This window comes from Watersipora subatra, chromosome 10, assembly GCF_963576615.1.
Source record: "Watersipora subatra chromosome 10, tzWatSuba1.1, whole genome shotgun sequence".
Taxonomy (NCBI): domain Eukaryota; kingdom Metazoa; phylum Bryozoa; class Gymnolaemata; order Cheilostomatida; family Watersiporidae; genus Watersipora; species Watersipora subatra.
Window position 1 is genome coordinate 8,011,425 of NC_088717.1, and position 144,179 is coordinate 8,155,603.

The window sequence follows — 144,179 nt, forward strand, 5'->3', positions numbered from 1 at the left end:
TTACGTAAAACTCTCAAACTGATCAGCATTGGGTGAATGGTGGCAAAAGAGGGGACAAGGAAAAGAACAAGCGCTTTATACTCATGATGATATACTAATAATAATTTCAAACTAGTATAGTTAAAAATTATCACCAATTATATAAATAAATACTAACCTCCTGCTGAAGCTGGTATTGTGATGAAAAATACAATTAAAATAACTGGGACAAGGTGAGCTAAGGACATGATCTCTCCGAGGTGGCTGGTACCTGAACTTTTGCTAAAATGGTGTATGGCTTCCTAATAAAAATTTTAAATTAGAACAAAAATCCATAATCAGGATATCGTTTTCTAAGTAATAAATTTAACTCAAACAAATTTTGTAAAAGTCGAATATCTAGCGGAAGAGCAATCATCTTGCTGGCGTTTGTAAATGAAAATTTCTATCTTTGAAGTGGTTGACATTGATAAATGCTTAGTGTTGAGTAGCTTGGCAGTCTAATTGACGTAAACCAACACATTTTGAACTCGTTTTCTTTCAAACTATTGACCAAATCAATTCATTTGTTTGCTTACCACGGATAGAATGCCTAGTGGAGCTACCATTTTTTCCTCAATAGCATGTGTAAGCTAATAATGCAAACAGCTTTACATGCCATCTCTTTGTATAGCAATCTGCCAAACTAGTAAAAATGAGACGATTCTAGCAATTGAATAAATTTAGTCGCCAGTGAGACACATGTTCCTCTTGTTAGTCAGCCGTAATTTTAGTTGACAATCGCAGCAAAAAACAACTCGCTATAAGAATATTGTCAAGTGCCTTCTTAATTAAATGAGTTGAAGCCTTACAAGTGATCATGAGGTTGCTCGCATCTATGTTGCTCTATGAAGGAAGTTATGTTCCGCCCAGTATAACTCAGCCTGATTAGCAATCTATCCACTTTACTTGTTATAGTTGTAATAACATGTGGCCATAGCTTAATGTGAAATATACTTGTATACAAATATTATCAGTGCGCATAGACAAGTGTTAAACAGAAGCAAATCTTCTCTCCTGTCCATAGACAAGCGTTGCCTTGTAAATGAATTTTATCACATTAGGCTCCTCTCTTTTCCTAAATCAGATGGACAATATCCAGCCATCGTCATACTCAGAGAATGGATTATTTGTGGCTGGCTGTCCTTGGTGGTGGCTTGGGCGCTTCCACCACAGACCCAAACAAATAGTCTCCTTTAATGATAGTTTCTTCTCATGAACTGAATAGCTACCTCTGTTGACAGATTATCCAATGATATTCATAGGCTCCATTCGCCACCAGCGCAGCTAACCTTTATTCAACTATGACAGCGTTTAAGGTCAGCCATTTTAAACGCAGCATCGATTTTAAAATTCATTAGTCCGATCAAAAGCTTAAGCGTTAACCTAATTTAACATTAACTAGAAGGACAGAAGTACTACACCACTTAATGATGAATTTGTTGTATTTTTGAACCAAATTCATTAACGCATTTATTTTGTCAAAAAGTTAAAGGTTCTCAGATATGGCTGAAGTCAATTTGGCAGCGGCTCCTATCATGGCTTCGAAAACTGTTAAGTAATTTAGAGGTTGATGACGCTCGGCCCTTCAAAGTAAACCAGTTCACAGGAACTAAGTTAAAAGTTGCAGTTAAAGTTCTTTAGATTCAATAAATAAATTATTAGCTATAAAAATGCTGTCATCAGATGTTTACTCTTTCGCCCTCACTTTTGCTGACTTTTTGAGCATGCCAGTACTAGACCTCTCTGTGGGGTGCTTGTAGAAAGGACCCAACTAGTGGTGGGACAACTCTTCTAATGATCAAGGAAAGGAATAATTCATTGTTTGACACATTTAATGAAAGAAGCCTTTAACGCTACCACAACTGATCAGAAGGCAATATGAACTCAGTCTGATAAAAGACTAATCCGTTATCAAGAGTTTAGAGAATGGTAAAAACTGGGTCGTACAGGAATAACACTCCTCACAAATCTACTTTTTTGGTGTGAGCTGTCCAAAAGTGAGACATGTATTCTATTCCCTTGTAATTCTTGTATGAATTGCATTCCTATTGGACACAATATTTGGATCGTCGTTAAGCAAAAGTGACATGAGGCGAAGGTGGGAAGAAAGTGGTACTGTGGTTATCGTTGGCATCATTTCCAGAGGGCAGAAGAAACATAATTTAACTTTTCAGACCGTAAAAAGTGAATGGAACAATGTACAGAAGAAACTTGCTCAGCAAGTTGTTGAAGAGTAGGACTTACTGGTAATCAGCTAAGATATGATCATCCACAAAGTCCGTAACAGAAATGGGGTCTGAAATCAGTCTCCTGTTGCAGCTGACCAAGAGATGGGGTTGAAGATGGAAGCAACAATGAATATTGCTGCTGTGGCAACATGGAGCCCCGCTATAGCTTTTATCTAGTTAGTCATTGCCTATCTCGACATAAATTCAACTTGGCTAATTTTAACAGTTCAGAAATTTTAGAGATATTGCTAATAAACTGCTACTGACAAGTAGATACAAGTGTAATGCAATTTATCGAAGCCCTAAGCGCGTCTTACATTTTTTTCTTGCAAGAAATTCTATTTTCATCAACCTCCCTCCACCTTAAACCAATCGCAGAACCTCTGCAATAAAATGAGTGATACCTACTATACTTACTACAGGCATCTTAAGGATGAACTCCCACAACATTTTAGCAGATTTTATCAGAAAGTATCAGTATTTTTCTATAATTTGCGATCGTTTTTTATGTTTGAGGTGATCTGACTGCCAGGATTGTTCACGACTAAAATCGCCAAAACTTGACGGTTAAAATGCTTGTTGGCGATTGGGAAGCACTCCTGACAATATCTTACAACACACAGGACAGCCAGGGTACTAGTGTTAACAATAGTACACTTTTGTTGCATTATCTCCAACCATACTGCGCAATGATGTTTTTGCCTGAAGACCAACAAATGACTAAAAACATCAGGAAATAGAAATTATGTCTCTGATTTGCTACTTGTTAATTCTAACAGCAATAAAAATTGTAATATTGCAAAGAAAATATATAATCTCTTATATTTTTGTTACTACCAGCACCATTTATGGTTGAGAAAGCAAACAACTCCAAAAAACTACATTAAAAATAAATTGCAGTGTTTTTATGCTATAAAACACATATTTAAGGCTTTACGGGTGAGCAGCTTTTATTATAATATAAAAATAACACAAAAACCCAGAAACTATTTCCGACCGCCAAATCTAAATTTATGAAATCTACAGTGTATCTCAGCTGCAACAGGACAGTACAGAACAGCATCAGACACCTTACAACTTCACATCATTTCCATGCTTCTGAATCTACATGCACTCTTTTTAAACTCCACTCGCTATCTATTAGATATCAATATTTACCTTCACATCGATTAAAGCTTTTTTTGACACAAAAAACAACAAATAAATATCGTGCAAAATTATAACTACATGCTACAAATTCTATGAGCAACACGGATGTACAAAAAATAAATTGCGTGTCTAGTGATTCAACAGCTGTAACGACAGCACAATATATGGCTAACAGACTATGATGCATGACTCAGCAAGCAGCATCAGGTGAAGTATGACATAACTACCGAGTAAGGATATGCACAAAATATATTGATTGCAAAAACAAATCTATGCGTGAGTTGTTAACAGCGTTATGTTTATAGTGAGCTGTGCATTAGCCAGCGCGGGTGGTTGATAATCGCCGTAGGTGGCCTATCATCACCGTGGGTGGCCCATCATTACCGTGGGTGGTCTATAGTCACCGTCGGTGGCTAACGTTATCGTGGTTGATCTATGATCAATGCTGACGACGTTTTGCACTGCTTGCCTCCGCTCTTTTCTCTTCAACAGCTATTCTCAGTTTGTTCCGTAACATTATCAGTTCTCTGTTCTTCAGGCTAATCGGCTCCTAAAATTAAAAGAACTAAACCTGAATGAGATGAGGCTGACGTCTAGTGAAAATCAAGAGAGTGCCCTAATGGACCTATTCAAGAAAAATAATATGGAATTGAAAAGCAAGTGAAAGCCATAAGTGATTATTGAATTTACTAATGATAAAGCAATAACGAGTCTTAGCGAGTACACGCATTGGACCAATAACGCAAAAAGTGATAAAGCAGAAGCAGGAAAGAGTGAAAAGTCAGCACTTAAGGTCGAATGTAGAGGGAAAAAGAGAATTAGATTAGCAAGATAGCAGCCTTGACCTTACGACCTTTAGCCGATAAGCATAAACTACATACCAAAGTGAATACTCACCATGGCTAGCGAAAGGACACCTAAAATGCTTATCTATTTTTAGAACTGATGGTGAATGTACACTAGCTAATGCTTTCTATTGGCTGCAGCCAGTTTTGTCTGACCAATTAGAATACAATTGAGCTTATATCAGTGTTTTGTGGAAGTCAGGACAGTCCTCAACAATCAACTCATGCACAGGGCAGGGGGGGGGTTGTCGCTAATCTTGATTAACCATAAAAAGTGAGGGGTCACTGCATCTTTAGCCACACGGTTCATGTTACGCTTTTAACATGATTTTAATAGCCATTTCCAACAGCTATAATTGACAATATAATAAAATCAGAAATAGAAAAAAAAGATGGAATCGCGAAAATAGTTGAATATTTCGCGTTTTAGAATAGAGGGCTAATTCATATAATCGATGATAATCGTTACGATGTGAGCTATTTCGAGGTTAGAAAGGTGTATAAAAACCCTATTTAAATCAACAAAAACCATTTAGTTTCGCCTAACTCCATGCTTCAACAATCTTTAATCTTCCCGGCATTTCGAGTAACTGCCATCTTGGCAAGCACAGTAGGCACTCCTACGACGTAAACAATCCTTTTCAGGAACTTTTACGTTATAGGGAATTTACGTTATAAAAACAGTGAAATACATGTAAATTGTCTAATCCGTTCAAAGATCTTTACAAACTCACCCCTTTGTAAGTTTGAAACTCCCCTGAACTCATTTTTTCAAACTCATCCATCTAATTTGTGGGATGTACCGTAACTGCAGTATTATTGACTTGCATCGACAAATTTTCTCCTTTTTTATGGTCAATCTCACTGGTTTTATAGACCATGATTGTGGTTATTTTACAAGAAGTTGATGGGGACTGCGCATTTTCGATGTTCATTCACAACGATTTGCTTATTTTTTTCTAAACAGTAAAATATATTCTGCGAAGTAAAACTAATAACAAATATGTTGTACTTCGACAATGAGGCAAAACAACAAAATCTTTTTACTATAAAAAGCGGTTCTACCTAGTCGTCGTTGTCCATCCTGTACCTAGGGGTCAATGTTAGGGTGAAAGAGAACTGTTGATGATACTCCCAACTCGTGACATTCTGGTTATATAGACCGACGCTGTAACACCTGCACCAATCAATCGCCTTGAAGTATTTATGAACAATTGCGCAGCTATCCTATTCTCTGCTTTGTCGACACATTTGCCGATCTATTACAACAAACACGAATGTCGCGAAAGTTATATACATGTACATGTATAATAGATACAACGCTATACGCAAGTCTTTTTTCCCATTAGTGCGGCGAGATAAACTAACATTGAAATCGAATTTGAAAACTTGCCAGACTTGAGACTTTGCGTTATATGGAATTTTTTACGTAGTGCGAAGCAAAAACTTCACATAATTTTTTCACACCATCTGGAATTTACGTAGGAGGTATACGTTATAGGAGTGTTTACTGTACAGTAATTTACCGTACCTAAGCAAGCCTATGACATCAGCTGAGCAACACGCCTAAAAACTGATAGCTTTATCAGAAGCTATCATTGTTGAGTAGTTTAGCGCTAGAAGGCAGAGCTGTCGAAAACAGTAGTAACTTACATACCTGAATACTCAAACATATGAAACAAATTCCATTGAAGTGATTTGAGTCAATTTAGACATTTGCAAGAGAAATTTGAGATTTGATTTGGAAAACAAGTAAAACGATTAACGGCTTGAATGTAAAGACAAATTAATAATTCATTTGTAACCCATTGCGAGTATACTCACAAACTTTGATCGTCGCTAGGCTTCCAGCATGAGTTATCTCACCTTGGAAATTTACCCATTCCATGTACAGTTATTTCTAAGATATAGAAGAACATTTTTGATTGGTTATGTAGCATAATTTCTGGCTAGTCAGAAAAACTTACAACTATGACTCAATGATATCTTGGGCAATAATTATAACCAAAATACTAAACCTATATCAATATCTACTTAAACTGGAACACATCAGGGCGACTAAAATTTTAACGATCTTTTCAATTTTCTTACAGCTCAAGAAGTGAATATGCAGAGTTGGAAGTGGTAAGACAGTGAAAGACTGCATACAGTGAAACACAGATAACTCAACTTCAAGGGACCGAGCAAAAGTGTTCGAGTTATTAGAGCGTTCAAGTTATCAGGACAGTCATAAGTGCACGTATTTATCAGTAGATACATGTACATATACAAACTATATATACCGGTAAATCAAAAGCATAGATTGCTTGTTGCAAGTTAAAGGGTCTCTCGTGTGAAGTTTTAAATATTTTTAATCAGAAAGTATAGATATTTTTTTATCACTTGAGATTTGTTTGTTGCTTTAGGTGATGTGACTGCCAGGACGTTCTCAGATTAAAATTGGCAAAACTTGATCGCGGTTAAAACGCTCAGAAAAAATACATACGTAGTTTTCTACCGAGCATTTTAACCAAAATCAATTTTGCAGTAAGTCAGTTATTACAAAACTGCTTTACTATTAAAATCCCATTATCAATTTTGCCGATATTACTTCAAAGTTATCCAAATTTTACCTCGCTTTTTTGCTTTCGGAGGGCTTATCGCTAGGCGGATGTTTGGTAAAATTTGATTTTTGCAAACCTTTAGAAAAGTCGTTAATGAAAATATTTGCCGATGTTGGCAATAACGAGGCCTAAGAACTACTAAAAGTCGATGTTTATCTCTATGGCTTGGAATAAAGTGATATTCTAAAGCGATAGTAACAACCGTCTCGGTAGCCGTTTGGCAAAAAACTGTTCGAATTAACGGAGTTTCGGTCGAGTTATCTAAAGCCATTTATCATTGCGTGGGAACGGACCAAGCAAATCCATTCGAGTTAATCATGTGTTCGATATATCCGAGGGCGATTTATCCGAGTTTCACTGTATATCGGAATAAAAAAACATTTTCAAGGTTTGAAAGTTATTATTTACTTTCAATTTGACAGAATTGAAAGTTAATAATAACTTTCAATTCTGTCGATTTGAATTGTTGCTGGAATAAAAATGCACTTTTTAGGTAGTGAGTCATAGACTAAAGTTATCATTAACCTTCGATAGGATCATATTGATTGTTAGAGCTGTCTATAAAGTCCAAAAAGTCAAGAGCAGAATTACTGAACATATTGTTACTAGTTGAAACAAGTTTATGACAGTTTATTTGAGATATACTGACATGCAGATTTGCTATCTTTCGGTTTGAAGGATGATACTAGCGAGGAATAGTTCGAGATTAGCTCCATGATTTTCATGTTTATGACTAAATGTTATATATAGTGTATATAAATAATCTTCATGACTTTGTATTGCAATAAAGCAATAATTATAGCTAAATTGGTTATACTTTACCATTTTTATTGTGTAAGCCTAACACTGTTTCAGCATGTAAAGGTTTTTAAAAATCAGAATTTTCTAAAACTAATTTCTTTGAATCACAGGTCTACATGTAACTAATATGAGTTATCTATCTAAATTTAATACCATTTGAAAAAAATAAATCTTACTGGTTATTGTGAAAGTTGAATGGGTAACTTATCTCAATTCTGTCTCTTGTAGTAGCAACTTAAATTATAGCAATTTTCTGAGAAATAAACGATATTTAAAGTTGAAATCGCATGAAAGTTAGTCGGTTGCGAATGATTTAAGGGACATGCACCAGTGAGTTGCATTGGAACATGTCCCTTACCTCGTTCCGGATCATGCCTCTTATTTTATTTGTCGTAAAGTGGCATTAAGAGACTGCCAACATGCACAAATTTGTTGCCATTCGTGTCTGTCTGCTGAGGCAGTCCACACATAAAATTATGTGATTTTTCTCTATTATATTTCAGACGCTAAGTGAGGTGTACACTGGACAACTTATCGCAACAATCGATTTTGAATACATAAATAGGTGAATGTATGATCTCAGTCAATGGAGACAAGCGCTCAGCAGCCTTCAAACAAGGTTAGATGAATAATACATTACATGTAACCATGTCATAGAATCGGTGTTGCAAACGACACAATTGACACAACAAGCCCCGCCCATACCATAAATATGTGACGTAGCGTAGCTTTTTAGAGACGGAAGTTGGAGATGTTTAGTCCGATCTAGAATTGTAGAGATGGGTGTCTTAAAACCCATTGTTCTCTAAATTCAGCCTTCAAAATAATTTCAGTCTTTTCTGAATGGTAGATAAGCTATTTAACATTGCTTGCAGTTTGTTACACGATGTTTAACAGGCTGCACGCTGAGACAAAAGCTCCAAAAAGCGTGATTTTATCGCAAACTAGCATTGTAGCTAGCTTGTGATAAAATATCGCTAGCTTCATTCAAGCTAGCGATATTGAATCGCTGCAAAAGCATTCAAAAACAAAAATGATTTTGAAAGTTAGTGGACCAATTTTTATTTTGAGTACAAAATCGGAATCAGTGTGTCCGATTTTTCTATGCAAAAAGGTATTTCTATGGTTTAACGGACAATTTATTCTGTATGTAAGTTATTGAACATCAATATCTTCAGGGTGAAAACATTTAGTAAAATGTGTAACGTCTCCCATCTATCTCAGTATTATCCGAACTCATTGTATTCGGGGTTTACAGATGATGTAGTTCTTACGATTGGATTGATCAAATTGAGCAACGAATCATCAATCAGGTGTTTATGTAATATGGACCACAGGAGAAAGTGGGTGCATGACTTCACCTAATACTAATTAAACTAACATTGATCACATGACTCTACCTAGTACTTATTATAACAACAGTGACCACATGACTCTACCAAGTACTTATATACTAACATTGACCACATGACTCTACCAAGTACTTATTAAACTAACAGTGACCACATGATTCTACCAAGTATTTATTAAACTAACAGTGACCACATGACTCTACCAAGTACAGCCAAACATGGACAACTCGGCCACGGATAGCTCGAACACACGGTTAATTCGAACGGTTTCTTTGGTCCGTTCCCACGTAATGATAAATTGCTATAGATAACTCGAACTCAACACTGTTAACTCGAACTGATTTTTGCCCAACGGCTACCGAAACGGTTGTTATCGCTTTAGAAAATCACTTTATTCCAAGCCATAGAGGTAAACCTCAACTTTTTGTAATTCATAAGCGTCGTTATTACCAAAATAGAGTTACACGAGGGTTTCCGGTGCCAACAAGGAGCGTTTAGGCCACGTCCCTTTTTTGTGCTAATCAGTCGTAGTGATTGACTAGATCAATAACATCAGCCATGAGAAGGGTTAAACAAGGATCATGAATTTCCAGTTAAGATAGTAATTAATGCTCATATTAAAGAAATGATCATTATAGTTTATCACTTTAATATTTGCGTATTATTTAAAGCAATTCAATACCTACCAGGAATCGCTAAACATATTATGGAAATATTTACTTTTCCATATCCATTTCCATAAACATAAATACTTCCATAATTTTAGGGAAATGGATATGGAAATTTTATTTTAGAAATATGGAAATGGTATGGAAATGGAAATAATATAGAAATGAATTATGGAAATGGTATGGAAATAATATAGAAATGAATTAAGGAAATGCTATGGAAATGGAAATAATATGGAACAGAACTAGGGAAATTTTATGGAAATGGAAATAATATGGAAATGAATTATGGAAATGTTATGTAAATATAAATAACATGGAAATAAATTACGGAAATGGAATTAATATGGAAATAAATTATGGAAATGGAAGTAATATGGAATGAATTAAGGAAATGTTATGGAAATAATATGGAAATGAAGTAGGAAAATGTTATGGAAACGGATATAATACGGAAATGAATTATGGAAATGCTATGGAAATAATATGGAAATGAAGTAGGGAAATGTTATGGAAATAATATGGAAATGAATTATGGAAATGTTATGGAAATGGAAGTAATTTGGAAATGAATTATGGAAATGTTATGGAAATATAATTAATATGGAAATAAATTATGGAAATGTTATGGAAATGGAAATAATATGGAAATGAATTATGGAAATGTTATGGAAACGGAAATAATATGGAAATGAATTATGGAAATGGAAATAATATGGCAATGAATTATGGAAATGTAATGGAAATGGAAATAATATGGAAATAAATTATGGAAATGTTATGGAAATATAATTAATATAGAAATAAATTATGGAAATGGAGGTAATATGGAATGAATTATGGAAATAATATGGAAATGAAGTAGGGAAATGTTATGGATACGGAAATAATATGGAAATGAATTATGGAAATGTTATGGAAATAATATGGAAATGAAGTAGGGTAATGTTATGGAAATAATATGGAAATTAATTATGAAAATGGAAATTGTGACATACACGTAATCCCTAATACCTACATGACTTTTAAAGCCACTGAATAAATAGTGTTAAGTAAGTGAGTTAATTCAATCAGTTACTCATAGATAAGATAGATAGTCATACTGGGGTTGTATTACATTAGTGTGATGGGAAGCTAATCGACTGCCATCAACTATGAGCTGTACTACCCGAGTTGCCCGAGTAATAAAAAAGTCTTTGGACAGAAAATTTATTTTATATAACATTTACCATTCTAACTTTTAAACTTCATATCATGAAAAAATATTTTTAAGCAGTTCAAATGTATTAAGAGGAAAAAAAACAACTGTAAAGGTTTTCAAGCTTTTTCAAACAACTACAACTTTTAAATTTCATATCATGAAAGTGTTTTGTGGAAATAAATTAGGAAGAAAAATAAAACTGTAAATGTGTTTAAATATAAAATAATTAACAAGTAATGGCTAAATATAATCTGTTTAGCTATGATTACAATAAAAAATTATTTAACAAATAAAGTAATAAAAAAGTCTATTTTATTTTTAAATAATTATAATTTAGTATAATTAAGTATAATTTATTTTTATCTAACATATAACAACAATTCCCACTCTTTCAAGCATTTTGCTTGCTTAAATCAAGCAAAGATGTCCACTAACTAGTGGACATCTTTGCTTCAAGCTAGTCTATGTATTTGATTGCTATGTATTGAAATCTAATATTACATGCAAGGGATGTTTGTGAACTGTGGTGTCAATGAATCACTCTATCACCATACAGTGTCAATACTTTCAGTTGATGGCAGTCGATTAGCTTGCCATCACACCAATGTAATACAACCCCAGTATGACTATCTATCTTATCTATGAGTAACCAATGATATACAGCCCGCCATGTGTGGGGGCTGTATATCATTGGAGTAACTGATTGCATTAACTCACTTAACACTATCTATTCAGTGACTTTGCAAGGCATGTAGGTATTGAATTGCTTTAAATAATGAGCATATATTAGAGTAATAAACTATAATCATCATTTCTTTAATATGAGCAATAATTACTATTTTAACTGTGGAAATTCATGATCATTCTCATGGCTGATGTTGTTCTGTCAATCACTACGATTGACTAGCACAAAAAAGGGGTGTGGCTTAAACGCTCCTTGTTGGCACCGGAAACGCTCGTGTTGTTGAAGGCACAGTTATCACTCTAGGGGGGATAACTCTATGATTACCACCATCGGCAAAATATTTTTGTTAACGACTTTTCTAAAGGTTTGGTGAAATTTGATTTATACCAAACATCCGCTTAACGATTGCCCTTCCGAAGCGAGGTAAAGTGAGGTAATCTTTGCATAAACTTCAAGAAAAATCGGCAAAATTGATCGTGGATAAAACGCTCAAAAGAAAAGGATGTCTTTTCTTTTGAGCATTTCAACAACGATCAAGTTTTGCCAATGTCAATCTAAAAAACGTCCTGGCAATAACATCACCTCAAACAACGAACCAATCTCAAGTGATAGAAAAATCTATACTTTTTGATAAAAACGTTTTAAACTTTACATTAGAAGCATTTAATTTGAAACAAGCCATTTGTGCGTTTGATTTATATTATAGTTTGTATATGTACATGTATCTACTAATAAATAAGTAAATACATAGACTTGTGACAGTGCTCTGATAGCTTGAACGCTCTGATAATTCGAACACTTTTGCTCGGTCCCGTGAAGTTCGAGTTATCCATGTTTGACTGTACTTATTATACTAACAGTGACCACACGACTCTACTAAGTACTTATTATACTAACAGTGACCACATGACTCAACCTAGTACTTATTATACTAACAGTGACCACATGACTCAACCTAGTACTTATTATACTAACAGTGACCACACGACTCTACCTAGTACTTATTATACTAACAGTGACCACACGACTCTACCTAGTACTTATTATACTAACAGTGACCACATGACTAAAAACAAGGAACTACTATTAGCCTGAGACAGCAGTTATTTCTACGGCGTTGCTTTCAAAGTTCCATCTACCATTGTAAATTTAAACCATTTTTTATATATGTACATATACTGCGAAGTATCAAGACCGCGTTAAACAAGGAACCACTAATAACCTGAGACTAATTATTTCTATAGCGTTGCTTTGAAAGTTCATCTACCGCCGTACATTTAAGCCGTTTTTTAAATATATATAGGCTACTTCGAAGTAGAAAGATAGCGTTAAACAGAGTACTACTAGCCTGAGACCGTTATTGACTGTTGCTAAGGTGTTGCTTTCAAAGTTTTAACAAAAAACGAGAAGCTTTGGAATTGGACAACGAGAGAAAATTGCTATTGATATAAACGATTCATTATTAATATGATTTTGTGGACACTTTCCTACTGATCACTTAATATTATGGGCTCGTAAAGATCAAATAATGTCAAAGTAGCAGTCAAATGGAGATGGGGTGCAATTGGAGAGTGACGGTCTATTTTGCAACCCATCTCTCAGGGTGGCGGTCATATGGAGGTGGCGGTCATATGGAGGTGGCGTTCAAATCGAGGTGGCGTTTAAATCGAGGTGGCGTTCAAATAGAGGTGGCGTTCAAAGAGGTGGCGTTCAAATAGAGGTGGCGTTCAATTAGAGGTTTTACGGTATATTACCTGCGGCCTCATCTTGGGATTCCACCTGAGGTAGTAGCTGTTCCAGAGACGAATCCTGCGCATACTAACTACTGGGTAGAGGATATGAGATAGCTTGGAGTCAAAGTAAAGAGGGTTGGTAAATTCGTCTAGGTGTGTATTTATGTACGACCATAAGCTGACAGTCTTCTGCTTGATGCCCTAAACAGAAATGCAAGTGTTAGGTGGAAATGCAAATAATTGATTATAATTTTCTACAATGAGCTAAAAGTTTCTCATTTTCTCAACACTGCTTTAAAACCAAACTTACTTATCTGTAAACATTCTGCAATAAATTTGATAAATTTTGCAATATATGTGTCGGTCCTAAAATCAATATTTACTAGTACCCAGGTAATCTAGTGCGCTGTAATAGTTTTTTAGGTGTGTTGTGGGAAATTATCAATAGAGCATCATTTTTCGAAGTTCATCTATATTATTTAGCATTTTTTTCTCGACATGAAGCACAGAGAAGAGCTGTTTGCAAAATTATTCTAAAATGCCGAAAGGTGGTCGATTAGTGCATAAGCTAGAGTGTCGGTCTACTTAGATGAATATGATGAGTTTGAGCCTTGTAAAAAAACTATCTTTAATCCTAACCTCTAGCCATGACCAGACGCACAGACAGACCGACCATAGGGATTATAATAGAGATTGTAAAATTACCTCTCTCAATCTACCCTGTTCAGTGTTACACAAGAAAGTACCATAGAGACAGCTGTAGAGATGGTCCAGTACGCTGATGAGCAATGTCTCAGTGAACTCAAATGCTGTCGGAAACTAGAAAATGAATGGAATGGATGAGAAATTAGTGTACAGACCCAAATTTTACATAAAACAGACCTAAAAGTTAGATGGAAAGGTTTGGTAAGCCAGACAATTACAACAGAGGGCTAACAACTAGACACAGAACAAAAAGGTCTGATGTAACGCTCACTGATTGAAACAAAGAGTGTTCTCAATCATTAGGGTGTTTTAGAAAGTCTTAAACTTCGAGTTATGAATTAAATAACTCATATTATATTAGTATTTATTATAGAACTAGTAGGTGACCAGAATTCCTGCACCGCAATTATATTTTTGTAACAAAGAATTACAGTAAAAAAAGTAAATTAGTTGGTGTATATCATAAACTCAGCTGTATAGTTGTATAAATATTCTAGCTATTGCTTTGAATGCCAGAGTGAAAGTGAAACACGGTAAGACCTCAGCGATTAAAGGGAGCTCATTCAAAGAATACCCGTATGTAAAAACGGTTGTAATTGGAGCAACTGTTCTTACATGAATAAACTGTATTCTGTCTAGGTAATTTGAGAGCCTAAAAAGCAATGATGAATACATCAAACAATTAACTAAAACATTAAAACAAATGCATTTAATAAAGTCGCATAGCTAATACTTGCTGAGATATGAATGCAAAAATGGTTTTGTTGTTACTCTGCATTAGAGGCACTAAATGGAAGGGTAAGCTTAGCGGACAGCAAGGAAAAGATAGAAAAACATCGAGTAACACACTTGAATGCAGACTAGATATAGTTCAAGGTACCTTAATTTATGTATGCTGTTATTATTTTAACAAATTTATAATTTTTTTAGTTTACTTACCAAACTGTTGTTTCAAAAAATTTTAGATTTTGAAAATAAAAACAAATGTTTGCTAAAACTTTATTTCGCCAGGCAGAAATATCAAGAGTAAAGGTGATTATAAGGCAAGTTTTAAAAGTATTTGGTATCTAATTAACTTATTAATAAAATAAATATAATCATTATCAGTATTTAGGTAGACTTGCAGTTATTATAAACTGATCCAGTAGAATACAGCAGTACGACTTGAAAATGGCATCCTTTATCAGCTTGCCTATTATGTTAACAGTGATCAGATAACAAATCTATCTGGTGCTTAAAGGTTGACTTGCAACAGAATTCACATTACAGTTATTTGGTATCAAAAGATACACCATGTCTTACTCTGTTGTGTTGTAGGTGCCAAATATGTGGAAATGTGATTACAAGCTCTTAAAAGCTCAAAAACGAAAAGCCGCCGTAGATTGGAATCTGTTTATTTCTCTGATGTAGTCATTACATTTGTTTATTGTCTTGTCACGTGATGTTCTCACGTAGATTGAAAGGCCAATAAAAAGCTCGATATAAAACTTATCGTAGCACTAGTTTATGACAAACACTTCGGGTTTTACCGAAGACCCCGTATCAAATATAGATGCTCGCTACTTTACAGTTTTGTTTCGGCTTGATCTAATCGTCAAGTCGCAATCTGATCTTGTGACCCAATACATCGCAAATAATTTCTGCAGCACTTTTCGATTATCACAAGTGACCGACCGGCTCGTCATGTTTATCAAACAGTAATATCTACTCCTCCGGGCTAAGGTTAAAAAATTAAACGAATTTTTACGGTAAGTTATAAGATATCAGTGCTAAAAGTGACAGCATTACAATGACGATAAAACAGGCGCATAAGAACAATAGACATGGTTTTATTGAATGCGTGAAGTATATTTGTGAAAATATTTCGACTAATGAGGTTGCATGAAAGTGTAAACAGAAACCATCTTGTAATAGCTACGTCTCATTTGAGCCGTTTTGGAAAGAGAATCCAAACTACGGTGGTCTCATGTGGCTGCGATTAACTGTTCGTTTTTGAGCTTTTAAGAGCTTGTAATCACATTTCCACATATTTTGCACCTACAACACAGCACAGTAAGACACGGTGAAGAAATTTGATACCAAATAACTGTAATGTGAACTTTGTTGCAAATCAACCTCTAAAGTAATATTGGCCACACAAATCTATCTGGCGTTTAAGATAGTGACCACACACATCTATCTGATGCTTAAGGTAACAGTGACCACACAAACCTATCTGATGCTTAAGATAATATTGACCACACGAATATATCTGATGCTTAAGATAATAGTGACCACATAAACTAAATGGTGCCTAATAATAATGCAGAGACTATGAATCTATATGGTGTTTATCTGGGGCTTATCTAGTGCTTCTCTGGTATCCATTTAAATTCAATGGACCCATGAATATACCTGAACATGTATCTGCCAGACGCAGTCAACAAATTGGAGGAAGACAGGAGACCTTTCTGCATCAGCATGTTTGTCTTCACCATGTCCAATTCTGTGACAAAATTTGTGTCCAAAGCTAATCCACTCTTTCTCAATGAGGACTTCGAAACCTGAGATAGAAAGTTTTCAATCTGTCCGGTAAACATGATGCATCGGCAAATAGGACGATCCACTGAGATGTAAACCAAAAGTTACTCGCCTGCGAACAGCCATAGTTAATAGAGGTAAAAATACTCTATGTTCCCATTGGGCCGATGATGTAGATTTGGAGTTGTGCGCACACTGAGTTATAAAAGGATAACTGTTTCAATGGAAATTTGCAAGTTGCGAATTAGCGCGTTGTGCTCTGTAAAAAGGATCAGAATTCTATGCAAGAGGTTATAACTGCAAGCTCCTCTCTGGGTAAATCAAAATAGGAAGGACTGAAGTGTGCAGATGTTGAAAATGGAATCATTTTCTTGCACATCATTCTCAAGAGCCGCTTCCATCTTTCAAGAGCATGAAAAATTCAATCAAAATTTGCAAGAAACTAAACTCACTTGAGTTGCGTGTTTTTTGCCATTTCGATCTCGTGGATGATGCAAACTTGTGGACTAATCGCTGTAGTGTACTTGGCCCAAATGTTGTTTATGAAACAAGTAATGTACTTGAACTTGGCCCAGGATCGTTTATAGAACAAAAGTCATATTAGCTAGGTCAACCAAAGCGAACAGATGCTGCTATAATGTATGGCGCAAACTAGACATAAGAATGTTGTCATGGAAACAGTGATAGGCATGATTGGCTGTACAGGCAAAGCTTGGGTACCTTTGATTGTTCTGTAGAAAGGGTCAAGCATGATCATAGCAAGAGCAGTGATTTCAGGTGTCCGGTCCCAGCCATCACTGCAGTGCACAAGCACTGAAGTTTTGTGGCTCTCCACCTGGTCGACTATCCTTAGCGCACCAGCTAGCACTGTCTGTCAAAAACAAAGAATTATTGTGCATCGCATTAAAACTTCAAATGTGAGGTAAAAGCATTTGATGCCCAAACATACCTTAATATGAAGAAGCCATTGAGTTGACTCGACATTAGAAAGCCAGTGGTTGTCATCGTGAGTCGGGTGGCAGATGTCCTGCAAATGTTACAGAGTTCAGTCCATCAGCGCAAAGCGCATTTTACATCATAATTTGATGACAGTGGTGGCTAAAAAAAGATTTAGTACGACGAGAAGCAACATTCTAAAAAAGGTAGCTACCTTGAGTTTGCGTAGACTTTCTCTCATCACATGAATATTGTGAATGTCGAGGAAGATGAGCTCAACATTAGGATACATTTCAGACGTTTCAAAACCACCACCTTTAACCTGAAAATAGATTGATATACAGACGACATAAAGGTTAGCTGGAAAGGGCTGCCTAACAAACTATTCAAAGCACAACTTCCGCAGTTGCCAACAGTTACCACTGCCCTCTATGTGATACAATTTGCTGACCTTGGACCAGACCGACCAAAAATCTGAAAGCGCATTAACATGCAGACATACTCGTAAATCGACAGAATGCAAATGACGAGATATGCCGTCGATAACCGAACAAAGTTTATTTAGAAATCCTTTTATCAGGTAAGTTTAGCTTGCACATCCCTTAAAACAAAACTCACAAACAGGTAAATCCAAAACACCGGAGAATGTAAATGAATTTCTGTCGCACATCAACATGCATTTACACACAGCTTATGGACATAAATATAGACGACGTTTAACGATGCACACAAGTTGATGTGCCAAATATAGCACATCAGGTACCACAGGGTTAAAGGTAAACTTGCACAAAATTTAAGTTAATTTTACCAGAAAGTATCCGCATTTTTCTATTATTTGCGATTGTTACTGATGTTTGAGTTGGTGTGACTGCCAGGATGTTTCAAGATTAAAATCAGCAAAACTTGATCGAGGTTAAAACACTCAAATCAAGCAAAGGTGTGATTATGACATCTATACAGTGAACTCTCCCTTACGATTTAAATCTGTTCCAGGACTGGCACCAAATAGCGAAAATGTTGTATAGATGGGTATATAAAAAGCATAGTAATTATATAATGCAAATATGCCCTGGTAAAACTTTATACAAGTACTGTACATATTAACTAGAAATTCTCCTGTCATACAGCACACGACCAAAGTGATAATGAAAAAAAGAAAGGGTACTGCTGGTTGTTGAAAAAGTAGTTGTCAGCAGGAATTGACAGAGTATAGTGTAAATGACAGTTGTTCGAGATGATATAAAATAAATTTGAGGGAGCACGACTCCAAAAAGGTGCAACTAACAATTTATTTTGGAGGTAAAGTTGGGTTGAAACCAAGTATATGAGTAATTGGTTAATTGTTGATATTACAGTTGTATTTGGTAGTGTAATATAAATAGATATATAAAGATGAAAAAGTTCTATTTTAGAAGTGTAAGAATAGAAAAATGTTAGGAAAATTGTGAATGGAAAGTATATGAGGAATGTAAAGTTGTATATATGCAACTTTACTATCATATCTCAAAACATTCTGGTAATCGGATCACCTCAAACAATCTCAATGATAGAAAAACATCAACAATCTTCAACTTTAACGCTTTGGTACGCAAACACGCCTAAAACTATGGAAACTGGGTATAAAGATATCCCACCTTGTTTGCTTGAGCGTTAAGTCTAGGCCTTCCATCTATAATGTAAAGCTTGTGGCCCTGGGGGTTAGCATCCATTATCTGATGTATATATTTCTGATCATCTGGACTCCTTGATGAACCAAAACCAACAAGAGGTTGTGAACACCTGGTTATGGAGACTTGAGTCTCTTTATTTATCCAGCTCAGTACCTGCCAAGTACAGAAATGTGATTAACACATAAAAAAAATTTGATAACTTGCGTCACGCATGGCATCACTAAAACTTGTTACATGTTTTTACTAGCTCACAGTATCAAAAGTTTCTTGAACGTGATGTTTCATCACAGAATGTCTGACCCAGAGTAATTTATGCAGGCAGGTACCATGTGTTTCATATACATGTAGGAATTGTCCTCTCATATACATGTAGGAATTGTCCATGATTACATAGAACAGCACATTCACAAAAAGGAACAAGTAAAAAGCCTTATCTCTTGTCGCTACCATCAAAGAGTCTCTGTTGCCAAGTAAACAAAAAAGAATCTAAGAAGATTCTCCGACTCCAAAAGCACATAAATTACATAATTTTTTTTATCATATATTTCAATACATCATAGTTTTGGCTTTCCAATGAGCCATTGTTTGACATGGTGAGACAGACATTGGTTGGTGTTTATAGGATTTACCCAGAGCTCTACTGCAGAAATGTTCTATGGTATAGGCTATAAATTGTGACGTCACATTTTTTATATTCGGTGTTGTGTGCTCTTACCGCTTATTTCATTGCTTACCGCTTATATTTATCAACTACGATAATGACGCTAGTGGCAGGCAAAGGTAGGACAACTCCCGAGAACCATTGAAAATGACAAAGGAATCAGTGTCATTAGCTCTTCATGTACAGATTATTTCTATGATAAATAACTCAGATTCCACGCACCATACTATGTTTTCCCGATGATATTATGCACTGGCCCTCTCTTTTTATTGCGATGTTGAGGGGCACGACTGAGACTAATAAATCTCAAGCAATGAGTGATCTCGCGAAAGTGCGATTGACACATAGTCCTAGGGCCACGCAACTGTCACAATTTAATCGATGTGATTTCACTACCTTTATCAACGACAGTATATTTATTGAAGCATAATTAATTAACCCAGAATATGTGCTTGTATTGGTCGGCGTTAGCAAGATCCCCGGGCATTGTTCATTATCTAGAATCCTAGTTTATTATTAGCGCTCTCTGGGTTTAACAGCACCGACTGTCACAGAAAAGGGCAGCCTCAATGGCAGCGAAAGGGATCGACTACCTAAGGCTAAATAATAATTGTGTCATCACATTTTGAGAACCTGAACCAAGAGTTTTTTTTGCAGGACATACTTTTGACACCCTGTTTTTCATAGTTCTATTATTCTTTGTGTATTGAATATAGGCTCATTCGAAAGCCAAGACTCTGATGTATTGAAATATATAATAAAAAAAATATATAATTTATGTGCTTCAAGTGCAGCTTGTCATGCTCATTGACCTTTAGCTTATGAGAGTAGCATTAGTTTAGGAGAGTCAGGCATATTATTAGTCAGAAGAGACGGTGAACATCAATATTGCAGGATTTGATAAATACTAGCATATTTGCATGTTTCATGAGCGCTGGATACCTGCGGCTGCCGCTTTGTTGTGTTTGGTTAGCCGAATGTCATTGAGTACATTTTAAAATAAAATCCAAAACATGCTGAAAGAAAATACAGTACTTAGACATGATATCAATCAGAGAAATAGTACCTTACAAATGATTATTAAAACTGTATACTAGAAATACGAAAGCTATATTAAAAACGTCACAATATAAAGTGATATGTGTAAATAATAAGAAAACAAGATAGCTCTTGTTTGTCATCTATATTCTGCTCTTAACGGTTTCCTGTTAGGCTGATGCTACTACTGGTGTGTCACAGGCTACTCATTCTACATCTAACATGATTAAGATTTCAGCGCAAGCACACCAGCATGTGTGATTCATTAACCTCGCATTGGGAGTGCCTTGAACATAGCACACAGTATTAATGGTTCTGATAATAGGAACATAAAGATAGCAGTTGCCCGTAAACGCTACAGATCAATAAAAAAAAACCATCAATTGCCGTCTACAGGCGTAAGAACCTCTGGCAGTCTGTACAAGGCGACAAGCTAGCTTTAGCTACTCACGGGTAACCTTCCCCGACTTCGAAACTTAGCAACAGCCCGCAGTTCTTCATCTGTAGCAGCGGAAGGAACCACCAACTAAGAAAAGAAAACAATAACTTAAGAAAAAATTACATAAGACCTAACTAACTGATTATAGGATGTTCACTGCTAGCCACTGTTCACTGTTCCTATCGACACTAATCACCGCAGTACGTCGGGTATACCGAGTGAATAGGAATAACTGCAGTAATAGTTCACTGTACTATCACTGCAGTATTCGTAATACAACTATCAATATTCAAGCGCGAGCTCATCTCCATGTTTCTACGATGCAGTTAGTCTGCTAGTTTGAGTCATCTGCAATATGTAAACAGCAAACGCCCACAAGTCAAATGAGTTTTGTTACTCAAAGTTTTGTCGAATGTTTCATTCTTGCAAAAGATGGAAACAGCGCTCGCGAATAATGCACAAGAATGTGCCGGGTGAGCTATTCCATTTTAAACATTTTCAAGAGTTAACTCATTCTTTCAATTAGAGCAGTTCCACATACTTCAACTCAGAAGATAGCTTTCAAGTAATAGTTATCCTTTTAAATGATGTCCACCACTGCATTCACCGGTGAAGTGACATTTACATTACTACCTCTGAGAGAACTTAATGTGCAAAAGTGCATTGATGAACAGGTTCTCGGGAACAAAGAGATTTTCAGAAGTTTAGCGAGGCAGCTCAGTGACAACAGAAGCTACAAACAGCGGTGAAACAAATGGCAAACGAATTCCAATCGAAACATATACTGCACGGTAACTCAGGGTGCACAAAATTCAAATCTGCATCATTCGCACAATAAAAACATAGTGATTAATAGCTTGAATAATCATTTTTCTGGCTATTATTATATGTTAGACACGTAGATCCCAAATACAAAGACCTAGTACCAACCGTAGATGGATAGCTGTCGCACAGCTGGTAGTTATCATTGATCCTTGTCACTTTCCAGCACTCATTGGGCACTCCCATTCTTTCATATTCCTCCATCGGCTTGTAAACATTCCAACCATTTTCTACCGGGGAGTCTTGGTAGGTGAATGCAAATAGTGGCTGCAGTACATCAAATCAATAAAGATTCAATACATCAAATCAATAAAGAATCAATAAAGAAATCAAAGAATGCAAAATAGTTATTAGGCCTTTCGAAGGTAAGTTTTGAGGCTATTTCAGGCTGCCAGGGTTGAGTTGATCCATCAAAAAAGTCAATTCTTTCGAGATTGACGATTCATGTTGATTAATCTATCTATTTCAATGTACTATGGTTTAGTGATACAGAATAAGACAGTAGTTACAAACAAAAACATGCTAGGGCTAACGTTAGCCTAAGTGTTTCACATCTGAAGGCTCATAAATCTCTCACATCACAGCCGGAACCTAGTCTACTAGTGCCAACATTATTGTCCAGCCTTGCTAGTAAATCAACCGACTCATCGTTATAATCTAGTATTCATCCGCTAGTAGCACTGGTATTACTTGCATTTGATACTCTTTGAGATATTTGTCTGGAAGTCACCATCATGTCTTCAAGGTTACTCAAGCACATGCAGGTGAAGAGAATATTTATCACCATGATACCTTTCCAATTTATCATTCTTCGAGTGATACTATATCAGATGTTACTATTGGATGAAAATGTAAACAGAATGGAAAATCGACGAATCATAGTTGGCCTTACAAGGAAAAAACACCCTTAGAGATGACATTATCGTTGCTATAACTACTGTGCATAGTTGTAAATAACTTCAAAATATCAAAAAATAACCAGACGATTTGATATTGCAAATTTTTAATATCGAATCACAATATATAGAAAATCGTCCATTTATAGCTATATCGTGATACTATTATGTAAAAAGACTTGCTAAGTCTCGTCAAAATATCTTTGTATAGTTTAACTAAAAAGAAACTATTGTGTTCATGATAATTAGAAACATTTACTTCAAGAATGCCCGTGTGCGTGGAAGACCTTGGAATGAGTCTTAAAGATGGGAGGACCTATGTGTTTTAGTTCCAGTGTCGTTCAGTCTGAAAACCGTCAAATGTAAGATTACACGATTATATAATCGGCGATATCTCTTTAAATGGTGGCAATTTTCAAATTGCCTACCTTCAAAATCTTCACCAAGCGATCAAATAGCCATATCGTAAATCTCTAGTTGTATGCAACAAGTGATGTTTCTCCCGTGAAAGGGTTAAACAACTAGAGAAAAGTCACTTACCATCTTATTGGTGACTGGAAAAGTATATTGAGTGAATTTTTCTATCAAATCCTTCCTTGTCTGTTTCTCTTGTTTGAGAGAGAATCTACAATAAAAGTACATTGACTCAGTCACCTGAGTGAGCATGTTCAGCATATCATGTCTACTTGAAGACACCTACCTGATACTTCGCATGTCTTTGCAATAAAGGTCAAATCCATATGAGTGATCCCCCTTGCTTGTCTGCCCACCATACTTGTCTATCCTGCTTATCACACATAGTGGAACATCCAGCACCAATGGAGCACTCTGCAGTGAGCCAACAAATGGTTACACACATGTCTAAAACGCGAAAAAGAACCAGCAATGCGGGCCAATTTTATGACTCACCCGTCCAGAACTCTTGAAATAGAATCTGTAATTGGTTAGGGTCAACTTGCCAAGAACGGGTCCTTGATATGGGCAGACATAAGTGACCTCTACAATAGTACACATCAGTCCTAGTAGTAGTTCTTAACCGCGAGTAGTTCTTTCTCAGCTTTCTTAACACACAATGTTTATCAAATGAGAACCACAAACTAAAAATGCAACTATTAATCTTAGCATGTTTGTAGAGATAAAAAAACGAGGAGTTAGGTTTAGATGTAAGCAGTCCCGCTGTCGTCTGTCATCACATCTTCCATAATGGTGAACACAAGAATCTATCTAGTACTTAAAATAATAGTCAAAATAATTAAAAAGGTTAACACAAAAAAATCAGTGAAAAAAAGGTTTGTTTCGAACATATATGGTAAAAGAAAAACAGTTATAGTTTAAAAATGGCCATAGCCTAGATGCAAAATAGCAGCAAAGCAGCTAAAGATAAGCGAAAATAACTGAACAAATGAAAGCTGCTATGAGTAACACACAAGCTCAAAGTGCAAGAGTTGCACATTCCAGTAAACATTATCATTGTCCTTCGCCTGGCTCTAGCTAGAACTTCATACGTTGGCGGTATCATAACAAGATAAATTGCAAAAAAAAACACAGTTACAAAACTGGCATAGAAACTGAGACTGATTAATAATACGACAAACTCATATATTTCGAAACTATGCCTGAAATACAACCACGACAGGAAAAAAGTCAAATCTCAACTTAGCTGCTCCTTCAGGAATGACAAGGTGCTTAGCAATTGTTTTATGAACTTGTACTATAGGTGGGAAACCTTTTAAAACTACTCGGAGAGAGCGCATTACTGGAATGCATGACTGCACTAAAGCAAAAGTAGGCCTACTTAACTTCTTTTATGTATGGTCAGCAGATTTCTTTTGATTTGGAGTTGTATGGTCAATTAGCAAGCTTGAGGAGTGTGTACTTCTGATATTGCATTCTAATCAGTCAGTGGCACATTATTGAATATATGACAAGTTAAGTACATGTCATCAACTTTTCATTCATCTTCCAGTCTACTTATTGCACATTCTGCATGATTTGCAATTGATTTTATTTGTTGCGAATTTATGTACCTTTATCTTGAAACAGTCAGCTAAATTTCAAAACGTTGCTCTGTTTGACTCCGCAATTGCACATGTCACCACCACTGTTGAGAATTAGCTAAACAACAATGATGAAGGCATGAAAAAGGGGGCTTATAAGAATTTAATTTTACAACAGCAAATGCTAGGAGCCGATTCGTAGTTAAACATTGCTTGCCGGCAAATTTTAACAGCGGAGTTCACAACATGTCACTGTGGTTACAGTCACTAGTCGGGATTAAATTTGGCATACTTGGACATAGTAATGCAGTGTGGGTTAACACAGGTTATACTATAAAACTCTTTGATCGGAATTTTTCACTACATAATGTACATGTAAATGGTTTAAATATAATTAGGAAGACATACCGATAAACATGGAAATATGCAATGAAAATACAAAGCATTTGCTGTATAAAAGTAGGCTTGGCTGTTGTAAACGATAGATAAATCAACTGAACGGAACAGTCCGCTAAAGACTGATAAAGTGATGTTTTGAACTTTTTCTGATACAAACTAGCACAGTTTTGCTACCTAGGTGAAGGTGGGGCAAGTAGGGTAATGGGGCAACATGGGCCAGGTCACATATATGGAGTTTAGAACACTTAAATCACTGAGAACATCTTAAATCAAGGACATTTTCTACCATCTACTATATAAACGGCAATCGTTGTCTGTCTGTCTGTCTATGTGTCCGCCTTATAGAATACCGTACTTTTTGGACTTTTAGCCGCTACTAGGTATCTAGGGCGCATTAACGGGAATCTCCGGTTAGTACACGCCTCTATTATACATAACCTATTCATCGTTTGCCGTTTTCACATAAAAGTGGCGTAATAATTACAACTCTACGGCTTTCTTTTAGCTTCATGACACGCGATGCTTTTTGTCCTCGACGCATTAGGGCTAATTGTTTTTGGCAAAACGATATCGACAATAGACTCTCTCGATATTAGAATTTGACGATTAAATTTTATTAACTCTATGAAACACGATGCCGTTTTTGTGAACCTTTATTTCTGGGTTTTCTTAAGGTTCAATTGCTAAATCGCTGTTAAGGTCACTACTTTTCATGCAGAAAATCGTATTATCTCGAGTAGGAATAGCATCTAGATTCTCTCACCTTCGATCAGACAAAGACACTACAATATTTTATTTTTACATAATATATCGTCGTATTCAGAGTTTTGATGGATAGCTGTTGGTGGAACTGTAACTTTTTTATACACACACTTCTATGCAAGAATTGTTATTATTAATTCAACATATTCACAAATTTTATTTTGTTTTCTCAGTTTGTATTAATTGTACCATTACCGAATCATCTCATATTGTAATCGTAGCAAAACAGACTCAATTTAGCTATTACTGGCTAATTATTTCACTGTTACATCTAAACCTTATAGTCGTTTTATTTTTAAAATTTATTTGACCTGCACGAAACATTTTTTTCATGATATGAAGTTTAAAAGTTGTTTGACAAAGTAAGTTTGAAAATCTTTACAGTTGTTTTAGGTAGAATGGCAAATGTAGTTATATGTTAAATACAAATCAGTTTTCTGTTAATTATTTTTTTATTACCCGGGCAACGCTGGGTTGTACAGCTAGATGTATTAGCTTACACATCTTTCCTTTTAAACCTCTAACCAATTAGTTTTTCGTAATTAATTTCACATTTTACAACAAACATTTGTAAGATTACTGCAAGATTTATCGTGTAAGATTGCAAGTATCAGTTATTCTCCACCTCTTATATTTACATACTTTGAGAAATATATATGTATATATATATAGAAGATATATAAATTTAAATTCTCTTATTATTTATTACATTTATAAACTTCTTATGACTTTTGAGTTTATAATAAGTTTTTTAAAGTTTGTTTCATCATTGTTATTATTTCAACTTGCATTCTTTTAAACATAAACTGAGTATCGTGTTTGAAGTTGAAAGATTCATTTTCCTATCACTGTTATTATTACTTGATTAGTTTCCAATCATTATTATTAATATTATTCTTTTATTCAACGATTTTGGGCAGACATTGTTCTAATAAAATTTCAACTACAAAATACTATGTTGTCATATTTTTAGTATTGTCGTATTCAAAGAATTGATGGATAGTTTCTGGTGGGACAGTAACCTTTTTATACCCACACACTTCTATGCAAGAATTGTTATTATTAATTCAACATATTCACAAATTTTATTTTGTTTGCTCAGTTTGTATTAATTGTATCATTACTGTATCATCTCTTATTGTAATTGTTGCAAAACCGACTTAATTTAGCTGTTACTTGCTAATTATTTGAAATTTACATCTAATCCCTTTTACAATTGTTTCATTTTTTTAATTTATTAGACTGGCAAAAAACCTTTTCCTCATGATATCAAGTTTGAAAGTTACAGTTGTTTGACAAAGTTTGATAAACTTTGCAATTGTTTTTATTTTCTCTTAAATTATTTCAACTACACAAAACACTTTTCTCATGATAGGTTACCTATAATGTTTTCTCATGTTACCTATGTAGTTTGAATGTTAGAATGGCAAAGGTTGTTATATATGTTAAATACAAATAGATTTTCTGTGCAAAGACTTTTTTATTACCCGGGTACAAGTACAGCTTATGGTGTAAAATGTTGAAAAAATACTTTACCGAAGTTGTTTTCACGCCTTGAAGCGGATTAAAATTTACATTATTTTATTTTAATGGTAAAAATTGTTTCGGATCTCGAACTCCTGGAACTGATTATGTTCGAAAACTGAGGTTCCACTATACGTTATCAAAAGATATAGGTCACTGAAAGTTATGAAACTTTAAATTTACATTGGTTTGAAAACCTTTACAGTTGTTTTATTTTCTCTCTTAATTTATTTCAACTACACAAAACACTTCTTTCATGATATGTAGTTTAAAAGTTAGAATGGCAAATGTTGTTATATGTTAAATACAAATCAATTTTGAGTGCAGAATTTTTTACTACCCGGGCAACGCCGGGTAGAACAGCTAGGCTTGGGGCTGTGGCGTCACTCGGGGATGCGCGGGAGACCTTTTTCGCCCCGAGTACAGCGAGAGTCTCCAGGCGCGGCTTTCCGGATGAATGAGTTGGCGAGTGCGAGGCGATTGATTGCAAAGCGATTGAGTGCTAGGCGATTGATTGCGAGTGCGAGGCAATTGGTTGCGAGACGATTGGTTGCGAGTGCAAGGTGATTGATTGCAAGGCGAGTGAGAGGTGATTGCAAGGCGATTGATTGAGAGGAGAGTGCAAGGCGATTGATTGAGAGGCGCGCAGGCCGATTGATTGCGAGGCGGGTGCAGGCCGATGGATTGCAAGGCGATTGATTGCGAGTGCGAACCGATTGATTGCGAGTGCAAGAGCGCGATTGTCAACTGCGAGGCGGGTAAAGGCTGGTCAGCCGAGGCGGGGGCTCAGTGGCAAAAATGCGCGATCGTCAACTGCAAATATAGACGGGTATGAACGGATGCATGAATCTAGACACATGAATCTAGAATATTTACTAGATTTTACACGCATCTAGCTGTAAGACACATTGCAGATTTCCATTGCTCTCCCCAACATTGACATGTATATGTGCATACATACTCTGATCAGGACAACAATTTCAGTAGACTGCATATTTGGAGTTGTTTTAGAGTATGAAATACAACTCTCAATAAACCTTATGCTGCACGTGAATCTGTTCCTGTAGGCAGGTAATGCAGCTAGTTACTTAATAAGGAATATGTAGCAGTTAGGGGTTTTATTTTACGTTTACTACTATTTTATAACAAGTGTAAACTTTACCAACCATATTGTACTATATGATTTTGGTAAAAAACAACAGTATGCTTATGTAATTCAGAAAGACTGTGGCTAAAGCATCACCATTGATTTACTGTAGCACATAAATACTTGCAGCAGCTATAACTAATATTGAGAATAAGTTCATTTTGTGAAAAAAAAACAGTTGGGGCAAGTTGGGCCAACTATGGTGAGGCAAGATGGGTCACTATCCCAACTTGTCACATAAGCTTTAATTGATCTTGTACTTTCACTGACATCTCTAGTAGGTAATAAACTGTAAAGTTTTAACAAATATCGGGCTAATAAACTAAAAATTTTAATACAGTTAATAATAGTGTTCACGCTCAGCAGCTCAAGTGTGACGACTTCTGCAGATTTGCATCCATTACCAAAGGCACCGTCTAGAAAAGCTACTGTGAAAATAAGAAAGAGAGCTAGGACTGCAATACTAACTAATACTCTAGAAAAGCAGCGACTGGAAAAATCCCGAGACGAAAAAAATCTGAATACAGCTTCATCTTTAAGATCAGAGGAAGAAATCTAGGAAAGAGAGCTTGGTTGTTTCAGACAGTGATTCGCCATCAGCAGAGACTGATAACGGAAAAGGGGAGAAATCGGTTCAGATAGGAATGTTTGTTTTAGTAAAGTTTGCCAAAAATGAAAGTTTTTTGTTTGTTGAGACGGTAAGGATGTGAGGGATTGAATTGGTTCGTAGATTTTCACAAGAGGACTCCTCGAAGAAAGCACAGCAAACCTGAACCGAAAGACGTGTCACTGATAGATCCCAACCAGATCATTGAAGTACTAAGTATCCTAATGGAATAACTACCAAAACGCTAGGAAGTGTCAGCTTTGGTGACAAGACAGTAGATATGATAGATAGGTAGATATAAAGGACATTTGTGTAGATACATTTAGCTACACTTAGTGTAATGTTTGTTACACGCTTTTTTAAGAAGGATATGCTATGTTTATGTTGATAATATGACTTACGCATAATATTACATATGTATGTACATGCACAGAATAGCCGTATAAGTGTGAAATATATTTAAGCGTAAATACAAAATATACATCAGCGGGAGTTGTAAAGCTTGGTGTCATAAAACTAGTCTTCTGAATACTTTCTACATCGGCCCAACTTACCCCACAGGTGGGGTAAGTTGGGTCAGCCAATAGGGCAACTTACTCCACAGGTGGGGTAAGTTGCCCCATTATCAACTTACCCCACAGGTGGGGTAAGTTGATAAAATCTAATAAAATATTCTAGTTTGTTCTAGTCCATGAAAGATCTTGGGAAATTGTTTAACAATACCCTTCAGTTTCATCCATTGAACATATAACATTGTTACCAACATGCAAAACACCCATTCTCTAGCGGTAGCAAAACTCAAATTCTTATTTACTCTCCGCACATAGTGTAGGGCATTGACTACACTATTGCAATATTGATGTCGACTTGAAACTGTCCCTTCTCAGCCCTAAAACCGATTAGACTACATTTAGTGGGTTTCAGTTCGACCTGAGTCTGAAGCATGGTAACTGTAGGCAGATATATTGCATTCTCACATGAACCAGTATTGACAACAAACAGGAATCTTTTTGCAGATCTGGAGATGCACTAATGGAGTTCAAGTATGTCCAACTGAAAGTTCCAGTGTATTCCTCACCACCATGAACATCATTATTTTCTCCACTTGTCTCCAGGAAATTCAGTCCTGATAACTTTTCCTTTGCCTTCTGAAAACTCATCACTAAGATCTAGCCCTAGATCTAACACAACCGAGTCTGGTTCCACCCTGGTCTTTCTGTGTGATCCGGGTCCCTGTCCTTTTTCCGCGGCACCCCTGTTGCCTTTGAAACAATGCTGTTCCAAGAGGGCTCAACTGTAGATGGGCCCTGTAGATGGTCGAACTGGCCTTTTCTCTGGATTCCTCTCTTCTATGCTGTTCCTTCACCGCCATGGCACTCGGAGGGGTATTCGCGTCCAGGTCCCTATACTACCTTCAAAGCATGTAAGCATCTTATTACTGCGAAGCCGTCTGCCTCTTAGAACTTTTAAACTCACTCGCGACTTCCTTCTCACTTCATCCTTCAATAGGAGCATAAGGGGGTGTTACCCGAAGAACCTCCTCCAGAATCTCCGGTCTGGGCAGTAGACTCATGGGGTCTCTTTAAATTTCATGTCGTACACCCCTGTAGATCTCATATTTCAGGGTGTTTCGGGTCTGAGTGGCGCTCACTGTGGAGCTTCAGTCTTGCAAGAAGGTTGGGTGATCGTCCAGTGGTTTTCTGCTTTGTCTCGGATGTCGCGGACAGGTTTCTTCTCAGTTGTGGTGAGATGGATTCGGCTCTTTGTCCTCTATTTCTGACTCTCACCAGCACCTCATACTTATTCCAAAGCTTGCGTTTAAACTTCTGAACAGGTTCCAGTTGTCGGCAAACATTCTCGGAAGATTGCCAACCCCTTTGATTTTCTCCAGATGTCCACACCATACATGCTTCTTTCGATTCTAATCTGGTGACACCCGTTTACAGTCAGCAGGTCACCCTACAGCTGTGGGCTGATCCAAACAAAATTCGAACAAAAGCCTGTCAAATTTAGCCCCTGTCTCCACTAAATTTTATCAGTGCACAAAAACTGGAAATGCTAACATTTTTACAAGATCTGAAACCTAAAGTATGTGAATTATAATTTTTTACTTATTAGCAAGTTATCGCCTTTTAATGCACAATGTGCAGTCTAAATGGGGAAATCTTATCACCATTTTTATAAAACTTCCCACAAAATATTTTTCAACATATTTTTTAAAATTTCAATAATAGTTGTCCTCTTCTGCTCTATTAACTAAATTTGAAGCTCAACTACTAATTTTACAAAAACAAATAGAAAAATGGTTTATAATTTACCCTACAGGATGAAAATATTCGTTGGTTATAAAAATTCGCAAACAGTCAATTCCGCGAATTATTAAATTCTGTGAATAATTAATTCTATTTTTAATCACAAGGGAGAATAACTACTGCATCTAATTAAAAGCTAGCCGCTAGGCTAGTTTGCAATATAAATACTAAACGTAGTTGAGTTCCAAAACACTTTGAAAATCATTGCCTGGGCTTTGAGCTAACACCATTGCCAATGCATCACATTTCTTTACAAAATTATTCAAGGTTGTCACAAGATATGCAGAATGGCGTCATCGCAAATATAGCCACTTGGCAGAAGTACTAAACGTGGCCGAGTTCCAAAACTTCTTTAAAATCATCGCCGGGCTTCAAGTTTTATTGCCATTGCATCCAACTTTACAAAATTATTCAAGATTTTTACAAGTTATTCGGCATGGCTTCGTCATCGCAAAAATCTCTCCTAATCTTTTTACATTGAAATCAACTCTATCAATCTCTAATACCGAAGTTGAAGACAATCATGATTCTGATCTGGACATTATGGTATGTATTTGATTTGCAGTGCAGATACGTTTTTCCATAATTAACTGCATTAGTTAATTCTTTTGTTTAAAAACTGATCGCTTTCATTAAATACTTCAGCTATTGTTTTTGTACTTCCTTAACACCTGTTAATATGTTTTCGTTTTTCTGTTTACTGCAGATTGAGAATGAAACAACCTACTCCGATTATGAAAACTAGAGACAAGTAGTAATATTCATTAAGGCAGGAATATTGGCAGAGAAGCAACCAGTCAACCTAGACCCCTTCATCGACAACAACTCCTTGATATCGCTGCAGCAAACATGATTAAATTATATATTTTATTTCATGTATAAATATATTATAATTTATAACAAACTTGAGTGTACAAATAAAATATTTCAAATACAAATAAAATTTTACAAACGATGAATAGAGTAAATATAAACTGTTTAGTCCATATGGCGGTTGTCTATCAATAAAATTAAACTGGTACTCTTGTGAATACTAGCGTGTAATGGTGCTCTCTGACTAGTTATTTTGGTAATAGCAGATCTGCCATTGTCACTGTCTTGGGTAGATGTTAAAGGCGATTCTCTTGCTACTACATGACTGGTAAGGAAGTTATCATCAGAACTCTCCTCGTGGCTTACTATTGCAAAGTTTTGCCGGTTGGCCAAAGATTTGTACTTGTAAAGGCGTTTTTGTTCCTTTTTTAAAACAGATATATTCTCCTCGTTAGCAGCTGCGGTCACTTCTACCTAAATTTTAAGACCTCCCTGAATGATTGGTGATCTTCGAAGAATGACATCTACCACCCTTGCATCCATTGTGCTTCCGTGTATGATGAAAGATCTCTCTCTCTCTCTCACACTAAAACAAATAACGAAGCGGTAGAGATTTGAAAAAATAAATATTGCGTTTTACCGAAGAACCAAATTAAAACTAATTTAGTAAATGGTTTTGAAAAAACTCATTACTTACCACAAATTGTTGGTTCATCAAAGGCCTCCAAATCTATGAATATTCGTGAAAACCTCTGAACGCGGCAAAAAATTTGTGGCTATGCACAATCGAACAGTAGCTGTAAGCTGAAAAAAAAACGAAACATGCAATGTGCGCATGCGTAGGATTAACTCTATTGCTAGACTTAATAAAGTTAGCTCTTCATAGAGTGACAGTTTTCAGCCGCAAATATATTAATCCGCGAATATGCATGAAATGGCAAGTTTCGCGAAATTTAACTCAACGAATAAATTCATCCTGTAGGGTAATGGCTATTTATCATATAGTAAGATTTATACTACATGTAAACTCTTTCATTAATTTAAATATTAAATATGACGCTGTTGTATAGAAGCATTAGCAAAAGCAGATAACATAATAGAGAAACGCCTAAACACCAGAGAAATTGTTGTTATAATAACTTGTGATGACATGTGATTTCATTTGTCCTTTTCAGTCCTTGTCCTGTTTATCCTTTGCCTGTACTTATTGACCTGTGAGTTAGGCCTTACTGTCTGAGTTCCCTTCGTGATGTTACGTTATGCCTTATGTTATGCTAGTCAGTCAGTTGTTCAGAATATATGCAAGCAGCAACAACACAGTGCACTGAATTCACGTTTTAACAGGTTATGGGCCCAGAGCCTCCTGATAATATCGTCACATAAAGAACTTTTGATTAGATTATCATGGCAGCAACAGATGAAAAGTGGACTATAGACAAGCTCGATGGACAGAACTGGAACACATGGAAATTTCAGATGAAGCATATGCTGCTGGCGAAGGGGATGTGGGGTTATGTGAATGGCAGTATAACCTTAGCTGAAGATGCCGGAGCAGATGCGAAACAGAAATTTCAGACAGAATCCCAGAGAGCATTTTCATCTATTGTAATGGCTGTAAGCACATCACAAATTTATATCATCACATCACACGAGACACCAGATAAAGCATGGGACACCCTGTGCAAACATTTTGAGCGCAACTCTCTTGCAAATAGACTTTGTTTTAAAAAACAATATTTTCGATTGCAAATGACTGAAGGAACGCCACTTGTAAAACATATGAAGACCATGAAGGAGATGACTGACAGACTAGCAGCTATAGGATCTGCCGTTGATCTTGAGGACCAAGTTGTGACACTTTTGGGGAGCCTGCCAGAGAGCTATGCCACTATTGTCACTGCGTTAGAAGCTCGAGTTGACGATATAGACATAAGCTTTGTTCAACAAGCTTTACTTAATGAGGAATTGAAGCGAAATGCTAGTGGCAACAAACTTGAACAAAATATTGCTTTAGTTGGAGAACGGAAGTCAGCACATGAGTACAAAAGCCAGAAACAACGCAGGTGCTTTGTATGTGATTCCCCGCTTCATCTAAAGCGTAACTGTCCTCAACGAAATGCTGAATATAGAGGCAACCACCAAACTAAGTTTGCAGGAAACGATGAAAACAGTGGTCAGGATGATTGGTTATTCGTTGCTGGTAATAGCGTTTTCAATGATAATCGATGGCTGATAGACTCGGGAGCCTCATCACACATGACTAATCAGATGACCATGATGACCGAATGTACCAACTTTGAGAAACCACAACTAGTGAGACTGGGAGATGGCAGACCGGTAGAAGCTGTAGGATGTGGTAAAGTGTGACTCCAAATGCTGTTCGATGTAAGTGATGCCAAACCCGCGGTGTTGACAGATGTATTGCATGTTCCAAAACTGTCATGTAACCTTTTCTCTGTACGTGCAGCCGTAAAGAGGAAACACTGTCAAGTTTGGAAATGAAAGATGCTGGATCCGCAGCAGAGATGGGCGATTGTGCGGTATGGGTAAAGTGTGGGACAAACTTTACGAACTGAGGTGTAGACTTGCTACCACTACGGGTAAAGAGGAAGTACACCTCACAACAACGTCTTCTAATAGCAACATAGATCTCTGGCATCGACGCCTTGGACACTTAAATGATCAGCAGATTCGTTCCCTTATACGAGAGCAATCAGTTACTGGACTAAATAGTACCCGACTGGAAAAGATACACTCTTCTTCTGCGAGAGCTGCGTAAAAGGTAAGATCATGCGTAAACCTTTTCCCCATTCACAAGTCGGAAAGTCTAGTCATAGGCTACAGTTGATACATAGCGATGTCTGCGGACCAATGCAAACACAATCACGTGGTGGAGCTAAATACTTCACAACTTTTATAGACGACTATTCTCGTTGTTGTGCTGTCTACTTTATAAAACACAAGTCTGAAGTGTTTCAGAAATTTAAAGAGTTTGAGGCAGCTGCTGTTAATAGCACAGGCAACCGCATTGCAACGCTTAGGTCTGACAATGGGGGTGAGTATGGGTCATGTGAATTTGAACAATATCTGCTGCACAGAGGTATTAAGCACGAACTGAGTGTACCGTATTCACTTGAACAAAATGGCACTGCAGAAAGGCAAAATCGAACACTTGTAGAAGCAGCCCGTACAATGTTGCAGCATGCTGGATTGACTAACACTTATTGGGCAGAGGCCGTTGCCTCTGCTGCCTCTGCTGCCTATGTGCGTAATCGTGTTGTAACATCAGCCTTGAGCAAAGGCATTACACCGTATGAACTCTGGTATGGCAAAAAACCCGATGTGAGCAATCTCAAAGTATTTGGTTGTATTGCATATGCACATGTGAACGATAGCTCTAGACGAAAGCTAGATAGTAAGGCATTAAAAGTAAGGTTTGTTGGCTACAGTACTAGATCAAAGGCTATAGAGTGTTAGATGAGAATTCTGGTAGACTTTTTATTAGTCGTGACCTGGTGTTCAATGAATGTATGTTTCAATTTGATTATACTAATGTTTGTTGTAGCAACACAGTTGTCCCTGCGAATAATGAATCCTGCAAACTTGATGTAAGCATGGAAACCACTAGCACCCAACCTGCGACTACGGAACCGACAGCAGCACACCCACGTCAGTCGCAGCGAGAAAGGCAGCCGACAGTTAGATATGGTATCGATGAACACATTAGCTCTACCATAGTAAGACACACTGCCTGCTTTGCAAATGACATCACCGAACCAAAAAGTTTTGCCGAGGCTATGGGTAGTGAGCACACAAATGAGTGGGGAGCAGCAGCTGATGCGGAGTTTCGCTCGTTAACGACCAACCAGACTTGGAATTTAGTGGAGCTACCCGAGGGAGAAAAATCTATAGGATGCAAATGGGTCTTCAAAGTAAAAAGTAAAAGCGATGGAACAGTTGAGCGTTTTAAAGGAAGACTGGCGGCTAAAGGTTACACACAAAGGTATGGAATAGATTACTGTGAAACATTTGCGCCAGTAGTTCGATACTCCTCAATCCGTACAATTGCAGCTAATGCTGTACAAAAGAACATGCATGTGCATCAAATGGATGTTGAAACAGCCTTTTTAAATGGAAACCTGGACGAAGACATATACATGCTTCAACCTGAGGGGTATTAGCAACCTGGCAAAGAAAAGTTGGTTTGTAAACTAAGGAAATCGCTTTATGAATTGAAGCAATCCCCTCGATGCTAGAATAAAGCTTTTCGGCCAGTTGTTGAATCTATAGGATTCAAGCAATGCGATGCTGACCACTGTATATATCCATCCAGATACGCATGCAGTAATAGCTGTGTATGTAGATGACCTCATTTTGGCCAGCAAGACAGACAAGGAAATGTCCCAGCTCAAAAACAAATTCAAGAATAAATTCAAAATGAAAGACAGGAGAAATACACCATTGCCTTGGGATATCGATAGCTAAGAAAGTGGGAAATATAGAGATGCATCAGAAACAGTACATACAACAAATACTGACTAAATATGGACTCTCTGATGCACATACAGCCTCAACACCTGCTGATGTCAATGTAACACTGTGTAAAGATGATGGCGTCAGCCAGGAAGTAGATGCAAAGATGTATCAATCCATGACAGGAAGTCTACTTTACCTAGCAATTGGCACAAGACCTGATATTGCGCAAGCAGTAGGAGCTGTAACCAAATTTAACGCCAAGCCAAACAGCACACATCTTACAGCAGTAAAAAGGATTTTTTAATACTTAAAGGGGACTGCAGACAAAACATTACAATGCAATGCTGTGGGTAACAATGAACTCATTGGATACGCAGATGCTGACTATGCCGGTGACATAGATGATAGACACTCTACGACAGGTCAGATTTTTATGTTAGCAGGGGGAGCTATTAGCTGGCTTAGCAAGAAGCAGCCTGTAGTGGCATTATCCACGACAGAGGCTGAATACATAGCGCTTTGCTCAGCTAGCCAAGAAGCCATTTGGCTCAAACGACTACTGAACGAACTACGCCCAAAGGAACATTTGCATTCTGTAATATTATATGAAGACAATCAAGGAGCTATTGCTGTATCGAGTAACCCTGTGGAACATGCAAGAACGAAACATATCGATATAAAATTCCACTTTGTCCGAGAGGCTAAAGGGAGTGGTCAAATCGAAATTCGGTATTGCCCTAGTGACAGTATGATCGCAGACGTATTGACTAAACCCTTACCACACGTGAAATACGAAAAACTAAGACCGGTGATGGGTGTTGTCTGATGGCTTCATGCTGCAGTTGCAAGTGCTCAGTGGTACACATGTACATTAAATTTAGTGGGAGTGTTGTTATAATAACTTGTAATGACATGTGATTTCAGTTGTCCTTTTATGTCCTTGTCCTGTTTATCCTTTGCCTGTACTTATTGACCTATGAGTTAGGCCTTACTGTCTGAGTTCCCTTCGTGACGTTACGTTATGCCTTATGTTATGCTAGTCAGTCAGTTGTTCAGAATATATGCAAGCAGCAACAACACAGTGCACTGAATTCACGTTTTAACAGAAATAAGCAATATTACCATGAACATGACACCTAATAAATTAGAGGACCAGCAATAAAGAGATTCATCATAATTATACTCATCTACAAGCAGCTTAGAAATCTCCTGTGGAAGTAGCCCATGAAGAAAGAGACATTAATTGCCATGCGAGAACAACATTAAAATATATCAGAACTGTACCATACATGACCAAGACAATTGGAGTTAATCATTATTTCCAATCATTATACTCTCATGATGTACTTAAGACAAGTTCATTCAATTGCTAACCCTCTGCAACATAAAGAACAGAACCTGAGCGGCTAAACACCTTCTCACAGGCTAACAGAGACATCTATGAAAGAGAACAGCTTCAACAACTCAGTACCTCTCAATCTATTTATCTCAAAGATCTGCTGAGGCGCGTTCCTCTGCTTCTGGAGCCTCCCTTTCTCTTCCCAAGCAAAGCAAAAGGCCGTCCATATTAGCAAGCAAATATGGACGACCGTTCGAGTAAGGATGTAACCTTTATTGGTTATTTTAACCTTTTGTCATTAATACTTATGCTTAGAATTCTGTTAGTTGTGTATTTTAATTGTTGGACTTATACAATAAAGAAGTACCTTTTACTGGTAAATTATATCAACATTGCTTACAATTGCTTAACACCTTCACTTGTACTTGAAACAGTAATAATCAAATTAGTTCTCACATGATATAGCAAAAGTACACAAACTGAACATAGTAAAAAAAGAATGAAATGGTAACAGCAAATTCAACACTGATGTTGCGCGGGGATTCGGATTAGTTATGAATAACATAGTTTCTCCATGTCCATCTATGACAACGCTAAAACTCAGCATCTAAAGCAAAGTTTGTCCAAACTATGGTACCTATTAGTAAGGCATACATCCGCAGCTTTTTTCCAACAACGTCAACATTGGTTTGAGATTTTGTGGAAGTTCAGTTTTCAGTCTAAGAAATTGCAAAGCAAACTATGCTCACTCAACACAATTGCATATCAATTTCTTAAAAATTATGTCGACAAAAACAAAAAAAGCTCTTCGCTTACACGACTCGATCAATCCAATCCACAACATTAGCTACCTGTTGAAGCGTCAGCACCCACGACTGAAACTTGTTCGCCATTCATAAGTCTAAATTCATTCTGAAACTCTACTACGCCTCGTGCCTCAGTCATATCACTATCGACCGAAGCTGTTGAATCTGTGTCATCGTCATCATTGCCAGCTGTCTGACTGCTTCTTGTGCTTTTTAATGATGCAGATTTTTCGGAGTCAGAAGTAACGAGAGGCGCAGGAGTTCTGTGAGCCATTATTGAACGCAAAAATGAGAATAACGGCGTATCCTCAGCGGATCTCTGCTGATGATGTAAAACGGAAAAGTAGTCCGCCACCCATCATAGTTAGGAAACGAACTACGTTTTGCGCTTCAATCGAGACGGAAGTAAGTCTGCGATTTCTTGGTCGCCAAAGGCCCGCTTTTACTCCAATCAGCAATTGCCGACTCCCTATTGGAACTTAGTTTATGTGATCGCAATATGATGTTTACTTCCTCATTCGTTTCTTGCTTATCAGAGGAATGCGTAATGCTTATCATTTGGATTCAGGAAATGCATCATTGTCCATCATTTGCATCTGTTAAAGCAATAATAATAAGTTTACATCTCTAACTTGGCATTGAACTGTTATGCGAGTGCACTTCCTTGTCTACTTCACTGCAAGCAATAGCTACAGTCAATATTATGGTACGACATGCCTTTTCTGGATTATTATGCCTAGCAGTTTGAGAATTCACTTTATATTAAATATTTATATGCACTGTTATAAACAGTTTGAAATGTTAATAAACTATTAGCTGCATTTTCGCAGCATTGACAGCTCTTACACTTTCACATGACAACAATGTGAGTTCTTTATATAAAAAGGGGACAAAGTCGACGAATGTACAAGTTCTAATGTACTTTAATCTATGTGATCTTCTAGATCTTTTTAATATAACTCTGAGCTTAGGTGCTGATACCTTCAACATAAAGACGACTCCCCTGACAAGAATAAATATGGTTATGTAAGGTTATGCTGTTAGCACTTGCAGCAGACAACCATCCTGAGTGGCAAACCAACCAACCAACCTTGTTATGAACAAAATGTGCTTTGAAGCCAAAAGAAACATCACTCTCGAGGGTTATTACCTTTATCTACACAAAATTTCAATCATCTGTAAGGCGTAGTAGGCTCACGCATAAAATGTACTGCGGTATCAATGTACTGTAGTTAGTTTTAGTGAGCTTTGTTCTGCTCATCTTTAACTTATTCCAAGAAGTATTGTGTCGGAGATTTTGTGAATATCTGAGGCTTTCTTGTGGTTAGCCGGTAATGCCGGGGTTGACTTTTATGGAAAGCCAGAGCTTTGAAAAGCTGGCTTTTCACAAAAAAGCAAGGAAATGCCGTAGAACTGTCTAACAGGTCTCGCTATATAAGCTGGCATTAACCAGATGGTGGGGGTGAGAAGCCTATGTGAGAAGACCTAGTGAGAAGACTTTGTGCGAAGCATCTGTGAGAAGACTGCTGAGTTACCGGCTGACAGGAAATCTGAGTGTGGTAGTCGGGCTTAAGAGTCCGTGGATGACAGCAAGGCTGCTTATTTGGCTTGCTAATAGGTTGGCAGTAGGTACTGTTGTGAGATTTGTGATGACATTCTGCTGTGGGCGTGCATCGACGTGCTGGTGAAGGCTGGTGGCAAAGGGGAGGTTGGTGTGCCATCGTAGCAGCTTGGTGCTATGTAGCAACATCTTTGTTGTTTTCCTGATAGATTGTACTTAGCTGGCTCATTTGTTTTCATTTTGTTACAGCTCAAGAGCTTAGAAACAGTTCCTTTGGAATTGCCCACCCTTTGTGGTGTGCTGCATTAAAGCTTTATTGGTGAGAGATGAAAAAACTATTCGAGCTTGTATGCCGCATGTGTAATTGTTATTAATAAAGTGTGTGAAATAACTAAGAAAATATCAAGACTCAAGCCGGTAAAACCAAATGGACTGCTGCAATCTGTTAATTTCCAGGGCCAGCAAATCGGTCTTCAAACGTAAGACAATTGGTAGCATTTAGATAAAACTAATGGTTTTTATTTAAATTTGCATTTTTAAAAGGTTCCTTAATTTTTGACAGAAACATTAGCCTGGTTATATTCTCTAAGCCAGATATGTCAAACTCAATTGTACAAGGGGCAAAAATTCAAAACACAATCTAATTCGCGGGCCAAACAGGATAAACATTTATTGAACACATTAAAACTAAATGTTTTTAAAACATTAACATGGATAAAATGGACAGAAATATTACTCTAAAACAAACTTCAGGTTAAATTGAGGCGAAGTATGCAGCAAGGCAGCTGAAGCATTGCATTATGGGATTCGTAGTTCTGTGCAGTATTGTCATTAGTGCTCCATATCGAAGGTGGGCTGGATGTGGCCTGCGGTCCCGTGAGTTTGACACGTGTGCAGTCTAAGCAATGCATACTTGAGTGTAAATTTAACGTTTGCCATCTGGGACCGATTTAAGTCCAATAAGATAACCCGTGCAATTAGTGATCAGCATTTCAAAGGAAGAAATGTAGTAGCAATGCTGATATTTATTAATGCTTTTGTAGCATCTATGCAAAGTCCCATATATAATAGCCTTCTAAATATGGATAAATAAGCTCATACAGGTTTGCAGAAAAACACAACAACCAAAAAACCATACTGCCAAATTCTGTTAACAAGAAGTAAGAAAATAAGTTGGGAGATCTATAATATTTGTTAGGATTTCATGGCTATAGTAACAGCATGAATTGTTCAAATATAAAGAGCCACAGTGATCATAAATTGCAGAATCAAAACCTCGTGAGCAGTCAGTACACACAGACATTGGAAACTCAAAATCGCTAATGTTAGGATTTTGCTTCATTTGTGTTAGTTTTGCTAAAAGAGTTATAATTATCATCTTGTCAAAAACAGTTTTTACACCGGAATTATGATTGAAAAATCTTCTTTAATTTTAGTCTCCTTGAGCTTAGAGTCTTATCATAAACATCGTGAACATTGAGCAAGGAAATTAAACATGTTTGTTAGCTGCAAAGAACTGTTTACTAAAATGATTTAATTGCCAATAGAGAGACACATTTCAGAAAATGCACAAACCTTGAAAATTTATGGGCTTACAATTCCTTTAGTTCAATCCCCATTGAGTGATTGACTCACCATTGTCATACACTTTGAAGGCAAATCTGGTCACTTTGTCTGAACATAAATTTTTCACGGAAGAAAATTGACAGACATGTTCGGAACAGACCACAGATGCGTAGGACCGGCAAACAAATTTTTGAATAAACGTGACCATACAACAAATGAAACAAAATTTAACAATTAACAACATGCAATTCCTTTTTTTGCTGTGAGAATATATTTATCTCAATTTCATTTAAACTTTTCCCAATGTTAACTACATCATTTTTATTAATTGTCTTCGTCATCCAAGTTTTGTCAGCAGCACAAAATGCCAAAACTGTCATCCATTTTAAAGATTTGCAAACCCATGTGCATAAAGGTAAGCTACAAAGCTTTTTGTGAGACCAACTTTATGAGAACCAAATTTGTGGAAGTCATTTTTTACTACATCTAAGCCACCAGCTAAACTAGCAAACCAATTCGGCACTGATTGGATGAGGAAATGGTGACCTAAATAGCTTTCTTAGAAAATTTGTAGCCACAGCACCTCATGCCTAGTAGTCCAAGAAACGTTACAGCAGAAAGACTAGCTATAATAATAGCTGCAAAACCACCGATCTCAAGAGAAGTGCATGTGCTCATTTGGGAAAGAGTGCAATTCTGTTGGGGTTCTAGTTCATACGGCACTCCCGGTTGGTTGAATGAAATTTGGTCACGAGGGTCTGTCGGATATCTTTCGGGTCCTCTTGACTTTACATCAATAACAAGGAACATTCCCTGCTCTACATGTAGCTCATTGTGACAATGGAAAAGCCAGGGTCCTGCAAAGGATAATTTGGTGTTCATTTTCTGTTGCACTTGGTACCAACATTGATGGCTTGATATAATATGGTAACTTCTTTTCAACTCACATTTAAACTCAGATAAAACATTATAAAGGCAAAAGTATTCTTCGTTTTGCAGTAGACCTAAAGCGCTGCCAGCATCACAGCAAGCATTCAGAATTGGTGATTAGATTTCCTTGACAAATTAGGATGACTTTTCGTATTTTAGATTTCTGGCATTTTGAGCCATTGCCCACTTAGGTGTATTAGCAATAGTAAAACTGTTGACTTATATGGGAGTACATACATTAAATATTGATTTTCTGCTGAACACCATCCATCATTATGCATAGATATAAAATAGCACAGTTAGTCACTGCCCATTATCTATATATTTATTTCGCAAAGTATGTCCGTGTGTCGTATGTCTGTCTGCATTCCAGCTATAGCTATTATTAGAATAACTGTAAATTGACAACAATGCTGATGCAATGTCATGAAGTACAATCATTAGAAGCCTAGCAGCTTACTGCAATTTTCCATTGGCAATGTGCCAGGCTAATAGCATGAAAGTTACAGTTATTTTCATTTTTCTCCTAATTAATTTCAACTACACAAAAAGCTTCTCTCATGATATGTATTTTGAAAGTTAGAATGGTAAATGTTGTTATATGTTAAACACAAATCAATTTTCTGTTCAGACTTTTTCATTACCCGAGCAACGCCGTGTAGCACAGCTAGTTATATTATATTTGCTAGTACACTTGGCAGTCAGGTGCACTGGGAGAGATCGTAATGAGTAATCAGTATGCACATAATTAAATCTTTCTCTACTAAATTAATTTCTTTACTAGGACATAATTACGTATTCGGTAAAACCTAATATTTAACGAATATGCGTAGAAATCGTCATAAGCTGAACAACACGGTCTATAAAAATATTTTTATATCAAATTTATCATCAGAAAACTTTACATTAGCTGATTCCATGAAAAACACCGCAGATGCGATACGGTAGGTGAGCAAACACTTTTACGGCTATTTTCGAAAAAAACGGTGAGCGTGTTCAAATTGGACGATTTATCAATATTAGTACAGTTTACGGCATTATTATTACTGATAAAATATGAATAGTAACTCTCAGTAGTGTTATTGCTCAATAAAAATCACATAAAGTCTATAGATGTGAAATTAGGAAAACTTTGGAGCTGTAATACGTGAACGACTAATCGTTGTAAAAATAAATTGTGATAAAAAGATGGTTTTGCAAGGCGAAACTACGCTCAGAAAGAGCCATATTTCTATTTACTCAACGCATGCAAATAATTCTTGCCTTTCGTTAAGTACAGATACGGCGGGGTAATTTAGGGGTTTAGTGGTAGAGCGATGGGCAGTAGATCGGAGTATACCGAGTTCAATTTCAGCGCAAAACAATTTTATTTCTAATTTCTTGGCATGGCTTCGGACAAATGAACTTATTATAGTAAAGAATATATCTCTAATTCTTAGTTTTTGTCTGTTTGTTGGTTTGTCATTCATGTGTCCAGTTTTAGCGATAAGATTGTAGAAACGAAAAACTCGCTTTGCATTGGGATTGAACTCAGAAGCTTCAGATCTGCTGACAGGTGAGCTGACCACTACATCACATGGCCTACTTGTGATTTCATGGCTTGATTGTGCGCATACTTATTACACCTGCCAATCTTAAATGTTGATTGGTTAAAATACCAACGCTTCACGCCTCAGTAGCTCGCTTGAACTAGTTTACTAAAAAAAAGTTTTACTAAAAGCAAACGCACCCCTAAACTTCCCCAAAATGCTATAAATATAATATATATAGTATAAACTTAACTAAACATGTAGCACCCACAGAAATAAACACCTCATAAATTTTTTGTGCAAAAAGCTTTTTTATTACCCGTGCAGCGCCGTACATTTAGTAGTAGACCTATAAAATCAATAGTCATTGACGTATACGCATAAACAGGCAATGGCGTGCGCCTGTGTCTATGACTATCATAGAGGCATAATTGCAAGCCTTATTTTTGATTGGTCAGGCAATTACAACCAATCTTATTTGATCAATGTACACAGCATACCGATAAAAGTTTTGTTTTTTTACCTGCATCTCTCGCTTTAAATCTGACAACAACGTATCCCCCCACTGGCATCATAATCGTATCCTTTGCTATAGGTCTGTCAAAGGTTCTGTTGTCCCTTTTCGGTGTATCCAACATCTCAACGGCTTCCGTTGAAGTTACCATACTTGGATCCTATAAACAATTCGATACCTCAAAGTATTCTGGTGCGAATAAAGTAACAGAGTTTGAGTGTTGCAAACGGATTATATTACGTGTCAGCAAATACGTCAGACAAGTAAATCTAGTAAAATAAAAAATGGGAAACAGCGTGAGAAACTGAAGATAAGCCCTGGCTCGTTGTCAAATAAGTGCTTGAAGAAATAGTTTGGAAATTTGCTTTTATTTTCTAAAATATGGACAAATTCTTGGTTGTACAATGCTTATTGTTAGTTTAGCAAAAGCTATGACTGAGCACTCAATAATTCTGAATACATATACGTACTATATGTATTATACGTACATATACGTATAATGTACATGTATGATGAAATTCCTTCAGCACAAAGTTAGTTTAGTAAAAGGAGGCTTCTCGGCAGCTTTTTAACATACATGTATCAACCATAAAAGGCAAATTGCAGACATGGTATGATTACTATAAATGTACTAAACTAAGCAACATAGATTAATGTGGTTGGCCTAATTAAATTCTTATTACAGACTGTAGAAAAATGTATATGGCAAGTTTTTGAAATCACTAGCACATATGCATACAAAGCCAAGCTGCCTTTGGACAGCTTCAAACACACTTGTTGGGATTAAATTTTGGGCTGGATGAGATGTAAGGCAGAGTATTGGAGAAGAAAGAAAACAAGTTTCTCCTTGGCTCTGCGATGAGTACATTGGTTTCTGGCTATTAAAGATGGTAACCATGTCTTACTAGAGCTTAAATAGGATGTGCCTGCAAGTTGGTTTTTCCTGAGGGTTGCAGTTGTCAAATAAAAACTACTAATGAACACAGATTACAGACATTGAACGATATGTGCAATCTTGTAGGTGTATCTTGTGCGATATCCCAAAAAAAAACTACACGTATGTATCAAGGAAAGACAGAGACGGCAAAAGACACTCATGAGAACATTTATTTATTTGCATTTACCAACGTTTGGTCAACTCGGGACGAGTGGAAGTGCCTCTACTATATATTCAGCTTCGCGCCAATTTATACTCAACACATCGTTTGTATCTTTAGACCCATTTGTATATATCTTTATCGACCCTTGAAACTAAATATTTTATTTATCTGACACTGCTCTGATTCACCCTAACCATGTGGTATTGTGACAGTAGAGCATTATGACCACGGCTACAGGATCATTCACACGACCTACGTCGTGTGGTAGATTTCCACCACCAAGCACTTTTAAACCGGTGTTTTACAGAAGATGCGTACATGTAACTGTTTTTTGCTTACCTGTCCCAGGTCCAACACATACATATACTGTCCATGTATGTGCATAGGGTGGTTGGAAATGTTCCAATATCTACCTCGGTCAATAAGAATGAATTCGACGACTTCTCCTTGCGTCACGCTCAATCTGTGTATATACTTGCAAAATTCAACTGAGCAGTTCTTGCCAGTTTTTCCTCCAACCTCCAAGACCAACTCCTGAATTAAAAGACATTACAGAACAGTAGTAGTTTAGCAGCTCGATGTGTCTCGTTACATATCATCAAGTGTAATAACTAAAAAGCACAATTAGTCATGATTGTCACAAGGCAGTTGATTAGTGCAGGTGGTAGTATGATGGTGTACCAAGTCAAAGGTTGTGAGTTCGAATCCTGTTGAAAGCAATCTATTTGGACAATCAAACGCAATCAGATAGACAATGGTCCTATTATAGTAAATATATATTCATTAGAATTGTAATGAAACAATTTCCAAATTTTCCAGACTCAGGTGTTTTACTTGATAACTCTTACTGAAAAATACCAGTATGTGTCTGTTCAACTATTTCAGTTTCATTTTGAATATTATAATTTTGCTGAAAATTTAGAATGACAATTGTACAGTAAATCCTCAGTTTACGATGACCGTGAGTCACAACGTTTTGTGGTTACTACGCACCTTTTGAGAAATAAAAAATTAAATTAAAAAGTGTTTCCATCCTACACCGTTTAGTCATAAGAGGCGTAACCAATTGCGAACTAGTTGGTAGCGCGCAGCGGATGAATATGCTGTGTGGTAGTGCTAAGTGAGGAAAGCGGCATCTCTTAGTTTCAGTGTTAAGCCATTTTATTTGTGTTTGGTTTTTCTCTCACGCGTTTAATCGTTTTTGTAAACTTTTAGCTCTTTGTTGTGGCTTCAAAACGTAAACCAGTTTCTTCTGATAGTAGTGCATCAGAGGAATGGTCTTCCATGGCCATTGCCATGGAAGTGAAATTAGAAATTATTAAGCTATCTAAAAATAGTGAAAATTCAACAAACATTGTCTGGTCACTTGGCCTTAGTCCTTCTGCAGTGGTTACTATCCTTAGACATCAAGAGTGCATGTAGCAGGGATTACGTGTATGTCACAATTTCCATTTCCATAACATTTCCATAATTCATTTCCATATTATTTCCATTTCCATACTATTTCCGTAATTAGTTTCCATATTATCTCCATTTCCATAATTCATTTCCATTTTAATTTTCATTTACATAACAATTCCATAACTCATTTCTATATTATTTCCATTTCCATACTATTTCCATAATTCATTTCCATATTGTTTTCATTTCCATTACATTTCCATAATTAATTTTCATATTATTTCCATAACATTTCCATAATTCATTTCCATAACATTTTCATATTTCTAAAATAAAATTTCCATATCCATTTCCATAAAATTATGGAAATATTTATGTTTATGGAAATGGATATGGAAAAGTAAACGTTTCAATAATATGTTTAGCGATCCCTGGTATGTAGTATTATAGTACTGTACAATACTTTACAAAACAGGCTATTTAAAGTACATGTACACTATACATACATTGTACACTATTGTTTTTATGTACCAGTCCACACCAGTAAATTAAACACTTGAAATCTTTCTGTCTGTGTAGGTTTTTCTGTCTCTTCTACTTCTTTTCCACTTACTAAATGGTTGCTCCACTTGAATGCTGATCTCGTGCATGGCCTTCAACTCCTTCAAGTCGTCAGTCCTAAGCTCCTCCTTGTATTTGTTTTAACGAATTTATTGTTTTTAATAACAATAATCTCAATTGTGAATTGATTGCGACCATATTCCTTGACAATATTAACAATACAGCCTTTTTCCTATTTATTCATGACCTCCAACTGTTGTCATAGAAATCATTTTTCTTTCGCCGTAAAACGTTTGTATCGGTCTCTGATTCCATGGCTAACCAATTAAATATAGATGCTTGTAGTTATATACGTATGCTTAATAAAAGTTCATAGTAAAATGGAGTGTAACGCTAAAAATGAATATTTGCTCTTGCTTACGCACTATTCACAAAATTTGCCACATGGAATGCTGACCTGAGAAAAGTTGGTCATAGTGTCCCGTCTAAACGTTGTGAAAATGTTTTCAGCGAACCGCATTTCGGTGCCTTCATCATTTTGACGTGCGTAATAAGCACACCGGCTGCCAAATTTGAACTCGGCGAAGGATTTTGTTGAATTCGTATGGGGAAATAAAACTCGCATGGTGAGGTGAAAATCTCACCATGTTCAACTTCGTAAGGTGAAAAAAATCGAATATCAGGGTCATCGTATTCAGAGGGTGCACTGTACTTTATCTAAGGTGTTCGGACTTATTCGGAGTGAAATTCAGCTTACACTTTGAAGTAAAAATAGAGCAATGATGTAGGTCAAAGATCCTGTCATTAGAATAAAGTGATGTTTCAGATGCAAATATTGAAATTTTGACAAAAGAAGCTATAACAAGCTAGCTTTATTTAAATACTAACCGAATGCACGGTGTTGCACAAGTATTAAAAACAGCTTATAAATAGCGGCAGGTAATGAGTTGCTTGCCACTTGCCATTAGCCTGGCACATTACCGACGACTAATTTGAGTAAGCTAGTATCCGTATTGCTAAAATTACTAATAAGAGCCGTGAGAGCAAACTTTGGTGACGATGCGTAACGCAGAGTGCTATGCTTAATTTAACCTACTGTAGATAATGACTCACATGGCTTAATAAACTATTGCGTCTGGTGTAGCTTTATAGGTTAGGATGTCGTCTGGTGAAAGAAAGGTTCTGAGATCAAATCTTTTGCGATACGGGTTTTTCATTGCTAGATACAAATCGCTAGAGCTGGACAGACTGAATGACAGATGACAAACTTTGAAATTTATAAATATAGATTAAAACTGTAAAAGACATTTCAGCAAGTCTCAACCATTTTATATTTTTAATGGGCAAGCAGTATTTGTAAATTTGCTAGCTGCCCTCAGGTGGCATAATTTGACTGGCATCAATCTTTTTAAATTTTGTCATTTAAGAATCAAAAATCGTTTTTCATACAAGCAAAGTATCTCATGAAGCTAATCTAATAATTTGAATCAATCTATCTTACAGAAGCGCTATGTAGTTAAATGAATTGTGACAGGTCTTTGCTAGGCATAAACTAACTGAAATTGCTTGTATATGCTAAAACACCGGCATTTAAAGCATGTCTTACATGTTATACATGAATACTTAACGCGAAACAAATTTTGATATAAATAGCGTACTTGTAATACAACAGGTTTTTCCAATTAAATTTTGAATTTTGGTTGAATCTCAAAGTATATATAAATCCACTGCTTAGTAAGCTCTAATATAAAAGAGAAACTGACCGGTGGAACCTCATCATAGTGGGTAATGTAGGGGGCGGAAGGGAAGAGTCCATACACATTATTAATCTGAGCCAGAACTGTGCAAGATGCTGCAAATCACAAAACAAAAATAAAGGAATGAAACTGAGATAAAGTGAGACTAAACTGCACTGCTCTGAACCACAATTGATATCAAAGTACATTTATGTTGACTAGAGGATGTACGAGTTGACAAAGTTTTAATGTCTATGGTCTATGCAAGGATTGCAGTAAAACAGAAGGTACCTTACTAGTGTGCTTCTTTTTACATAATAAGTATCAGTTTGATTAATGATTAATATTGATGTAATAAGTGTGTGCACAATTGCTCTGTATTGCATCAAGGTGGTCGAGTGGTGCAGTTGATAGTATGACCAGCTGGCAAGCCGTATATGCGAGTACTAGCGAAATTACCGGAGTTGCACGGGTATTAAAAATGAGATTACAAACAATGAGAGGTGTTGCAGTTGCCTGCCACTTGCCATTAGCCTGGCACATTGCCAATGGCTCATTTGAGCAAGCGTACTAATAAGAACTAACTACTTGCTCTCACGAGAGAGCAAGCATAAATTTACGTTGCAGAAAAGCAACGTAAATTAACCGTCCGCGCGGTAATGTAGAGATGTAGTGTGTGGTCACTCACATAGCAGCATATATCGCCCAATGAATTCATGAATCTGGCTTAGCTAAATTGGTAAGGTATTTGCCTGGCAATTGGGAGGTTCTGAGATCATTTCTTCTGCGATATGAACTCTTCATTCCAATATTTTAATAACTATAGTTGGAAAAACTGAACTACTTACAGACACACATACTTTGAGATTTATATTAGTATATAGATGACTCTTTTTCTCATCTGTAAGCATTGCTACGAATAGTTGTAAAAGCGGACGTGGAGCTTGTTGTAGTAAAATTTACATTGTAGCCTACATGGTTAAAGTGTAAAAAATATATTTTTGCTAAATTTGAATTATTCTGTTAAAGGCTGACTACACCACATTTAAACCAAAAACTTTCAGCGCGCATATCCCAATTGGGTTAACCAAAGTTTGCTAGGAAAAAAGGAGAGCAGTTTTTAGTTCTACTGCACATTTTCTTCGTTTGCTGCAAAGAGTGCCTCTGAACAATATGTCATATATGAGGCCGAAACACCTTTTTAAAAATTAAACTTGCACAAAATTTCAGTAAATTTTATCAGAAAGTATTGGTATTTTTTTAGCGAAAAACCACACTTTCAAGCAAAAATGTGATTATACGCGGCGTCTATACTCGCAAAGAGACAGACGGAATAGAGACGTGTAACCCTGTAACTTGAACGCAATAGCAGCTGCCGATATGAACTATTGCAACGATAACAACTAATGGCATCATTTTCCATGCATTTTTTCTGAGTTTTAATCATGATGACGTTTTGTTGACTTCAATCTTAAAACATCCTGGCAGTCAAATCACTTCAAGCATAAAAAACTCAAATGATAGAAACATATCAATAGTTTAAAATAAAATATGCTAATATTTGCCGTAAGTTCATCTTTAAAGTGTAACTGTAGAACTTTATCTAATTTTCTGATATGTAAATTTTGAATTGACACAACATTACTGCTTCAGTACTCATAACATGACTGCTTCAGTACTCACAACATTACTGCTTCAGTACTCATAACATTACTGCTTCAGTACTCATGATGAATAAAAGGAAAGTAATGTAAAAGTTTGCTCTTCTGCAGTATTATATTAAATTTGGTTTTTCTGAAGTCTGTTATAAGATGAAACGTACCGAACAAGGCAGAATTGCATAGAACCTAAGTAAATTCGGTTGTACCATTCTGAAACATGCTGAGCAATACTGAGCCCAGTTGAAACCTGCAGAGCTCAGTTGCAATTTGATAAACCATGCCGAGCCTAGCTAAACCTTAAGAAACTTAATGAACCCTTCTCAACAAACTAATCTGAGACAGATGATGTGGCTGCATTGAATAATTCTTGTGTCTATGTTTCAACGACCATCAGTAAAACTTACAAATAATAAAACACAATTGGAGGCTTGATATATGCTTTTTAAACCGGGAAGTAGTTTTTCTTTTACCTAATTCGCTCCCATCATCATCTATGCAAGGGTAGTACGGTGACACATCATAGACTTGATCTTTCACTTTATTCAGTCCCAAGAGAAGGTACTTCCTAATATCTGGCTGCTGAGATAACCAATCAGGGGTTGGTTCATGAGATTTCATCTCACTCAGTATTATCTGTCCATCGTCTGGGTCAGGTGTAATCATGCCTTTGTTGAATGGATTCACAGTCTACAAAAAAGTTGTAATCGAAGTGGTAGATTTGTGCTGTGTAGAAAAAAATACAACATCGCTAGCCATGTCAGCATGTAAGGGTCAAAGTTCAACTACTGCCGTGACAAAAGTTTCTTTGCAAACTAATCTTATTTCCATGCTTTAGGAAAATCTCGTAAACAGAGAGATATGTTATTATGTATTATTTACTGTATGTAGGTATTGAGTGAAATTAAATAGTTGATATCGGATATCCCTATCTTGAAAAATTCATCTTCCACAAAATTACCAGCTGTTCTCGGCATAGCTATTTATATAAGCGGAGCTATATTAATTTTATTTATATTCATCTATTTATATTTATGAAAACACATCTGTCTGCACAATAATTACTCTGAAAACAAAATGATCTGCACATTGATATTCATTAGAACAGAGTTATCTGCACATGTATGTTCATTAGAACAGAGTTATCTTCACATGTATGTTCATTAGAGGAGAGTTGTCTGCTCATGAATATTCATTAAAACAAAGTAGTCTGCACATGGATACTTTCATGGATATATATAGCCTTATTACGTGCACTTTACTTTTTAGTAATGCCATGTTTAAACATGTCATTTACACATTGGATGTACATACGAGTCATGCCATTATTGTTCGAATGAAACCTTACCCAATCTATTTTACACAACAATGAGATCTCAACAATGATGGCTCAACAAAGAGGTCCCAACAGTGAGGTCTCAACAATGAAGTCTCAACAGTGTAGTCTCAAGTACCTAGAAAGCTGAAATGCTGTAAATAAAAAGTCTATCGTAATTCTAGACCTTTTGAGCTACACCTGATTCAAAAAGTATTTTATACTTAAAAACTGTTAATTTAATCAAATTTTTAAAAATCTCTGACTCATCAATTGTTTACGAGTTTATTTGTTTTGCTGGAAAATAACGTTGTGGTAAAAGAAGTTGCATGCTTGAGGTTGTGAAACCTTATTTTACTTGCACTACCTTTTTACCTGAGCTAGTTCATAGCCTCCTACAAAATTTAGAAAGAGTGAAATGTGATGCGTAAATTGATTAGCAAGCTCAGCAAGCATTTTGTGTGAACAACGTCTTGCTAAACCACGTACTAGAACTAGTACATTAGAAACCAATCACATCGGTGTTTGTTGATATTTTTCTCAGACTAGAACTATGCGTGAGGGTCAAAATTGGTCCGAAATGTATTAAAACTAACTAAAAACACTTTAAAATCTATTAGAACTTGTCAAGAGTCATAATCACGCTTGCTTGAAAAAAGCTTCGACCTGTATTAGCTTGAAAATAATTTAAACATGGAAAGAAAATCCCTGGTTTGTTGAGATATTACTTAAAGTGTATCTGGTAAGCCATTGGGAGCAATTTTACAAGTATGGCAATCTGGCATGATTTTAGCAACCACACAATTTTTCATGCATCATGCGTTTTACTAAACCCGCTGTAACAGACCCTCATCTCCCTGGGGTGTATAGCAGTAGGATCCCTCATGTTGCTTGTATTAACATTCCTGGCTCCTTCATAGTGCAGAATCCCATAAGTAGTGATGTTTTCACAATCAGCAGCCCCTTGGAATACCATCCAATAGTTCTTTGCTTCAAGGTCAGCATCTAACAGAAAGTCCCACCTTTGAAAAGTAGCATTAGTTAGTGAAATGCATAAAATAATTCAGACTGGCTGCACTTCTGTCTTGAGCGTAGGAACATAAGTGCTGTTATTGCAAATGTATGTTATGAGTAACAGCGTATGCTATGAGTAACAAAGGCGTCAAATAATTAATCTAAAGTTAGTGCAAAATTTTTTTTTTAATTCTAATGTCATGGAATTTTTGCTACATTATAGAGACAAGTCACAGAAAAATAGGATTTTAAACTTTTACAATTTTGGAACCTGAGCAAACTGTTAATGTCAACTTTCAAACTTGTTAAATTTCCAACATTTCATTCAGAGTTTAATAAAAACTTTTTACCAGAATAGTTTAGATGCATGAAACCATTTGATTAAATTAAAGGGGTCCTACCACACAAAGGGTTGTGCAACCTAAGCAGTTACATTGTGTGTACTATGTTGAATTGCATTCGTATTTTTGTTGTGTGTCATAATACGTGTCTTGGACTACACCAATTGCTAAAGCTGCTAGAATCGTGCTCGCTAATAATTTGTTTAGCCAGTTACAAGTGTTTCGTTGACCAGTTCAGTAGGCATGCACAGCTCAGACAATTCTGTGAATTCTGACTGAATAATTTTGTGTTTTTCGTTCATTTCGTGATTTCGGTCAGAACTCAGAACCAATAAAAAACTTGTTACGTGTAGCCGTACTTTCCTTCAGTAAGCCTACCTACTTACACAATCATCGTCACCTCGTCAACGGCACCAACAGTGATAAATGGTAGTCTCGTCTCTCACTTTTCAATTATCTCTGTTGTTGGGTTGTCAAAGTTTTAGTCTAGAAGTAATGCCTTTTAAGAGTGAAACTTAATTCTAAAAGCATTAGGTGTATCTTGACAAGGCCTAACCAATAATTAGAAGCTCATCTGGATGCTTTACCGACGAAACCATTGTTTAGATGGAATTATATATACATCAATGGTTCATCGAATAGGGATACTCACCTTTCACCTCCTGATACAAGAACTGTGTCTGCTTCTACCTCCTCGATATCTACTCCGTCTGTAGCTATGATTGTAATGTTGTGGCTCTCAATGTGAATATGTATTGGACAGTTCATCACTCCGTTGTTTATTGTTCGAAATCTAAATAGAGACAGTTGGATGTAGACTTTGAAATCTAAATAGAGGCAATTGGACGTGAACTTTGAAATCTAGACAGAGACAGTTAAATGTAGAATTTGAAAAATAGCTTGCTAAAAAACTTCAGTTTCCAATAGCTCAAACTAAGCTGCTGCACTGCATTCAGATCAACCAGTTTTACAAAAATCATTCCGCACAAATGTTTTTTTCCTCTCTTCTTTCTCTCCCCCTTCTCTCTTCTTATTTTTCACTCCTTCACTCTTTCTCTTTTTCCTTATTTTTATTTCTCTCTCCTGCTCCCTCTGTTGCTCCCTTTTCTCCCCTTCCTTCCCTTCTCCCTCTCTTACGCTTTTTTACATAAAATAAACTTGCTATGAAAAGTTTTGTAAGATAAAATTGCTACAAATAATGCTTAAAATAATGTAAGAGCAATTCTGACCTGTATTTTTGACCCTTAGAGACATTATATGTTGGGTACTGCTGGATGAGATTGCTATGTGCCAAACCTGAAAATAGAATAAGAAACACTTTGTAACAAAGTAAAAATAAGACAGCAAGTGTAGAGCACGCTTTCTTTCACTTCATTCCTTTTTTCTCTTTTCCCTCCTCTCTCATTCTCTCATTCTCTCATTCTCTCCCTCTCTCCCTTTCTCTCTCTCTCCCTCTCTCTCTCTCTTTCTCCCTCTCCCTCCCTCTCCCTCCCTCTCCCTCCCTCTCTCTCTCCTTCTCTCCCTCCTTCTCTCATCCTCTGTCTCCCTCTCTCTCTTTCCCTCTCTCTCCCTCTCTCTTCTCCCTCTCTCTCTTCTCTCCCTTTCCTTCCCTCTTTCTCACTCTCCATACCTTTCTCTTTTCTTCTCTCCTTATCTTCCTCTCTCCTTCTCTCTTTTGTGCAATGAGAGAGAGAGAGAGAGAGAGAGAGAGAGAGAGAGAGAGAGAGAGAGAGAGAGAGAGAGAGAGAGAGAGAGAGAGGGAGGGAGAGGGAGAGTGAGAGAGAGAGAGAGAGAGGGAGAGGGAGAGGGAGGGAGAGAGAGAAGAGAAAAGAGAGAGAGAGAGAGAGAGAGAGCAAGTTGTGGCATATTAACCAGCAACATTTAATCCTATAAATAAATTCATGCAGCTTGATAAAATTTTGTACAATGTAACGGCTTGCACTGTGTAAATCTACCATATGAATGACTTGGCTAAAGATCAGGCAGTCGATAGTTTTTATGAATTTTTATAACAAGAGCAGTAATGTTATTTCTAAACAATGTACACTTACACTAAAGTTGTGTAGTTGTATAACAGATTGAAACCAGAGCATACCGACTTTCGGAAGTTTTAGAGAAGTTGTGCATCCTTGATTTTATTGATGATTTAAGAGCAATACTACCATGAAGGTCGACTTGCAAGAAAATTTACATTGCAGTTATTTGGTATCAAAAGTTTTACCATGTCTTACTTTGCTGTGTTGTAGGTGCAAAATATGTGGACATGTGATTACAACCTTTTAAAAAACTGAAAAACGAACAGTTAATTGCAGTCATCACGAAAACGCCATAGATTGGAATCCTCTCCAAAACGTTTCAAATAGGACGAAGCTGAACACGATTTGCATTTGCTTCTGCTTACACTTTCACTTCTGCTTGCAACCTCATTCATCCAAATATTTTCACAGCTATACTTCACGAATTCAATAAAACTATGCCTATTGACCTTACGGTCTACTTCCTCATCATTGTAATGCTGTCACTTTGAGCACTGATATCTCAAAACCTAGCCTCAAAAATAATTTTTATTTTTTAACCTTAGCTCGAAGGAGTCCATATCATCATCTGATAAGCATAAGGAGCCTGTTGGTCACCTGTGATAGTCGAAAAATGCTGCACAAATTGTTCACTCTATTCAGCGGGAAGTATGGGTCACATGATCAGATTGCGACTAGATGATTAGACCAAGCTGAAACGAAACTGTAATTAGAGTAGCAAGCATCTCTATTTGATAAGCGCTCTCCGGTAAAACCTGAAGTTTTGTTATAAACTAGTGCTACTAGACGTTTTATATCGAGCCTTTTATTGGCCTTTCAATACACGTGATAGCAGCGCGTGTTAAAAAAACAACCGCGTATGTAGTAAAAATAAAGGGATTCAAAACTACGGCGTTTTTGAGATGGCTGCGATTAACTGTTTGTTTTTTTTTAGCTTTTAAGAGCTTGTAATCACATGTCCATACATTTTGCACCTACAACACAGCAGAGTAAGACATGGTGAATCTTTTGATACCAAATAACTGTAATGAGAATTTTGTTGCAAGTCAACCTTTAAAGCTTTAACCAGCAACTTCTTCTGATATTTTGTTGCTATCGTTAACGCTTGGTTACTTTACTGCCGTGATTGCCGATTATGGGCAACACCAACAAAAGAAGTTATGGGCAAACGTCGTTTTAAGTCAAGTGTTGCCAGCAGCCTCATCAAAACTGGCGATGGAAAAGGCGTAGAAGGCGACGTTCTGCTACTAGAGGTCCCGCAGATGATGAGTCAGCTGTAGCAGCTCCACGTAAACGTGCTAACTAGAAACCGTGCAAATACAAAACAAGACAACTATCATCACTGGCCTATAGCGGCTGAGAAAAGAGGGCAGTGCAACCAGTGTACTGAAGGGCAAAGCAACATTCAGTGTGAAAAACATGGTGTTCGTTTATGTCTAAACAAGAAAGAAACTGCTTCATGCAGCTCCATATATGACTTTGACAATCAATTGTAACTTTTTGAATAATTTTAATTAAACAATTTTTTCAATCCTGCTTTGATAGTTGCTATACTTTGTTTGTTACATTTTTGTTAAGTTCTATAACTATTCAATATTCATTACAATTCCGTAAATTCAACTAGTTCAATATACTATTAAAATATTCTAAATTAAATTCTCTTTAGCCCAAGGTGTTAAAATTGACTCACTTTAAAAAGTCATTAAAAAGGTAAAATTAAATATTTTTTCTGACCTATAAACAAATCAAAACCAGCAGAGGAAAAATGTTCACTCGCGTAATAACACCTTTGCTCCCCCTGCGCAGGGTTAAAGCTTTAACCAGCATAGCTCATAGTGGTTCTGAATCTTTCAATTGAATGAGGTAACAGATCTTAAAACCTTCTCCAATAAGCTAATAAATTGGCTTAGTTGATCACTTTCACAAAAAACATGTTTTAATTACATTTCTATCTGTAGTGGAGCACAGCAAACATCTACGAAGAATTTTTTTACCATTGATGATGAAAGTTTCAGGAATGTTGCTGCCTTTACGATGGAGATGCAGCATGCCCTGACCAATAGCCAACTTGTGATACCAGTCTTGAATAAGTAAGGTGTGCGAATTTAGGTCCTGGTATTGCGGATATCGATTTTTCCTCTGCTTGACGATCAGCGCTCCCGCAATCCCGTCTCCTCTTTGCATTCCAAAATGAGCATGGTAGTAGTGGGTTCCTGAATTGTTAGTTGTAAAACTGCAATACAGGTAAGTACAGGTAAGTAATACAGGTAAGTAAAAATACATACTTTTCATCTTATGAGACTTGAAACGTTTTTAGTTGTAGTAAGCTCGTTGCTGAAAAATGACAACAGTTATCAGAATGTAAAAAAACTTTCAATGGCTACTTTGATTTAGAGCTGTCTGAATTGAGATGCAAGCTTGACGATGGTGAGATTTGGCGGTGGAGAGAGAAAGACAGTAATACAAAATAAAAATAAAAAATAAAAATATGTGCCGTAATTTGCTCTACATTTGTTTTTGTTAAAATAGGTTTAACTGGAATGTATTTTTACCTTTCGTTTCTAATGGCTTTCTTATTTTTACATACAGACGTAAATAATTTAAAAAATTGGGGCTTTTAAGTACTGGTAATTATTTTGTCTGAAACGAAAAATATTTAGTCTCATTTATATCACAGCAGAAATTTCCCACATGCTATGCTGTTAGCTATATTGAATGTGTAGAGAGAGAAGACAGTGTTTGTGTAAAGTATGTGTGTATAGTTAGATAGCAAGACAACGACTGAACTTCAGTAATGTATGACACTCATGGGTATGGAGACATAATTACTTTACCAGAGCTACATTAAGACAGGCTGTGGTATGGGAACGTCCTAACACCACACAGAAGTGATCATTCCAGGTTGTTTTTTGCACTCCACAACTGATATAGATGGCGATGCCCAGATACTGTTTATGCTAACAGAAAAAGATTTAGCTGCTTAATGTATCCTTAATCAACTTTCATGCCCAAACTTACTTGTAGACAAAATCGCTGTAAGGTTGAATGATGCTTTGTGTTACCAATGCTACTCCATCCATATACGGTGTTCCTGGTTGATGAAGGCCATGCCAGTGAATACTCGTTCCTTCCCCATTGGCCATCTCATTACTGATCTTTGCTACTATCGTGTCTCCTTCACAGACCTGGAGAGTGTTTACACATGTATGTGTGCGAATTGATTTGTATGCCTTCTCTATTACCATGTAAAGGAACTAGGTTCAACAAGTTTTGTCAAATCATATGTTCACCATAACAATCGACTGCTCAAGCAAACTTATTTGTCCTTTTTTATAGTTGAACTGAAAATCATTTTTTTCTTAAGACAACGAACTCAATTTATGCAAAAACCAGCTTTCATAATTATTATAATTGATCAAAAACTACATTTTGTTCATTTATTGGTTTGATTGTGGAATTATTTGCATTGCTATAAAAATTTTACCCAAGCAGGAACACACAAAGATATTTCAAATCGACCAAATATGTATGTATGTGACACCAATAAAACCAAAAGAGCTTAGCCCTTTTACTGAAGGTATACTAGCTCACCAATTCTGTTTGAAAGCTACACATGGAATACAAGTACACATACTAAATGGCTCAATACTAAATTATTCGTAGCCATAATGTCCGAACGATAAAGGATTAACAATAGCGCAATTTAAGCAGTTGCATCGTATGTAGTATGTCGAATTGCGCTGGTACTTGCTGGTACTTTTATTGGTCATACGTGTCTTGAACTATATAAATTGTAAAAGCTGCTGGACCCGCTCTTGCTAATAATTTAATTAACCAATTGAACGCGTTTCGTCGACAAGTTCGGTGGGCATGCACAGCTCAGACAATTCTGTAAATTCCATGAATAATTTAGTGTTTTTCATTCATTTCATAAGAGGTCAGAAACAATGATCCCTGAGTGGAGCTTATTGACTGCTACTGGTGGACTGCTTATCAAAAATTGTTACGAATTGTCTACTTTCTCTGCTAAATGGTCAAATAAAACCATCGACTAAATTCCTTTTTCTTGAGATTTATTTACATAAGTTAATGTCGCTTCAGTGAACAAAGTGCAATAATAGATCATAAACAAAAACTGCAGTGCTACAGACGACTGATTCTATGGTGACGGCAAAACATCTATCATGCATAAGTGGATGTTAATGCTAAAACACAGACAGTTTTATTAACGAATTTAACTTCTCAGTAATTTAAAATGCAACTCGTCTTTTTATTCAAATTTGTTCTTGTGATAGAAAAATAGAAAAAGTGCTATCACAATCATTGTATTTATATCTAGTCAAAAGCTTGAGCTGATTTATTTAAACAAAATGCTTTAAAGGTTGACTTGCAATAAAATTCACATTACAGTTATTTGGTATCAAAAGATTCACCATGTCTTACTCTGTTGTGTTGTAGGTGCAAAATATGTGGAAATGTGATCACAAGCTCAAAAAATAGTGCTACGATAAGTTTTATATTGAGCTTTTTATTGGCCTTTCAATTCACGAGAGAACATCAAGTGACAAGACAATAACCAAATTTCATGGCTACGTCATCAAAATAAAGAAATTCCAATCTACGGCAGCTTTTCGTTTTTGAGCTTTTAAGAGCTTGTAATCACATTTCCACATATTTTGCACCTACAACACAACAGAGTAAGACATGGTGAATTTTTCATATCAAATAACTGTAATGTGAATTTTGTTGCAAGTCAACCTGCAATGTTGTCTTTGGTGATTTTGTACTCGAGCCTCTACAAACCATACTAAAGCTTCTAATGGTAAACAAATAATTTAAGCAGACTGTTATTTAAAGTGTAATGTTTATTATGTTATAGAAAAATATTTGATCAAGACAGCGAATGGGCAAACAGAAAACTTTTAACTGATAAGTATAACAAGTTCTCACATGACTTCTACGTGTAGCTTATGACTGTCTTGTTGCTACAAGAATGTTCCTAATAATGGTAAACCACCTTCTGAAATCTAGCTAAAACTAAATACTATGAATAAAAAATGAGACATAAACCTTGTTTGACCATCTTTTTTACAATCAACTGCTAAAATAAACCGCTTTGATCTTATTTTCTATTCTTGTTTTTACTAGTTTAGCTGAAAATAGATCTTAAGATACTAAAGTCTGCTCACACAAGAATCAACTTCAAAAACCTCAAACCCTGTATGATTAAGCATACTAGCGTTAAAAATATTTCAAGTGCTTCAAGCTATTTTTATGAATGTTAACATTAATCTAGTAATTCTCATTTGTTCCGTCTAGCACATTTCCGTTGGGCAGACAACTTTAGAACTCTAAGCCGTATGCCATTCTGTATTTGTATTACAAGCTTCCAATTTCTGCATAACCTGTGCCCGTAATATTTGCATTTATCTTTACAAACAATTAACGACCATTGGTTTTTATTTCGTGAAAGCAACAGACTACAACCACCAATATATGTTGGAGTTTATGAACTTTCTCTTGCTACAAACTTTAATCTCCTTATCTGACTCTCCTACAATACTATTAGATTACCAACTTTTAAAACTTGTCTGTTCAACTAACTTAATAACTCCTGATTTCGGTCTTATTGTTTTCATTTTGGAATGTAACAAGAGAAGATAACTTCTATGATGACTACTAAAGTAAATAAAAATTTATACATGCATAAACGTCTTTTAATGCAATAAAATTCCTTTTTTTCAAATGCATGTAGAATGTTGTATGTTATTTTGAAAATAAATTAGTGGGAAGCTAGTTTATGTTTTTCGATTAAATCTTTTTTATTGTTTCTTAAGTGTTCGAGTAAAAGAGAACTTTTGGTAGTTGTTTTTGAAAACTCTCAGGATATGCTTTCTTCAAGACAGTAGACAAAATTTGTGACAAACGTTGAAATAAGAAAGGGATGGCCTAAATGAAGCGAAAGTTGTGATTCATCTTGTTTGTTGGTAACTCCACTGATATAACACATCAAATGAGCATTTTATGCGTGATTTTATGACATTTTATGGCATGAGACATTCAAATAGAGTTTAATGACTTTATGACATGCTACACCCAGTTTAAGTTCAATGGCTTGACAGTGGATGCAAGCATTCTTTGTGGCATTATAGACCACATTTTCTGCGTTTCTTGTTTGTCAAACCCAGGTGCGATTTGATTGCTAAATGAGTTCCATGTCAGCATTTGCTACCAATTGGTTGATATAAAACATATGTCACTGACCGCATGAAATTATTAGTTGAGTGGCTAGGCTACTAGCTATTTCTAATGAGAAATGTTTTTTCTAAAAATAAAATGCTCAGCAAACAGTGAGCTGAGAAATATGCTGACAGACATGTGAATGACCTGCGAGGTATTTAGGCCATCACCCTTTATAAAATTGATATGCTGCTTCCAAAAACAAGAAATTCTGCCGTGATTAGCTGATATTGAAAAGCTTTGACTTCATACTGACATTACTGCTAACTGTCACCTCAGAGACCTCAAAGATGTTTGTACACTGCCATGAACCAGCTATATACATAGAACCTTTTAGAATTTTCAATTATGTTGATATGCAACAAAGTTTCCTATTATTCTAGTTAGTTTCACAGACTATCTCATGCATGATTGCTGTTTGCTAATCAAGCATTTTCTCTGGTAATGAAATAAACAAACTTACTCTTATGGCAGGAGAAGGCAACTGCCTATTCACGGTGTATATTTGTCGTGCAAATCCATCTGCAACTGCACAGTGTGGTCTGTTGCAATCGCTGAGTGTTGCCGGGCATTGGTAGCAAGCTTTAGACATTGTTGTATATGTCTCGATTTTCAGCTCAAATTCACATGTTTTGGCGACTGGATCAGCATCACAGTTCCTGTCACAACCTGATTGGTCAAACGCCTTTGACCGTTCTGTAAACACAATGTTTCTGCTATACTGAAAGCAATGTCTTAGCTATTTTGCATGCCACAAATGTTTTGGTGATCAAAAAGCTAATAAGTTGCCTATTGTAATTTGCATATTATATTACCTAACTTAAATACCGTATATCATTAACCGCTATGAGCACACATGATTGTTCAGACCGATTTCGTTAAAAAAAGAAATGGTGTTACAACTCCTGATTTTAAATTTCCAATACACATAATTTTGCTTTACTATTCTTTATGTTATTTGATTTTCAAATTAAATATTTTGAAATAAATGAAATATTTTTAAATTATCCTTTTGTCTCATGGCCTAATTCACTTTGAAAGGCATTGAATAAAGTAATACTAGAGTTGATATCTATCTAAATCACCCGCAGAGCGACAAATGCAAAGGAATTCATTTAAGGTTTCACTGGAACAAATTAAGAAAAGCTTCATTGACTTTTGGCATGCCCTGAACAAGCACGAGTGTTTATAATTCATTTGATTGTCTTTAAGTAAAAAGCTGAAATTGAATTTTACTAACCTGAAAGTTATGCGGATAGACCTATTTGCCTGAATACACACACCTAAATATTGACAACATTTTTTACTAGAAAACTTTCATATAATAGAAGAGTGCTAATACTAAACTACAAATATCTTCAGTACAGCTCCTGCACAAAACTTGTTGTGACAATATAAATTAAAGTGTTGGTGAGATGAAACCGCTATTACTAGCACTTTGAGAGATTATTGTTTTGACAACTGTTTACTTATCAGACCAATGAACAGAAAAAAGCTTGTAATTAAAATTTTGTTTGCGTACTTCTCAATTTGTAGAGCGAGCAATATTAAAATTTTCATAAATAGTTTAAAATACATTTTAAAAGCCAGAAACCTTATAAACTAAACCTTCCTTACACAAGATCTCAGTCACACACACCTTCACTCAAACACCAACCATCATAGATACTTAAAAAGGACCTTGCGCAAAATTTTGGTAGATTTTATCAGAAAGTATCAGTATTTTGTTATCATTTGTGATTGTTTTCGATGTTTGAGATGATCTAAATATCAGGATGTTTCAGGATTAAAATCGAAAAAACCTGGTTGCAGTTAAAATGCTCAGATCAAGCGAAAGTGCAATAATGGCGTCTATAGTTACAAAGAGACTGACAGAATAGAGACGGGTAACGCTGCAGCTTGAAAGCAATAGTCGATATCAACTATCACACCAATAACAACTAGTAATATCATCTTGCAGTAATTTTCTTTTGAGTGTTTTAACTTCCGATCAAATTTTGTGGCATATAATGTTTAAACATCCTGGCAATCAGATCACCTCAAACATCAAAAACAACCGCAAATGATAGAAAATACTGATTATTTTTTATAAAATCTACTAAAATCTCATGCAACTTGATATTGAATGCAACTGTGATGGTACAATTGAGCTATTTTTAATGCAGTTACAAAATTTATATCAACGGGTTCCAGTACTCTGGCAGTCTAGAGAGCGGTGAAAAATCACGGTGTAATAACTATAAATACAACTAATCTCGACTTGTGGTAGACAGTTGATCAGTGCAGTTGTTAGAGTGTTGAGAATGCTCGCAGCTGCGAGTTTGAATTATGTACAACGGAATTGTTTTTACAATTTTTTTTCATTGCTTTGGACAAACAGACAAACATTGCTCTTATTACAACAATGATTAAAGAATTTTACTAAGTTTTCAGGATTTTCTGAGCAATTTTTGTGAGTACGCATATCCTGAAGGGAAACAAAGGGTTTGTATAGCTCCTTTGCCTTCACACGAGTGTTTACTGTCTTTGTTTATAATTTTTCCTATGCCGGAAAAGCCTTTTTAGCAAGACTTGTTTTGTCTTACACAACAAACAACTGGGAGCCAATTATTATGCAAAACAATGAGAGATAACAACGAGTAATAAGGAAATATTTGGGGAAGAATCAAAAGCAAAACAAATCATCTTATTGTTACTTGATACATCAGAGCGAGTGCTTGTTTACTACGCTAAAGGCTATTAGGTTGCTTCGGATTTAATCACATAATGCAAGCAGTGATCCTGAAAGGATCTTTATTCATTTGAAGGTGACACTCACAGCTCTAATTTCATGGACTCGTTAAGCACTGAACCATTTTTCAGAACAGTGAAGGCAGGTTAATGATGGTTTTGGAATCCTTATGGTTACCCTCTGAGGTACTAGTAAAATATATTGTTTACTTACTATTCGCACTCATAGACTTTAAATTGTGTTGTACATACTCCTTTTAATGAAAAGCAATTAATACATCAATAGCGCAAAAAAACAAGTGTAGACAAGTCCAATAGGTAAATTTAGGCTATGTGGCCAATGATTAGTTATTGTATCAGGCAGTTTTTTTGACAAAAATTGTTAGTTGTGCATAGCATATATTCACCATCACATAGTACATATTCACCATCCCATAGTACATATTCACCATCCCATAGTACATATTCACCCTCACATAGTACATATTCACCATCCCATAGTACATATTCACCATCACATAGTACATATTCACCATCACATAGTACATATTCACCATCGCATAATACATATTCACCATCCCATAGTACATATTCACCATCACATAGTACATATTCACCATCACATAGTACATATTCACCATCCCATAGTACATATTCACCATCACATAGTACATATTCACCATCCCATAGTACTTATTCACCATCCCATAGTACATATTCACCATCACATAGTACATGTTCACCATCACATAGTACATATTCGCCATCGCATAATACATATTCACCATCCCATAGTACATATTCACCATCACATAGTACATATTCACCATCACATAGTACATATTCACCATCCCATAGTACATATTCACCATCACATAGTACATGTTTACCATCACATACTACAAATTCACCATCAAGATGGTCTCTTTTCAGACACCTCAAATCATCACATCGTAACAGAATTTCTATTCAAATTCCATATATGTATATAGTACTTTATTGGCAATAATTTCATTTCACAAATGGAAAGGTTTTTCCAACTAGTCTATCAAACAATAGTAAAACGAAAAAGCCAAGAAAGGCAACAGTTAGCCTTTAAAATCGAATAAATAGTGTGACAAATAGTGCTTAAAATGCCTTTCTCTGATAAGAATCCGACATTCCATATATTCCATAAATCCAACATACGTCTCTTATGTATACTCTTAATATTTACTCTTATGTATAGCTGTAAGTGTACCCTTATGTATACTTTTATATCTACCTCATGTATCTCCCTATGGACACTTCCTACGGAATCTCCCTAAATGTACCCCTATGTTTATCACTATGTATGCCCCAGTGTATATCTTCTATATATACATCAATGTATACCTCTATGCATACCTCTATGTATACCTTTAGGTGTAGATAATTTTAAAGTCTCCTAGTTTATGCTATTTAAAGCAGAATCACTTGAGAATAAACTTGTGAGACAGGGGAAGCAGGAGTTTACACGCAATTAGCTCCTCGAAATGAGAAATTAGATACTATCAACTCTGGCCAACAGAATGTGACACAGAACAGACAAGAGTAATAAAAGTTATTATTCATCACAGGTATTACTGATAAACAAATATTTGTTTACGGAATAATCTCACGAAATTGCGTATACCGGTATATGATTGCTGGTACCGCTTCTGTACTTTTAATCTCAACACACATCCGTAAATGTCTTACAATTGAAAGAGGATATACTGTTATTATTGGCCATTACAAGATGAAAATTCATCAAGATCATCTTAAAATTTTAAAATTGCAACCCACAATTTCAAAGGTTTGTGGGTACACTCGAAATAAACAATGTATATGCCATTTTATGACGAAAACCTTCTGAAATTTTTTTACCAGCTGATGAATACAGTTGAAATAAACAACGATGTATTTATAATTCTAAAGATGGTCATAATTTGAAAATTCTATTGACATGTTTTATATAGTTTATATATATAAAACAGAATAATGAAAACAGTATACCAAAGTTTAGCTAAAGATTTTACGGTCTGAACGTGATGAGCCAGAGTGAGGGAACTGCTGGTGATTCCTGTAAAGTTACTGTTCCCTTAGTTATAAAATTTGCATAGAAGACAGTTTATGAAATTTGAATAATCCACAATTAGCATATTTTCAGAATTTTCTAAAAATATTTTTAGCAGTAAATGTACAAAGATTGTTTCTTTTCTAGTTTTATGATTAAAACATGTCTTTGCTAAAACAGGCCACCAAGTTTTAGCACATACCCTTAGCTCACATTTGAGCTCATAGCCTTAGCTCAAATTTGGGCTCATAGCCGTTGCTCACACTTTAGCACACAGCTAATTGACAAAAGGACTTTTTACTAAAACTAGAGTTGGCTTAAAGAATAAGAGCAAAGTATTTCAAAACTGAATTTTTTATCAAAACTGTGTGAATTTTCATCTTTACTAATTTTATAATACGAGACTGACAAGACTCGCACAGGTTCTTCTACATTTTTATCCTTTGCACAGTCAGCAGTTGGAGCAAGGGCTACACTCTGTCTAAATATAGCAAAGCTATATGGCCTTTTCTACTCTCATGAAACATTGCAAAGCTGTTTTATATGTTGGCTCAAGTCTTCAACTTTTAAATAATATTACTTATTATTTTTGGTGCTACAACTACCGTTAGATACTATCATAACCATAAATGTTTTATAGTATTAAATACAGGAATAAAATTAATAATGTTTTAGACAATGAAGCTAGTAAAAATTGTAATAGTGTAAATAATTAATGTTATCTTTTTAGTGATGTTATGATAAAAACAACAATAATATATTTTATTTTGCTTACAACTGTGGCGCAAACAATTTTATTACGTTGCTTAATTATAATTTCTATTAGTATCCTTTATTTTAATTATTAGTTGTTAGTTTCATGAATATGTGGTCAATATAAAAAGGGATTAAATAAATCAAATAAATATAATAATGTATTAATATTCTCGGTAATAAATATTATATTTGAGTTTGTTTGATATGATATAAATGTTAATTGAATAGCAATAATACTAATAATAGTAAAGATAATTATAATTATAATAATAATGTGAAATAATATTATGTATAGTATTAATAGTGATAACTTTAACATATATCAAGTTGTAATATGATGATTATGTCCCATTTTTGCAATTTTGCTACAGTTACTGAAAAATCCGTAGCAGCTGCTTTGAATTCAGTATCTAGGTCAGGCTCAAGGCTAAAAAGTCAATAATATAAGTATTTTCTTCCTCATCATTACATCTGATTATCTAGAAGTACTTTATACACAAATAGGAGCTTATATAACTACTGTTGGTACAAAATGGAAAGAAAACCTACCTGCGGTTACCCCAACAACAAGGCAGTAGACAATAAGCACGACTTTCCAAATCGAATACATTTTTCTGAATAAATTAATCTATTGACTATATTGAAAACCACCATCTAAATGAAACAAATTTAACCAAGTATGCCATTGGTTATACTAAGCTATGCTCCGCCCCTTTTTTGCACTGACAAATGCCACCAGCGCTAGCTGTCATGCCTAAAGGACAAGCACTTGCTTTACCCGTATAATAATTATTTGCAATTTGTGTTGTTCATAGTCACACTTTACAATCTTATCAGTACTTGTACTGTTGTTTACTTGACCTGTTGAAGCGTGATATGATATGTATTATTTAGCCTGGGCATTGCTCTCTTGGGGGGTGGGGGCCTGGGCATTGCTCTCTCCCCCCCAGCCCCTAAGAGAGCCATGCCCAGGCTAAGTATTATTCCTGGACGTCACGTCCACAAATGGCTTCGCAATTCTAATGCAATCCATATGCCCGTCTAAATATTTTAGCCTTTATGCTTCAGGTAAGCGTCTAGGTGATTAGGTGTCTTCATTTAGTTCTAAGCTATGACCTGTCAAAATGTGCAAAGGGCTATTGATTGAGCTGCTGACACTACTTTCAATGCGTCCATGAAATCCACACTTCATCATCCATACTTCTACTCACAAAGTTTACGACATAAATGTGTGTCTTACAGTTAAAAACAATATTAGTCGCAACACGCAATGTGGAAACAAAGTTTTTGTTCAAAAAAGTTATGTAAAAAAATGAAAATATTAATAAAAGTTGAAAACAGAGGAAAAAATAACAATGAACTAAAGAAATTAGATTAATATAAACTCCATCTAGTCTAAGTTGAAATAAATTAAATTGTGGATTTCTATCACTTATGAGAGATAAGTGTATCATGACATAACATTCACACATTGTAATTTCATAACCAGAATGTATTATACAACTGAGTTACTCATCTACATAATAGTATGCACCAAATTTACATAGAATGGTTCTATGTGGGGGTCCTGCATCGCTGCTGCATACTGATTTACTATTATTATCAGCACCGAAATAACTACCACTGTCATGGTTGACTAACGCTGTTATGGATTTTGTCTTTATGCCAATCCATGCTATTGTTAGGCAACTGATATATTGACTGTTCCTGCCTGTAACGATCTATATATATATATATATATACATTGTATTTCTCAAAGAATGTTTGTACGCGTTCCGGCTATAGATCTTAAAATCTTGCAATAAAGATTCCGTATCGAAGAAAGTTCGTTCGGACCCTGCCATTCGCCAGACTGACGCGCTATCCACTAGAACACAGAAATTGAAGTGCTACCTTGCCAATATAAGTCAGTATATGACAGCAAATACCCAACAGATTTGCATACGACGCACGCGGGCCATCACATAACGTCACGAGAAGCTGTTCGCTCACATTATTAAACGTACTGGCTGATAGCATGCAGGCTAATAGCAAGCAACTCTCACTACTTCTCATTGTTTATAAGAAAAAACACTTTTCTCATGTGTAGTTAGAATAGAAGTGTGAAAGTTAGAATAGCAAATGTTGTTATATTTTAAATACGAATCAGTTTTTTGTCCAAAGACTTTTCTATTACCCTGGCAACGCTGGGTAGCACATCTAGTATAATACAGTGCACCCTCGAGATACGATTACCCTGATATATGATTTTTTCACCTTACGAAGTCAAATATTGTGATATTTTCGCCTCGCTATACGAATTTTATTTCACCATACGAATTTGAAAAAAGTTTCGCCCGAGTTAAAATCTGGCCGTCGGTGTGCTCATAACACACGTCGAAATAAAAAAGACACCGAAATATAATTTGCCGAAAACATTTTTAGAACGTTTAGAAGAGACACGATGATTGACTTCTCTTATGTCCGCGTGGAAAATTTTGTGTAAAATACACAAGCGAGAGCAAATATTCATTTGTAGCGTTATTATACCTTTTACTATAAACTTTTAAGTCAGCATACGTATATAACTACAACTATCTACATTTAATTCGTTATTTATGAAATCTGAGACCGATACAAACGTTACAAAACGAAGGAAAAATGATTTCTATGTCAACAAAGTTGAATGTCGTAAATAAGAAGAAGGGACCCGTATTATTAACATTGTCAAGGAATATTATCGCAACCAATCAGCATTTGCAATTATCATTAAAACAAGGACTCCATTAAAGCAAGCACAAGAAAGAGCTTCCGACTGAAGATTTGAATGAGCTAGGTCATGCACACGATCAGCATTCAAAAGGAGCAACCATTTTGTAAAGGCGAGGATGTAGAATTACAGAAAATCCCACATTCGCAGAAATGTTTCAAGTGTTTAATTTACTGATGTGGACTGGTACATTAAAACAGTGCATGTATAATATATATTATTTAACTCTTGTGTGGCATGTTTTTCATATTTTATTCATTTTATTTGTTTCCTTTTGATTTTATGTTATATTTTCTTGTTTAACCATGTCTTTGCATATGGGCTTGTTATCTTCTACGTGAATACAATTCATCGTATGTATGTATGTAACTCATATAACTAGCTACTCAAGATAGTTGACGCATCCACATTACTTTCTGAAACTTGCTAAAGCCCTGTCCCCCCATAGGGTATAAATACGTACAAACTTTGTATGTATGGTTACATTGATTCTTGTGCACATTTTATATAAGACAAACTACTGTACCACATTCTCTGGATCCTTTTACAAGCGCTAGCTAGAAATTTTCTGCATTGCACCATCAATTTTTTCGTAGAAAAATTGGACAGGAATGGACAACTTCTTTTAGCGTGCTAAAAAATTCCAATTCATTACGTTTTAAATTTATTTTCAAGTGTACAGCACCATAATTAGCATTGATACGTTTTTGCCTCCTCTCTGCTTTACCCGCTACATGTACCAGCTAAAGCCACGTTACTCCAAAGGTATGTACGTCCAGTATAGAAAATATAATTTTATTTTTCTTCTCGGTAGCCATTAAATGGTCAAGTGTGTGAGAGAACGCTTTCTATAGCTGCATCGCTCGGCCTTATTGATTTAGGTCGAAAAAGGTTTCAACCAGATAGGCTAAAGTTTATAGTGAAAGTGAAGATAGGAACTGCTGAAGGATAAAATTTCGTAATAAAAAGTTGAAATTCAGTAAAATAGTTCAAAATACATACTAAAACTTAGTTTTAATAGTAGGCTTAGCAAGCTAAACTTACTTGAAGTGAATTCAAAGTTTATGTTATGCGTACCTTTTGAAGGCAAAAACTCCTTACCCGTACGTACTACATTTGGTACACACATTATAATTTTGCGTTTTATTGCAGATCATAACCATTAAAATACACTAAATACAATACAGTTACTGTAGGTAACTATAATTACTAAAGTTAGCATACTATTTTGTTGCTAATTGTCAATATGTACACATTTTTTATAAAAAAATTGACGATTTTCACCAGGGGGTGTTTGCATTGTATAATTACAATGGTCTTTATACCCCGATATACGAATCTTTCACCATACGATGCCAACCCTGGAACGAATTAACATCGTATCTCGAGGGTGCACTGTATTATATCTGAATTATTACCCGTTTGTATCTTGTGTTTGGCTCATTGGATATTATCACATATTAGTTACGAGTATGACAATATATAAGCAAATGTTGTCTTTACAACTAGGGTGTGCTTTTAACTGAGAGAGTTGTTTAGTCTGTAAACTAGCCAAACAGTTGCTAATTAAAGCTGATAAGAAACTGTAAACCCTCGTTGGTTTATATTGTAATCCCCACAGAACAGCAAGTAGGTGGGGACCATGCCATTACACTCACTTTACACCAAACACATTGCTGCAAGTTTGTTCAGGTGTCGCTGAAATAAATTAACAATAAAAACCTCTTACTGATTATTGTTTTATTAATTTAGTTTTTAGATAAATCTAAGGTTTTTACATTTATACTTTGAAATAGTGTTATATAACATTATATACAGTTAATGGAAACATTTTTCATGGTTTTGAATTTTAGAACACAGATCCAATCAAGTTTATTTTTGCAAAAATATCCACTACAACATAAGACTGTGTTAGGACATGAAGGAAGCACTGGAAGGGTTTAGTTTCACATGTTGAGTTCGAACTTGTCCTTTTTGGTAGCTTTGAGTCTTCTGTTACTAGCAAACTGTTAAATTGATTTTGATTAATCCAGCAACCTGTTTACAACAAAGATTCAGCTGATAAATAGATATACCTTTGCCTTATTAGAATAATTACTAGATTTAGAAGCAAAAATCACAAAGACATTGGAAGTACAAAAATAAATCTATTTATATATTTGTTATTTTTATAAAACTATTTGCAGCAAAAACCTTCTATAAAAACCTTAGTGAGCGTATGCTTAGACTAGGATTATGTCAGGTCTAAATATAATTTTTACCCTACTTGTAGCTGCAGTGCATTTAACTATCACTATGTACACTTTGGTGAAGATTTTTACTTTGATGTTGCTTGCTTGTGCTTGAGTGTTCCCACAAGCTATGTACAATCTAAATATTTATATGCGTGAATGGGGCAGACTTTTCTCTATAACTTTCATATATATGCAAAATCTGTATAAGATTTGTACACTATTAATATTTCACCTATTACCAATACTCAAGAACAGATAATTATTCTTGTTTGCCGTGTAAATAGCAGGACCCTTAACCAGATTTTAATAAGTTCAAATCTTTCAGCAATAAAAACACATTTATCAATTATAACATATACAAACGTACAGTTGGTCTAGTTTATGTTTCCAGTAGAACTCATGGTATATCAAGATAATGTGCTCTTCTAGGGTTTATACAATTTTACAAACATCTCATCATATATAATAGGCCAAGTGTTTAATGAGTTATGTTACAGATATGCAAGAAAACCCAAGTAGCCTTTTCTGTCTATTACTCATTGACCAATTTTATTGTCCTTAGTTAATTAAAACATTGGTGTGTTCCGTCCAAGGACAACTTTAATTGTTTCAGTGTGTGGTGTGTTTGGCCAAATGTGGTGGGGGTTTGACAGAGGATCAAACTGTCTCTGGCGAACAGCTCTGGGTCTCCGAAATGCTTTTACTTCCGGTATTTACCCTCCATTCAAGCTTGGCATTACAACTTTTGAATTTCAACGAGCAAACACGCAGCTGATGATTAGTAGACAATTTTTCTGATGAGAATATTTTGGCATTTGTTCTGTTAATTGGTTTTGTTAGAGTATCTGAATTAACTCTGTAAGTATTGTTTCAAGATCGCAAAAGGTTTGAGTTGGTAATTTTCATTTTTTATAAAATCGTTATTTTTGTATTGAAGTGAAAGAACTTGTTGTAAATATGCTGTTCAATTGTAGATTTCAAGGTTTTGGTGTTGATTCAATACAACAACGAGTCATCTGATGTCATCATAATTTATTTCCGCTTTTCGACACTTGCAAGCTTCGAGCCTAGCGCAAACCGCTATATGATATGTCTGGTAGCAATCGCCAACCTTGTAATGAATTTAAATACATATATTAATTCTAGTCATTTCTTGAAACTATTTTTTTAGTAAAAATCAGCCCCAGGCCTCTTTTTCTTTAAGGTTTAGTAGATAATTACTTAAACAGAAGTGTCATGACTATAAAACAAGTACATTTTTAATAAATACTAATGCTTTTTCCAGTCTTTGGCTGCTGGGATATATAAACTTGAGAGCTGCTGTGGTGTTGGTGCGGGTTCTATTAGCGATTGACATGGCTGGGACTACTATTATTTTAGGCTCCGGATGTGAATCAATTTTGTTTAGTTTTTGCATTATCGGATCATTTTGGTCAACTGTCTTCTCTAGAACTGGTCAGCAGAGAAGCAGTCTTTGTCCTGAGCAGTATGGCTCAATAAGCTCACCATTATTGATGATAAAGTTTCTAAGTTTCCAAAATTGTTTTTCTAGAAGTTCTAAAGCCTACAATATTTTCAAGTTTGTTCTACTAAAACAAGCCAAAGAAAACAACAACATTTCACGTTGAGCCAGTCGGGTTAAATAAAGTTGCATAAACCGCAACTTCTCATCAGTAAAGCTAGCTCTCCATTAAGGCTTGTCACCCTAGATAGCACCTGTTGCTAAAAACATCGTTATTTTTGGTGACCATGGAGTAGTTTGGTACACTAGTCAGGTTACTCATCATGTGTGCAGTTCATCGTTACTTCGTTCATCGTCATTACAGCAGTTTTATGTAATTCACCTAGCAACTTGTCTATCTATATATATATTTCTTATATATTATCAATTTTCTGTCCAAATACTTTTCTATTACACGGGCAACGCCGGGTGGCACAGCTAGTAATAATATATATGGTAGTATATAGGTATACTTTTAAAAGCCTTCGTCCAAGTTGCATCTCAGATCTTTTCATTTTGAACCTACATCTACATCCAAAGAGAGACAAATACTTACCGTGAAGCCTCCTGAATAAGCCATGAGCGCCATGAGCCAATAAGCTCCTGAATAAGCCCCGCCTGTGAGCTTAAAATTCTGTTTAAAAGTTTGAAGAGTGACTCATACATGCAATCTAAAAATTATATCTGTAAACTTATCTTTATGTACGAGTGTATTTTAGAATGCACAAATTGTAGAAATAATTTATTTAACAATGAGGTGGTAGGGACATCCAGTGCTTGCACTAAACTAATGAGGTCATTAGTTGAGGTCACTGTGTTTTGAAATTTAGTTGGTAGCTTTCAAACCTACATTCATAGCTTTAAATTCAAACAAAGCGCCATACTTTGCCCTTCTTATGACTTTTGTTACAATATATGCTTGATGATTAATTACTTGTTTACTTCACAGTAATTTTCTCAAGGCGTAATTCACCTTTATCTTGAAACAGCATCCTTATCTAAGGAAAGACAACTACTTACTTTCCCATCTTACTGACAGACTTAATAACTTTTATTGCCACTACATTAAACTTCTTAATGGAAATACATCAGAGCTATTCTTAAAATACCTCTCTCTATAGTCATACTTTTGTCATGTTTTTTTTCAACTTTCTTTTCAACAGGACATTATAAAAATAATTTTTCTTGAAAACAAGTTTGATACTAGATAGAATTTGAAAAAAATGTTTTGGAAAAATCCTTTTGTAATAATTCCGCGGGTAGCGTCGTTGCCCCTTGTACCATCAGATTCAAGAGCAAAGCACTTGAAATGCAGTCAAATCTTTTTATATCAGCCAGCCCCTCGACCCTGCTGAGTGGTGCTTCTTGACTAGGTAGAGAGAAAAGTAATTTGTAAATATAACTGATGAGATATTGCAGCCTTCTTTTGTTAGAAATGATACCAATTCGTGTGAGACTCATTGCTCAATTATAAGAATTGACATACTTGAGATAAGTTTAGAGTGTTAACTTAAGCTTTGCTTGTTTTTCATCAGTAGTCTGTGTGTTCATGATATATTGGAGCATGCCAAAGAATGACAAGGGCAGCCATTGTGTAAATTCGCAACCTGAAGCACAAAGGAGTTCTTATTGAGCACATTTATGGCTTTTCTAGAAACTCCAGATCTTTACAATTCAATAAGTAATATTTCTAAAAGAATTTGTTTTCGAAGGCTCAAACGTAATATTTTGTTTCTGATGATGATTAGGTTTTAGAGAATTTTAAAACAAACATCTTTACACAAACTTCTACAATCTAAAACTCACACACATTCAAATACTTTGCTATGAGCTATGGCAGTATCTCACCAAACAAAAACACATAAAAAAGATAGCATCATATTCGATATAAAAGTGCTTAAAAAATAAAAAATTGACACATCCTAAGCGTATATACAAATTTAGCAAAAAAATTTTTTTAGAATCATGTTTACTGTGTTAGTATCTTGAACTGACTGACAGAAATGTCTGTTAGTGTAAGAGAGATGCAGCATCTGTGTAGTGCGGATGCCCGTGCTGGTGTCCATCTTAGTGGTGAGGCTTCAGCGTACCAACACAAACAACATAAAATATTTTTGTTAATCAAATTTACTTAATGTGATTTCAAAAGCATACCAAAAGCTAACTGAGAAATCAAAAAGTTTTAAAATGAGATATTTTCCAAAAAAACCGAAAAAGCTGTTTTGCAATGTTTATTGTACCGGTACTGTATATTTAACCAAGATTCCTAATGTTTCTGAATCTAACTCACCAATGCTTGATTATGAAGGAGAACTCAACAAAACAACGGTTAATTGCAAATAAAAAATAGTTTATTAAATTTGTTAGCATGCTTTTGCATCAGTTCAATCAAATCAGTAAAATCTTCTCAACTCGATTTGAGCTTTTCTAATCATATAAAATATACTGACTTGGTAGAAAGAGCTAAGCTTCAGCTAGATGTCTGACTTTTCGTTGTATTTTAATTAAGCTATAAAAACTAATTATTGATTGGTTTGTTGAAAGCTCATACATACTTCCGGAATACAGCTTACATGTAATTCAAATAGAAAGGTTTAACATGGTTTACAACTCATGAAAAACGCGCACCAAAGCCTTCGAGTGAGTGTTTTATTTTAGACTGTAGGAGCATAAGTGCTATAATGATAGGCTTCAAAGCTTGTCATTATAAAACAAGAAACTCTAATTACAAAGAAAGAATAAAAGGTAACGAATTCACCATACCACAACACAATTGCTAACGCATTTAAATGCAAGAAACACACCTTGTACTAAATTGTACAAAGTTCATGTTTGTGCAACAATTAAAATCTTTTAATTTTGCACAAAATTAATTAAAATAACATGCTTTGAAAAATAGTTAACTTGTTCATAAATACTTAAACATTTTGGAAATGCCTTCATAGCTTCTACAAAGAATTTAAAAATAATCTGTATATAAAATTTTATAAATTTCAAAAAATAAATTTGTCATGTTCAGATTTCTGCATACAAATAATCTTTGATTTGTTGATAGCCTGTCGATTTGCTGACCACATGTATGCTGAACTTACACAATAATTCCCATTAGTCACGTAGTAAGGTGCTAAGGCTTGTCGAAATAGTAAGGACGTTATTTGTCTTTTTTCTAAAATCTCTAAACTATTGCAAAGCTGACATGTTTAATCAGAATTTATTATTGATCTCAGCTTCTATTACAACTAGTTCGTTCGAAAGTCCCGTGAACCGTGAGAGACTGTCATGAGTAATCAGCATGCGTATAATTGACTATTTTGCTACCAAATTAACTTCTTTACCAGGACATAATTATGTATTCTATAACATAAATCAATATGAATCAAATAAACAAATATACATGTAAATCATCATGTGCTCTATAACATATCTTGATACCAGATTAATCACTATAAAATTTTACATTAGCGGATGCCACGAAACATACCATAAATGCGTTGCAAAAAGGGAACAAACACTTTTCCGACCATTTTCGAAAAGAATGTTTTATATATTTTATAGAGTTCTATATGTTCTATAGAGTTCTATATGTTCTATAGAGTTCTATATGCTCTATAGAGTTCTACATGTTCTATAGAGTTTTATATGTTCTATAGAGTTCTATATGTTTTATAGAGTTTTACATGTTCTATAGAGTTTTATATGTTCTATGGAGTTCTATAGAGTTCTATATGTTCTGTAAAGTTCTATATGTTCTATAGAGCTCTATTTGTTTTATAGAGTTGTATATGTTCTATAGAGTTCTATAGAGTTCTATATGTTTACGGAGCTCTATATGTTCTATAGAGTTCTATATGTTCTATAGAGTTCTATATGTTCATAAAGCTCAATATGTTTTATAGAGAGAATATTGACACCTATTTCATTTAGTTTGTTCGATTTACTTGACTGTACAAAATCACCATTGCAGCAATAAAAAGAGACTTTTATATTTATGATTGCTGTTCGAAAAAATGAAACACAGTAAGGTATCTAGTAGGAAGATTATGTTGACAGAAATTTTATTTCATTCAACTACATTTCTTGTGCACTCAAAACATTTATGTTGTAGAAAATTAGACAAATATGCTAAATGCTCTTTCTTTTTCACACCTTTTCAGATATTACGTATGTATGATGGAGTTAGCTGGTTTCTCAGGTAGTTGATGTTTAATATGACCTGCAAATCAAATGTCAATGAATATGAATTTATTGCTCAAAGTGCAATTTTAGTACCAATAGTTTCCATATACAACACATATACATGGTATGCATCAGATAAATATATAATATATGTATTCAAGTGATTCCATCAATTAGAACACTGTACAGCCTTTTAATTATTTCAGAAGTGTTGAAGCCTCATCTAATTTTTGATTTTAATCTTTTTTATTTTATATTAAGACAAACCTTACAGACACTAGGCAAGTAGAAAAAGTGTAGCATGAAATTGGGTCTGCTTTTATGCATTCAAAGCATATAGTATTTCAATAAATATACTTCAGAAGAATATCTTTACTATAATAAGTGCCATGTCTGTCTGTCCGCCGGTCTATTTGTCCAGGCCACAGATTGAAGCTGGAAAAAAAGTCGAGATTCAACTACATGTACTTGGCATGTGGTTTGGTAGCTTAACACAGTAACTTATGCGCTGATCAGCTACATTAGGTATTGCCAAATAATTGTGCACATAGTTATTCCTTGTGCTTTATGCCCGCACCTGACGGTCTCTCACTGTACACCAGACTGCCAGGGTACTAATATAAATAAAGGAAAAATCTAAACAAGTTAATAATTTTAAACCCTTCCATAGTTAAATAAGCATGCGAGACATATTTAAACATCTGTTTGCTTATTTAAAAAAAACAACCTTGAAATAATAAACACAATGAACTTGCAATGCGTTCGATATTTGATCATATACTATACCTTTCATATTTTTCAAATCGTGAGTTATCCTTTCTCTATTTTCGATCTGCCTTCTGTTTTAAAAATTCAACATATTCTTTGCAGTAGAATTGTAGTTATTGATACTATTGTATGCTTTTCTGTCATTTTTTTTTACATTAGATTGATGACTTAAGCAAAAATATGGGTACAAATTCCGACTTAATTTAATACAATAGCTAAAATTCAAACTAACTGTTATATTAGTAGGTGTTTGAAGTATCTCATAATTTCCCAGCATTATGGATCTTGGACATAATTAGCAACAGTAATATTAGAAAAAAAGCATAACAACTGAAATAAGTTTTTTTTTAATTTGCTAAGTTTTATTTAGTATAAGCTAAATAATTCCAGCAAATCTCAGCCGCAACTAGCACTTGTATACTTTATTTTGCGTTTCTTAAAATAATACGTAAAGAAAAGAGCTTTTATTTTTTTTCTAATGGAATATTGATACATCAAGATTTTAGCTGACTAAATATTTTTGTTCCTTCTTGGTGTACACCATATACATTACTGCCCTCTAGATTCTTTACCTTAGGCTTTCATGGTTGAAAAGCTGTTGAAGGTTTCTCCACATTTGATTTCTGTTATGAATTATTGCCTAAAAGTGGTGCTCTTTTTAGGGTAGATCTACTTTTGCGCTGCTAGTTGAATAATAAATTAAGGTATCTAAAGGTTTCCTATATTTTTATTTGCATAATCTAGTTTGGAGAAGCATGACTGATTGATTCTCAATTAGTGTAATTATGCTTTTGCTAATGAATGCCACACCTTATCTCTCTCACATTCAATCAATATATAACTATTTAGGTCTGCCAACCTGTCTAGCTTTGCTGGTGTATCCTTGAGCTACAAAAAGTCTCAGTCAGCTGCTGATTGCACCATATTAACAAGCAAACTCCACAGTTCCTACTTCAAACTAAACAAGACTACTGAGTTCGATGTTCTATAACATACAAGTGTGCGTGTGTTCGTTCGCGTGCTCGTGCGTATTATTGATTGGTTAAGCATAGAAAAACAACAAAAGGTACAAACACAAAGCAAAAGAGGCTGTCTAATGGTTTAGGAGTAACAGTAAGACGGTCCTGCTAGCATTTTGCAGAGCAACAGACACAGTTATGGCAACACACAGATGAGTGAGGACCGGTAGCACCACTGTCACCGGCCGCCCACAACCGTTTTGCCAGCTTCACTTTTATAACATATGAAGTCAGGTCATGAAAGTCATATAAGTATTTGTTGAATAATTTAGCTGCGTTGAACAGCATAGATCTTTGTCTTTGATTCGTTTTATCCCACGACCAAACAAGAGCGAAGCGATTGGTTAGGAGATTTAGGATAAATGCACATGTGCACACAAATCCCGAAAATTATTCATCAACAATGAGACGAACCCTTGTATCAAAAGTTCATCAACAAATTTAACCGTCGTTTTGTAGAATCGTTAAAGTATAATAACGATACAAAACACATACAAACCTATTTAAATATGTTACCAAGTTTTTGTAAACCGTCGGCATTATCTTAAAACTTACACATCTGATCGGATTATACACAAATAGACAGATTTATTTGGACGAAAATCGTTATTAAAACTTGCTAAGCTTCACTTTTATCAAAGTTAAGACCCGAAATTGAAACGTCGAGTGACAGAGAACAGAATCGTTAAGTCGTGCTCATTTCACGAAAAAAAACGTGCACATTTCACCAGTCTATAGAATTGTCGAATTGCCGAAGGTTTCTGTAATTAACGTAAGAGTACTGAAATCGTTTCATTTTTGCCGATTTCAAAGTATCTGACATTTTAGACACATTTGAGTACTTTGGTATTCTAACTGATGTCCAACGCAGTGTAAGTAAAGGAGATAACGATGATATTTTTTTCTAACGATTCTTATGAGATTATGATATTTAATTATAATTTTGGATATTCTTCTTGATACTTCTTGATATTGTTAGATATGACGTTTTGAAATGTAAACAAAATAGTGCATTGGTTTTATATTATCACTATATTAATAATATTGGTTATTCTAATAATATCAGTGCATTTTACTTCTAATATTGACCAATATTGCATTTCTCCTATTGCAGGGGGAGAGATATAAACATATAATCTGTTCCTTTCATTATTGCTATTTGTTGTATATAATAACACCCACACCCGGTACATTACAGCTACTATAGCATTTATCCTATTGCACTACAGTGCCATTTGACTGCTAATATTGCATTTCTCAGCCATCAGTACCCTTTCTTTTTTCCAATATCACTTTGGTTGTGGGCTGTATGACAGGGGATTTTCTAGTAGTATTATATTTTAAAAGCATTGTTCATCTTTAATCTAGTACAGTAGCTCTGATCAATTAACCTATTTTAAAAATTATCCATTTTAGAAGTATTAATAATATGCAGCACAAGCCAAAGTTTAAACAGCATTTGAATTTTCTAAAGCATGACGGATAAACCATGATGAATTATTTATTATTATTTTTATTCAGAATACAGATCTAAGTTTGCTGTAAATTAACTAAGATAGCTGCTTTCTTCAAAATAATCAAATCCAAAGGCTGCTGTGGAAAAGTACCGAAGACTAGAGAGATATAGCATTCTGATGATAGCAGAGTAAAAAGTAGACACCAGCAATGATGGAAATCTCATACTGATGTTACTGATTATGACTGCTTGTGACTATTGACTATATGCTACCGTACAGGATGAATTTATTCGCGGAGTTATATTTCGCGAAAATTGTCTTTTCATGCATATTCGCGGATGAATTTATTCGCGGCTGAAAAATGCCACTCTCTAGGAAAAGTTAACTCTATTACGTCTAGCAATAGAGTTAACCTTACGCATGCGCGGCTACGCGCATTGCGCGTTTTGTTTTCTATTTAGCTTACAACTACGGGTGGACTGTGCTAAGCTATAAATTCTTTGTTGCGTTCAGAGGTTTTCACGAATATTCATAGATTTGGAGGCCTTTGATAAACCAACAATTTGTGGTAAGTAATGAGTTTTTTCAAAACCATTTACTAAATTAGTTGAATTTTATTTTGGTTCTTCGGTATAACGCAATATTTATTTTTTCCATCCCTATCGCTTCATTATTTGTTTTAGTGTGAGAGAGAGAGAGATTTTTCATCATACACGCAAGCACAATGGCTGCAAGGGTGGTATGTCATTTTTAAAAGATCACCAATTATTCAGGGAAGTCTGGAAATTGAGGTAGAGGTGACTGCAGCTACTTACGAAGAGAATATATCTGTTTTAAAAAAAGGAACAAAAACGCCTTTACGAGCACAAATCTTTGGCCAACCGGCAGAACTTTGCAATTGTTATATCTCGTTTTGTCAGTTTCTGCTTGCCGAAAAGGAGTTGTCTCCTCACTGCTGGGAAATTCGACCTTTACATTATCTAAGTCGGAACTGCATAGGAAATTGCATTATGGTTTGGATCCGCCATCTTGTAGTCCACGTTGGCATTCGCTATAGTGTATTAGGCACGATTAGTACGACCAATAATATTGCGTAGCTGGCCTACATCACATTGGTATAGCGTGAGTTATTTCTCTTAATAGGGGCAGTACTGATAACCTCCCCCGTCACAGTTCTAGCACTCGTTGGTCTTCAGATGCAACATCTAACCGGGAGATTTAGAACTATCCTTCTTTCTTTTGGGATGAACTCTCGACCGGTGAAGGCCACTTCCACGAGACGGTGATCGCCCTATACTTTTACTATCCAAATCCGTGCCTGGTCACGGCAGGCTTCGTACATCCAAGAAGGAGTGACCAGTCTGCAGTGGACGATCACTAATAAAAAGGTAAATTACTGTTCTAACATATTTTCGTAATTAAAATCATATTTCTATTGAATCACACGCCCCACAATGTAATAGCTATAGGATTCACACCGTAATATTATTAAGCTCTGCTTAATAATATTATGTAATAATAATAACAGCCAACGGCTATCTCTCTCTCTCGCATGCTCAGCGAGCTGTTGAATATTGTGATATGAAGAGAATTTAAACACCGTTTAATTTCAGTTATGGGTAACTGAATAATACCGAATTCTATCATATCATTTTGGTGGAGATGCCTGTTCCTTCAACGCGGTGCAGGTTATAATATAAATAAAAAGCTGTTTGAAAAATAAGTTTCATAATGAATATAAATGAAAAAATAATTTACTAATAGAAATAATTCACTAATTTTCTTTCTGTGCCATTCCTGGTCTACTACACGAAGGCCTTCGTATCTTCGCTGACCTTACTGGCTTCAATTTTCATTGTTTCGCATTTGTCAGGAAGTTCTTTTACAGCTGACCGCTGTTTGTCTTGTTTTACTGAGTATGTGAATTCTAACCAGGTATTAAACATAATTCTGCCTCGTTCTTTTTGTGAGTTTATTAAAAATTTTGTCACTTTTTATAATATTGTTCCTTGTTCTTTCACTTTCTTACACGCGGTGTTTCCTCCCTGTAATCAGTGCCGGTTCGCTGATTGTTTGCTTGCCTGTCAGCTTGCATGTTCTTGAACTGATTGTTATCAGTCTCATTAGTGGCAGTCTTGCCGTAAACCCTACCTTCTTACCCACACCTGCAATCGCGTGGCTGATCACCTCGCGTTGGTGTTGTGCGTATCGGAGCTCCCCCTTTGCTGGCGTCGTTCCAGCTGTGTTTGTAGTGCCGCTTATTGCGTTGCGCTGTTTTCATTAGGGTTTGTTAGTGTTGCCTGGTGTTCGTGGGCTCACTGTTTCAATATTTTGGGAGAACTATTATAGTGAAGTAATCACTATTACACCGTATTAAAAGCATTATATTGTTATAGTAATACATTAATACATTCTTTTCATTGAGATAATAATTTTAATTCTTGCATTATGGCAGAAGGGTTTGATGATGACTTTGACCCCATGGCAGATATAAATCCACTAAACTCACGAAGTAAATTAAATGTTCAAGATAAATCAAGTACACGTAAGCAGGATACAAGAGCTGATATGAAAAAGGAGATGCTCGATTTCTGGAAAACTCTTCCCGAGGATTTAAAATTGGAGGTGATGAACCATGAACTAAGGTCGGGTGCACCAAATCTAAGCACAGCATCTGCCTTTAGAACACCAAGAATGCAATCCCTTTCGCCATCACCGAGCAATCCGTTCATAACCCTCAGTAAAGCAAGTATTTCTTCTCTTCCTCCTACGGCCAGTACACAGTTGCCAACCAGGGCACCTCCTCTACAGCCGCCTTCAGTACTCGCTACACAGCCACCTTCAGTAGTCCCTGTACAGCCACCTTTGGCACGGATAGTACTCCCTAATTTCCATGATATGGACAATTTTTCCAATGGTCCAGGAGAAAGTTAGGATAGTTTTATTGAGAGGTGGGAAATAAAGATTAGACCATATCGCTTCTCGACCGAGCAACTGGCACTTACTCTGCCAGATAGATTTACAGGTGCGGCTTATGCCAAATATAAACGGGTTGTTAAAGCCAACCCTTCACTCGTGACTGACTACACTCAGCTTAGAGCTGAATTAGACAAACTTTTCACCGTCCATACTAATCTTCAGGGGCGTGGTCTATACTCTATCCAACAAGGTCGCCGTACTGTCGGTGAATATTATGCCAAACTCTCCTCGTTTGCTGATACAGCGTATGGCAACGTACCAGAAGCATATCGTGACACTTTTGTCGTAGACATTTTTATTCAAGGACTTCGAGAATCCATTAAGAAAGGACTTATGTTTAAAGGTAAAATGACCCTTTCTCAAGCGCTGCATGAAGCTGAAGTTGTCGAGCTTGCGGAATTACAAAATAAAACCCCAGCCAAAATAATGTCTGTAAACGAAGTTAACTCAGTCGAACCTCTTCTCGCTTCCTTATGTAATCAAATCAAGGATTTGAAGCTCTTGGTAGAAAAACAGGCAGGTAACCCAGCAGCTCAACGTAATCATCAGCCTCAACCACCACATCGGTCTAGTTATGGTAGTAATCACCGTAGACCACAGGATAATAATAAACCTCGACAGTTCTCAAACAACTTTCAACCACGACCACGTACTCAAAGTTACAACTCGCAGAGTCAATCGCAATCTTTCAGAAATATATCTAATCGTGGTCGCTCGCAAAGGCCTTCTTATGATCGTCCACAACAACCGCAATCGGCGGATAGACTTAGATCTAAAAACAATCAAGCTAACAATTGCTGCTGGACATGTGGTTCACGGAATCATTAGTCGAGAGAGTGTCCTAAGAAAAATGTAAACGCTGTCACTGCTACTGCTGATGGACTCGAACCACAACAGTATGCAGAGTTTCTTCTTACTCAACCTCAAGAAATGGATGATTTGAAGATCAACGCTGTTGAGGTCATTTCAAATCCACCTTTGAGGAAACCATCTTCACGTGGTACTGGTTCGAAACTATCACCTAAGAATAGTTTCATGCTCACCCTTCTTACAGTCTGTGCTCTGTTTTCTGGTACTGAGTCCGCACGGATCATCCTTCCTGATAACCCGATGATTTGCGGTTCTACTCCAAAAGCCGCTCACATTTACAACATAACTCATGAATACCCCTGCACATCCAATGCAACGAGCAATAATCATACAGTCCCTCAAAACATGAACATACAAGTATATCAAAAGAATATAGTAGAGTGGCAATCAAAAGCCTACCAGTGTGCAAAGTTTAAGGACAAAATAGCTACCCAAATTTCTTTCTTTACAGATGTAAAATCCCGTACTGCTACAACTGAACGCATGTCTGTAAGCAGAGAGGAATGTGAAAGGATGATAACACACAAAACTTGTTCTGCTGGTTCTTTAATTGGTTCTAATGGTGTATATGTTACCCAAAATTCTGTCAATGCATCCTACCAATACTGTTGTAAGGAACATACTTTTGAAGCTGATCAATGTAGTGTCATTGTAACTTCTGTCTTTAAGAAACACAATGTAGAAGTCTTTGAGTCACCCGCAGGTGATGTTTCGCATCGTCGTTATGAACATGGTAGCTGTTTACTCTCAGATCAATCGATACTTGTATGGGAAACTAATAAAGAAAGTTATTGCGAATACGAAAAATGGTACACGATGAAGGGGAAATTGTATGAAGACCATTCTGTCAGTAATGATCGCAACTTGGCTCTAACTTTCCACACATATGGGTTTCTGTCATTCACTAACTGTAAAGGAAACAAAACTAGTCTCTCTGATCAAGGGGTCATGATATCTTTTCTTGATACTGTCAATATTACTACGTTAGCTCAGAAAATTAAGGCTGATTACACTGCTTGGGGTGATGATGTAGTACTTATGAATGCTATGTTGCGAGGATTAGCAGGAGAAATGCATGATAACCTGATAGAGCAGTTCTGGAACAGTTACTATTATACATGCCACCTTCTTTCACAAACTTTAAAAATAATCACTTTGCTTATGGAGAAACACCCTACAGTCAGTGCTAGGTACATGCTACAAAACCCATACATAATAGCTTCAAGTGGGCCTGGTATTCTAGAAATTTATCCTTGTACCGAATTGCCTCCTGATCTTTACCGTATTCTTCCAATGTCGGAAAACAATTGTACGCAATTCATTCCCATCGAAGTAAGCATGGGCGGTTCAAAGAGAATTGGATATTTAGATCCTATTGAAAACGTTGTCCACAAAGATACCCATACTGTTGACTGTTCCTACATAGATAGAGTGATCCTTAGACTAAATGGTAGTATGTTACGCTATTCACGAACTGGTGATCTTTCTGCTTTGACTAATGTTTCTAGACTTCGTCTCCCTGACATTCAATTAGGCATACAGCCTATTAAAATCCATGAAACTGTTTATAGCACTGCTCATCGTTTAAATTGGCATGAATTAAGTAACCACCAAAGTCTAAATACCTTGTTAGCAACTTTAGATCGCCAAAGACAAGTTCTGGAAGCTATGGGCGTACAAAGTTCACCACATCATACTTTAGAACATAATGTTATCGAGTCAAAGGAATCACTGTTTGGTAATTCCTTATTTGCTTTCCTGTTTGGTGGACACGTTGCTTCCGGTTATGAATTATGGTCTTTCTTCTGTAATATCATTGTTTCGATTGTGGCCATAGGTTTCATACTGTACATATTGAGAAAACATTGTTGTCCGAACTTTCGAGTCAATATACCTCGTCTTAGTAATGGACAGCTTGTAGCTAATGTAGACGTTGAGCATAATGATGCAGATTGTTCCACTGATTCTGAGGATGAAGTCGCAGAGACGGCTGTCTCTCCTTTAGCTCCTCAACAAATAGTGCCAATGGAACCCAATTGTCCAGCCACTACTGGTCAATCTTACCTTCCCCCTTTAACATCAACATCTGAGACATGTCATCTCAGGACTCTTCCAACTACTTCAACGGCTACGTACACCCGTCCTCCTGCGTACCAACCTATCTACCCCAACCTTGCCGAAGCTGAATTGGAACAATGTGATGAGCAGACCAATGATGCTTCTTGGCGCCCATTCAATTGGCCTTCTTTCTACAGGAAGAGTACCGAATGACAATTCGGTCAGTCACCTAATCCCTTATCAAAGATCAATATGATTGGTAATCATCAGAAATCTACCCAATGTCAAGCCCTCATACCAGTTATCATCAATGGTCGAGAATGCATCTCCCTTGCTGATGCTGGTGCTTCTGTGTCTTTACTTCATAGTGATATCGCTAAAGCGCTTCGTTTGAAACTTACTGCTTCTAAATTGAATGCCACTAGCGTCACCAGTGAATCCTTAAAAATTCTCGGTGAAACCATGGTGAAGGTCTCTGTTGGTTCACAATCTTTCAATCAAAGATTGTTCGTGACTTCTAATATCACCCAAGAAGTGATATTGGGTACCGATTTCTTAAAAAGGTTAGGTGATGTGACCTATAACTTTAACAATTACACTTTCAAATTCAACAGTACCGTCCTGCCTATGGGCACTCGTAATCAATCTGATTCTGTTTCAGTTCTTAACGCGCTTCAGATCCCTCCTTTATCTGAAGTCGCAGTTGTGGCTAATGTTTCAACTCCATTTCTTGACGGTCATCAATGCCTTTTTGAAGGCGACAATCGTCATGTTTCTAAGCATTTGTTGGTTGGGAAATGTGTAGATCGTGTTTCTGGCACTAAAGTTTGTATACCCATTATAAATGTAAGCAAAGAAGTACAAGAAATTAGTGTAAATTCGATTGTTGGCACTATCGAACCTCTAGATGAGGATGATAATCTTATGACCACTAAGATCAAGATTCCTACAAAGGGGAGTGCAGTAAATGTGAAGAGTATTAAACCTAGTGAGCGTGTAGATCTACGTAATACGATGCTGACTGACAACCAAAAAGCTAAACTTTCTGATCTACTTGATGAATTCAAAGATATTGTCGGTGAAAATATATCTGAATTGGGCAGAACAAAAATTGTACAGCATGTCATTGAGACCGTACCTGGAACTGTTCCAGTAAGGAGTAGACCTTACAACATTCCTGTTGGTCTCCGTGCTGAGGTCAAAGCTCAGCTTGACGAAATGCAAAGGCAAGGGTTAATCACTGTTGGTACTGGGGAATGGTCTTCTCCCATTGTTCTGGTGAAGAAGAAAGATAACACCTGGCGTTTCTGCGTTGATTATCGCAAATTGAACGCTGTAACTGTAAAACACTCTATGGCTCTTTCTTCTATCGATAATGCTCCCGAAATCATGCATGGTAAGAAATATTTCAGTACTATCGATCTTTGCTCCGGTTTCTTTCAGGTAGCTCTACATGAGTCTTCCCAGGAGAAATCTGGTTTTATAACCCCTTGGGGTCCTTACAAATGGAAAGTCATGCCGCAAGGTGCTTCGGGTTCTCCTTCCACATTTGCCCGCCTGTCTCTTGCCATTATGGCCGACTTCATCAGTAATGGTAGTAGCTGTGTATATCTTGACGACTGGTTGATGACGTTGAAGGACTTTCCGTCACACCTTCAATTATTGAGAACTGTCTTTACTCGTCTGAGGTTTGCGGGATTGAAATATCGTCTATCCAAGAGCTTCTTTTGTCAGAAAGAGGTTTTGTATCTTGGACATGTAATCTCCCAAGACGGTATGGCCGTGGCTCCACATAATGTCAAAAAAATTGTGGACTTCCCTGCTCCTAAGGACAAGACTGGTGTTCGCAGACTCTTGGGTCTGTTCGAATTTTATAGGAGTTTCATCAAGGGATTTAGCAAAATTGCTGCCCCTTTGATCAAACTTACTAATAAAGACATTGCTTTCCATTGGGACGAGGAGTGCCAACGCGCCACTGCTGAATTGAAGTCCCACATAACCTCTGCTCCTGTCCTAGTCTTTCCTGATTTCTCTCGTCAGTTCATCCTTACTACTGACGCTTCAGCTATTGCCGTCGGTGGTGTTCTATCTCAAATACGAGAAGATGGCAAAGACCATCCAATCGCTTTCTTTTCAAAAGCTTTAAACAAAGCCGAAAGGAAACGGGACTCTTGTGAACAAGAATTATTCGCTATCCTTTCTTGTGTAAGGCATTTCAGACATTATTTGCTAAACACAAAGTTCCTAATTAGAACTGACAACAAAGCGTGTACGTATGTTCTAAGAAAATCAGAGCTGTCTCCACGGCTAGCTCGTTGGGCCGTACAACTTGCAGACTATGACTACGAGATTATACATACCCCTGGAAGACATAACCATGTTGCTGACGCTCTTTCCAGAGCTGAACTGGTTGCTACTATTCACTCTGATTCTCCAGACCCTGTTGAGAGCGAGATGAGTGTAGCTCAAAGTCGAGATTACTACCTAGGCCCGATAAAGTTATTCCTAGAGAAAGGAAAGTTTCCAGCGGATATGTCTAAACGCAACCAAAGTCAAGTACGAAAAGACAGTGAAAACTTTCGAATTGTTAACGGTGTTCTCTATAGAGATCAAAACTCAAAGTTACTTCTTGCCATCCCAAGTAGCCAGAGAAAAGCTCTGCTATATTCTGCCTATGAATCTCTTATGTCATTACACCCTGGTGTCACGAAAACCTTGTTGAAACTAAAAGATCAATACTGGTTTCCTCATATGACTAAAGAAGTCACCGAACATATTGCACAATGTGGGTCTTGTCAGCGTCGTAAAACCCCTAAAATTCCGATGAGAGTTCCCTTGAAAAATCAAATGGCTTCCTATCCTTTCCAAGTTCTTTCTTTGGATTTTCAAGGCCCATACGTCGAGTCTGAATCGGGTATGAAACATATCCTGATGTTTACGGATCATTTCACAAAGTGGTGCGAGATGATCCCCACTAAAGATCAAACGGCTGCTACGGTTGCACAATGTTATATAGACAAAATCTTTTGTCGTTACGGGTGTAGTGAAACCCTCATCAGTGATCGTGCAAAGAACTTTCTTAGTGATGTAGTTAAACAAATCAACGATTTGTTGAACGTTGATCACCGATTTACATCACCTTATCACCCTCAAACTAATGGGCAAGTCGAGGTTTACAACCGTAGTATAGCCAATATGTTATCCCATGTTGTAGCCGATAACCATCGTGATTGGGATAAGTTTATTCCTTTTTGTCAGCTAGCTCACAATAGCTCCCGACACACTGTTATCAACGCATCTCCAAGCCTTCTCCTGATGTGTAGAGAACTGCGTTTACCTTTCGACCTCACTAAACCTCGCATACAAAAGGGACAAAATGAAGGTTCATATGCTGAAGAGCTACACAATCGAATGAACCAAGTATGGGATTTGGCTAGAGAACACATCAGCCAGGGGAAACATAAACAGAAGAAGTACTATGACCGAAATACCCACCCATCTAACCTAAAAGTAGGCGATGCCGTCCTTTACTACAATAGACGCGGATACAAAAACCGAACGTCTAAGCTAATCCAGAGATGGACCGGCGTCTATATCATCAAATGGATTTCAGATACAAATGCAGACATCCAACTATTCGATGATTCAGATCACTCTCCCATGCGGGTACACATAAATAATCTCAAACTTTATCGTGGACCTCTTGTGCGTGGTGATAGCAGTGATATAAACGTTGAATTTGATGTACAAGATACTTCTGAAGATGAGAGTGAGGTTCCTTTTCATAAATCCCCATCTGCAAGTGGTCGTTATGACACAAATCACTCCAATTACGATGATAGCTCATCGGACGACCAACCTTCATGTCACAGTACTTTACAGGCACAATCAAGTGACCATACAAAACGTAGCGGCCACAATGCTTCGGATCACTTTGCTACTGTCGCAAAATCAAATAAAGCGAACAGTCCACATAGTTCCTCTTCTACAGCGTCTAGAGACGATAATAGGTATACCCTACGTCGCCGCCCTAACAAGAAGAGGGATCCAAACTTTGTATATACTTCTTAGTCTTGTTATATGCTCTTCCTGTCGACTGCGGACAGTCGATTATATCGTCCGGTCGATGTCAGTAGTTTACTCATACATATATGTATATCATAGAGATGCTTACATTCGTTCATATATAACCAAAAATACCAAAATCCAAAAAAAATCTTATCTAGCGTAGTAAACTTTTTATTAACGTTGAACTATTACGTTCAAATATTCTCTTCATGGCTTACGTGCTGATCTGCATGTTCCTATTATCTAATACATAGGTATTAAATGTATACCTACAAACTGAATGAGACACTGCTATAATCTCCTTATCATGCTGTGAGTGTACTCGCATTGTGATGTCCCCTATACGTAACATTTGCGTTGTTCACAAGTATTTACATGTATACTACTGTATGACATAATAATCAGTGTGTGTGTCACGTATATCACATACGAACCTAAGAGCACACTTAATCATCTGCTACTTTCTATCAGCAGGTATAGTTAGGCCAAAGAGAGAAGTCGAAGATAGAGAACTCTGGTCATTGGTGTATTTACTTCTATCTCACGACTGGAGTTGCCCTTTTAAACCTAAAGACAATAGGCGGTATAATTTTTCTTTAACCACCCATCGGTAAGTTTTCAGTTTTCATCTATAGACATTATCCATCGTGTCTTAGAACAACTTGTGTGGTCTATTAACATCTAACCATATTTCCATCATGGGTCACCACTTGAATAAAGGGAGATGCTATTTTTCCTCCCACTGTTCTGTGAATCTTCACAGAGGACTGTGAATTCTTAATATCAGGGAGAATGTTATATCTCGTTTTGTCAGTTTCTGCTTGCCGAAAAGGAGTTGTCTCCTCATTGCTGGGAAATTCGACCTTTACATTATCTAAGTCGGAACTGCGTAGGAAATTGCATTATGGTTTGGATCCGCCATCTTGTAGTCTACGTTGGCATTCGCTATAGTGTATTAGGCACGATTAGTACGACCAATAATATTGCGTAGCTGGCCTACATCACATTGGTATAGCGTGAGTTATTTCTCTTAATAGGGGCAGAACTGATAACCTCCCCCCGTCACAGTTCTTGCACTCGTTGGTCTTCAGATGCAACATCTAACCGGGAGATTTAGAACTATCCTTCTTTCTTTTAGGATGAACTCTCGACCGGTGAAGGCCACTTCCACGAGACGGTGATCGCCCTATACTTTTACTATCCAAATCCGTGCCTGGTCACGGCAGGCTTTGTACATCCAAGAAGGAGTGACCAGTCTGCAGTGGACGATCACTAATAAAAAGGTAAATTACTGTTCTAACATATTTTCGTAATTAAAATCATATTTCTATTGAATCACACGCCCACAATGTAATAGCTATAGGATTCACACCGTAATATTATTAAGCTCTGCTTAATAATATTATGTAATAATAATAACAGCCAACGGCTATCTCTCTCTCTCGCATGCTCAGCGAGCTGTTGAATATTGTGATATGAAGAGAATTTAAACACCGTTTAATTTCAGTTATGGGTAACTGAATAATACCGAATTCTATCATATCACAATAGTAAGCCACGAGGAGAGTTCTGATGATAACTTCCTCACCAGCTATGTAGTAGCGAGAGAATCGCCTTTAATATCTACCCAAGACAGTGACAGCGATATAGAGCTGCTATTACCAAAATAACTAATCAGATAGCACCATTACACGCTAGTATTCACTTGTCAAGTGTATCGGTTTAATTTTATTGCTCTAGACAGCCGCCATATAGACTAAACTGTTTATATTTACTTCATTCATCGTTTGTAAAATTGTATTTGTTTTTGAAACATTTTATTTGTACACTCAAGTTTGTAATAAATTATAATATATCTATACATGAAATAAAATATATAATTTAATCATGTTTGCTGCAGCGATATCAAGGAGTTGTTGTCGATGAAGGGGTTGACTGGTTGCTTCTCTGCCTGGTTGCTTTGCTACTAGGTTGACTAGTTGCTTCTCTGCCAATATTTCTGCCACGGTGAATATCACTACTTGTCTCTAGTTTTCGTAATCGGAGTAGGTTGTTTCATTCTCAATCTGCAGTAAACACAAAAAAGAAAAAATATTAATAAGTGTTAAGAATGTACAAAAACAATAGCTGAAGTATTTAATGAAAGCGATCGGTTTTTAAACAAACGAATTAACTCATGCAGTTAATTATAGAAAAACGTATCTGCACTGCAAAACAAATACATACCATAATGTCCAGATCAGAATCATAATCGTCCTCAACTTCGGTATTAGAGATTGATGGAGTGTATTTCAATGTAAAAAGACTAGGAGAGATTTTTTGCGATGACGAAGCCATGCCGAATAACTTGTGAAAACCTTGAATAATTTTGTAAAGTTTGAAGCAATGGCAATAAAACTCGAAGCCCAGCGATGATTTTAAAGAAGTTTTGGAACTCGGCTACGTTTAGTACTTCTGCCTAGTGGCTATTTTTGCAATGACGCCATTCTGCATATCTTGTGACAACCTTGAATAATTTTGTAAAAAAATGTGATGCATTGGCAATGGTGTTAGCTCAAAGCCCAGGCAATGATTTTAAAAATGTTTTGAAACTCAACTACGTTTAGTATTTTTATTAAAAACCGACCTAGCGGCTAGTTTTTAATTTGATGCAGTAGTTATTCTCCCTTGTGATTAAAAATAGAACTAATTATTCACGGAATTTTATAATTCGCGGAGTTGTCTGCTCGCGAAATCGCGAATTTTTATAACCAACGAATATTTTCATCCTGTACGGTAAGTATTGTCAATATATTATTTCTCTGTGATGTCTCTAAATACACTCATATTTCATAAACAAAACAACAAGTACTTAAACCAGGTGTTTACGAAAACACTATTTGAGGGAAAACATACATCAATAAAGCATACTCGTAGCCAACACATTGGTAATGCATCTCTATGATGCGGTCGGTGTAGACTATTTATGGACACAACTTGGTTGATTGAAAAGAATCTACTGCATCGGTAAGTGACACAAAAGATTTACTCCTTCTGAACATAATCTTCATTCTATTTTATCGAGCTATAGAACAAGCTCAATTTCAGATTTACTTTTGAAGGACGATAAACCGTACAAATGCTTGTTCAGATATGAACCAGGATGTTCTCATTTGTAGCAGAGAAGTAAAGGTCACAAGAGTAAAGTCAAAGTGTTACTGAAACCGTTCACATAAGGATATAAGCAAATAACTAAAAAATAACCTAATGTTTTCTTCAGAGCAAACCATTTTGTGAATTACGCCGCACTTGGCTTATTCCCATAACTAATACCTACAGTGTGGGTTGAAAATTAGCAATTCATTATTTTAAAACATCATTTCCTTGAAATGACAGACCAGTTCTCATTGGCTCATCTACTTTTAGATGAGACCCATTGTTTAATAGCACCCCCCCCCCCCCCCCCCCCCCCCCCGGAGTAGCAAAAAAAAACATTTCTGTGGCAAGCACTTTGTTAGTGTGTCTAACCATGCTCTGTGTTAGTAGACAGTTAAGGGGTTAGCGATGTTGGTATTTTGTCTTTTGAGTTGCTGAGTAACTTTGATAATGTATATACATGTATCTATATATATAAATCTCAAAATCTGTGTGTCTATTTGGGTGTAATTCAGATTGTCTAGCTCTGGCTATTAAAATATTGGAATTAAAACCTCGCATTCGGCTAGATTTGATTTACAAAGATCGCAGCCGAACAAGTTTTGAGCGATGCATTTAGCCACCAAGCTGTCGCTGTTCTTATGATTCAATAGCTTTTATCACACACTGTTTAACTTTTTCTTGATTACACAGGCTAAATGACCTATTAATTGAGACACTCTGAATTCTATTAACTCTATAAAACACGTTGCTTTTAGATGTTTTTGTGAACCTATATTTCTGTTTTTGTGTGTGAGGTTCAACTGCTAAAGCGGTAAAGGCTAATACTTTTCATGCAAACAGTGTTATATCTCAAGTAGGCATAGCCTCTAAATTCTTTCTCTGTTGAGTCACACAAAGTCAGCCAGATATTTTATTTTTACATTGGTACCAGTATCGAGAGATACCAGTATCATCATATTCAAAATTTTGAAGGATAGTTTATGCTGGAACAGTAAACTTTTTTATACATACACACGTCTATGCAAAAATCGTTATTATTAATTCTAAGTATTCAAGATTTCGTTTTTCAGTTCGTATGATATGTATCATTACTAAATTATCGTTTATTGTAATTGTAGCAAAACAGACTTAATTTAGCTATTACTTGTTAATTATTTCACATTTTATACACTTTTATAGTTGTTTTATTTTGTTTCTTTATTTATTTGACCTCCACAAACCACTTTTCTAATGATATTAAGGTTGAAAGTTAGAATGGTAACTGTTGTTATATGTTAAATAAAAATAGGTTTTCTGTGCAAAGACTTTTATTACCCGGGCAATGCCGGGCATTCAGCTAGTGGTATATATACAGTACATACATGCACTGTATATATATACAGTGCATGTATGTACTGTATATATACAGTACATACATGCACTGTATATATATACAGTGCATGTATGTAATGTATATATATATACAGTACATATATCCACTGTATATATATATATATATATATATACAGTGCATACCTGCACTGTATATATATATATACATTACATATATGCACTGTATATATACAGTACATTTATGCACTGTATATATATACAGTGCATGTATGTACTGTATATATATACAGTACCTACATGCACTGTATATATATACAGTGCATGTATGTACTGTATATATATACAGTACATACATGCACTGTATATATATACAGTGCATGTATGTAATGTATATATATATATACAGTACATATATCCACTGTATATATATACAGTGCATGTATGTAATGTATATATATATATACAGTACATATATCCACTGTATATATATATATATATATATATATATACAGTACATACATGCACTGTATATATATATATATACAGTACATAGTATATGCACTGTACCCTAGGACACTTATATTTCGCTAGTATTTAGTTTCGTGAGTAGCATACAGAGTAAAATTTCGCTGGAACTTAATTTCGCAGCTCTGATGAGTGCGAAAATACAGTGATGTGAAAATAAATGCAGTGGAACAAACATTAGATTCCTCAGGTCCAGTTCGCTGGTACGAAATATTTTTTAATTTGGGACTACCGTACTGTTTGGACTATAAACCGCCCCTCTATATAAGCTACATGTGCTTTATTTTCCAAAAACGATAATAAAACAATACATAAGCCGCACCTTACTATAGGCCGCAGAACTAAGGACTGTGCTTTTTAACGCCATTTAAAACGGAACAGTGCAGAACGGCACAGTTTCGTATTATCCGACGCTTTTTAACTTAGTGCCTAACGGGACAGTACCGTGAGGCATTGTTTCGTATTTTCTTTCACAGCTAAAAGTGCACTAATTGGAGATTCCCGTTAGTGCGCCCTAGCGGTGAAAGAAAAAGCCACAGAATAAGCCACATATATTAGCCGCACCCTTGTAGGCCTACCTATAAGCCGCATGGCTCAAATCATCAGAAAAAAGTAGCTGCTAATTGTCCGAAAAGTACGGTAGTTTGTATTTGTGAACCGCAGGTAGAAATGTGTAGGCTAGATCAATAATGTAATTTGATCGCTTGCTGCCATTTGTTTCCTAGACTATCAATGACGTCAAAGCCGCAGTGACTGATTGGTACCAATATTAGAATTCAAGTATTTATAGCACGCGGTGCCGCGGTGGACATGACACCGGGTTGTTATTGCTTTTGGTTGGTAATAAAATTCATCACCACAATAATTATTATTCAATTTTATGACTTTCCTACCAGACTGTCATCCTCATCAGTTACAAATTCAATGACTAAACTAATATCATCATCTTCTTCATTTGTCTAGGCTTTTCCAAAAAAAATTTATTATCTTAATTTGTTTTGCCAAGCTGCTCAGTCGGTGCATTAGCTATAATGAGTTTAGCAAAACTTGCCCAATGAGCCAACCACACACGAAAATTGCCTGCATTTCTAACATGACGATTTTATTGTGAATATCAATGAAGAAAGCCATTTATTTTCGCGTTTTCGCTCGTTCGTTATGATAGTTTAGTTTCGCTCATGAAATTTTCGCAAGAGGCTGTTGCCGCGAAAACGCGAAAGTTAGATGCCGCGAATACATAAGTGTCCTAGGGTATATAGTGATCAGAATATGATTTTGATCCATTCCAAGGTTGGCATTGTAAAGTGAAAAAACTATGAAACCAGGAGTTAATCCAACAGTGACCCTTGGGCGCACAGTATTAATTATTAGTATATTACGTAATTCAGCATGTGCAACAGGGAAAAAGCCATACTTTATATGGTAAAAGTGAAATAAGGATAAAATGATGTTTACAGACTTAGGGTTGAAGTCCTCGTAAGTTCTAATCCAGCATGAAGCTGCTGTTTCATTTTTAGATTTTAATAGCCATAGCTGGACAGACAGAAAATGACAGACAATGGCAGATGACAATTCTTTAGATATATCTACTATATAAACGGCAATCGTTGTCTGTCTTTGTATGTGTCTGCCTTATAGAGTGCCGTACTTTTCGGACTATTAGCTGCTACTAGGTGTCTAGGGTGCATTAACGGGAATCTCCAGGCGTTTCTGGTATAATATGGTGATATAATATTTCATTATTTACAGACCTGAGAAGGCAACTCTAAACAAACGCAGTGAACTAATATTTACGTGTAGACATTCTAAGAAACATCTTTTACGAAATAGCGTTACATAATAGACCCAATAAATCTAGCTTTTAATACCTGAGCTTTTATTTCAGTTTACCAGCTAATGCAGAATTTTGTGTATAGTCCTTACTAAGCATTTTATCTGATGAGTGTTACACACCTTTTGTGTAATACGAAACTTTTAGTAATTTTTTGCTTAGTCAAATTTTAATAAATTTCTTACCAAATTTATAGTAAGCTCTACTTTAGTATCGAGCACTTTAATTATGCTGACTTTTAGCCTATACTTTATTGTATATACATATATATATATATATACATATATATATATATATATATATATGTATATATATATATATATATATATATATATATATATATATATATATATATATATATATATATATATATATATATATATATATATATATATATATATAGATATATATACATATCTATATATATACTTCTCAAAGTATGTCGTGTATATGTCAGATTTCCATCTATAGATTTTAAAATTTTGATTTTCCGCGATCTGATAGATATCGTAAACTCTAAAAACAAGTAGCAAAATAAAAATATTTATTGAACATACTTATATGTTAAATATATATATAATGTAATATATATAAAAAAATTATTTTTATAAACTATGTATAACATATATTATATAAAATATTATGTATATTATATAATAGTATTCATTATTATAATACTATATTGTATATAATATCTATAATATACATATTATGTTGAATGTATATACTTATGTATTTATTGGCAATAATTTTATTTCAAAAATAAATGTTTTTCAAACTATGCCATACAAAATTATTAAAAACAAAAAAAGTGCATCAGGTAGACACTGAAATCGAATAAATAGTTTGACGAATATTGTTTAAAATGTCTTTCTCTGTTAAGTGATCGGATATTAGGTGAAAGATTGTTAAAGCAGCTGGCAATGATAGTTTCAAAATAATTGATAGTGATTGCACGCAATTTGTTCATATCACGTAGATTGAAGTTAATTAAAGATCTGCTATTTTCATGTAAATAACGAGGTAACAAACCTTGAAAATTTTTGAAACTTTCAATTGAAGTAAAATAAACATTTAGCATAGGCAGAGTAAGAAAATGCCAAAAAATTTGAAAAATAATTCACTGGAATAAAATATGCTGGAATATGATGTAGATTTGCATTTAGTCGAAATGCATTGTTTTGCCATAAAGATAAGTCACATATCTTGGAGCTAGATTATAAAAATGTGTATATCATTAGATATACACATAGACATGGCAAAAGATAAACTGATAGTAAAAATACTATGGCAGATTTTGAGTTTATCTATGGCCCGCAAAACTGGAGCACAGTCAATGACTCTGTGACCTTATTACAAATAGTGTCAACATGATTACCCAAGAGAGTCGATTTGTCAAAAAAATCCTAGCAATATTGTCTCGCGTCTGCAAGTAATATATTGGCTGTTCATTGTAAGAGTAAAGCTGTTTCGAAGGTTTTCATTAGTACTATGAAAAGCATGTAGTTTTTGTAAATTGATTGTCATGTGATTTGAAGTACACCAATTGCTGATAATTTGCCTGATGACATTGCAGTTTGCTTCAAGACATTGCATATCTTTGAGATGACTCCCAATGGCAGTGTCATCAGCGTAGGTGAAGCCTTTTAGAATAAGTCTGAGAAAAACATTAATATATTAAAAATAATACTGGAGCAATTAGAGACCCCTGTGGAACACCAACATCTATATTTTGCGTCAAGGGTTCTTTGTCACTTATGACAGCCTTTTGACGCCTTTCATGAAAATAGGTTTGAAGTATTTCGATGGATTTACTTCTACAGCCAGCAAATTTCACTTCATGAAATAAACTATGAAGATAAAGATCAGCGAATCACTTCGCATTTTTCTTTTTCTTGTTTATAGTGAGTGCTGTTGGTAAACTGTAAACTTCAACTGTAGTGTAATCTATATTGATCAGCCTTGGTTAATCTCAGTGAGATTTCTCTGAGTCTATTCGAGCAAGCAGGTTTAATTATAAAATATATTTAAATACATTTCTATAAAACTGCGCAACCAAACTAACACAATATAATACTCTAAGATTATGCAATGCATTTATTATTCATGTGAAAATGTTTGTCCAAGGTTTGAAAATTTTTGTCAAAATTTTATGTAAGCCATCAACTTCCAGCAATAGTCACAAGACAAAAGCGCACACCAGTTTCAAAAAGGCTAAAAACATGAACTTTATTTTCCAAACACTTCCAGCTCTCGTAACCTCAGGTCAACATTGATCTCTACAGCTGTCACTCGAATGAGCTTTCCATACATTATCTCATTGCAATAAAGAGTAAATGTATCTGCAGGAGGTTGACCTTCATGATAAACACAGAAGTACCTCGGGTCAAATGTACCCATTTCCTCTACAGCTTTGCCAACGGTGATGAGTACGTTTGCGAGGTTATCATCTATAAAAAATATGCAATGTCATTAGAGTTAAATTTGTGCAAAATATTCAAGTACTAAAAAAATTGCCATCTAAGAAGTAAACTGTTTTGAGTGAAATTAGAGCCACACTTACATACAGAAAATCAAAGAGGATTGATACACAAAGGTTTGAGGTCAAAGTTTGCCCAACTTTTCTAAATTGCTAGTAATCATTTTAATATCATGCTAAACATTATTTGAAGAAGTTGTGTCACCTTTTTTTAACTCGTTGCCTTAAACAGCATAGTAAGAAGCTAAGTTGAACCCAAACATAGTTTGAAACTCAAAAATTTGAAACAAGTAGTAATTCTTAAGTTAAAGTAAGTTAAAAATTCAATTAAAATAAATATAGCAAACATTGTTTCATACCAAAAGTTTAAAACAATGAGAATTTTTCGACGTTAAAAATAAATAAACTTTTGAAACTACGTAGCATAAAACAGTTGTGAGAATGTGAATATATTTATATTCGACAGTATATAAATAAATAGGCCCTATACTGTATAAATATAATATATAAAATATATTATATTTATACAGTAAATTTGGTGTAATCGTTTAAGTATAAGTAATTCAATTTACAGTGTCACCTACAACCCCTGTCACATGTCACCCCTGCCACCTCTTTTCTATCAATTAATCTATAGTACTTGAGTTAACTACATTTATACTGTTTTTCAATAACCATTTAGTAAACTAACAAATCCTATTTTGTAAAGATGAATTTGCCTAAACAACTCAGAGTACAATATCTATATATATATTTCTCAAAGTTTGTCGTCATATGTGTATTCGTAGGATTGATTGTCTAGCTATAGCAACTTTTTTAGCATTGCGCCCACACGTTACAAACACCCGAATAGGGAATTTCGATCTATGGCGTTATCATATTTGATATATCATAATCACATGCTAATTATTTTAGCAAAGCGACTACATGTTACGAAGCTGTGAGGAAGAAATATTTTGGGACTTATGTATATGCAGCCCGATGCTTCTTCGTCTTTATTTCGTTAAGGCTAATTTGTTCAGCCCCACGATATTGAAAATAATTTATCTACGAACTTAAAATTTGGCGCATCGTGTACTGATTAAATACTTTATTAAGAGATTCAGTTGTTCGCAATGGCGAGTTCAGCGTTATTCGTTACGGTAAAACAGTTTCATAAACATAAAGTTATTTAATGATAAAATTTTAGCGAAATGACTTATTTATTGATACAATGCGCCCACAGGTCATCACGCCCCCTTAAAAGATGCTCTAAGATACAGATGCGCAATATATCGACATGTCGATTCGTGTCGATGCTAAAGGTTTCCTTGCAACAAAATTTACATTACAGTTATTTGGTATCAAAAGATTCACCATGTCTTACTCTGCTGTGTGGTAGGTGCAAAATATGTGGAAACGTGATTACAAGCTCTTAAAAGCTCAAAAATGAACAGTTAATTGCCGCCATCACAAAAACGACGTAGGTAGGAATCAATTTATTTTTGTGACGTACTCAAACATTTTGGTTATTGTTTTGACACGCGATGTTATAACGTGAATTGAAAGGCCAATAAAAGACTCAATATAAAACAACTCGTAGCACTAGTTTATGGCAAACACTTTGGGTTGAACAGAACAAAACCTGTATCAAATATAGATGCTTGCTACTTTACAGTTTTGTTTCAGCTTGGTCTGTTTGTCTAGTCGTAATCTGATCATGTGACCCATACTTCCTGCCAAACAGCGCGAATACTTTCTGTAGCATTTTTTGACTATCACAGGTGACCAACAGGCTCGTCATGTTTATCAGAGAATGATATGCACTATCTCGAGCTGAGGTTAAAAGATTAAACCAGTTTTCACGGTAGGTTTTGAGATATCAGTGCTCAACCTGACAGCATTATGATGATGAAATTGACGCATAAGGACAATAGACATGGTTTTATTGAATGCGTGAAATATATTTGTTAAATTAATTTGACGAATGAGTTTGCAAAGTATACACAGAAGCCTTTTGTTTAACTACGTCGCATTTGAGCCGTTTTGGGAAAGGTTTCTAATATACGGCGTTTTCCTGATGGCTGAGATGGACTGTTTGTTTTTGAGCTTTTAAGAGCTTGTAGTTACATTTCCACATACTTGGCACCTACATCACAGCAGAGTAGGACACGGTGAACCTTTTGATACCAAATAACTTTAACTGAATTTTGTTGCAAATCAACCTTCAAGGCCATATGAAGGCCATATGAACATGGCATTCTAATGCCATGTAATGCCAAGCTTATATCAATATAAGGCACATTTATGCCCAATTGTTTATATTATTAATAAACCACTATTTATAATTAGATAATAAATATTGACCACAGTTTATGAGCGATTTATTTCTTGTGGTGTCAATACTAATTAGATGGACAACCAGAAGGGCGGTTGCCACTACACATTAATCATGGTGGCAAGAAAGTCGTCAGACGCGACAAAGTTTTTCATTTAGATTGAAGACAACAATGGAACTAGGGCTTTATACTACAATACTAAAAGTCGGCAGTAACTGTTCCTCACAAATTTTTTTTCCAAATGGTAAAAATTTGTAGCTAGATTTTTAATTTGTTGAAATCATTTGTGTTAAGCTGTAGTTTGTTTTGGTGTTTTTAGTTTGGAGTAGATTGTTTCCATTTCCAATTACATATAGTTGTTTTCTAACCATTGGTTTTATTGCACTTTTCATTTATGTCAGTGCAAAATCTAACAGTATTCATAAGTCTTTAGTCACTAGGAATGCAAATATCGTATCGAATATGGAATATTAATTATGAAATCTTAAACTTACAATTGTTTGAAAACCATTTTAGTTGTTTTATTTATTTTTAATTCAGTAAAAAACCTTTTTCCCATGATTTAAAGTGTTAAAGTTACAGTTGTTTGACAAAGTTTGAAAACCATTACAGTTGTTTTTATTTTCTCTCTTTATTTTATTTGAATTATTATTATTATTTAAATTATTATATTTAAATTTATTTCAACTACACAAAACACTTATATCATGATATGTAGTTTGAGAGTTAGAATGGCAAATGTTGTTACATGTTAATAATATCAGATGCCACACCAATATTCGTTCTGACAAAACTACCCTCAACGTTTACGATAAAATTTAGAGGGAACCTACGCAAACAAGGTTTAAAATTTAAGTGTATATCGTATCTTAGTCACATTTTTACCGAGTAATATGATTTTTGCGGTTTTAAATTTTTATTTTTATTTATGTATTTTTTCAGTCAGCATCAGTTTTTTATGAGCAAATATACAAAAATATCTTTATTTCTTTTCATTTTATTTTATCTTTATTTCTCTTACTTAGAAAATTACACCAACTTACTTACTTAAATAAATATCAATTTCTGTCCTTAGAATCTTTTTATTACCCGGGTACATACTTATTTTAAAAGTCTTTCAGAACAATGCATTTTTTTAAACAACTAAAATAGCTCTTTTCTACATCGCATTTCTATCTTGAATATATAGTTATTAGTGGCATCTTTAATAGTTACAGCCACCTATTATTAGCATCCTGGGTTTTAGCTCTTAGCGGGAATTTCTGCTGCAATGTAAAATTTTTAAAGACAGAGGCTAGAAAAAATTAATACGCATAGAATTGTCATTTTTAAGGAGCTCTGCTTTTACTAGTCTTATCCAATTAGACAGTTAACACCAGTTTGACCTTGAACAACTTAATTTACCGATAGTTTTTGCTTAGAACGTGAAGGTAAGCTACTGGTTGTCCTTCCTTTCTTAACGATGTAATGTAAACAATCGAAAATAAATTATTGTAGATATAAATTCGGTATGACATAAAATTCACTTGGTTCACATCTGTAGAATATGAGCTTGGTTAATAGACAGTACTGCGAGTAAACCTGAAGCGGGTCATGTATAGGAATCATCTTAGGCTAAGCAATTTTGTTAACTATGACTCGGTCTGGATGTGTAACAAACGGCCAAATATATGATTATTTTATTCTAAAAAATGTGTTTTTAAAGCAAGAAACAGTTCTTAGCAGGCATTTATGAAAAACCTGCTAATCAGATAGTTGTACAATTACAGTTCTCAAATACAATTGAACAAGTTCTGAGTGACAAATTTCTCATCAAATTTGATTGGTTTAAAGCTAGGAACAAAAATACAGTTTCTATGATAAACCAACCAAAATATTGTAAGACGTTTAGGCTCCCGGCTTATCTTGTGAAATCAGCTACTTCATATTTCTAAAGAAAAAGAAGCTAATCTCCTTTTTTCCTCAGTGTAATTATTTTTGTTTATTACCTGTAGGGGTTCCAAATGCTTGGTCATATATTTTCACTCTATGAATGCAATGGGCTTGAGCAAAACTCAACTGAATCCAAGGAGATTCTTCAGGTAGTGTTACTGTTAAGCTATGCCAAAGTACACCAGTTAATCCATCTATTGCTTTGTCTGGACCATACGAGTAAGATTCTACATACTGTGTAGAAAGCAATCCAGTAACATCAGCTAAAAATAATAATGTTGATCTAGCCATTTTTTAAAAATGGCGTAAGCTGTGTAACTAGGAAAATAAAGTTTAGCGTACTCTTAAAATTACTGTAATAATAAAATGCCAATCAAATTATCAAAATTTCAGACATGAAAATATTGTAATATAATGATAGGAATTCATTGTTAAGTAACATAAAACTGACAAAACATCTACGACAGAAAGTCGACCAATGGTAGACTTTCTTCTCTTTGTTTGCCCTTTTTGAAATGATTTGTGGGAACACCGGCAACTACGAACTTTGATTGCTGAGTGTGTCATACTTTATATTGCAAAGGTTTTCATGACATGAAGAAAACCCCTTTTTTCCAAGCACACTGATCATTTAAATTTCATGGAGTGTTCCTGTTAAGATAGCTTGCGTGTTGGATAGATAGCAAACCAATACTATTGCTTAATTAATTTTCTCACAACTGTTAGCTTATTATCAGATACAATAGACAGACTACCCATCTATCTTTTTTCTAGAGAGGATCACTACAAAATGCCATGTCTGTACTACCTGCCTCAAGATCACTAGATCATCTCTAGGTACTATGGCCAAACTAACTAGCAGTCTTATTTCTGACAATAAGTTTGTTTTTGGATAGAATCGTGTTGATGAATGTATTATCCCGCGGCCAAACGAGCGGATGCGAAGTTAGGGAGTTTTTATGATAAATGCATGTGCACACAACTTACGAAAATTATTCATCAACAATGAGACGAACCCTTGTTTGAAAATTTCATCAACAAATTTAACCATTGTTTTGTAGATTAGTTGAAGTATAATAACGATACAAAACACATATAGGCCTATTTAAATATGTTACCAAGTCTTTATAAATTATCGAAATTCTCTAAAAACTTACCCATCTGATCGGGTTATACAAAAATAGACAGATCCATTAGGACGAAAATCATCACAAAACGCTTGAAAAGCTTGGTTTAATAAAAGTTAAGACCGGAAATTGAAACGGCGGTCGACAGAGAATAGAACGATCAAATCGTGCGCATCTTGCGGAAAAATAACGTGCACATTTCACCAGTCTATGGCATTGTTTACTTGTAATCGAATTTATTCGAAGGTTTCTGTAATAAACGTAGACTGTTTGAGGCGTTGACCGATTTATAGGTACGAAATTCTGGTACACAGTTTATCAGCTTATGTTTTTGTCTAATCACCGAAGGCTTCATCATTTCAAACGTTAGCCGAAATTCTTTACAACTTATGTACAAGCTAGGGCTGAACTACAATGTCTCTTTATGATGAGAACCTTTTTTTATTTTGCTCCAGTTTGCAGGAAACTTTCAGACGTGTGAACGCTCATACTTGCTTTCTGTTAAAGATCGCTATCAAAACCATTCTACATTCAACACAACCAACTTGTGTTGTCAACCAACTTGTCAAACTGTGTATAGTAGTACACAGTAGCTTGCCATTTTACTTCTAATTTTGCATTTCATAGTTATAATAAAAATATTTCCTTATTGTTAATTGTTGTTAAATTACATTATTAATTTATTAACTAGACTGCGCGACCTTTAACAAATACTGTATACTTATAATAGATATTGCAATATCAACAAAAAACCAATTACTCTTATACCTGGTTTCAACCCAACTTTACCTCCAAAATAAATTGTTAGTTGCACTTTTTTAGAGTCGTGCTCCCTCAAATTTATTTTATATCATCTCAAACAAGTCTCATTTACACTATACTCTGTCAATTCCTGCTGAGAACTACATTTTCAACAACCAACAGTACCCTTTCTTTTTTCCATTATCATTTTGGTCGTGGGCTGTAGGACAGTGGAATTTCTAGTGTAAACTATCAACTTGAGTTAAGACAGTAAGACTAAGTGTAATGCTAAACTATCAGTATATTTCTGAATAGGACACTCAATAAAGCCACATCTTTGTAATAAAAAATGCTCAATATGTAATATTAAAAATTTTACAATACGCTTAGAAATGCCAGGGATTTCCAATATCACATTATGTAATACTTAAATAATAAATAGAACATAAAACAGATTATATATACACACCTTTTATTAAATCGTATTGTAAATGTATTTGAAGGTTAGAATAAATATCCTGGCAAGTAATACAAGAAGGGAAAATTTCATATATTAGGAAGGGACTGTTTTAGTGCAGCCAAAATGAATGGTTAATTTGAGTTTGGTGCTTTTAGAATAATAAAAAATTTAGATGGAAAAAACAGTTCACTAAATTTTGCTCAATGAAATTTTTCGCAAAATATCTTTAAAAAATAGTTAGAATAGTGATGCACTCAAAATAATGTTAGCCGTATGATTGCTTTCATAAAATCATCAGACGATTTTTAATAAAGTTTCTTAAGGTACATCCAAATCCGGGGATTATCCCGGAACAATGTTTGGATGAGAGCATTGAATTTTAAGTGCTTTCACAGACTAAATGATTAAATTGAATTTTTCTGCACGTAGCAGTTTTTATTAAATACATAAACTTCATTGCCCTCAAATCTCTTTCAGAGTTACGGTATATTTTTTATTCATTTACTGCTGTCAAGATAAATAATGGATTAAGACATTTTAAGTAATATTCCAGTTCACAATTTTTTATGGTGAATGATGGTTAATATTATGGCATGCATCACTCTACAATAAATATATCATGCTTCATAAATACTCCTATATGTGTTATTGATGATTTCACTGCTGACAGTATTGATAATCTTTAAGCTGTTAAAATATACAACTTAATTCAACAATTAGGTGAATACAAAACCTCACACATACCTCTGTATGTCTGAACCAGTTCAATAAAGTCAGTTATAGTGAAGGTATCGCAGTAGCATGAGATGCTTTCTTGAACCACCAAACAAGGCTCTTCTCCACATCCACTATAGTAGCCATTCTCACACTCTTTAGGCGCTGTCAGTTATGTAAAAGATGGCTCATCATTATGACTTATCAGAGGTTCAATAAAAGCAAACTGTAAGTAGCAGCATTTGATTTGTTGACAACAAATTTCTCACTTTTGTTGACCATCCATTGCCATACAATAATGATTTGTGAACATATCCACTCGCAAATATTTGTAACAGGTTTTACTTATTGCTTTTTATTTGAAATAAAATGTTAACATCAATTTTCAAAACTTTTACATATATTCACAAAGATTCAAACATGAAAAATATTATACTTCTTGTATTTCACTAAAATATTTATGATATTTTGGCCGCATTCTAAAGAATTTTCACCATCTCATTCAGTGATTTGTGTACAAATTATGTATATGGCTGCTGACCATCAAATTGAAAGCAAACAAAACAAGCAGGTAAAATCGCATGCAGCATTTTTAAGTTATAACATAGACGGAAGTGAAGCTATTGCGGAGGCCGATATAAAGCCACAAAAACTTATTTTGTTTTAAATAATAACATTTGTTAAATTAGTTATGGTACCGTTAATACACTATTTTAATTGACACTAAAAAGCAAAATATTCTAGTTAGCTAAAAGATTAATAATACTTAAAACGATGTAATATTTGAAGTGAAAAGTGAAGAAGTGAAAAACAGCTTTACAACATGCTATTAACTTTTATTCACAGAGTTTAATATTGCTTTTAATGGTAGCTATTAATTAAACTAACGTAATGCACAACTACAATCATAAACCTAACAATGAATCACATGTTTTATAAAAATAACATTTATTTTACAGTCAACTATACTGTCTTACATAAAAATATAGTTAGTCGCTGAGTATAATAGCATTTCATAGACTTCATGTCTGTGCTACTAGATACAAATTATTCACACACGTGAATAATGGAAGTCAGCTGCCAAATTATTGTGTGTCTGCTTGGTGGCAGCATTTTAATACATCAATCTAATTACCTATTTAAAGTTACATTCAACTTTTTTTTTGGCAAGGATGTTAGTTTTGACAGCTTCTAAGCAACTAAGCTCAGCCTAGATTACAAATATTTACATCTATATTTATAATATTTATAAATATACAAATATTCCCACGACCACACGAGCGGAGCGGAAGTGTGGGAGTTTTATGATAAATGCATGCGCACACAACTTACGAAAATTATTCATCAACAATGAGACGAACCCTCGTCAATAAATTTCATCAAAAAATTTAAGCATCGGAATTTAAAGTCGTTAAAGTATAATAACAATACAAAACACATTTAAACCTATTTAAATATGTTACCAAGTCTTTGTAAACCAACGATAATATCTTAAAACTTACCCATCTGATCGGATTATACACAAATAGACAGATTAATTTGAACGAAAATTGCCACTAAAAGCTTGAAAAGCTCGGTTTAATAAAAGTTAAGACCGAAAATTGAAACGCCAATAAAGCCGTGCGACCGATTGTAGAATTATTTAGCAGTGCGCATTTCACGAGAAAACCGTGCTCATTTCATCAGTCTATGGCATTTTTCACTTGTAATCGAATTTATTCGAAGGTTTCTGTAATAAACGTAGACCGTTTGAGGCGTAGACCGATTTACAGGTACGAAATTGTGGTACACAGTTTATCAGCCTGTGTTTTTTGTCCAATCACCGAAGGTTTCATTATTTGAAAGGTTAACCGAAATTCTTTACAACTTATGTACAAGCTAGGGCCGAACTACAACGCCCCTTCATGACGAGAACATTTTTTATTTTGCTACAGTTTTATACGCGTGAATACTCTTATTCGCTTTCTGTTAAAGATCGCTTATCAAAACCATTCTACATTCAACGCAACCAACTTTCAAACTGTGTATAGTACACAGTAGCTTGCCATTTTACTTCTAATTTTGCATTTCAGAGTTATAATAAACATATTTCGTAATTGTTGTTGAATTACGTACATTACAGTAAATTAGGCCTACAGCTTTATAACACTTTAATAACAGTTTTTATTTTGCTGCAGTTTGCAGAAATCTTCGAGACGCGTGAACGCTCATAGGTTTTCTATTATTGCTGTATTACTATATTAACAATATTGGTTATTTTAATAATATCAGTGCATTTTACTTATAATATTGGCCAACATTGCATTTCTCCTATTGCAAGGGAGAGATATAAACGTGTAATATTTTCCTTTCATTGTTGTTGTTTGTCATGACCAAACACTTTTTAAATAAATTTTCTAAAAACCTATATAAATACCACTTCTCGATATTGCTACCTATTACGTTTTGAAATGTAATCAAAATTGTGTATTGTTTTTCTATTATTACTATATTAATAAAATTGATTATTCTAAGAATATCAGTGCATTTTACTTCTAATATTGGCCAATATTGCATTTCTCCTGTTGCAGGGGGAAAATATAAACATCTTTTCCATTCATTATTGCTTATTGTTGTATATAATAACACCCACACCCAGTACATTACAGCTACCATTGCAGTTATCCTATTGCACTGCAGAGCCATTTGATTGCTAATATTGCATTTCTCAACCATCAGTACCCTTTATTTTTTTTGCCAATATCTCTGGCCATCTCTTTGGTCGTGGGCTGTTTGACAGTGGAATTTCTAGTATAATATATAATATTTATAATATCAGCAAATATTTACATCTATATTATAATATATAATATTTATAATATCAGCAAATATTTACATCTATATTTATAATATCAACAAATATTTACAACATCTTCTCTGTCTAACCCAATAATTTTTAAAGTCAAAATTAGTTTAAAAACTTTATTTTTTAAAGCCTTCAAAAGGTATTTTGATGTTTATGTAAATTTAATAGCATGTAATAGAAATCTGGTGCCAAAATTGACAAAACATTAACAATATTTTATTTACTAGAAGCAACCAATCAAATGCACTCATGATGAAAACATATGTGGTATTCTGTTGTATGCTGTGAATACACAATCTTGTCAGAACTGAATATAAACTTCTTGTAGGATATTGTGTACATGTAGTTTTGGGTTTTGTTTTTGTATGGGAGTTTATTCTCCTTTGCTTAAGGGAAGACAATCTGTTTTTTGTAGCGGCCATGTTTTTGTTCGTAGCGGCCATGTTTTGTTCGTTGCGGCCATGTTTTTTGTTAGTTGCTCGTTGTTCCTCCATGAGACACGTTGTGTTATTATCATACTCAGAATATATTACTCTAAATAAACAAAGTTAACACTTCTACCTCCTTTAATGTGTGTCTTAATATTATTGTCTTAGGCTTAGTGCTGTTGTTGAGGCTGTCATCTAACTCAATAACAATAACAATAAGTCTAAACTCAATAACATTGTCACTAGGTAGTGTAAGATGTTTTGCCACAAAGTAGAAATAGTGAATGTTTTTATCACACCTTCGTAAAGATTTTCACCCAGCACATCTGACTGACTCTCTTCTAAGGAGATATGTGATACTTTACACGTTTGTTTTCCTGAGTTGAAGGAGAAAGCATGACAGTAGTTTTCTAGTGTGAAAACACATTGGGCACTGCAGGACTCCACACTTTCAGCGTGAGTCATCGTGTGGTAGGAAGTCATTTTAACCTTTTTTCTTTCAGTAAAGTGCCTCGCTCTTTGTTCAGAATTTACCTACAAAAAGAAGCAATAAAAACCACTATTTTGAAAATACCAAAATACGAATCTACAAAAACTCAACAAAATCAGACAAGATAAATTGCATGATTATAACAGAGTTGAAATGCTTTTTTTTTATAAATTAACAATAATAAATAACAAATAATAATAATAATAAATTAAAACTGCTTGTATAAACTCACCCCTTGATACATATGCAGTGTAAGATAAATAATCAACAATTTGAGAACCAGTAAATTCATAGTTCCGGTATCAGCATTTAACACTAAAATAAACAAATATTATACATGTAAGATTTGAAGCAAACATTAGAAAAACTGTCTATTAAATTTAAAGAGCTCATTACAGGTTAGACTCATTAGAATGCATATCTAGCAGAAATTAAAATACAAGTAAAACATTTTAAAACAAATAGATTTCTTTCGGTTTCATAAACAAATAATTGACATAATTGATTTCAGACAAATTATTTATTTTATAGAAAAAATTAAAGTGAAGATCTTCACTTATAAAAATTTGTGCTAATATCAATCGCAAATTGCGTTAATCACTGTATGTGCACTTATTTTCTAAATAGTGTCGACAACAACAGAAATTTGAAACCCTTCAATGGTGGTTCAGTCGAACCCTACATTAATAGAGCAGTTCAACCTTTAATTTAATTATCAAAATACTGAGAATAAACCGCCTTGTACTAAATATGACAAGAAAAATATGCTGTTTTCAATACATTAGGAAACATTGAATTTTTTGTAGATATAAAATTACTCAGCAAAGTACAGGAGTACAGTAAGTCAAAGTGGAGCAGGAAAGAACGTAAATTGTGCTGCAGTTACTTGCTTGTAGCTGACTTGGATTCTTTGTCTATTGAATACATACCAAGCAGTTAGGAGAATACTCTTCTATGTCAGAAAAACTTTCCATTTAGCTGATTACAGATATTTTTACAAGTTATCTCTGCAAGCTATAAAATGAAATTATGACATCTATTCAGCTAACAGGAAATTATTTAGTGACAGCCAATTGACTTAATTAAACATAATCAATAAGTATTCTGTTGCAAGGAAGTGTTTCGTTTGATATTGCCTACACTGAAGATCTCAAGTTTCAAATTAACTATGTTGACGACGCATAATTTCTAGCTAGTGGTTGTTATTGTACTCACTGATGTCCTGACTGCAAAGCTAAATCAAAAAGTAAGATACTGAGTATAAAGACGGCTGAATCAGTAGAGTTAGCTTTTAGATTATCAAAATCAGTTTTGGTAGAAACTAAGATTTGAGCCCAATCACCAACTAATTAAAATACCTGTTTCAATTAATCCACAAAAATTTTCAATTTGGTTTAAAAGGCCTAATTTTACTGTGACCGTCACGAAAGTCAAACTCACCAGCTACTCTGTGTAGATATAAAAGCTAGTTCCAAACAAAAATATCAGCTTTTCAAAAGAAGTCAAGGTGATGACCTTCACTTATAAACAATTTCATGTTAAGATTAATCGCTTATGATCAAACCCCACTAGTGAGCATTTGTACTTATCTTTTAAATAGTGTACACACAACCAAACTTTGATAAAACACAAATAATGTTCCAGTAAAAGTCTAGTTTATTGTAGCTGCCTGAACAAGTGAACTTAGTTGTCAAAAGCCACTTTATTCAAGTGAGTTCTAATAAACTTCATGCTTTGGTTGTCATGCTAATGGTGGATTACAATAAAACAAACTATAGTAATTACATAAAAAGTAGGCCTGACTTGCTAGCAAAGGTGTGTCATGCATAATGGTTCTACAGCATCAGCTATCTGTAAGCAATTTGTGCTTGAGCTCTGAAGTAAGCATTAATAAAATTGGTACAAATCCCCTGGTAGTTAATTTTTCTGAACTGGTCCATATAGGAAGTGAAACAGTTTTTTCGTCGAGGAAACATGGTTTTTATTATTGAGCATAAATTTGTGCTGAGGTTGAAATGTCGTTTGCTGATGTTTCCTAATGCTAAAATTAAAGTGTTTACAATGATTTTGAGATAAAATATGCATAACAACGACTGCTTAAACATGTCCTGTTTTATTCTGCAAAATGCCTTTTTTGGGTCTGGTCCCCAGAACCATTTAGCATTTTGACCAAAAACCTTATGAATCGGCACTCATAAACCTGCAAGTTTACTAGTAGATTTCATCAAGTAAGTAACCATATCAAGGAACCTTTTTGCATTTGTTTTATTGCTAAGGGGTGACATTTAAACAATAGCCTTTACAGTGTTGGGGTTCGGTTTTATACCCGTACCACTAAATATGTGACCTAAAAACTGGAGCTCAGAACCGCCAGCAGTACGCAGGTATTTTCCAAGTTTCTCAAGGTATAGACTATTTGAATCAGCTATGTTTTCATTATTTGTAGACACATTTGAGCCTGTATCGAAAGTAAAAATAACTTCTTTTTCGTTAACCTTTAAGTTTCTAACTATTTTTTCATTAGGCCATTTATTGTTAGATTCAGAAAACTTACCCCTCCTGCTTAGGCTCTCACAATGACTTCTCTGATATTCGATGTCACTTCTATCAGTATTACCATTATAGCTACTTATGATACTGAGTCTAATACAACTGCTATACTTGCAATCCTGAGTACTATGCTCTTTCTTGTTACACATATGGCGTGTAGCATCACAACATTCGGTATACCATGACCTGATTTTTTACACTGAAAACAAATAAGCTCGCTGTTAGATGAAGGTTGCGTAACAGATCTTTTGTTAACACGTCTATCCTTATATTCATGGCTATGCCTATGTTTATCTCTACTGTCATACCATTAGTACAACTATCCTTCTGCCGCCATTCCGCTGCATGCTTATAATCATTCGAATCCCTGGATGACTGACTACCTTTTCTAGAAACTCTACTATATCGGATCTTATTCCCTAAATTTTGTCTATTCCTGTGTTCCTTTTTAATTTTAATAACCTCTTGTAAATTCTCAGAGCTACAACTGTTAGTCCTACTAAACTCTATAGCTGCAGCGATTTTAATAAGTCTTACCTTGCACACCTTTTGCAATAGCTTATGAATGAGGGCCTAATTATAGAACTACAGCTAGCAAGGTAAGGTCAAAAAGTGAGTGAACCAGACGGAAGATAATTAGTGCCATTAATGGAGTGTCAGTTTAGTAAGCTAAGCGACATTAGTTGAAGTCCCATACAGAGCAAACTTATATGAAGCACTTTAAGTGTCAAGTATATTATTTCTCCGGGCAACGAGTTTGAAAAATCTATATTAATAATATCCACACTGTGATTGAGAGCGTGCGTGTTTGTCAGCATGTGTATGTGCATGGGGGTGTGCATACGAATGGGTGTGTGCACAAGCATGTGCGTGTGCAAGTATTTCTGCGCCTGCATTTGTGTGAGTGTGTGCGTCGATACATATGTTTATAATTATGTGTATGTATGTGTGTGTGCGTGTGTGCGTACATGCATGTGTGCAAACGTACATGCGTGTGTGTGTGTATTGCTGAGAAAAACTGAGAGAGCCTTTGCGTTTTATGTATTTTAGTTTTTATTGTGCACTTTTTGTTTTTTATTGTAAGTCCAGTGAAGAACTGAAGCCACAAAGGCTAAACTGCGAGCTGGGAAAACTGTACTATACAGGCTTATATATAAACTAAATAAACATGAACTTGACCAAGTGTACTAAGTCTCAGTAGTAATTTGTTATGATCTCAGCATTTTAGCCTTCATAACAACTGACTAGAGTGTCACAAAGTAGCTTTGAGAATATCAGTTGTTCCAACATTTAAACTGCAAACAGCTATAACTCTATATATTTTTCAAAAGAAGCACTCAGATGTTGAGCTTGAAACTTTTGGAATTACTCTTTAAAAATCTATTTTTGTGTGCACATACACGTATGTTGTTCTGATAGGTAGTGCGAGGCTGTTGCCAAAAGTTGCTATTCGGTGCAAATAAATGTATTAAATAGGCATTTGAATTGTTTTGGTTTTGTTAAAGCTCGAAAAATAGTTTACCATGAAAAGAGCTGACACTGTGCTTAAAAGATATTGTTGGCGTAACATTTATGCCTATCCAATATGTTATAACTGCACCTCGGATAAGTTGCATTGACATCAATGCTGACTGCGTTGCTCAGATGTCTTTTTTGCATCTAAAAATGCTAGGAGAAAAAACCCAGATTTTCTAACATATATTTTTAAATTAGCAAATAGCTTTGACATTCTATTTTTGAATTTTGGAAAATTGAAAAATATGTTGTAATGAACTGTAGCAAAAGTGACAAACTTTAAACTCACTTTGAATTTATCTATATTGAAAAACAATAATATTATTATGGCTGAAGATGTACAGAAGTTGTCTTCTTTTTCAGTATCCCACATCAAGAATGAAGATGCAAAAAATTCAATCATTCTTTATTTACTTTTTTATCGCAAAATTATTTTCTGTTTTTCTTCATTTACATTTTCAAAGTTTTCTATATAGTTGGTTTGTATTAGACTGCTTAAATATATTTTCATCATTGTAGTTACATATTTGATATCAGGTATCATGACTAATGGTGAGTTTTGAAAAATGGTGAGAATTTTGCAAAGCAAATGCTCTTGCCAGACAATGTTCCTTTTGCTAACCTCTATACATCTTGACAAATCTTGACAATCTTGGCACTACAAAAAACATTAAAATTTTACAAGCTGCTGTAAACAAACTGGGTGCGCAAACTTTTAATTTTTTTTTGGACTCTAAGACAAGTTGCTTTAGATGTCTCTAACAATAACACACATGAGAACATAACAAATAAATGTGACCAAAACATTGGGATTATCCAGACACTGATCCAAAGCAATTAACATGACAATGCTTCACAATCTTAAATAAGCCAGCAGGACTTGTGAACTATTCTGCCACTTGCAAATATTTATTGGTATTTAAAACTTGTGGATTAGTATTGGTCACATTGAAAATCATATTCAAAGTGAAACTTTAAATATTTACAAACTTTGAAACTCAGACATGAGCCACATCGACATTTACATTGACTAAATTGTCAGTTAATGAGCAGAGCTTAAACTTTTGTGAGAATAGCTAGAGAACCACTACGGTACAAGCGGTAATACTTCTATTAATTGTGCAGAAGCAATATTGACGTTCTTAGTCTGTTTCTCTCTGAAATAGCAGAAGCTATTAAAATTTAATCACTAATTTCCATGTACTTTAAGCTCCTGCAGTTTCACCGGCCTTCACTGCCGTGTTTCACCTTTCACTGTCTCCAAAGCTGTTACTCTAACATGCTGGCCATACATGATTGTTTTGTAGACGATTTTAAACTTATGAGAAGGGATTTGGCCTGGCCTGTAGTCACACAGGTACCTTAAATCAAACCTATCCATCACTTTGGTGTTTTCCTGACTGCTACTAGGATAGGACATTCGGGATTTTGTTGACTATAAAGAAAAGCATTAAAGTTAAGATTCATAAAAAGGTAGCAAAGATTAAAAAGATTTTCTTAACAAATAAAATTTATGAAAGCCTAATGGTAAATTGACTTTTAGCCAAATAACTCAATAGTAAACAGCGTTCTAAAATTCTTGAAGCGAATACTTTCTAGACCAGATATTTCACAATAAGTACTTACGTGTAAGTCACTGAAAACAATATCACAATACAAATCATTTTAACATCACAATATAGAACATCCAGGCATCACAACATAAAACATTTGAGCAGCACAATATAGAAAATGCTAGAATCACAATAGAGCTCATTCAAGCATCGCAATAGAAAACATTCTGCCATCAATAAATGGAAAATTTTAGCATCACGGTATAGAAAAATCAAAAATCGCAATATACATTGTAGAACACTCTAAAAAAATGTAGACCATTCTAGCATTGCAATACAGATTATTATAACCTCATATTACTGAATATTTTAGCATCACAAACAAAAGATGTAACATTCCATCATCATTACTGCTGTTATTGATATACAATGCACCTTCAGGATACAATTATGATCCGTTCCAGCGTTGGTATCCTATCATATGGTGAAAAAATCATATGTGGGAATAGAGAAACCATAGTAATTATATAATGCAAACATCCTTTCATGAAAATTGTTAAATATTTATATAACTGTTGTACATATTGAAAACTAGTAACAAAATAGTATGTTGACTTTAGTAACTATTGTTACCTACAGTACCTTTATTGTATTTATTGCATTTAGTGGTTATGATGTGCGATAAAATGTAACAATTTAATGTAATGCAGGGAGCTCTTGCTTTCAAGACAGATGTAGGGATAACATAAACTTTTAATTCGCCTCAAATAAGTTTAGCTTACTAAACACACTCATACACGCACACACGCACACCTGCACGCACACCTGCACACACACGCACACACACGCACACACACCCACCCAAATGCACACGCGCACACATACATATACTCAAAGCTAAGCTTTAGTATGTAGGAATATTTTTAACTATTTTACTGAATTTCAACTTTTTATCACTAAAATTTATTACTTATCCGTTTCTGCTTTCGCTTTTACTATAATTTACACCACACCCATTTAAAACTTTTTTCAACTTGCTTCCGCAAGAAAGCCCAAACAATGTTGTTTTTGTTACAGAAGTGAATTTTTGTTAGCAGGTTAAAAAAGTTGTCTTACCACTAATCGCCATGAAGAGATCGCAACTCCAATTTTGATATGGGTTTAAAAGAGAAAATATAACCGTTTCACACATGATATCTGTTGAACTCCGAGAAATTCGATCATTCTGTCTCTTTCAGCCATTTCGAAAATGCTTTTGGCAGACAGAATTTTAGCGTCTTTGTTATTTTAATGTATGTAATAAGCACATCGACTGCTGAATCAGGCAAATATTTTTTTTAGCTTGTTTGGCAAAAAAATAAATTGTTTGGTGAAATGAAAAAATCATCATGTTTCAATTCGTGAGGTTAAAAAGTCATATATCAGGATAATCGTATTCTGAGGGTGCAGCTCTACTTGATTAATAATAATGACTGGTGTTGAAAGGTTACACAGATATGGAAGTTCTAGTTTTGATAAGGCTAGGCTTTGTTTTGTAATTCAAATAGGGTGAGACAACTCTCACTAACTATGCACTTGAATAGTCGTGATAAGTCTAAAAAACCCGCTTTTATCTGCAAATCTTCAAACTGTAAATCTAAGTAAGATTAGCTCTGTTAGGAGAAAAAAGTCTAAGGAAGTGTTAATTATTTAAGAGAAGACAAATATGGATAACTATAATTTTGTGAAAGCAGACACTTATAGATAAGTGTAGTGCATTTAAAAGAAAATATATCAAAGTAAGTATAACTTATTTGAGAGAGAAGACATGCTAAGTTTACACAAAAAATAGTAATAACGATGTCACAATCACACATACTTTCAAAAGACATTTAACTAAAGTGTTTGGCTGTAAATTTAAATCTTTTTTAACTTTACTGTTTTCTTGCAACTTGTGAGCATATGCCGCAACTATATAAATGCAATAGACTTTTGAGAAGTTTAACTGAATCCAGAGAAACCTTTCCGTTTTTGTTGCAGCAAGGATGTGCCAACTTTCACCAGTTATCCCGTCTATTGCTTTTTCATCCTAATAGGTCTTAACAAAACTTTGGCGTTGTGTGGAGAGTAACATGGCTACTTGTTCTAAAAACCAAAGCATGGCTACAAAACATTAAGATTCCATGTTACCAAAATAAGTTCAATCCGGAACGTAGAAACTCCTTTACAACAGTTAGAAACGTTACAACTGTAGTTATTGTTGAGACCATTGTTAAGATATATAAATTATCACACATTTAAAATTTTATAATTTATATATTGTATAAAATACATATATAATTTTATACATTTATATTTTCCTTTAACAATTTTAACATGCTTATATATACAGTAGCTACTGTATGCTTAAAGACATTAATGTCTATTTCCTGTTAAGCACTCTGAATATATATAAGTTTTATTGTACACTCAGCTCCTTATCATGATACATGCGCCTGCGAGAATCAAACAGGGATCTTTATTGAGTAGCTGTAAATTTTACTGAGCAAGTATTTAAAATGCAACACATTTATTCAATTGTATAAATAATATCATTAGTTAATAGAAATGAAAATAAAAAGGCAAACCACTGTAGTTTTTTTGTTGCCAAATTTGTGTTTATCTTGTATGGCTTGCTATGAAGTTTTGATATAAATTATAATCACAAATTTTTGTGATGGAGGCTGAATGAAAATATACTGCAATATGCAAACATTATTTTAAAAACTAATATTACAAAAAACATAACTATAATAATTTATTTACATGAAGATACGTACTCATAACTCTGTATGTCTAAATCAGCTCATTAGTTTCATTGTGCAGCAGAGTATCGCAGTAGCATGATATGTTCCCATGAATAACTAGACAAGGTTGGTTTCCACATCCACTATAGTAGTCATCTACACATTCTTCAGATGCTACCATGCAAATAAAGAAATCATGCTATTGTTGCCTGCCGTATAGCAGGCTTAAATCTTAAAACATCTGCTAAAGCCTACACATGACAAGTCACAACACGGTTTGTACCAATACGTGATCTAAAATAAGTCCTTACCGAACATTGTTTTTAGGGCTATTTTGGTTCTTAGCCAATATCACGCTAGGAACATAAAGCTAATCTCAGTGCACAGACATCGGATCAATAAACACTGTGAAGCACTGTATGTAATATGTGTAGGCCCCTATATGAGATTCAATTGTTAATTTTAATAATTAAGGATTAAATATATAATGAGTGCTACAGACTTCATTATTCTCATTTTACACGGGATGAATATTTTTATATAGTGAATAATTTTATACCTGCATTTTAATCATAATGTTTTCAATTTAAATCTTGTTTGTCAAAAGCCTTATGTGAAGTTACATCAACTGCCATTGTACGATTAGACAAATTTATTTTAACTAAACAAGCTTTTTAGAGTTGTTGACGATCACGAGTTATGAAAAAACATACTCTATAAAATCGTTAACAATACTTGACTTTTTACGTAAATAATGTTATTATGCATTGTCAAACAGTCACTATAGTAAAAACAGTTTTTTTGTGTTTTAAGCATCTGATTGTGTAATGATTACGCTGACTGAGTTAACGACCTTGAAATAATGACCTTGATTTGTTCTAAAGCAATCTGCATAATCTGTCGGCAGTTAAGTTTGCACAAACAGCTAAAATATAGAGTTCTTTGTTATACCTTCATAGAGAGTAGCCTTAGACTTTCCACCATAAGTATTGCTTGAAGAAACATGTGATACTTTGCACACTTTGTCTTGTGAACAGAAGGAGAAGGCATGACAGTAGCTTCCAAGTGCGGAGATACACTGAACCCCACGAGATTCAATGGCTTCCGTATGAGATTTAGTGTGGTAAGAGGACAGTGTAAGATTTTGTTTGGTAAATCTCTTTGGACTCCTTGCAATATCTAACTTCTTAATAAAAGAATTAAAAAGTGTTTAAATGGTGTTTCTTCACTATGACTGTAGTGAAAGGTCACAATAATGTAGCTGCTGTAAATATAGTAACAATAATTATTGTCACAATAACATAACAGTTACTTTAAAATGAGAAAATATATACTTACCCCTTGAAATAGTTGCAGATTAGCACAGAGAGCCAGGTAAAATGCAAACCCATTGCAACTGCTTTTAGATGGCGTTTATCAAAATATTTTAAATTGTTAGTTTTGGCCAAGCCCTAAAAATATTATTATTTATAATTCACTTTATAATATACATAACTTATATTTGGTATTACGCAATTTTATGGATCTTTGTGTCTCATGTTGGTCTGAAGGTTATTTGCAAAAGGCAGGCAAGCTTCCCACAACCAGGTGTGCAATTGCTGAAATATGTGTCATGACCCTGAACAAGTACAGATTTTACTACTGTAAATACCCAATAGCTGAAAGTTTTTGCAATGCTGTTATTCCAAAATACTATTTATAAACTATGGCAGGATCAGAGGTTGGTTTATTTTACCAACTCATGCAACATAATAGCAAATTGATGAGTGTACACTGCTATAAACTCAACTTAGGTAATAAATTAGTGAAACCAATCATTTAGCAAAGTACAATACAACAGATATTTTATAATATTAAAAATCATGAAAGAGTAAGTTGTTATTAATAAAAGTTTTAACTTATTTTGGTCAGTACTATAATCTATCCTCTATTTTAGAATTAGGACAGACCAGAGAGAGTAGCTGGTGGGAAAGCTGCCAAGCAGAAATGAAATATAAAATGCTTAATCTTGCTGTTTTTGCATAATTGTTATATGATATTAGTGATCATCTATAAGTCTATTAACTGTCGCTATTCTGTAATAAACAGATTTCCTATGAGCTGACCATATCTATTAATAGCTTTTATAGATTTCTATTATTAAAGAGTAGAGATATTTATGAGCTAAAACTTAGCTATTAATTTTACGATAAGTATATAGTATACAGTATTGTATATACAGTATACAGTATATATAATATACAGTATATAGAATATACAGTATATATAATATACAGTATGCAATATATATAATATACAGTATAGCGTATATATAGAATACAGTACATATATGTTAAGAGTAGAGACCTTTATAAATTAAAACTTAGTTATTAATTTTATAATAAGAATATTGATCATGCCCAGTGGCTCGCACTGTTTTTGCATAATCATTATATGAAATTATTGATCATCTATAAGTCTTTTAACTGTTTCTATTCTGTAATAAGCAAAATTCTTATAAGCTGACCATATCTATTAATAGCTTTTAGAAATTTATATTATTAAAGAGCGGAGATCTTTATGAGTTAAAAATTAGTTATTAATTTTATAATAAGAATATTCATCGAGGGCAGGGCTTTAGGAGTAATCAATGTTGACGAAGGATTGAAAGTGAAATATTCATTAGGACCTCATTTAAAAACACTTAGTGAACCTACCAATTCAGAATGAATTAACTGTCTTTTTTGCTATAAAAGTCAATTATGAATTATTTTTGTAAAACAAGGGCAATAAAACTAGGACAATAAAAATATAAAGCAATTTTTTAACAGTATATTGCTGTAGATTATATCTTTACAGAATATGTTATGTCATAATTATGGTAGCCTACAACGTAAACATGGCTTGACAGAGCAAAACACAAGAATGACAACTGCCCTGTTTTTTATGTTAAATAATACTACAAAATAACTGCTGGGGTTACTTCTAATATAATTCGAAGTCATTGATGTAATCTTTATGGGTGTACGTGTTCCAAGATGTGCTCAAAGAGCATCATCTTAAACATAGAAAGACCACCTGAATCAACACAATTTGCGTACAATCTTGTAAACTCACTTGACTTCTAATTGTATATAAAAAGCATCTTAACATTGTTAAAACGTCTTAATGACTGTTTATATTGTTTCTGTACATAACACAACTTTTTAATGGTTTAGTATATATGTTCTAGCAGACAGAAACCTTTTTTCAATTTGACAAACCCTTCAAATCATAGATAATTACACATATTCAAATGAATCTCTAAGTATCTCTAGGTTTTTTGTTCTTTGTTCTCCTTGACATTAGTTATCGCTCTATACAGCCTGGAAATTTTACTGTTTTAAAATTTACTACAGTTTCTAATAGCTATGTGACACTAGAGGCCATTTCCTTTTCTAAAGATCCGCAGGTCCACTATTCATGTTGACCAGTCAGCCTCCTTTTCAGCCTATAACTCACTACCTTGTAAACTCAACCTTCCTGGCACCTTTGGTCTTTGGTTAATAAATATCATTCCACTTCAGCCAGGTGATTGTTAAAATATTTCCAAAACTGAAATCAAATAGATTTTGAGTTAATAGCAGTCTTTATTAGATATATTATAAAACAAACTATGGCTGTACTGTTAGACTGAACTTTAGAAGTTCTCAAGACAACATAGATAAAACGTAGATGAGACAAACATAGATGGGCAAGTACAAAGTGAACAGGAAAAATCCGAATGGCTACAAAAATTTAAGTACTCGTGTAGCCTAAATCTAGAAACAAAAACCAATATGTAAATAATATATCATGAGGTTTTAAACTATTGGACATGTGATACATACAAACAAAATACTAATGACGATAGATAGCTGAAAATAATTAAATATGATTGGAGTTGTTGGATCTTTCCTAAGATTAAAACAGCTTTGATACGAGAAAAATGAACAGCAATAAGCTCCAAGTGTAATAACCACAGTCTTTAATCTAATTGTCTAGTTTTTATCTAGACTATTAGATCGACTTATAACTCAACAATATTTACATTCAGACAGCTTCATTTCTGTTAGGTCTTTTTTGTTTTAACATGTGATGAGTTACAAAACATAGATTTGCAGATCATATATCACAATATTGTATTTCTTATTAAATAAAATGTGGATTCTCTTCCTCCATTAATTTTTAGCTTAGATTCTACAGACTGCGCTCCCTTATGTTGTAGCAATTTTGTAATATAACTCTAGTTCTTTTTTCCATACACTTCTAGTTCTCGTAAACGTAAACTCGCATTTATCTGCACAGCTGTGAGTCGAATAAGATGACCATACATGATTCGATTACAGACCATCGTAAATTTACTGTTCGGAGGTTGTCCCTCATTGTATGCGCACAAGTACCTCTCGTCAAATCCAGCAACTTCATTCTCAGCATTTCCTATAGCAATAAGGACATTCTCAAGGTCTCCATCTATAAACAAAAAACATTTATTATGAGGTTAACAATCCACAATAAACAACAATTTCCAAAACGTTGGAAATGTTCCAAATTCGGTTGTTTCAATGTTTCTGCTGAATATTAAGCTGCTATTTGCGCATAATCACTGAAAAAGCCACCTTTTTCTCAGAATACATGGTGAACTCAATAGCCTAGCGCAGTTTATCATGTTGCCTAGTCTTCTTTTGTCAACATGAAGCGCCACAACCCGTGCACCCAGGTTCTGATCATTACTGTTACTTTTATTATTACGAACCCACGAGTACACTAGCAATCGCTACTGCGCTCGTGGGCTCGTCCTGTGTAATAACTATGTGCACAAATATTCTTAGATGTAGAAATGTGCTTGAGTAGCACAGATGGAAAAGCGCTTGTTAGAGAATCTGAATACTTGGGTTCGATTTCCGTGAGGTGCATTTTTTTTACTTAATGCTTTTAGCATGGCTTCCGAAAGACAAACGAAAAATTATATTATTTTTATTGTAGTAAAGATTGTTTCTATTATTATAGAAAGTATTTAGCAAAAACTAAATATTTTTTCAAAAAACTAGCAAACGTCTGTGATTTTAAGTTTAAAAGACATTTTAACTGATTTTCAGAATGTAACCACTGGCTGATTTATTTATTCATGTCTCTCACCTGTTGAAATTCCAAAAGCTTGATTATATATGACAACTTCTAGAATGCAGTAGACTCTAGTGAGGTTTAGTTGTATCCAAGGAGAGACTTCAATTCTTGTCACCGTGAGGCTCTGCCAGATAGTACGCGTGTCTCCATCTGTTGCCTTTTCTGGTCCAAAATCAAGCTGTCCGATATACACCGTCGACAATTTGCTGGTCACTTGATCTAAGTCAGAGTGGTCAATCCCAGAAAATTTTCATAAATGCATCGCACAAAGTTAAAGGTGATTTTAACAAACAAAGCCCCAATGATTACCTTCATGAAAACTCAAATCACTTACATAATATTTGTTCAAATCTATAAATTTTCATAGTCAATCATAATTTACTCGGAGTTGGAAAATATAAAAATTTAATATTTTGTAAGTTAGTTATTCAAATCTTAAAACTGGTTGAAACTTGAAGATTAGCTATTTTAAAAATCTAGACATGACCACAAGTGACACACACTCATACCTCTGTATGTCTGAATCAGCTCAATAGTTTCATTGCGGAGCAGAGTATAGCAGTAGCATGATATGTTCCCATGAATAACTAGACAAGGTTGGTTTCCGCATTCACTATAGTAGTCATCTACACATTCTTCAGATGCTACCGTGCAAATAAAGAAATCATGCTATTGTTGCTTGCTGTACAGCAGGCTTAAATCTTAAAACATATGCTAAAGCCTACACATGACAAGTCACAACACGGTTTGTACCAATACTTGATCTAAAATAAGTCCTTACCGAACATTGTTTTTAGGGCTATTTTGGTTCTTAGCCAATATCACGCTAGGTACATAACACTAATCTCAGTGCACAGACATCAGATCAATAAACACTGTGAAGTACTGTATGTAATATGTGTATATGAGATTCAATTGTTAATTTTAATAATATTAAGGATTAAATATATAATGAGTGCTACAGACTTCATTATTCTCATTTTACACGGAATGAATATTTTTATATAGTGAATAATTTTATAACTGCATTTTAATCATAATGTTTTCAATTTAAATCTGTTTTTGCTGAAACCTTTATGTAAAGTTAAGCCAACTCTCATTGTATAATTAAGTAAACTTATTTTGCATAAAAAAGATTTAGAGCTGTATGATCACAAATTTAAATATGTATATACTTGATATATAACATACACAATAAAATAATACATATATTAAAATATACCTCATAAAGTGTCAGCAATACTCAATTTTTTACTAAACTAATGTCATTATGTGCTGTTAAAAAGTCATTAAGGTAGAAAGGAAGTTTTTCGTATTTCAAGCATTCATTTGTTTAATGATTAGGCTAATTGAGTTAATGACCTTGAAATAATGACCTTGCGGTGTTCTATATCTAATCTGCTTAATCTGTTAATATTTAAGTTTGCACAAAAAGCTGGAAGATGGAGTTCATTGTTATACCTTCATAGAGAGTCACATTAGAGTTTCCACCATAAGTATTGCTTGAAGAAACATGTGATACTTTGCACACTTTGTATTGTGAACAGAAGGAGAAGGCATGACAGTAGCTTCCAAGTGTGGACATACACTGAACACCACAGGATTCAATGGTTTCGGAATGAGATTTAGTGTGGTAAACGGACAGTGTAGCGTTTATTTGTTTGATAAATCTCCTTGGACTCCTTGCAATATCTCTCTTTATAATGAAACATATAAGAAGTGTTTAAAATTGTGACCTTTTAGTATAGCTGTAGGGAAAAGTCACAATAAGGTAGCTGATGTAAGTATACTAACTATAATTATTGTAACAATAACATAACAGTTACTACAAAACATTAAGATTACATGTTACCAAAATAAGTTTCAATTCGGATTGTAGAAACTCCTTTACAACAGTTAGAAACGTTACAACTGTAGTCATTGTTGGGACCATTGTTAAGATATATGAATTATCATACATTTAAAATTTTATAATTTATATATTATATAAAATACATATATAGTTTTATACATTTATATTTTCCATTAACGATTTTAACACGCTTATATACAGTAGCTACTGCATGCTTAAATACATTAATATCAATTTCCTGTTAAACACTCTGAATATATATAAATGATATATCTCTTACCAGTTTTATTGTACACTTAGTTCATTATCATAGTAATGAAGGAGTAAAACATATGCTTACCTCTTGAGATAGTTGCAGAGTAGCACAGAGAGCCAGTACTAAAGTATACTGCACACCCATTGCAACTGGTCGTTGATGGAATTTATTAAAATACTTTATATTGTTGGGTTTTAGCCAAGGTCTAAAAATATTAATATTCATAGTTTACTTTATAATATACCAAACCTATAATTGGTCTTGCGCAATTTAGTGTATCTATGTGTCTCATGTTGGTCTGAAGGCCATTGACAAAAGGCAGGCAAGCTTCCTACAACCAGGTGTGCAATTGCAAAAATATGTGTTATGACCCTGAACGAGTACAGATTTTACTACTGTTAATACCCAATAGCTGAATGTTTGTGCATGCTGTTATTCCAAAATACTATTTATAAACTGGCAGGATCAGAGGTTGGTTCATTTTACCAACTCATACAACTTAACAGCAAATTGATGAGTGTACACTGCTAGCAACTCAAATTGATGAGTGTACACTGCTAGCAACTCAAATTGATGAGTGTACAATGCTAGCAACTCAAATTGATGAGTGTACAATGCTAGCAACTCAAATTGATGAGTGTACACTGCTAGCAACTCAAATTGATGAGTGTACACTGCTAGCAACTCAAATTGATGAGTGTACAATGCTAGCAACTCAAATTGATGAGTGTACAATGCTAGCAACTCAAATTGATGAGTGTACAATGCTAGCAACTCAAATTGATGAGTGTACAATGCTAGCAACTCAAAACAGGCAATAAATTAGTGAAACCAATCAAATAGCAAGTACAGTACAACAGAAAGAAATAATATTAAACAACATCATGAAAGAGTAAGTTGTTATTAATAAGATTTTTTACTTACTTTGGTCAGTACTATAATCTACCCTCTGTTTTAGAATTAGGATACCAGAAAGAGTAGATGCTGAGAAAGCTACCAAGCAGAAATAAAATATAAAATGCCTGGTCTTGCTGTTTTTGCATAATCATTATATGAAATTATTGATCATCTATAAGTCTATTAACTGTTTCTATTCTGTAATAAGCAAAATTTCTATAAGCTGACCATATCTATTAATAGCTTTTAGAAATTTACATTATTAAAGAGTGGAGATCTTTATTAGTTAAAACTTAGTTATTAATTTTATAATAAGAATATTCATCGTGCACAGGGCTCTAGGAGTAATCAATGTTGACAGAGGATTGAAAGTGAAATATTCATTAGGGCCTCATTTAAAAACACTTACTGAACCTACAAATTTAAAATCACTTAGTTGTCCTTTTTGCTATGAAAGTCAATCATGAATTGTATTTGTAGATATAATTGGGACAATAAAAATAGAAAGCAATGTCCTAATAGTATATTGCTGTAAATTATGTTTTTACAGAATATATTATATCATGTGTTCAAATGTAAAAAATGGCTTGATAAAACAAAACAAGAGAATCAAAGCTGCTCCAGTTTTTATGGTAAACAAAAATACAAAATAACTACTGCTGGGGCTATTTCTAATATAATTCGAAGTCCTTGATGTAATATTTATGAGAATATCGCGCTCAAAGAGCATCATCTTAAACATAGAAGAACCATCTTGAAGCAACACAATTTGACTACAATCTTGTACACTAACCTACCTTCTAATTGTGTTAAAAGCATCTCAACAAAGTTAAATTATCTTAAAGGTGGTTTATATTGTTTCTGTACATAAAATTACTCTTTTATGGCTTAGCGTGTATGTTTTAGCTTCCAGAAATCTTTTTTGCTATCTGACAAACCTTTTAAATCACAGATAATTCCACATGTTTCGAATGAATCTCAAAATTTATTATTCTCTGGCCTCCTTTTCAATAGTTGCCACTCTATAAAGTGCAGGAATTTTACTGTTTAAAATTTACTGCATTTTCTAATAGCTATGTGGCACTAGAGGCCACTTTCTCTTCTAAACACCTGCAGGTCCACTATTCATGTTGACCAGTCAGCCTTCTTTTCAGCCTATAACTCACTACCTTGTAAACCCAACCTTCCTGTTCCTTGGGTCTTCGGTTAATAAATATTATTCCATTTCAGCCAGGTAGTTGTTAAAACATTTCCAAAATTGAAATCAAATAAATTTTGAGTTGATAGCAGTTTTTATTAGATGTATCACTAAACAAGTGATGGCGGTACTGCTAGATTGAACTTGGGAATTTCTTAAGACAACATAGATAAAACATACAGGCACAATGTGAACAAAAAAGATACAAACTGCTACTATACATTTAATTACATTTATAAATCTAGAAACAAGACAAATATGTAAATAATATATGATGAGGTTTCAAAAAGTGTAAAGAGATGCAATAAGAATTGTGATAAACGTGATTCAAACGTAATTAAAACAGTCTTTAAGCTAGTGTCTAGTTTTTATCTAGACTATTAGATTGAGTTATAACTCAACACTATCTACATTCAGACAGCTGCATTTCCGTTACGTTTTTTGTTTTAACAAATTATTAGTTACACAACATAAATTTGCTGATCATATACCACAATATTGTATTTCTTACAGAATACAATGATGATTCTCTTCTTCTATTAAATTCTAGTTTAGATTCTACAAACTGACCTCCTTAATTTTGTAACAATTTTTTAATATAACTCTTGTTCCTTTTCCATACACTCCGTAAACTCACACTTATTTGCACAGCTGTGAGTCGACAAAGATGGCCATACATGATTCGATTACATACCATCGTAAATTTACTGTTCGGAGATTTTCCTCATTGTACACGCACAAATACCTCTTGTCAAATTCCTTTTTAGCAATTCCTATAGTGATAGAGACATTCTCTAAGTCTTTAATTATAAACAAAAACATTTGTTGTGAGGTTAAAAGTTTACAACAAAACAACAATTTCCAAAACTTTGCGAATCTTCGATATTTTGTTGCTTCCGCTGAATATTAGGCTGTTATCTGTGCAGGCTGACTGAATAGGCCACACTTATCTCCACATAAATGCTAAACCCAATAGCCTAAAGCAATGTACAAGTATCATATGTTGTCTCGTCTCGTCTGGTCACCATGAAGTGCCACGATCTATACACCAAAGTTATTATTGTTTCTGTTACTTTTATTAATATGAACACACTAGCAGTGATTAGCAGTGACTAGCAGTGACTAGCAGTCACTAGCAGTGACTAGCAGTGACTAGCAGTGACTAGCAGTCACTACCAGTGACTAGCAGCGACTAGCAGTGACTAGCAGTGACTAGCAGCGACTAGCAGTGACTAGCAGCGACTAGCAGTCACTAGCGGTCACTAGCGGTCACTAGCAGTCACTAGTGTGCTTGTCATGTGTTATAACTTTGCGCAGAATTATTCCTAGATGTAAGAAAGTGGTGAAGTGGTAAAGATGGTAGAACGCTTGCCAAAGAATGTGAATATTTGGTTCAATTTTTGGGAGGTGGGTGTTTTTTCCTAATATTTTTCGCATGGCTTTGGACTAACGAAAAGACAAAAATTCTTCTTATTGTAGTAATGATTGTTACCATTATTTTATAAAGTGTTTTATTACAGTGTTACAACACTGGTAGATTGCCTATTGCCACAAGCCTATTGCATTCATCTAGATGCTCACAAGTTGTAAAGAACATACATTGTAAATAAAATTTAAAAAATCAAGTTTACAGCCAAACACTTTAGCTAAATGTCTTTTGAAATTATGTGCGACTGTGACATTGTTATTACTATTTTTTATATAAACTCGGCTTTTCTTTTCTCTCAAATAAGTTATACTTAAAGATATTTTCTTTCAAATGTATTACACTTACCCATACTTGTCTTCTTTCACAAAAATATAGTTACCCATATTTGTCGTCTCTCAAATAGTTAACACTTTCTTAGACTTTTTTCTCCTAACAGAGCTGTTCTTACTTAGATTTACAGTTTGAAGATTTGCGGATAAAAACAGTTTCTTAGACTTACCATAACTATTCAAATGCATAATAAGTGAGAATTGTCTCACCCTATTTGAATTACAAAACAAAGCCTAGCCTTATCAAAACTAGAACTTCCATATCTGTGTAACCTTTTAACACCAGTCATTACTATTAATCAAGTAGAAATGCACCCTCAGAAAAGATTACCCTGATATACGACTTTTTAACCTCATGAATTGAAAAAATGATGATTTTTTCACTTCACCATACAAAGTATTTTTTGTCATACGAATTACAAAAAAATCTTTGCCTGATTCAGCAGTCGGTGCGCTTATTACATACATTAAAATAACAAAGACGCCAAAATACTGTTTGCCGAAAATATTTTTGGAACGACCGAAAAAAAACAGGATGACTGGTTTCTCCGAGTACAGCAGTTATCCTGTGCAAGACGGTAATATCGTTCGTTTTAAACCAGTACCATAATAGGGGTTACAATCTCTCTAAAGAGGTCAGTGGTCAGACATCTTTTAACTCGCTAACAAAAGTTCACTTCATTCCAAAAGTTCACTTCATTCAGGCTTTCTTGCAAAAGTAGAATGAAAAAGCTTTTAATGGGCCCGATATAAGTTATAGTAAAGGCGAAGACAGAAACGGATAAGCAATAAAATTTTAGTAATAAATGTTGAAATTCAGTAAGATAAATAAAAATACATACTAAAGCTTAGCTTAAAGTATGTGTGTGGGCGTTCGCATGTGAGTGTTTAGTAAGCTAAACTTATTTGAGGTGAATTCAATGTTTACGTTATAATGTAAGATATGTCAAGCTTGACTCTCAAACATTGCGATAGTACCCGTATATGACAGTTAACATTTCATTCGAAGGGTTGTGACCACTATCTGTGTACAGTGGATGTAAGAAATACCCTCATTTTATAACGTCAATGCACTGACTGCTTGTGTACGCTCTACCATCATGCTGCCAAGCACTCAGTTGCCCTCTGTGCCAATGTGAATCTCCTCTGTCTGACCGTTGTGACCTAACAAAATTATAAACATATTATTCATTCTTGTCTCCTTAATGTATCTTGTGTTTGGCTCATTTTCTAGTATGAATCACGTGTTTTGTGCTGCCAAAACTATATAAAAGCATGCAGTTTTATTAGATCTAGACTTGTAGTTTTATAATCCTCGTACTTGTTGTCAGTCTATTAATAAACGCTCGTAAGACAAGACTCTCTCTCTATCTCTGGCGCACTTTAGGCTTTAGGAGTCAAAAGCCACCTTAGGGCAGCATAGCGCGCTGTCACATTTTGTGTCAGAAGTAGGATTCGATAGAATTGGTAGAATCCCAAGGACACTGCCAGAATTTGAGATGACAGAGAGAGAAGGATCACAAAGTGCTCGTGATGAGGAATTGGAGCGATCTGATGCTGAAGGACCAGCAGCTGACGAGTTCAGAGATCAAGTCAATGAAAGATTTGCCGGCGTGGGAGAAGCCATCGATGAGCAGAGAGATGCCTTGGCCGGTGTAACGCAACAGACCGGGAAAATCGAGGAGATGATCAAGCTCCTGACGACACAAGTTGCCAAGTTGGCCGATGTTACTGGCAATGCCAAGAAAGACCACGATTCAGAGGTAAGTTTTGATATACCTCAACCTAGTAAAAGTGATTCAAACTTACGAAGAGAATGGGTTAAATTTGGCCTAAAATTCACAGGTAGGTCATTTGATGACGATTTCGAAAGCTTTGCCATGCAATTTGAAACTTGCTGTTTACTGCATGAAGTCCCAAAATCGTCATATGTATTCATCCTACAACTATACCTTAAAGATCTAGCATCGGCATACCTTAAAGACATAATTAGGACTGAAGGAAGTTCAGTCTCGTACCAGCGAGTAAAAATCCTTATGAAAAATAAATTAAACGCAGTTAAAGGAGAGCAACAAATTGCTATAGAAGTCTCTGCAGTGAGGCAGGGAGGAAATGAGACAGTCAGAGAGTATTACGAAAAGTTCCACAGAATAATTGCTAGTGGATCTGCAGGGGAAGAGAACCCTTACGTTCTCTTACATTTTCGAGCGGGTTTGAGGCCCGACATAAAAGACAAAATCATGGGCATACCGGGAAAAACCCTTTCAGAAATACTAAAAGCTGCGGTTAGTGTCGAAACGGCTTTGGTGGTTGACAAAAAAGTGGCTGATGTATCTGTCAACTTCAGCAATCAAGTCAGACCTAACCCAAGTGTAAACAAACGCTTTGATAAACCAGCAAGAAAATGCTTCATATGCCAATCGCCAAATCATATAGCTAGATTCTGTGACAGAAAAACCAGTAATCTTAGATACCAGCAGCCTAGACAAGAACACCCTAATAAGATCAGGTTTACTCAGAACCAACCAGGTAAGTCACACCCTAGTCATTTCCCTAGAGATAGACAAGGTAGCAACCAGAGCCAGATGCCACAAGGGTTTCAGGCTTGGTTGGCCAGCCAACGCTCACAGCCACCCATACCCCAACCTCCCACCTATCAGCCCCAGGGAGCCTATGCTTCAACTGCAGTCGCTAAGTCCACACTCGAAACACCCCCTGCCCCCATTGCTTCATCCAAACCCAACCAGGTAAGTGACAACAATACAGTTATTTATGACAATATGGCTGTTGAACATGTACAGGAACATGCGGAGCTCTGCCAGGTACAGGTAGAGGCAGGTAATGTAGAAGTAGCAGAAGTCATACCTGTGGTTCCTGTAATGATCACTCCAGTCATAACAGTAGAGTATGCTGAGTTAGAGGTTGCTGTAGCAGAGGTGGTAGAAACATATTTACAGGTAAGCGAGGCCCCTTCAAATAGTTGTAACGTGGCCAACGAAAACTCCGTAAATAAACAAGAGGTTCTTCCAAATAGCCTCCCGCCAAAACACAAGGCTTCAGAAACAGCGAGTAAGGCCCATGTCAAAAGTTCCAAGGTAAGTTTGGATAAGATATATGACCTCGTAACCTTTGAAGATGACACTGTTGAGCACTCTCAGCCAGGAACTAACACTCCTAAAATAAACAAAGCATCAACAGGTGTCGGTAATGTGAATGAGATCAAGTCATACCACCCAACTAGACCACCTAATTTATATGCATGCTCTGGTGGTAAATTGAACGTGTCACAATCTATGCTTTTCATGCTGACTTTATGTTCTTTGGTAACTCTATGCTATGTACAGGCCCCAATGATATGTCGAACGGGACATACTGTGGCAAACTTTCAACTACCTCAGTTACCACCTTGTGTGCTGCCAGACACCACGGCAGCAAATGACCCATACAATTTGACGCTACAACTTTATAAACCCAACCTTGTGCAATATAGAAGTTTTGCTTTTCATTGCAAAATTGTGAAAATCAAGACATTGACAATATTTCTGACTCTGACGTTAAACAGCCTAAACATAGCTACAATTTGCGACCTCGAACCTAATTGACACTTGACCTATCGAATCTCACTAGCAGACATGCTTTGCTGAGAAATGTTAACCACGCTTATGAGGACAACGCCTCAAACAAAGACATGATCATTATCGTTTATTTACGATATGCATAGGTATATAGATAGTTAGTAATTAAAACTTGAGTAAGTGAATAGATTTGTAATTGAAAACCATGCGTTAAAGGCAGTAGTGAATCCTATTTAATAATAATGTTGGAAAATAATGTTAAGAAATTAAGCAGTTGGAATAGAATCATGGCTTCGATCAAACATAACATCTTCTTCTTCGCTGTCAATAATGGTAGAAATATTAGATAATTGTCCTAGAGCGATTAATTGATTAGTTGTAAGTTGCTGATTATGATTCCGTCTTCTTATATAAAGTCGATAGATTAATACGATAGCGGTAATTATGATAATAGACAAAGGAGCAGCTATTGATAGTCCAAGAATCAGGTGTGAATTTGATGGATTTGTCAACGAAATAGTAGTGGAATTGATGATTAAACTAGCAGATACATCTTTGATAGTAAAGTTATTGTTGGTAGAGTTCATGATTTCTGTGACGGTAGGATCGGCATTAGGAGTGGTTGACGTTAAATCAGTAGAAGAATCAGCTAAAACAAAAGGAATTTGCTTATTAATACTAGACTTACCAGTTGTGCCTATGCTTCATTAAATCCTTACTACAGCTAGCCGCACTACCAAGGCGGCGATCCAATATGACACTTGCTCGTAAGTATTATTGCAGTAACAGGGATTGGAGGGCTACTACTGAGCGATCATGCGTTGCAAAATCAAAGTAAACACAACTCTTATAATTTATCACGAAAAGGCGCATGATCGTTAAAATGTTTTTGCTACACGTGTATTGGAACCAATGCTTGTTAATTAAGTAACTGTACGTTAATTCTTATACATACCTCGTGTGATGATTAGGCGTGGATTGGAAAAAAATGCTAGTAAATCAGTGGGAAGAGTTATTTTGGTTAATTTCGGATTTCCATGGAGATCAATGAAGCGATATGGCGGATAAGAGTTAGGATTAAGTTGGATAAAATCAAGATCAGTCAGATTTCGATTAGAACAATCAATTTTTAGTAGAGTCATGGAGCAGCAGCATAAAACCAAAATGGACAAAGCATGATTCAGAAGATAAAAATGACTGTAATAGTAAATGAAAATAGTTTGAAAGGTAAATTTTATGAATGTAATGAAAATCTGGCTGTCTGCAGAGGTAATGATTGAGTTCCATAAAACGGCTTGTTGGATTGATTTATTTGAGAAATTTAATTATCTGAGGTGAATCTCAGTCTAAATTGGTCCTCTAAATTTGTGTGTGTAAAGAGCACACAACTCTCATTGTCAGCTGAATTAGCTGGCAGTTTCAGTTCCCCTCCTTTAGCAACAGGAATCTAGACACCAACATATAGAAACAGAAGATTTCCAGCCTACCAGACCAATATCAGTAAATTCACAGCCATCTGACGAATGGAATGACAACATACTGCAGGACCACTCAAATCTGAGTTAAGTTAAAATTGCCATCACTTCAGGATTAAAACTTTGACACCATCTGCAAACACTACATAAATGATGGGTTGGTTCTAGTGAGCTGTGCAGCCACTATACTTGATTTTTGAGCTACTGCCTATGGATTGTTTTGTGTTAGACATATCTACTTGTTATGTACCATTTTTGTGAGTGGATGGAAGTAAAACAAAAAAAGGAGTAATTAGAATCAAACGCTACATATGCTTAAAATTTTAATTTTTTTTATAACCGTAGTTTGAGGCCTGACAAGTAGGGTAAGGCTTCACTTAGATAGGATTTTTCTTAATTGCATATTGTATTAGTTTTGGGTATACTGTGTTTCTTATTTTTTATTCCTAGGAAGCGGCAACTTTATTTACAAGATACATGCTGACAGCGCATAGCGATTCGTGAGTCATCGACAAGATATATCAGGGGACATTCTGTAGCATACAAGTTTGGGTATTCGAGAAAATTACGGTACAATGGCAGACATACAACAAACAAACAGTTACTATACAAACAATTCAGAAGTCATACAAACGATACTTTAGCTACGTCAACACATGACGCCCACCAATAACTATGACAGATCAACAACCAACAACCCCTCTAGAAAAGAATTACGTCCGTGACGTCATCTAAGGAGGAAGGTGTAAGATATGTCAAGCTTGACTCTCAAACATTGCGATAGTACCCGTATATGACAGTTAACATTTCATTCGAAGGGTTGTGACCACTATCTGTGTACAGTGGATGTAAGAAATACCCTCATTTTATAACGTCAATGCACTGACTGCTTGTGTACGCTCTACCATCATGCTGCCAAGCACTCAGTTGCCCTCTGTGCCAATGTGAATCTCCTCTGTCTGACCGTTGTGACCTAACAAAATTATAAACATATTATTCATTCTTGTCTCCTTAATGTATCTTGTGTTTGGCTCATTTTCTAGTATGAATCACGTGTTTTGTGCTGTCAAAACTATATAAAAGCATGCAGTTTTATTAGATCTAGACTTGTAGTTTTATAATCCTCGTACTTGTTGTCAGTCTATTAATAAACGCTCGTAAGACAAGACTCTCTCTCTATCTCTGGCGCACTTTAGGCTTTAGGAGTCAAAAGCCACCTTAGGGCAGCATAGCGCGCTGTCACAATAAGCGTGTTTGTCTGGAAAGTGAGAACTCCCTACAGTACATTAAATTGTTACATTTTATTGCAGGTCGTAACTACTAATTAATGCGTTAAATACAATAAAGGTACTGTAGGTAACAATAGTTACTAAGGTTAACATACTATTTTGTTACTAATTTTTAATATGTACCGCACTTACATAAAAAATTGAAAATTTTTATGAGAAGATGTTTGCATCATATAATTACTGTAGTTTCTCTACCCTAACATATAATTCTTTCACCATATGATGCCAACCCTGGGGCAGATCAGAATTGTATCCTGAAGCTGCATTGTATACCAATAACAGCATGAATGATGACAGAATGTTTCATCTCTTTTGCGATGCTAAAATGTTCAGTAATATGATGTTATAATATTATGTATCACAATTCTAGAATGGTCTACATTTTTTTAGAGTGTTCTATATTGCGATTCTTGATTGGTCTATATTGTGATGCTAAGGTTTTCAATATTTTGATAGGAGAATGTTTTTTTATTGCTATGCTAGAGTGAGCTCTATTGTGATGTTGGCATCTTTTATATGGTGTTGCTCAAATTTTTCTGTTGTGATGCCTGAATGTTCTATATTGTGATGTTAAAATGATTTGTATTTTGATGTTGTTTTCAGTGACTTACCTTTAAGCATTTATTGTGAAATATTTGGTCTAGAAAGTATTGGCTTCAAGAATTTTAGAAAGCTGTTTACTATTGAGTTATTTTGCTGAAAGTCAGTTAACTTTTAGGTTTTTGCAAGTTATGATTGTTAAGAAAGATTATTTGTAACATTTGTTATCTCCTTATGAATCTTAACATTAATGTTTTTCCTTATAGCCAATCAACTCGCAAATGTCCTTGTAGCAGCGGGGCAAACACCAAAAGGGATGGTAGGTTTGAGTTAAGGTACCTGCGTGATTACAGGCCAGGCCAAATCCCTGCTCATAAGTTTAAAATCGTCTGCAAGACAATCATGTAAAGCCGGCTTGCTAGAGTAACAGCTTTGGAGACAAACAAGGCCTTGGAACTGCAAGAACTGAAAGTGTATGGAAATTAGCAATTACATTTTAACAGCTTCTGTTATTTCAGACAGAAACAGACAAAGAACTATATTGCTCTTCTGCACAACTAATAGAAGTATCACCTCTTGTATCGTAGTAGTTCTGTAGCTGTTCTCACCAAAGTGTAAGCTCTGCACATCAACTGAAAATGTATTCAGTGTGAATGTGGCTCATGTCTGAGTTTCAAAGTTTAGAAATATTTAAAGTTTCATTTTGAATATGATTTTATATGTGACCAATACTAATCCACAAGTTTTAAATACAAATAAATATTTGTGAGTGACAGAATAGTTCACAAGTTTTGCTGGCTTATTTAAGATTGTGAAGCATTGTCATGTTAATTGCACTGGTTCAATCTTTGAATAACCACAGGGTTTTGGTCACGTTTATCGGTCATGTTCTAATGTGTCTTATTGTTAGAGAAATCCAAAGGAACTTATTTTAGAGTCAAATGAAATGAAAAGTTTGCTCAGCCAATGCGTTTACAGTGGCTTGTAAAGCTTATATATTTTTGTGTTGCCTTACATTTGTCAAGTTGTATATTGGTCTGCAAGAGAAATATTGTCTGGTGACGGCATTTGCTTTGCGAAAATCTTACCATTTTTCAAAACTCACCATTAGCCATGATACCTAATATTAAATATGTAACTACAGCGATAAAAATATATTTAAGTAGTCTAGTACAAACTAAGTAGAAAACTTTGAAAGCGTAAATGAAGAAGTACAGAAAAGATTTTTATTGTAACAAAGTAAACAAAGTGTGATTGTATTTAATGCACTTTTATTCTTGATGTGGGAACACTGTAACAGAAGACAACTTCTGTACATCTTCTGCTATAATATTTTCACTGCTTTTCAAAATAGATAAATTCAAAGTCAGTTTAAAGTTTGACACTTTTGCTGTAATTAATCACAACATATTTTTCAATGCTTCAGAGTTTCGTGTTTGAATGTCAAAGCTAATTGCTAATTTAAAAATAAATATTAGACAGTACAGGTTTTTCCAGCACTTTTAGGTGCAAAAAAGACATCTGAGCAACGCAGTCAGTATTGATGTCAATGCAATTTATCCAAGATGCAGTAATAATATACTTGACAGCATAAATGTTACGCTAACAATATCTTTTAAGGGCAGTGTCAGCTCTTTTTCTAGTAAGCATTTTTTTGAGCCTTTACAAAACCAAAACAACTTAAATGACTATTTAATACATTTATTTGCACCAAATAGCAAATTCTGGCAGCAGTCCCGCACCACCTATTATAGCAACATACACGTATGCGCACACAAAAATAAAATTTTAAAGAGTAATTTCAAAAGCTTTAAGCTCAACATCTGGGTGCTTTCTTTTAAAAAATATATAGAGTCATAGCTAGTTGTTTGCAGTTTAAATGTTGGAACAACTGATATTCTCAAAGCTATTTTGTGACACTCTAGCCAGTTGCTATGAAGGCTAAAATGCTGAGATCATAACAAATTACGACTGAGACTTAGTACACTTGGTCAAATTCATGTTGATTTAGTTTTATATAAGCTTTTATAGTAGGGGGCCTACTGTTTACCCAGCTCGCAGTTTTCCTTTTGTGGTGTCAGTACTTCACCGGATAAAAAACGCCCAATAATCTCTATAATACATAAAACACTGTTGTTTTGTTATTTTTATACTCATTTGAGTCTACAATTAATGAAAACATAGCTGATGCACCTAAGCTAAACTGTCAGAAGCTTGAAAATACTTAAATGGTGCTGATGGTTCAAAGCTCCCGGTTTTAGGTCATATAGTTGGTGGTACGGGTATAAAACTGAACCTCAGCAGTGTAAAGACTAATGTTAAAATGTCACAATAAGAAGGATGGAAAAAGGTTCCTTTGTAATGGTTTACTACTTGATGAAGTTTAGTAGTAAACTTGCAGGTTTGAGAATGCAGATTCATTATGTTTCTGGTCCAAATGCTGAACGGTTTTGGGGACCAAACACAAAAAAGGCATTTTGCAAAATACAACAGGAAATGTCTAAGCAACGCGTGTTATGTACATTTGACTTCAATCTCATCGTACACTCTTTAATTCCAACATTAGAAACCTTGTACACCAATGGCACAAATTTATGCTCAATAACTAAGACCCGGTTCACTCGAGCAGAAACTTTTTGACTTCCTATAGGGATCAACTCAGAAAAATCAACTACCAGAGGATTTGTACCATTTCTATTAATGCTTACTTCAGAGTTTAAGCACAAAATGCTTACAGATAGCTGATGCTGTAGAACCATTATGCATGACACACCTTTGATGGTGAGTCAGGCCTACTTTTTATGTAATTACTATAGTTTGTTTTATTGTAATCCACCCATAGCATGACAACAAAATCATGAATTTTATTTGAATTCAAGTTGCGCAATACTGAAGAAGGTTACAATTTTAAATTTAAAATATGTAATAATCATGATCAGACACAATATCTACATCATGAGGCTTATTTGTTTCATCTGCTATTTTAAGCTGACTGCTGACTGCTGCCAAAATATCTTCTTACATAGTTCAGTTTATACAGATGAGCGAGATTAATAAAAAGTCTTGCGCACTGTTAAAGTTTCTTTCATTAGAATTGTTTGGCTACTCCGAACTAGTTATTATGAAAGTCTTTTGGTTCAAGCTGTGCGCTGCAAACCAAACAGATATATTACAAAGTTTATTAATGTAAATGTAGTATTTATAAATAATTTTTTGATTAAGGCAATTTTCAACAGTGTTGACTGAACAAGATTTCAAAGCTTCTTAAAAAGCAAATAAACAGCTTAAAAGTTGCTCAGTCACTTCATCCATGTATTACACTAACTTTACATTAACTAACCACACTAGTATTACACTAACTTTGCTACGCGAGTCAGTGACAGTTGTGAGTTTAAATAGTTAAAGTAAACTAGGCTGTCACTAGTACCACCTTTGAGTTTTATCGAAACTATGTTGTTTATTTATACTGTTTAGAAGTACAAATGTACACTAGCAGGTTTTGATCATGAGTGATGAATCGTAACACAAATTTGTATGAGTGAAGGTCATTGCATTGACTTACTTTAAAGAATTAATAATTTTGTTTGGAACCAGCTTTTATATCTACACTGAGCAGCTGGTAAGTTTGACCTTCATGAGTGTCACAGTAAAAATTAGGCTTTGTTAAAACCACATTGAAAACTTCTTTGCACTATTTGATAAGAATATTTTCATTATTTTAATGTTTGTGCTCGAGTTTTAGTTTTTGCTATTAGTGATTTTGGTCCTGAAGCTAACCTTACTGAGTCAGACGGCGTTACATACACTAGCTCAGCTCTCTAGTTTAACTTGGCTGTTAAAACCAAATTGAGTACAATTGCAAACGTTGCTAAAATTTATGCATCATCAGCCTAATTAATTTGAAACTTGAGAATTTCAGTGTGAGCAATATCAAACAAATTGCTTCCTCGCAACAAAATATTTATTGATTATGCGGGCGGCCAATCGCCGAGCTTAGGGTCGAGTGAAAGAAGAAGAGAGAAGAACCAAGGACTGGCGCGAGACCTGAGCCGAGCCCCAACTCGGCAGATGGCACAGCTTAAAATTCATAAACTTAAAACTCATTTAGTTGTTGTTAAACAATTTACTGTCAGCTGACTAAATGCTATCATTTAGTTTCATAGTCTGTAAAAAGAGCATATAAAATATTTATGTTCATTTTAAGGTGAAGTATGTGTTAACACACAAATTAATTCTATTAACTACTAGATACGTATTCAATAGATATAGAAATTTAGTTGACTACAAGTAAGTTTCTACAGCACAACCTACTCTCATGCCTGTTCCTTTGTTACTTTGTTGAGGGATATTACATCTACAAATTTTATGTTTTTTAATCTGTTGAACATAAAATATTTTGTTTTACAAATGCAAAGGAAGTTACTGTACAGTTTTTAGTGCAAGACAAGTTAGTTGTTTCCGTAATTGAATTCATATTTAGACAGCTCCAAAAATAGGTTTCCACTGAAGCATCATTTAGAATTTATCAAAATTCGGTTGGTGTCTGCACCACTTGGAAGGTAAGTAGTACACATTCACATCAGTAGAATTTTAACCCGGCTGATTAAGTTTAGCACAATTTTTTTGACGAAGGTCATTACATTGAATTGTTTAACAAAATTAATAGTTTTTGCAACCAATACTTATATCTACATTGCCTATTTACAATGTAGTTGGCTTGAGTTTCATGACTATCACAGTTGAATATAGCGCTTTTGAAACCTAAATTAAACTGTTGTGTCAAAATTTGCACCCGAGTCTTATTGTTGTTGCTAGTGCTGCATTCTAATGAGTTCAGCCTAAACCAAACTATTTAAATTTAAAAAGCCATGTTGCAGAAACTATGGCTTTATAATTTTGGTTGAACATATCTGAGTCTAGTAGCAAAAAAACTTCATCTATTAAATATGTGCCCAGCTGCAGAGAGCAAATAAAGGAAGGATGCCATTCAGGTCACCACCATTTGCTTTTTGGGATTGGATCCAACTTGTTGTTCACAGCAAAGGGGCTTATAACCACTCAGCCAAAGCAGCTCTTAGAGACTTAGATTACCAGTGATAATCAGGGTAGATCAGACTACAGTTAAGATTTACAGCTTATCAAGAACACTTATTACTAATACGAACAAAGGAAAATACTAACTCATTGATCTTCATAGGTGTGTCTATAGCTTTAAAATATGACCAATAATAAAAATTGCTTAGCCTATCAATATATAACAATATAATACACATATAGCAATATAATACTTATGCTACAGACAGTACTGTTTTGGCTATTGAAGCCTCCTCAGTTCAGCTCAGAGCAGGCAAGAGAAACAAATCCCTTTACCAA

The 144,179-nt window shown here is 35.0% G+C and overlaps 3 protein-coding genes and 1 long non-coding RNA gene across 5 annotated transcripts; all 4 read right to left on the reverse strand.

Moving 5' to 3' along the window:
• Nucleotides 1-3,187: 3,187 nt before the first annotated feature.
• Nucleotides 3,188-39,457, reverse strand: LOC137406586 (myotubularin-related protein 2-like). Of its 2 annotated transcripts, XM_068093182.1 has the most exons (15): nt 39,201-39,457; nt 23,883-23,971; nt 23,674-23,801; nt 23,514-23,598; nt 22,186-22,344; nt 21,268-21,342; nt 19,082-19,270; nt 17,662-17,769; nt 17,461-17,538; nt 17,232-17,382; nt 16,386-16,534; nt 13,992-14,105; nt 13,308-13,487; nt 4,296-4,315; nt 3,188-3,948 (listed from the first exon to the last, which is right to left on the reverse strand). In XM_068093182.1, exons 1-14 carry the CDS (start codon nt 39,427-39,429, stop codon nt 4,301-4,303), a joined length of 1,749 nt encoding a protein of 582 aa, XP_067949283.1. In that variant the 5' UTR covers nt 39,430-39,457; the 3' UTR covers nt 3,188-3,948; nt 4,296-4,300. The 2 variants fall into 2 exon arrangements, with proteins under 2 accessions (XP_067949283.1, XP_067949282.1); XM_068093181.1 differs by lacking the exon at nt 4,296-4,315.
• A 2,264-nt stretch (nt 39,458-41,721) lies between these two features.
• Nucleotides 41,722-68,879, reverse strand: LOC137407410 (uncharacterized). The gene is made up of 12 exons (XM_068094060.1): nt 68,770-68,879; nt 63,121-63,353; nt 59,436-59,602; nt 58,412-58,650; nt 55,611-55,677; nt 55,034-55,174; nt 53,874-54,048; nt 52,185-52,401; nt 50,081-50,169; nt 46,695-46,889; nt 45,265-45,415; nt 41,722-43,139 (listed from the first exon to the last, which is right to left on the reverse strand). The coding sequence occupies exons 1-12, from the start codon at nt 68,828-68,830 to the stop codon at nt 42,829-42,831; spliced, it is 2,046 nt and encodes a 681-aa protein (XP_067950161.1). The 5' UTR covers nt 68,831-68,879; the 3' UTR covers nt 41,722-42,828.
• A 56,206-nt stretch (nt 68,880-125,085) lies between these two features.
• Nucleotides 125,086-131,947, reverse strand: LOC137406722 (uncharacterized). Its single transcript, XM_068093339.1, has 3 exons — nt 131,944-131,947; nt 125,979-126,185; nt 125,086-125,312 (listed from the first exon to the last, which is right to left on the reverse strand). The coding sequence occupies exons 1-3, from the start codon at nt 131,945-131,947 to the stop codon at nt 125,086-125,088; spliced, it is 438 nt and encodes a 145-aa protein (XP_067949440.1).
• Nucleotides 131,948-132,891: 944 nt separating this feature from the next.
• On the reverse strand, nt 132,892-136,255 carry LOC137406544 (uncharacterized). The gene is made up of 3 exons (XR_010979895.1): nt 136,191-136,255; nt 134,793-135,101; nt 132,892-133,091 (listed from the first exon to the last, which is right to left on the reverse strand). It is a non-coding gene; the product is annotated as an uncharacterized lncRNA (long non-coding RNA).
• Nucleotides 136,256-144,179: the final 7,924 nt, after the last annotated feature.

Bases quoted from the DNA above. Each gene is read 5' to 3' on its own strand.
- LOC137406586 (XM_068093181.1), bottom strand. From the start codon at position 39,429: ATGGCTCACAGAACTCCTGCGCCTCTCGTTACTTCTGACTCCGAAAAA. The intron at 23,972-39,200 runs GTAGCTAATGTT...GTACTATTGTAG, and splicing joins GGGTGCTGACGCTTCAACAG to AGGTCACTTATGTCTGCCCA. The intron at 22,345-23,513 runs GTAAGTGACTTT...GATGTACTGCAG, and splicing joins TTCCAGTCACCAATAAGATG to CCACTATTTGCATTCACCTA.
- LOC137406722 (XM_068093339.1), bottom strand. The intron at 125,313-125,978 runs GTGAGAGACATG...TTTTGTTTATAG, and splicing joins AGCTTTTGGAATTTCAACAG to ATGGAGACCTTGAGAATGTC.
- LOC137407410 (XM_068094060.1), bottom strand. From the start codon at position 68,830: ATGTATTCGATTTGGAAAGTCGTGCTTATTGTCTACTGCCTTGTTGTT. The intron at 58,651-59,435 runs GTAAGTTTGGGC...CCTGTATTGCAG, and splicing joins TACAGCGATTTTGTCTACAA to TTTTACAACTAACAATTCAG. The intron at 55,678-58,411 runs GTAAAAAAATTC...TTCTATTTTCAG, and splicing joins TGAAACTTTCATCATCAATG to GTTTGGCACATAGCAATCTC.